Source organism: Crotalus tigris, unplaced genomic scaffold, assembly GCF_016545835.1.
Source record: "Crotalus tigris isolate CLP2741 ecotype Arizona unplaced genomic scaffold, ASM1654583v1 scf7180000017601.7605149639:7615979, whole genome shotgun sequence".
NCBI lineage: Eukaryota > Metazoa > Chordata > Lepidosauria > Squamata > Viperidae > Crotalus > Crotalus tigris.
Window position 1 is genome coordinate 863,777 of NW_024096505.1, and position 111,504 is coordinate 975,280.

At 36.5% G+C, this 111,504-nt stretch overlaps 4 protein-coding genes across 9 annotated transcripts; 1 reads left to right on the forward strand and 3 right to left on the reverse strand.

The window, feature by feature from the left end:
* Positions 1–4,310: 4,310 nt before the first annotated feature.
* Positions 4,311–17,279, reverse strand: GATD3A (glutamine amidotransferase like class 1 domain containing 3A). 2 transcript variants are annotated; one of them, XM_039368355.1, is made up of 7 exons: positions 17,049–17,279; positions 14,114–14,166; positions 12,969–13,082; positions 12,467–12,586; positions 10,886–10,978; positions 9,541–9,697; positions 4,311–5,211 (listed from the first exon to the last, which is right to left on the reverse strand). In XM_039368355.1, the coding sequence occupies exons 1-7, from the start codon at positions 17,178–17,180 to the stop codon at positions 5,083–5,085; spliced, it is 798 nt and encodes a 265-aa protein (XP_039224289.1). In that variant the 5' UTR covers positions 17,181–17,279; the 3' UTR covers positions 4,311–5,082. The 2 variants fall into 2 exon arrangements, with proteins under 2 accessions (XP_039224289.1, XP_039224296.1); XM_039368362.1 differs by lacking the exon at positions 17,049–17,279 and adding an exon at positions 16,855–17,015.
* Positions 17,280–18,936: 1,657 nt separating this feature from the next.
* Positions 18,937–38,688, reverse strand: PWP2 (PWP2 small subunit processome component). The gene is made up of 21 exons (XM_039368301.1): positions 38,580–38,688; positions 37,189–37,301; positions 36,610–36,704; positions 36,264–36,363; positions 35,741–35,884; positions 34,179–34,314; positions 33,247–33,470; positions 32,018–32,161; positions 31,756–31,826; positions 31,076–31,212; positions 27,330–27,478; positions 26,846–26,993; positions 25,964–26,114; positions 25,115–25,295; positions 24,263–24,410; positions 23,802–23,910; positions 22,922–22,987; positions 22,595–22,813; positions 22,068–22,218; positions 21,367–21,441; positions 18,937–20,749 (listed from the first exon to the last, which is right to left on the reverse strand). The coding sequence occupies exons 1-21, from the start codon at positions 38,595–38,597 to the stop codon at positions 20,593–20,595; spliced, it is 2,736 nt and encodes a 911-aa protein (XP_039224235.1). The 5' UTR covers positions 38,598–38,688; the 3' UTR covers positions 18,937–20,592.
* Positions 38,689–41,620: 2,932 nt separating this feature from the next.
* TRAPPC10 (trafficking protein particle complex 10) lies at positions 41,621–91,056 on the reverse strand. 2 transcript variants are annotated; one of them, XM_039368286.1, is made up of 24 exons: positions 90,782–91,056; positions 74,122–74,203; positions 73,105–73,240; positions 72,543–72,739; positions 71,410–71,605; positions 70,530–70,641; positions 70,091–70,338; positions 67,333–67,479; positions 64,849–64,963; positions 61,976–62,052; positions 60,439–60,530; positions 59,459–59,599; positions 57,653–57,765; positions 56,337–56,851; positions 54,821–54,962; positions 52,623–52,781; positions 51,118–51,347; positions 50,509–50,609; positions 49,937–50,063; positions 48,065–48,244; positions 47,270–47,447; positions 46,217–46,411; positions 44,232–44,348; positions 41,621–43,205 (listed from the first exon to the last, which is right to left on the reverse strand). In XM_039368286.1, exons 1-24 carry the CDS (start codon positions 90,903–90,905, stop codon positions 43,195–43,197), a joined length of 3,735 nt encoding a protein of 1,244 aa, XP_039224220.1. In that variant the 5' UTR covers positions 90,906–91,056; the 3' UTR covers positions 41,621–43,194. The 2 variants fall into 2 exon arrangements, with proteins under 2 accessions (XP_039224220.1, XP_039224212.1); XM_039368278.1 differs by having other exon boundaries at positions 41,621–44,348; positions 90,782–91,055.
* On the forward strand, positions 90,466–96,226 carry LOC120319450 (tigger transposable element-derived protein 1-like). Of its 4 annotated transcripts, none has more exons than XM_039368334.1 (2): positions 90,466–90,783; positions 94,301–96,226. In XM_039368334.1, exon 2 carries the CDS (start codon positions 94,333–94,335, stop codon positions 96,217–96,219), a length of 1,887 nt encoding a protein of 628 aa, XP_039224268.1. In that variant the 5' UTR covers positions 90,466–90,783; positions 94,301–94,332; the 3' UTR covers positions 96,220–96,226. The 4 variants fall into 4 exon arrangements, with proteins under 4 accessions (XP_039224268.1, XP_039224257.1, XP_039224249.1 ...); XM_039368323.1 differs by lacking the exon at positions 90,466–90,783 and adding an exon at positions 91,170–91,225; XM_039368315.1 differs by lacking the exon at positions 90,466–90,783 and adding an exon at positions 91,232–91,262.
* Positions 96,227–111,504: the final 15,278 nt, after the last annotated feature.

The following is a 111,504-nucleotide window of genomic DNA, read 5'->3' on the forward strand; positions in this document are numbered from 1 at the left end:
ATTTCTGCCAAATAAAGCTGCTATAGCTGAGTCCTTGCACAGGCTCTTAGACAAACAAGCCTGTTAGCAGTGGACTAAGGTCCATGAAAAAAGTTTCAATAAGGTTAAAGCCTTGCTTATTTCTAATGCTGTACTAGCTCACTTCAACGAGCAACTACCTGTTTGCATTGCCTGCGATGCTTCTCCATATGGAGTGGGAGCAGTTCTTAGCCATCTGATGGCTGATGGGACACAGGTCCCTGTGGCTTATTATTCCAGAACCCTGTCTCCTGCTGAGCGAAATTACGCTCAGATTGACAGGGAAGCGCTGGCCATTGTCGCTGGCATTAAGAAGTTTCATGATTTCGTATACGGCTGCCATTTCACGGTCTACACTGACCATAAGCCACTGCTGGGGTTGTTTACCATGACCAAACAGACCCCACATATTCTTTCTCCTCGTATGCTGCATTGGTCCATTTTCCTGTCAGCATATGACTACTTAATTCAAAAACCTGGAAAGGAAATGGGTCATGCTGATGCTCTGAGTAGATTACCCCTACCAACACTGGAGCCTGATCCTGCTCCAGCCATTAATATTCTATCCATTCAAGAGCTGCCTGAGTCTTCCCTCAATGCTGGGGATGTAGCTGCAGAAACTGCTACTGATCACACGCTTACACGCATGCTTACATGGATGTTGTCAGGATAGCCTGACAGGTGCCCTGATACTGAGTTCCAAAGTTTCTGGCAAAGGAGGCATGAGTTGTCCACTTTCAAGGGTTGTCTGTTATGGGGAAGTAGAGTAGTAATCCCAACCTCATTGAGGACTAGAGTCCTGCACTCTCTACATGAGGGACACCCTGGGATAGTCAGGATGAAAGTGCTTGCGTGCAGCCATTTGTGTTGGTCTTGCCTTGATAAAGCCATCGAGGCCCAGGTTCATGGGTGTCATGTGTGCCAACAGTCCCGGCCTGAAATGCCTCAGGCCCCAGTTCATAGGTGGGAGGAAACTCAAACCCCATGGTCTAGGGTACATATAGATTACGCTGGGCCCTTTCAGGGGCAATTCTTCCTGGTAGTTGTTGATAGCCATTTTAAGTGGCTAGAGGTTGTTCCTGTGTCCTCCACTACTACTGCCAAGACTATCCAGGTGCTGAGAAGTATTTTTGCAGCTCATGGCCTTCCAGATGTTCTGGTTTCAGATAACGGTCCTCAATTTACCTCTTCTGAGTTCCAGGTTTTCCTCCAGGCTAACATGATCCGCCATGCAACTTCAGCTCCCTTCCACCCATCCACCAACGGAATGGCTGAGCGTATGGTGCGCACCACCAAGGATGCCCTCAAGAGACTGACTTATGGTGACTGGCATCACAGGTTAGCAGACTTTCTTGCACATCGCACCACACGTTGCACAGCCACCGGAAAGAGGCCTGCTGAACTTCGCTGGGGTCGCCGGCTTATTACTAAGCTGGACAGGCTGCATCCGGACTGGGTGGCGTCTCAGGTGTTGCATCCACGGGCACCGAGGAGCCTGCAAGTGGGTGCTCCGGTCTGGACTCAGATCTACAGGCCTGGTCATCTCTGGGTACCAGCTGTAGTCTGCAAGGTCTCTGGGCCTTTGTCCTATAAAGTGTCGTTGGAAGACGGCCGCGTTCTTTGTCAGCACATAGATCAGCTGCATGCGAGGCTGGAACTTCACCCTTCCGCTCCTGGCTCTGCTCTGGGGGGGGGGGGGAAGGAAGGCTATAGAGTGCATTCTGAGGATCAATGTCAGCAGCCATTACTGGCCGCTGAGGAGGCCATTGATCCCCCATCTCAAGGTTCTGCAAGTGAATAGGAAGTCATGGGGTAGGGGGTCATCCCACACACCCATACTTAACTCCAGCCAGGGAGTCACACTGGGGGTATCCACATTATTCACCCATAACTAGTAATACTCCAGACAGGGAGACTGACCGGGGGTATCCACACAACTCACATCCTGCAAGAGAACTGGCAACACAGCATGGGAACAGGCCAAAATCCACAATTGCTCCCAGAAGGAAGTCCTCTGTCAGGGGGGAAAACAGAGAGGCTATTCCTGATTCTGGCACCTCAGGCATGACCGTGGGGTCCACTGGATACTGGGGCCCTGCAGACGTCCATTTCTCCATCTGTTGACTTGGGTTCGAGGGACAGTGCTCCCACAAAAGGTCCATTGTGGATCTGGGGACTACCACCCCCCCCAAGGGATGCTGGTTCGGGCACAGATGGCCCAGCCAGCCAGCAAATGGGCAGGTCAACCAGGTACTTGGGGCAGCAAAGCCCTGACCTACTGAGCCTGGCAGGTGAGCAGGTAGGTCAGGCAACCATACCCAAGTCTTCTGGGGCAAGTGGGCAGCAATGTCCTGGCTCACCAAGCCTGGTGGGCAAGAAAGGGAAACAAGCAAACTCTCCCGGTCCGAGGAGGTTGCAAAGGGCCAAGTGCCCTCCCAAATATCTTTCAGACTTTGTGAAGTTGCTGTCAAGTTACAAGGAGTACTACCCTTAAGGTCATCAGTTAATAATGTATTTTGTTTACTTATGATTTTGGGTGTCCATGATTAACAAACAAAAGAATGGAACTTGTGGGAGGAGGCAACCTCAGGCATCCCCTTCCATGCTTGACTGTGAGGAAGTATGACACTTCCCAAAAGAAGGTGTCAGGATTGTTCCAAGCTAGGGGGGAGGGGTGTTGTGTCCCAAGCCTGCAAATGCAGGCTCTGGACGTTACAAGGGTTCCCGGGCTTTGCAGAAGCTGCCTGGGACCAGACTGAGTGGCGTCAACCTTGCGCACGTGCGCACGGTGCAAAAAGTGCCTGACAATGTTGCCATTATGTCTGGGATTTGGGACGTATAAAAGGAGGCCTGTGTGCCTTTGCTCATTGTTGGAGTTTTGGCTAAAGTACAATAAAGAGTTGTTCTGTAGAAATGTGTCTTCCTCATTCACCATCGCTTCGAGGAGTTAACAGTTACCTAGCATTTTGCACTAGGAATTCTGAGAAGAAAATTGGCTCAAGTGTCAAGGCTGTAAGGACTTCAAAATAAGCTATTGAGATTGTATTGAGATAAAAGAATATATCTGTGGTTACTATAAGTGTTCTTATAAGATTGTAATTGTGAAAAAGATAGTACCAGGTACACAAACCAATATGTCCAAATCCAATTACTTAGAATAATCAACAGTTGACTTTAATATTAAATTATCTGAACGTAATCAATTTGTTTGCTCTGCAAATTAAATTATAAGGCTTTTTGAAATGTAAATGTTATTTAACAAAGGATTCCAAATCGCTCTGTATTGTTTGAAACTCGCAGGAGTTTTAATTAGGCAAAAATGTTCTTGGTGTCTGTGTGACTCTCTTTATGGAATTGCCGCAAACATCTTACTCTTGAAAATAATTTGCAAAACCCATCCATGTCTGTCAGGGAAACTCACACAATTACAGAAGTGGTATGCTTTCCTACCCACGGTGAAATAATCACAATGTGATCATGAGAAAGAAACTAAGGGGGAAGAAAGGGGAATTCAGGGAAAAAGGAGAAACCATTATTGTGGCAAAATATAAACCACAATAGAAAATCAATCAATCTTCTTTTTGAGAAGGTTGAGAAAGGATGTACCATCTTGTAGGAAAATGAATGCATTTAACAAAAAAGTTATGCAAATTTCATACAGCTTTGGAAGTATCTACTCTTCCACCAAACCTTTCACTCTTCCACCAAACTTGTTTAAAAATTGGCCATGGAGACCAGTGACTGAACAGGCATTCCTCTACAGTGCATAGTAACTAACTGGATGTGTTGCCCACAATGAAATGAAGTGTAACAAGTGAGTTAGCACATGTTATAAAACATGTAATAGGAAAAAGAGGGAAATGCTGCTTTTGTAATGGGCTAGGAAAAGACAAAGGATGATGATGTGTTTTAGCCATCACAATGAGACAAAATAGGTCAAGTGGATCAACCTTATAATCAGATGTCAAAAATCTTCCTTTTTTGCTGAGATCTAATCCTGCCTAGCCACAAAGACAGCTGGGTGACTTTTGGCCAGTCTCAGCGCTAGAAAAAAGGCAATGGCAAACCACTTCTGGAATATTGCCAAAAAAATTGTCTGGACTTACCTAGTCACCAGGAGTCAACACTGATTTGAAAGCCTGCACATGCAGGCAGGCATGCACGCGCGTGCGCGCACACACACACACACACACAAAATGGATTTATCTAAAAGTATCACATGAATTCTCATGGATTAGGCAGACAAAAATAGACCAAAGAAATATTCTGCTTATTAATAAAAATGGAAACAATTGATTTTAACTTCATTTTATTTAACATGTGGTATATCTAATAGAGGAAAGTTAATTTCTCTTCATTGATCTGAACTGTTGCACAGTAGCTTGCCTCAATTCTCTTAGTAAATCAGAATACTAAATAACATTTATATGGATTATGCAAGAGGAATTACAATTTATTTGTAAAACATTCCCTATAATTAGGATTGTCTTTTGAACCAAAGCCTCATTTCTTCAAGTGACTACCTATGTGGTGTCTAATTCTTTGGGAATTTGTAATATACCAGTGCTTATGGAATGTTAAGCAACCAGATATTCATAGGTCTAATAATTAGATTCAAATTAGAAAAATAAGTGAAATTTTATTCTGTTCTTGATTCTCAGATTAGGTTCTCTAGAGAGTTTATGTCATACTAGTGATTCAAATCCAATTTGAATCTTTAGTCTTTCAACTTTAACATGCTGAATCATATTTGCAAATTCATGATATAAACATTGGAAACATTCTGGTACCAGCTGGTAATACTTTAAATACTTAAGGAGTCATTACTTACAATTTGTTTAACAATGGGTGATGTCCAGAATATAAAACAAGTGTCAGTGACAATGCACTATATGGAGAAGAGTTTGACTTAAAGGTATCCTGATTCAATAAGTGTAGGATGCTCCAGCTCAGAAATTTAAGTCAATCCTGTAAAGTACGTCTAAAAGTACATTCTGTGCCAACTTTGTCATCAAAGCTGCAATATGCCTAAGAGCTATTGCTGTTGTTATTAAACAATCCATTTCATTTGCCTGTCAGCCTTAACAAATTTTTTATCATGGCTCCAATACCATCAAAAATGTGATGCAATTCAGTTTCACACATAAATGCTGGTGTAGTAACTATCTTGTTGGTATTGTCCACATGCGCTTCGTGAAGGGCAGTTAAGGAAATTAACATGATTGAATAACATTGTAATTTAATTTTCCCCTATTGACAAAAATATCTTCTTATAGATGACAACATTTGGCCAAATTTATCTTGGTTCAAAACTGAGCAGGGTTGAAGGTAGTCAACATTTGAATGGAAATAACAGAGATGCAGTCTGGATTGGGAAGACAATAAATATTCTGAAAGAAAGTAGTGGTAAACTATTTTCACAGTATCTCTTATGAGATCTGTATATGGTCACCAAACATCAAGCTCGACTTCAGGTACAGGTTTTCCACATTTGGGTTGCAAAAAACTAGACAATTAGTAGACAGCAGTAAAGTTGCTGTCTAGTAATAGTATGGTTTTTGCAGCCTATATATAATACCAATATTGGAGAGGTGGATTTGTTTGGTTCAATGTAATCACAGCTAAACATCTAAGTTTTAAACATTTATTAAAAAACCAGCCATGCATTTTACAACTATTTAAAGTACAATACGGTCTCAACTCTTTGTTGCTCCAGTATCCAGTTAAAAAGCCTGGTAGCTAGGCTGCAAATTAGAGTTAGGCTCCAGCACATCATCTGACATTATCTAGGGTTAAATTAATGCCATTAACCTCTGCAAGAACAGTAATAAGAAAATAAAATATTCTCAACACTTTCTGGATTATTTTACATCTGAAATGGGTACTCAGTGAAGGATGTGTTGATTGAAATCTAACTATGTTAAATACAACTTTTTAAATGAATATTTTAGAATTTAGGATTTTCCCACCCAAATTCAGGGCATAATTTGGACCGAGCAGACTATATTATTATTTGGAAGTTCATTTTGCCACACTGTCAAAATAACCAAGGAGGAAAGATAAAAAAAACTAGAGAACCCTTCCAAAATCAAAACATTTCAGAGAAACAAAATGTTTCAGCGTTAAATGACTTAAGTGGTTATACCTTCTGTTTGATAAGAAAACTGGATTTCATTTTCAGATAACTTGCAAGTTAATGTCATGTCTGAACTCAGACAGTGGTCAATAACCTTTACTATAGTTTACTGAAATAAGCCAAATTCAAGTTGCATACTTCTACTTTCATGCTCCTCGTGGCTAGGCTGAAGGAAAAAAAGAGGAAATTGGGGAATGTATGATATAACCACAAGTGAATGTTACTCTAGAATGAAACCAAAAGTCTTCAGCTCCTTTTGTGGCAATAAAATTGAACAAGAAGGGAGACTGCAAAAAATTAGAGCTAAATTACTGTGTTCAAATAAAGCTAATTACCCTGTCTTTCCAATTTAGATTATCTGCATTCTTCACACAAGGACAACACTGTGATAGAAGCAAGTGGGAAGGGGAAGAAAAAGAGGAAATTTACAATATGTTTTACTATCTCTTAAAAAGATAATAAATAGAAGCTATATCGATTTAAAAACAAATTCTTTTTTCCTAATATTATTCCTTGAGAAAATTTAAATAATTTTCCATACTGGTTTTTTTTTTTCCAATTATATATTACATCTCTAATTTAGGTGCACTCTTATTCTCCTTGCAGTTTGGGGACAGGTCAGGGAGGGGGTTACAAGATTAATAGCATTTTTTCCTTCAAGTTTAGAGAGGGAGCTCTACTCCCAAAAGGGAAAATCTAGCATTGTTTCTCTGCCTTGCCTATGTAAAAATGTCCAGGATCCTTGTTTTGCAAATAGTGAAGCTTCAATATCAGGAGAACAGAAAAGGAGAAAACAATATATAGTATGGCCTAAGCAAAAGAGAGACACTGGATGCAAAAAATCTAAAGTCTGGCATTTTGTGCTGAACGATGGGAGAAGGTAGATTACTCCTCCTTGATGTGATCTAAGCTTTCTCCCTTAAAAAGGCAGCCAGTAAGGGAAGGAGAAATGCCCCTTCCACCATATTGCTAGCTAAATACCGATAATGGCAGAACCTCTGATACTGAATGATGGCTTCCTGGTTCTGGCAATTTAGAAAGCCAGGAAAAGTTTTAGCAATGTAACTCATACCATTATAAGGAATTTACTGGACAATCCAATAAAGTTCTTCACTTCTGTAATTACAGTTAGAAAACACTTCAGTGAATTGATGACTTCTATGGATTTTCTTCCAAACATGTATGCAAGATTGGAATTGTAGCAGAATTGCGAGATTCCTCAATTAAATGCTAACTAGTTAGCTGAGGGAACAGGAAACACACCACTGTAGAACTGAGGGACTTTAACTACTCCAACATCAATTGGAAGCAAACTCTGCAGCGAGTGGGAGCTCAAACAGCTTCTGGATACGCCTAGCTGACAACTTTGTCATCCAAAAGGTGGAAGAGGGAACTAGAGGGTCAACTATACTGGACTTAATTCTTACTAACAGGGATGAAATGATTGAGGGAATGAAAGTTGAGAGACTATGTCATTCTAGAATTCACCATAATGCAGGCACAGGTAACTGAACAAAGACTAGTGTTTTAGACCTTGAGAGAGTTGACTTCAACAAAGCTAATAGACAGAATATGAAGGATTCCATGAACAGAAATCGTAGAGGGGAAAAAAAGTTCAGAATGCTTGGGAAACTCCGAAAAACAAGACAATAAAGGCCCAAACAAAAACAATATCATAAAGAAAGAAAAACAAAAGACTCCAGATGAAATCAGCATGGTTGCACAAAAAGCTCTCTGACAAACAGAGTCAAAAAGGACAAGTATAAAAAATGGAAAGAGTGACATATAACTAGAACAGAATACCAGCAAATAGCCTAAAATCTGCAAGGATAGTGTCAGTAAAACTAAGGCTCAGAATGAACTAAGATTTGCATCAGTGCCAAACTAACAATAAACAAAGTTTCTTTCAATATGTAAGCAACAGGAAGAAAATCAAGGAAATGATCAATCCACTAATGGGAGAAGATTGCAAAAAGGTGATGAGCAGCAGGGAAAAAGAATTGCTTAATTCCTTCTTTGCATCTGTCTTCACACAAAAAGAAAAAAATAGTCCAATCTTTCAAAAGCAGCACCATGGGAGACAAACAGGAATACAAGTCATAATAGGCAAGGAATATCCACTTTGGAAGAGTTCAAATGTCTGGGATCAAATGGTTTACATTGCAGGGTATTGAAGGAGCTGGCAGATGTGAACTCAGAACCACTGAATGAAATCTTTTAGAGCTCCTGGAACACAGGGAAACAACCAGAAGACCAAAAAAGAGCTGATATGGTTCCAATCCTCAAAAAGGAGAAAAAAAAGTGGATCCAAGAAACTACAGACCAATCAGCTTGACATCACTATCCAGGAAAATCCTGGAACAGATACTCAGATGTGATCGTCAAATGAATTACATCTACATGGAGGGAAGCTACAGTGTGGTACCTCAAGGTTCTGTCTTGGTGCTTTTCAACATCTTCATAAATGATCAAGATGAGAGGACTGAAGGGTGCTTATCAAATTATCAGATAACGCTAAGCTGGGGGGAATTGCTAACACTTTAGAAGGTAAACTCAAGATTCAGAAGGATCTTGACAGATTTGCGCATTGGGCCCTATGATGCAGTTCAGTGGTGACCAAAGTAAGTTCCTACACTTAGGCAGGAAGAATCAAATGCACACATAATAGGCAGTGCATGGCTCCACAGTAGTGCTAGTGATAGGGATCTGGGTATTCTGGTGACCACTTAAAAGTATGAGCCAGCAGTGTGCTGCAGCTGCCAAAAAAGCCAATGCAGTTCTAGGTTGCCTCAATCATCGGAAGTGATAATACTGCTCTACATTGCACTTGGAGTGAGACCGCAGTTGGAATACTGCATCCAGTTCTCATCACCATGATACCAAAAAATGCTAAGGCCCTAAAAACAGTACAGAGAAGAGCAGCAAAGATGATAAGGAGTCTGGAGACTAAATTGTATGATGAAAAGCTAAGGGACCTAGATATGTTTAGCCTAACAAAGAGAAGGCTTAGGGGTAAAATGACAAAAATGTTTCCAATACTCAAAGGGCTGTCACAGAGAAAGAGAGGGTCGATTTAATTTCCATAGCACCTGAGAGCAGTGTAAGAAGCAATGGGTGGAAACTCATCAGAGGGAAATCCAGCCTGGAACTAAGAAGAAATTTCTTGACAGTGAGAACAATTAATCAATGGAACAGCTTGCCTCCCGGAGTTGTGAGTACTCTATTGCTAGAGGTTTTCAAGAAAAGATTATTTGTCCAGGATGGTATACGGACTCGTGTCTTGGGCAGGGAGTTGGACTAATAGACTTCCAAGGTCCCTTCCAGCCTATGATCCTGACTCTATAATTCTGCCTCGAGATAGGTCAAACTGAACATGAAAAGGATATTGTTACATCTTTAACGCAGTGTTTTCCTCCCATGGCTTTAATGGCTCCAACAGTGCTAGCATGAGGCCACTTCCCACCTTGTTCTTGTTCTTGGCCTACAGTGACTTCAGTGCCAGGTAGAACCTTTGCAGCCAAGACAGGGGCAATACAGCACAACCTAAAAGACAACCAATGCATAATTTACAAGCAGAGTTCAGCATAAAAAGATTTATGTACAGTCAAGATTAATAATGGAAAAAAGAAATATCTGATATTATAGAATATTTTAGTGATTAGACATTTAGAGATAGCTTTCATTATTGTGCTCTAGTTAAGCATACAGCAGAGAGAACGCACACACACACAGATATTTTGCTCAAATTAGGTGGTCAGATCTTATAATTATGGCTGATTTTAATCAAATTTTGAATGTTTTTTTTGGACTGTAGCATTTTAAATACATTTCAATCATACAACTGGAATGGCGTCCAAGCCTACCTAGTGGAATTAAATTTGGTAGACACATGGCGATTTTGGGGTTCAACTCGATATTTTTTTTTTAACCATCCACATTTTTGTTTATTTTTTAATATCTCAACCATCAGGTCTTTGAGTAGACTGCTGTACTACAATTTTTTTTTTATTTGACCATATTCCGTAACATTATTTTTAGGAAAATGTGTTCTGCTGGTTCAAGATGGCATTTAAATACTTCATTTATATTTATATAAACCATTAGTTTTTGTGGTTTTTAAAAATATAGACAATCAACAACAGAGAGAGGAGACTGCACATATATTTTGCTTTTTGCTTTTATTTTATTTGATACTTTGCAGTTTGCTTCCTCATCCCCTTTTTTTATGTCATAACTAAAAAAGTTTCAAAAAGAAAAAGAACTGCATCTCAGGCTAAAGGAAAGCCTCATAAGTTCTTCATAGAAGTGTTTGCTGTATTATACCTAAGCGGGATTATGTTTGCACTGGAGAGGGCAGCCATGCAACCTCAGGAAAAGACACACCTACTTTAAAAAGCAATAGACAGGTGCTTTTTCTGAATACCTTTGATTCTGACATATCTGTTGCCCTTCTAAAGTACTATTCAGACACCTTGAAAATTGACAGTAAACAACTTTAATGAATTTTAATGAATAGCTTAAACTAGCTTAATTAGATGACTACACCCTCCCCCAAGCTCACAGCAGCCACCAGCTATCAACTGTGACTTGCCAAGTGCCTAACCAATCTGGTTTTGCAGTTCTAGGCTTGTAAATTCGTTTTACCTGAGAGAATCACCAGAAGTAAGTCTCTGACCGAACTGAGAGCTATGAAGGGCTCTTTGGAAAAGAGTATTTAAATAGGTAACATACCCAATGGGCTTCCCTGATTTGTGGAAGTCTTTCAGCACACGCTCAACATCTTTGTTAACTTTACAATCTTTCCCATCCACAGAAAAGGTAGATCTGCCAAAACAAAAGAAACCCATACAATGCATTACAGTTCTAAGATACACATCCACATTCAGTAACCTACAAGATATGAAATAACCATATTTTTTGTCATTCATAAATGCAAATACTGTTCCTTTAATGTGGAAATGCTTTTTCCAGCAAAATGTCAGGAATAGCCAAGTCCGTCTTTCTACTTCTCCTTCAAAAAAGAAATAGAAGTTGAGAGATAAGGGTTTATCAATACATTATGTATTTATATTTCTCCTTTCTAGCCTATACTTCCAGCAATTCTCCTATTTCCAAGAATTCAGGAAAGAGAACATGAATTATTTCTTGCTTTTATCTTAAAAAGTGGAACTTTGGGATTCTTTCCTTTGCTCTGCTACTTCTGAGACTTTAAACAAGCTTCCATAAGAACCAACAGAAAAACATTTCTCTCTAATTGCTTTGCCAGGGACAGGATTTGTAACCAATTGGGAAGAAAGTGTTTCCCTGAATGTTCCAGGAAAGAAATGACACAACTGTCAATGTCTTATCGACATATATGTTGGCAAAGGGATGCTGAAAGAGAAACTCAGAGAGGGGAGAAAAGAGAGAGCAACTAAATAAATGGCGATGTGAATGAATCAAGAGTAGGGGATTATTCTGGTCTTATCTTACAGCTAGCTTAAACAGAGTTATGTATGTTTCAAAAGCAGTGCTTCCAGGCAAGTATAACAGTCATAGAGCTGTTTTAATGAATTGCACTGGTGGTGGTTTTTTCAGGCTTACACAGAAACCCAAAAAAGAGGCTCCTCTGAAGATATGCTGCGGTTATGCTTCCAGATATTTCAGACTGGTCTTCTAAGTAATTTTAAATGCATGCCCAGTCCTAGTCCACACTAATATTTCCCAAGCTTTGTCCTAAAAAGCATTTTTCATATGTCACACCCAGACCACCACTCAAGATTTCAGTAAAGACTGTAATACTTCCATGCAAAGGAAAAAATTAAATTCTAAAATACTTAATAGATAATTGAATAAATAAGAAATAAACGCAAAATACAAATTAAACAGACAATTAGTTATTTCTTATATGAGAAACTAACTTTGGCCTTAATATGGAAGCCATCCTGAAAAATAAACATTTTCCTTTCATGCAATACAATAAGTCAACTATGGCACATTTTAAGAGGTTGAAGGTTGTCAACAAATTTGAAATATAGATTTTCAACTTATTTGACACATTAATTACAAGAACTTATATTGCATTAATTACTGCAGTTAATATTGCAATCTTTCCTGAAGTAACCACAGTATATTCTCACTCCAAGACATATAGAAAGGAGAGCAACTTTTAATTCTATTTTTCATGATTTGAGAAAGGATATTTAGAAGTACATTTTACTAATTTCAGTTCAGGGTCACAGTTACAATTTACACTTCCTATGTCATTTAGTCACATCTGATTAGCAAAGCTGTAGTAACATATTGTGGCAACTTACAGAATTCAATACTCACAGATTTTTAGCAGCTCCAAAGCCTCCAGGAAATACTACCGCATCATAGTCTCTTGCAGTAAGTCTAGCCAAGTCGGTAATTTTCCCACGAGCGATCCTTGCTGATTCTGTTAAGACGTTTCTTAGGAGAATATCAATATAAATGTTTTTGGGGCATCCAATTTTAGAGTACTGGTTATCAATAGAGTTTTAAAAAAGAACACAGTGTTCTCACTCAAGGCACAATGATCAAGTTCAAATTAACCTACTTCAAATACATTAGAAGATCCAGCTCTCTGAAGAAGTCTCCAGTGCTGGGCAAGATGGAAGATAAAAGATGAGGACAACCAGCAGCAAGGTTGATAGATTGTTAAACTGGTGATGGGGGGGGCGCCATTAAAGGAACTGAAGAACTAGGTTAGAGATAGATCATCATGGAGAAAATCTTAACTATGTGGTCACTAAAAGTCATCAACAACTTGATGGCACATCATTAATCAATCATATATTTGCGTAATTCTTACCTTGATTCCCTGTCAGCTGGCTGCCCTCTGCTGTGATCAATTACATGCATCTGAGAAATATTTGGGGCATACATGTCAACACTGGCTCCTCCACGGCTCAAATGAACCATTATCCTATATATAAATTCAATAAATTACTATGGCTTGTCACATACTCAGCCAGATGTTTAGACTGGATTTGTCACTATTACTATAGTTCATCACACAGTCAGTCACGAGTTTAGACTGGATTTGGCATTTTTATCACCTATCAGATCCTTCTCAACAGCCTGGGATAGGCAGATGTTGATGTTTGATGGTGTTAAAGGTATCATTGCAGGATGCAAGCTGTTCCAAGTAAAACTGCCTTTGGCAATTGACTGATTTTGTCAATGCTGATGATATTCCAATGATGCTCTAACTGCCATGTTTAACCTTATCTTCTAATTCAGAGGTCTCCAACCTTTCTCGGTTGGCAGACCGGAGGGAAAGGGAGGGGGAAGCATAGGCTGTGAGCACGTGTGACGCTAATGGGATGGTGCTGATGCCCGCGTGACACTTGCTAGCACAGTCGCTAGCACTGCCCTGTTTTTGCCACACGGTGACGCTAGCACAAGTGGGTATGAGTGCGTGCGCACACATGCGCACATTGGCCAGCCTATTCTGCAGCCCAGTGGCCAAGTAGGCTGCGGCCCACAGGTTGGGGATCCCTTTTCTAGCTCAGTCTGTTCTTCTCTTACACCAAGATGCCTTAATATTGGTACCAATTAATATTGGTACTACCTTTACTCTCTTTTGCCAGTCTTTCTATTCCCCAGTTCTTTCTCTTCTACTCTGCTGTCTCCAGGTATTGCCATAACCATTATCCAGACTTTTTCCAATATTCATTATTATCAAAATATAATAAAGCCAGAATGAGCCTAAATAAACAATCCATTAAATGCAAGTTTAATTTAAAATGAAATGTTATTTTATTTATTAGATTTATGTTCCACCCCTCTCATCTAGAGGCTACTAAATACTGATAGAAGGAAAAAATGAGATTCCAAAATATTCTAATGGGAAGTCACTTAATGCTGAAATGCTGCCTAGATAACTAGATTATCTATCTATCAGCTTTACTTATGGCAATGGAGGTCGTCCTACGATGTTAAAAATACACCTACGCAGAGGCTTCATGGATTTCAGTGCCATCATAAACACCACAACCAGAAAGAACCTGTAATAAGAAAGAAAGACAAATTAAAATAGTCTTTCCTAGATATCTCCTAACCTTACTAAATATACTGAAGTTCAGATATGATAGAAGTAATAGCGTGACACAGCTTGAAGACCACAAAAGGTGGTGAACCAATTTAAAAGAGGGAGCAAATACATCTGGAGATAAAATAATACACCCAGTTTTACAGATTATTTGATTCTACAAGTAATGTAGGTTATTTTATTATACAAAGTATATGTGAAATATGGGATTGTGTCAGTTTCAAGTATCTGGTTAAAGGGATAGTCTGTGGCAAAATCATGGGTTTGTTTTTAGAGAAGGCAAATAAGTCAGAACAAGATCAAGAGCTCATAGGCAGAAAAGGGGAAATTGCTAGAATGCACCTGTAAAGTAGCATGTGCATTCAGACTATAGACACAGACTATTAAAAAATAAGAGAAAGCAAATAAAGGGTGGCTTTATATTTCTGCTGCTGGAGAGAACATCACTTGGTTAACATGGAGCGGAAGAATGACACAGCCAGTCAAATCCTATTGGAATACAGGCTATTTAAAGAACAGGTTAAAGAAACAATGGTGACATGGGTGATAGATCTAGGACACAACATCAATTTGGATCAATGGCAGCAGGTATGGATGCAAAATAATAAATTTACTTTGGCGTCTTCATATAAAGAAAATTCGTATAAGATGATTTACAGATGGCATCTCCCTCCAGCAAGATTAGCCAAAATGTACAAAGGATACTCATTATAATGTTGGAAATGTAAAAAAGAAAGGGCACATATTTTCACGTTTGGTGGTTATGTAAAGAAACACAGAGTTATTGGCGTATGGTTTGGGAATGTGTAACAGAAATGAGTATGCAAAACATCCAGTATAAACCTGAGACATTGTTGTTAGGAATTCTTGAAAATAATGTTAGTAAAGAAGATATGTATTTATTTACTCATGTGGCTACAGCGGCAAGAATTGTATTCGCTCAAAATTGGAAAGCTACGGCTATACCTAGTGAGGAAATCTTAATTCATAAAATTATGCACTGCGCAGAATTAGATAGATTAACTAAAAGACTCAAAAATCAGGATGAAACGGATTTTTACCAAATTTGGAACAAATTTTATAGATGGTGGGGAAAAAAATATGGAAATCATTGTAATGAGATAAGTTAAGATTGAGATTACAGTGATGTTATTGTAAAGGTTTTTTTTTCTTATATTAGTAATTTATTGTGAATATGAACTGAGATGTATGTCAATTCTGATTTACCATGTTCAATGTTTTTAATTTTTGTTATTCAATAAAAATATTAAAAAAAAAGAAACAAACAGAACTTGATTGTTCCTTGGAGAAATATTAGGGGGGATTAAACATTGTAAACCTACTGTAAGTCTTACCTACAATTTTTGCATGCTTTCTGCCTCAAAAAAGTAAGGCAGAAATTGTGCCACAAATTTTCTACAATAATAGTGGACGCTTGAAAGCACAATGAATGCTCTAGTCTAGGCTGTTCTAATATACACTTGGATGGTCCCAGGATGTTTAGATTTGTTCTCCTATAAAGAACCAGAGATGCAGTTACAATCTAGTAAGAAGTCCAATCAAGAATAATGGGCTTATTTCTGATTTGTATAGTGCTATACTGCACATGCACCTTTATGTATTACTGTATATGTCTATATATAAATATAAAGTGCATCAACAGATAACAATTAGTTGCTTTCCAAGCCCGTAAGACCTTGGCCACCTTGTGCAAGTAATCTGTAGCAATACAAATAAGAGATAGCTTAAAAGAATAATACATTAACATAGCACAATGTTTTGAAGATTAAAATTACCTCCATTAAATATCAGTCTTGAAGATACCAAAGAAACTGTGACTATACAGGTAGACAAATTGGAGCAGAAATGCCTAACTGTGCCTCCCTAGATCACAACAGCCCTCCAGATGCTGTAAATAAGCTATAATTTTTAATGTAATAGAAAGGCCATTTGATTAATCACACTGAATGCTGTTGCACTTAATTTAATTTTAATCCAAACAAATTCAGTGTTGTCCCTTCACTCACTTCTTTTGTCTACTTTTTGTAGCTCTAGATGCTGCACAAAGTTGAGAGATAATCTAAAATGCAAATGTACACTCGTCCTTACAATGCTGGTTTACAATTGCAGAGACCCAGGTTTCAGCCACTACATTCAATAGGTAATTATGAGCAAGTCACTAACATACCAAATGGACATTTCATATAGGGCATAGGTGCTTGAAGACAAATGAATTTAAATATATCCTTACACATAAATTACACTCAGAAGTAACTTATAGTTATCACTGGGGTCAACTCAGCTTCGGATGATTACAGGAATACACACACACACACACACCCCGGTATATGAGTTGACCCCATTGCCTTGTGAGAAGTGCGACTTCCTACCTAGACTAATCCTAGGATTCCTTAATTCTTGTGACTCCCCAATGGCCGAATCAAGCCAAGGTCGGCCAGATACAGCTACATAACATACTTGTGCGGAATTTCACTTGTTACCAATCTTTGGCGCCTCCCTCTCTCTCTCTCTCTCTCTCTCTCTCTCTCTCACACACACACACAGCCCCTATCTGACTCTCCAACTGTGGCAAAGTTAGCAGACTCCCTGTCTTGGAAAATGATCCAACGCTGCAAATGCTTGCCTTGGCTGCCGGACGGAAGCCTCTTTTGCGGAGTTTGAGAAATGCGGCTGCCGAGGGAGCGCAGGCTGAGCGAGGCGGTGGAGTCCCGCGTCTCAAAGCTTTCTAAAAAGGACCCCTCCCGGCTACGGTTCCTCCTCCTACTCCTGGCAGCCATGAGGCTGCTGCGGCTGCCTTTGCGGCGGAGGCGAACTCACCACGGCCACTTTAGCTCTGTGACGGTGCGCCGAGGAGTGAAAGGGCGAGCTGGAAGCTGGGACTCCCTTCGAAAGTAAGAGCACCGAGGACAAGAGAGGCGAACGGGGGTTCGCGAATTTAGCAGCCCACATCTCGACTCCGAGGAAACCCAACCGAAGAGGAACTGAACGCTCCGCTGCCACCAAAGCCTTCTAAATGGCTTTTCCAAAGGCTGAGTTTCAGAAGAGGACGCCGCAGCTCCACCTAGAGGTCGGAGGATTTATTCCGCGTCACTGTCACTTAGGTCAGGTCGTTGCCAGGAGGAGTAGCGTGATCTTTGGCGCTGTCCAGCCTCCGCAAAATGCAACGTAGCGGCTGTCCGATCAACCCCACACAAATTCTTCGGTAGTGCCTTTCGGGGGACGGGGAAGGGAAGCAACACCCTCGGATAACTATTCTATACAATCCATTCTGGTGGTTTGTATAGCGAAACCAACCTGGTGGAATTGCCGATCCCTGCAGCTTTTGAGTCCTCCCAGTTGAAGGTCTTTAACACAGGACTGCACCTCTTTTGTGGATGATTATACCAGTTTGGGGCTGCATTGGTATCGACAATTTAAACTTCCTTCTGACATTTTTTGAAAGGGAAGCACTATCTGCATCATAGTCTCGTCTTGTATTGGTCCGTTCAAAAGTTTCAGAACAGGAAGAAAAACCGAATTTAAGTTAAGTTCTTTATTTTCTTGCCTGGCACAAGTGCCAAACTATGGGCTCATGTACTGTATCTAACCCAAGCATTTTCTCAAGCCACCTTTTGGGTCTATCTTACTGTGTTAAAACTACAGTATTATTTTCCCACTTAGATTATGGAAATGTTCAGTAAAATATTTTGTTATGTTAGGATTAAGCAATATGACTTATTATTCCAAAATTTCATTTAATCCAAAAATCTGCAAAATAAGGTATGTTGGAATGAGGAAAAGAATACTGTACAAATAGTACCATTAGTAGCAAGGGATCAGTGTAGTGATCTAGGTACAGCCTCCCATTTTTATGCACCTATCAATTACGTAACTGTTGAAAAAGCAGTATGATTAGAACACGCTTTTACAAATGGTAGTTAAGCCAATGTTCATGTTATAGGAGTAAATATATATAATTACTAAGTCATGTACTTAAGTTCAACTATACCTTATTTCAAAATAAACTCTAGTTAACTATTTTGTGTAAATTTAATCAAGTATACATTTTGTGAAGCACTTTACCCTCCAGTTTTAATTTTTATGCTGCCTTTATTATATTTTATAAATAAGGCAGTGAATGTAGCTAATACCCTTTCCTCATGTTTTCCCCACAATAGTGGCCCTGGGGGGTGGGTTGGGCTGAGTGAGAGTGAGTGACTGGACCAAAGCCATGCAGCCAGCTTTCATGCCTAAGATGGCCCTAGAACTCACAATCTTCAGGTCTCCAACCTATCACCTTAACAACTACACCAAACTTCTGATATTTATTTGCCATCTTTTTCCAGAAAATAAGCCACAAATTTTCTTAATAATGGTTAAGGAACAGAAATAGTATTTTTTATAGGGCCTCAAGGGACTTTAGAAAACTAATTTTTTTTATGGACAATCTAAGTTTTTACAGAATCCAAGAGTCTTCACCTCTTACTTTGATGCAGTAAAAACTATTCATTAAAATAACTTGATTCTTTTTCTAATCAGCTGAGGATTTATATTGACATCTGTATCTTTCCACCATATTGCACTAATTTCACTATTACTTAATACAGTACTGAAAAACAAGGTAAGGAAGCTGAGATGGAATAATTACTCCGATGAATCAGAATGGCATGGCCATCTAAAACCAAAATTGTAATTGTCTCAGAAAGAAATCAAACAGTTGTTTTTAGTGATTAGACTTATATTTTTATTCCCAGGGATACAGATATTTTCTTATCCAGCAAAATAATATAGTATTTTAAGACAGGAAATGCTGTTTGTTATTCCACCTCATGAAGCAAGTATTTTTGATGATGCCTGATTGGTCACATCTCCCAGTTTATCATTTTCAAATATTATTCAAAAAATATATATTCTATATTGAATGGTATTTTTCTATTATATTTTTATTAGTAGTAGCAAACTACCTTTTTGAACAAAAAAGAACTCTAGGGAAAAAAGTAAGTCAGAACAAAAGAGAACTCTAGGGAAAAAAATAAGCCAGGTACAATTCCAGGGCAACAAATACAAATAACTTCATTTATTCTAGCCTCTAGTTCTAAAGCATTTCTACTGTTAAACCAATAGAATTTCTTCGTAATTTCTATTCAGGCTATATCAGAAAAAAGAATTCCAAAGCATTTTTGGTACCACAGATACACAATTACATACCAACAACAGTGATTTCATAACATACGGAGTCCAAACCCTTCCTCTGAAACTCTGAACAGACTTTCAATTATTTCAAATAAGAGCTTTTGGAGAGCCACCATGGTGAACTGAATAGAACAGGACACATTGCAACAGAGAGTAATACTCAAATGCAAGATTTGGGCTGCCAAAATCTTTTTGGAGTAAGGAGAGATCACAAAATTACCGTATGTACTATGGACAGCTGTTTTTTTTTTTTTTGTGAGCAGATGGCAGGAATTGCATTTTTGCAGTCAGCTTACAATTGGCTGGGAGTCATGGGATTCCATCATGCTTATAACTGCTAATGTCATCTATGTAAACTCTTTAAGTTTGACCTAGGCTCATCTCTTAATCACATTTATTTTTGTTGTTGTTTAAAGATTGAGAAGATTCAGACTGGCAATTTTATTGAAATCATTGGGCGAGTTTTTCTACAATCCTTTTAAAAAAAGCTTAATTACAAGTTTAAAGATTTGTAAGAAGAAAACATTGTGGCATTTACAGCAAAAAGATTCTTAATGTTAATTTTAGAATTTTTTAAACCGATTAAGAGCTTACATGGACTTGCTTTAAGACTTTGAAGTTAACTGAAAGGATCTTTTCTCATGGGAAATGTTTACTTTTACAAAAGAATCAGAAAGTGTTAATGAAAAGGAACAAGTTCTGTTGAATAAAACTGAAATTGATTTTCAGGTGGACTAAAAAATAACTTACAAGAAAGAAAACTTTATTTGCAAAAAGTATAAATCTGAATCTATTCTGTTCATTCTTTTGGTCTTTGTGTCTTTTCCCATTCTTCCCCTATACACATATTTATTTTATATAAGTAATTTTACATAAAAAGTCATTTAGGTAATTTGTAAATCACCAACTCTGAGCATCAGACATGGGTAGGAACACTTATGATTCATGCAGTCTACAATGGAATTACAATGCTTGTCTAACTGCGAGAAAAAAACCATGGTTGGGATTTAGTGACCATAACTGTCTAGCTATTCAATTACTGAAAAAAGTGTACAAAAGGCAAACTGCTTTCTCCCAGATATATTATTTCACATTCAAATAATCTATAAAAAATAGGCCACTTCAAGGGCTATGAAGTTCTCAGTGAATAACACTGTTTAAATTTATACATGGGAAAAGTGTCATATTTCTATAAATGTACAGATGATTCTTCCATAAAATCCTCATTACTGGAATCTTCCAAATTTTTCAAATCATTGTTCTCAGAATCTTCTGCTCTGCGTTTCATACCCCGTTGTTGGGAAATAGATAGAATGTATTTCATGTTGTAACAATTCCAATCACAACTGTGGAAAGAAAAGCCATCACCAAAATAAGTCAAAAACAATGCTAAACATACCTGTTTAGCAAGTATTCAAAAGACATAAAAATAATGGGATTTTACAAAGAGCTGACTCCACTTGATAAAATACTTTTAAAAACAGATGAACATTTGATTAAGAAGCTTTATAAATACTTATTAAATTGGAAGATGGAAGAAGAACAAGTAAAAGAGACAATGATAGTATGGGCAAAGAACTTTGGATATTCTATAGAATACAGTTTCTAATCAAATATACAACTTTGCTTTCAACGTAGTTACTTCCAGTTGCAAGGTATTCTAATATTGAATACTAGAGTAAATAAGACAAGCTTCTACGTCTTCCGCTGCCATTAGAATGTGTAGTTTTTGATATCATATGTATGGACTGTTGTTAACATAGTAATTTTGGGCTACCGAGAACAAAGAATGATTAAAGGCCCAAAGGAAAAAATCAGACAGAGCTGGCACTTACCCAGATTACAGCCTGACATAAGTAATGGGAAAAAGGAAAACACATTTTTTAAAAAATAAAATGATCCTATGGTGCTGTTTTTTTATTTCTCCCCAATTACGTAAAACAGAATCGAACCAAATACTTACAGTTTAGAAAGATCTTCAAAATGTTTCTGAATGCTCTTCTGAAGAAACTGAACAATAGGCAGCAGTTTTTCTGACCTGCAAACAGTCAAAAATATAGACATTCTATAAATGAGGGCTGTGCAAAGTGTTTGAAAGAAGCATCAGTATAAAAACCTTGAAACGTTAAAAAAAAACCTTTGCAAGATTTCTTTTTACCTGCATATACATTTCAGAGTAGTGAAACTATGCCATACACACACATACAAACATAGCAAAAATGTCAAAGCCACAAAAATGTAAAAGAATGCAGTAGCTTCTTGGTGCCAATGCACATTTTTTTCAAGCCTTCACACAACCCTAGAAATAAGTCCTAGAAATGCTAAATATAAAAGCCCAAATGCTAATTTATATTTAATTTTCAAAGCATCAATGAGTTTGAAAAAGTATCTTACCAATAAAATAGCGACTAGTTGCAACAGATATATAGACATAGAGCATACATATTGCAACTTTTCTAGGATATGGCAGTTGGAAGCATATCTGCTGCTTCTCTTGTGTTCCAGTCTTCAGTCAAATCACCATAAGCCAATGAAAAAAGAATGGACTTTCACTGACATTCTAACTACCTTATATCTGAGGGTAGATATAAATCTACTTTTAAAGTTATCAACTGATAATACGTATTCTCTCTCTTTGAACCATATTAAGCTGAGTTCACTAACCTTGTTTTTAACTTGCATCCATGCAGCATCAGCAACTTCTGAGTCCATATGAGATAGAATTCCAAGTGACGAGATTTCTCAAAGCAAGATGCTAAAAATTCTAGGACCTTTTCTATGTACAAGTCTGGAAGCGATGAGGAGACTACATCAACTGTTTTTTTTTTTAACAATAAACAAGAGGATGTATTAGTTGACAATGAGTAAACATGTCAAAACAGTCCACTTGTCATGACTTGCGCAGAAGGAAAATGTCTGCATTTTTAGCAAAGGAAACTAAAGGCAAGGAAACGCTATATTGCATGACGTAATTCCTTTTTACAATTTCCCCTTTGTTGTGTGATATTTAATAATTAGAGAACTTCTATTCACTTAAAACATTCAAATTATTGGGGATATTATCTTTTTTCCTTCTCTTTAGTACACACACACACACACACACACACCAAGTTTTGCTAACAACTTAGAAACTTAGGGAATCTTGTTTTCTGCAACCATCACATTAGGGCAGTAATAGTGGTCCAACTTACTTTCATCATAGGGCACAGTTTCTAGAACCTCTTGAATCATTTTCTTCTCATTTAGTCGAAAAGCCATGACAATAGCCTTAGTGAACTCCTTTTGGTGCAATACTTTACGAATATTGCTAGGGGTGATGTCAATTTCTAAGTCAAATGGATCAAAGGTGAGACTAGAGTCCAACGAGTAGATAAGAAGACCTTCTGTAGTGGTTGCTGCCCAATTTCTTCCTGAAAGAGAAGCACTGTGACATTAGCTAAAATTATGGAGATGTGGGAGGGCAGGTGGACAGACAAAGAAATGAAGAACATTTTTCAAGTAATCCTCCAAAAACCCACCAGTAGGAGAGAAGCGGAGGCACGTTACTCTTATTTCTGGTTTAAAATGCCGAGAACTCATATCACCTGAAAAGAAAAAAAAACCTCAATAATTTCCTTGTACAAACCAGTGCTGACACTGTAAACTGATTCTTTCTACAAAAGAAGTGTGCGGCAAGAGAAAGAACCACACAGATACATTTACATTTCTTTTCTAAAAAAAAAAAAAAAAAAAAGGTATATCCCATCAAAGTCAAATTGTTGGACAGGGTGTTTCCTCCATCCTCCATCCTCCATCCTCCACCCCAGCCACCACCCCCACCCTGGGAAGTAAATGACTGTCCTTGTTCAACACATTAACCAGTACAAATGTTTATGTGATGCATACAGTTGTTACTATCACAGCAATCATTTGGAACATTTACATTTGTCAGTTGCCAACTTTAGAAACCTTTAGCAAACATATTGGGATCATAGTATTTACTGATCAAGCCAATTTTGTCTTGTCATGAATTATTCCAAATTAATTAATTAAATTCAGGCAACGTAGGGAGTAGAAAATGGGGTGAAGTGAGAGTAGCGATACATATACACAGTAGGGGCAGCAGTAAAAACAATAATGGCTATTAAGTGCAAGACTTTCTAAATCATTGTATTGGCTAAAATCGTAACATAATGAAAAAAATATCGCCGTAAAACACTTAATAAGTTGAAATATTTTCCAATGAACGTAACATGTGCAATGCTTCTCATTCCTTGATAAAGGCATTGGCTGATCTCCAAACTAAGATTTAATCATTTTGTCAAGTGAGAGGAAACAAAAGGACTTTTTAAAAACTTCACCCTTTTCATCAGGAAAATCTAAATAAATCTGATACACATGGTTTAAATTAACTAATACCTCTCTTAACTCCTGGAAGAGGAATGACAATGTCGTCGTCATCCCCATTTCCCTCTTCTATTAATGCCATGCTCCCAAACTCAGTCATCTTCCTGCGGTCCAAATACTCCTGTAAAATAAAATATACAACAACATAGCCCATTTCAAATTCCAAATATGTTTCAGAATACTCTATTTATAATAGGATGCTAAATCCTTTCTATTCCTCAATAGAACCATGAATTGTCTGATAAATTGATATAACATTACAAAAACAGAGCATTGATAAATAAAAACATCTTAATAAAGAATGATTTAGAGCAGACAATCAAGTCACAGACACAAATTTAAATTACTCAATCAAAGAATACATTCACCATTAATTTAAAAATAATCTGTGGTAAGACAAGTAGCAATAGTGACCATGCTTTTATTTCATAAACTTACAAGATTTATCCCATGTCCAATGCACACATACTAACCTCCATTGCATCTAAGGAAAGATTGCAAGATATTTCAAACTTTTTAATGAGAATCTGTTCCTTCACGTGATAAATACAAACATACTTTGACAGACCTCCTGCCAAAATGCATTGGCCATCAGCAGAATAGCATAGACTTGTAAAAGATCTGAAAAAAGATGTTAAAATCAATAATTTGACATGTATCTCAAGCTCCGTATTACACAATTTATAGTTCTCACCCAAGCAGTTACTCTGAAATAATTGCAGTCTGCATCCTATATGATAGGGTTGGGAATTTTTCAAGCATACTTTTATGCAATAACCCACATGTGCAGATATACTCAATTTAAATCTTACTCAAACTTGTAAGATTTGAAAATCTAAAGAGGTATTTGTAAAAAATTATCCCCATGTAAAATCCAAACAAGTTAAACACATTCCTGAAATGTTCACTTTATTTCTTACAATCTTTGTCGATTAAAAAGTTATAAAAAGGGCGCTGTTAGATCTAAGAAATGCATTCAAGGTTATGTTCCAAATAAAGCTTAGGTTGAACTAAATCTTCAAGATCCTTCCAGCCTTTACAGTCCATGATTCTACAAGCCTGTTCTAAGGGTTCCACCATAAATTTTATAGATTCATATTTTCACTCTGGCTGAAAATTGAGTTCAATAAATATCTATAATTTTAGGATTCAAGTATTCAAAAGAAAACCATAGAAAACATGCAAAGCAAATCTTTCAGTTCCAATATGAAAATAAGCCTATAGTAATAAAATTCAAATATTCAGATGAAAAATTCCACCAATTATAATAGATACCCTCAGTTCAGAAAAAAAAAAGATAAAAAGATGGTAAGTGTTCTACCCACTTGCCCTTAGCAGCTTGTTTGGCAGTTATTTTGTCCAGTTCCTTCCTCCCCATCTGAAGGTCATGTCGCCCCATAATTGATCCTGTTTGCATTGCATTTTCATGATCCCAGAAAGTGATTTGTCCATCCAAGGAAGCTACAGCAAGCTCACTGCCATCCGGACGAAAAGCAACAGCAAGCACTGCAGCAAAGATCACGAGTGAAATCAAAAACAAGCTTCATTTAAGATTCGTTCCATTCCATGCATTTTGATTGCATTACTTTTCATCGCTCAAAGAATTATCAGAGACCACTTGTTATGTTTTAAATTTCCACAAGTATAGAGATTCCACATTTTATAAGGATGGTCCCGTTTCTTATACTGAAACCTATGTGCAATACTAGAAGTTTTAACATAGTCAATATAATTTCTCCTCTGATTAGTTGGACATCTGTACAGTTATCACCCAGATGGTATTCAGAAAGGTAGTGAAAACATGGCTGTTGTGACAGGTGTTGTGACAGAGTAGTGGTTGAGTCCCCTATATGATATTTTATCATTATTCACACTTTGCTTTCTGGGTGCTTAAACACTCTTGCTTTACATTGTTTTTACATTTTTAAATATAAGCCAACCAGAGTTATTTGGAGTTAAGCAACTTCTAAAGTGTATTAAATAAAAAACAAAACAAAACAGTAAAGCTCAATTCAGACCCATTAATAAAAATTGTATCTCATGGAAGCTTTTGTTGCAGTACCAGTGCTCTGGAGGTCTCCATGTGATTGGTTTCACTACACTAGGGAACCCCATAATTATTGCAAACGTCACCCAAACAAGATGTGACAGTTATGACATTCCAACAGACTTACCATCGGAACTTAATGCCAGCGTTTCTTTGGTCCTCCAGCTATCCAGCATGTCCCACAATCTGACTGTCTTATCCCAAGAGGCACTTGCCAGAACACACTTCACTGGGTTAAAACACAGACTACTGATAGGTCCTTCATGACCATCTAATACCTAATGAAAAAAAAGTATCTATGTAACAACGAGAAATAATAATAATAACAATCATAATCATCATCATCATCTTGAAATATATTTAGCAGTACTCAACCAAGAGGGACATTTTATGCGTATGTTTGTATTTTATTTTATGCACTTTTTTCTTTTGTTGCCTTTGTTTTGTTCCTTTTTCTTTTCTTTTTCTTGGATTTTGTATTTTCACTTTGGAAATAAGTAAAAAAATTATAATTAAAACAAAAAAGGAAATTGTGATTTATTTGATCTCTGCGCTACTGAAGAGCCCAGTCCAATCCTTACAAACACTGCATCACCCCTGCGGTCATGTGATCACGATTTGGGTGCTTGGCAACTGACAGGTGCAATGTCCTGCAGTCACTGGATGACCATTTATAACTTTCCTAGGAGGCTTCTGACAAGCAAAGTCAATGAGGGAAGCCCAATTTGCTTAACTATGATGTGATTCACTTAACAACTGTGTGATTTATTTAAAGACCATGATGGTTTCCTTAATAACTGTGGAAAATGGTTGCCAAATCGGGAATTCTTTTACTGTATCTGGTATTATTTTTTTCACGTAAATAATCTGCTTTAAAATATGTTTGATTTTAATAATCACTTAAAATTGTACCAATATAGGATCTCATTTTTAAGGGCAACACTGGTAAGAATAACATTTTTTTCAAAATGGATTACTGCAAGCACCATAAAAAGTGTCTGTGTCTTACATCTAAAAGTCGTCCACTCTGCAGAGACCACACAAATACTTCAAAAGAATCCTGGGAACCAGCTGAAACAATTTCTCCACTGGAGTCCACAGCTAAACAGGAAAACTGTGTTGGCCGCGGTGAAGTAAAAGTGCGGAAATTGCGGTATCTATTGCAAAAGGCAAGAATAATGTATAAAGCCAACTTTTAGTTAAAAACCCCTAAATGCTGGAAAACAGAAAATAATTACATAAAATACTATTTGACTAGGGTTTTCATTATGTTTCTACAACAACCTAGTCTTCTTCTATCATGGAGCATGATTTTTATAGGGGAAACTTCCAAATTAGATTAACTAATACAATTAGATTAATTGACACAACTGCCGAAGAGAACACAGTGCAATTGATTTAATGGAAAATTGCACCTTCAGACTTTAATAAAGAATACACTAATTTTCTGATGGAACAAAATTAAAAGTAAGCAAGTAAAATAATAAGCATACCTGTGCAGATCAAACGCCCGCACAGTTCCGTCAAAAGAAGCACTCAAAACAACATATCCTGAACTGGTAAATATTACGGCAGATATGATGCTGGTATGCTCAGTAAAGGTGACAAAGCAGAAGCCACTGCTGGTATTCCATACTTTTACCTGAAATGGAACAAAAAGCTCTAAATCATCTTGACATAAATTAAACCCTTTCAGTAATTGATTAATGATTTGACTTGAAGAGTTTACTTTTGAAACAATAGTCCAATTCACTACCTTAATAATTACCCTGGCAGGGAGGTTAACATATAGAATCATCTCTTCAAAAGCTGGTATACCCATAAGTTTCATCTGTCTGTTCATTTTTATCTTACCTTTTTCATATATAACTCAAGCTAAAGAACAAATCAGATGTCATGCAACTCTCCTCCAACCAGACATTTATCTTTTAAAAAAGCAGAATCACTCTTGTAGACCCCAACAGGATTAAACAAATATATAAGACATATAACTTTCTAACCCCTAAATATGTTGACAATTGAAAAAACCCATTCTATGCTATGCATCATGATAAGAACATAACTGTAATTGCAACTCAAAAGATAAAATTAGACACTATCATTCCAAGGCTGAATTAGCAATAACAATAAATACCACAAAAATATTTTTAAGATTTAGTATTCCAAAATAATTTAATATATGCACATCCTAAATTACAATTTTAACATGCATGAATTATGAAACTGCATACTTAATATTTCTGACAATTAACATGCACATATATTTTTGTCATAGAGTCAGATTTATTTCTATATTGTTTTATATGTTACTTATCCTTTTCTATACTTAATAATATTTAGTACAACTACTGTTTGATTTCCTTAATAGGATTGTTTTGGTTTGTCAAGGATAATCTTATAGGTCTTGACAACTGTTGATTTGTCAAGGTTAATCGGACTAGTACTTGAATGGGATAACAAGATACAAGCTTGACTGGAAAATTGAAAAATATCTCTGAAAAAGGCAATGGAGGATCATTTCCATATTCTATTTCTAACAGAGTTAACAAAAGAGTACAACAAATAATGGAGAAAAATAATCTTGATGTTTATCTTGTGTGATGCTTATGTTTAGGGGATTAGCCATTTTGGATCTAATTCTCACTAACAGAGATGAAATGATAGAAGGTGTTGAAGCCATAGGAACCCTGGGAGGAAGTAATCATGCAATATTAGAATTCAACATTATGGAAGCACAAGCAATAGAACACAGTCAAACTAGAGTCTTGGACTTCAAGAGAGCTAATTTCAATAAACTTAGAGACGGCTTGGGAAGGATTCCATGGATGAGAATCCTCAAGGGGAAAACAATTCAAGAAGCTTGGGAAATTTTGAAAAATGAGATAATAAAAGCACAGTCTAGCACAATACCAATACAAATAGGAAAAACAACAGCTCTCAAAAGAAACCAGCATGGCTGCATAAAAACTCTCTGACAAATTGAAAGATAAAAAGGACAAGTACAGAAAGTGGAAAGAGGGGCACACAAATAAGTCAGAATATCAGCAAATAGCCTGAGCCTGCAAAGATGAAGTGAGGAAAGCCAAGATTCAAAATGAACTAAGGCTTGCGACCAAAGTCAAAAATAACAAAAAAAAGCTTCTTTCAACATGTAAAAAACAAGAAAAAAGTGAAGGAATTGATTGGTCCATTAGTGGGTGAAAGTGGCAAGAAGATGACAAGCAACAGGGAGAAAGCAGAACTATTTAACTTGTTTTTTTGCATCTGTCTTTACACAAAGGGAAAAAACAGACCAACCTACCAGAAATAGTGCCATAAAAAACAGAATAGAAACACAAGTTAAGATAGGCAAGAAAATGGTAAGTGAGCACCTGTCCAGCCTAGATGAGTTCAAATCGCCAGGACCAGATGGATTACACCCCAAGGCTCTCAAGGAACTGGCAGATGTGATCTCAGAATCACTGAACTATATTTTTCAAAGATCCTGGAGCACAGGGGAACTACCAGAGGACTGGAAAAGAGCTGATGTAGTTCCCATCCTCAAAAAAGGAAAAAAAATGGATCCAGGAAATTACAGACCTATCAGCCTGACCTCAATACCTGGGAAGATCCTGGAAAAGATAATCATACAACAAATCAACAAACACCTAGAGGCAAACAAAGTCATTACTAAAAGCCAACATGGGTTTGTCAAAAATAGATCATGCCAGACAAATTTTATTGCATTCTTTGACCAAGTGACAAAATTAGTGGATCAGAGGAATGCTGTGGACATAATTTACTTGGACTTCAGTAAGGCATTTGATAAAGTAGATCACAACATACTACTTGGTAAGATAGAAAAATGTGTAGACAGAATCACCACCAGATGGATCCGTAGCTGGCTGACCGGTTGTACTCAGCGAGTGGTCCTCAATGGAACCACATCTATATAAAGGGAAGTGTGTAGTGGGGTGCCCCAGGGCTCTGTTCTGGGCCCAGTGCTTTTCAACATCTTCATCAACGATTTGGACGAAGAGATAGATGGGGAACTCATCAAATTTGCAGACGACACCAAGCTGGCAAGAATAGCCAACACTCCAGAAGACAGGCTTAAGATAGAGAAGGATCTGGACAGACTTGAACACTGGGCACTATCTAACAAAATGAAATTCAATGGTGAAAAAAGCAAGGTTCTACATTTAAGCAAGAAAAACCAAATGCACAAATACAGCATAGGTGGCACCTTGCTCAATAGTAGTAACTGTGAGAGGGACCTCGGAGTCCTAGTAGACAATCACCTAAATATGAGCCAGCAGTGTGCTGCAGCTGCCAAAAAGGCCAACACAGTGCTAGGTGCATTTACAGAGGGATAGAATCAAGATCATGTGAAGTATTAATACCACTTTACAATGCCTTGGTAAGGCCACATTTGGAATACTGCATCCAGTTTTGGTCACCACGATGAAAAAAAGATGTTGAGACTCTAGAAAGAGTACAGAGAAGAGCAACAAAGGGGACTGGAGACTAAAACATATAAGGAACGGTTGCTGGAATTGGGTATGTCTAGTTTAACAAAGAGAAAGACGAGGGGGGACATGATAGCAGTATTCCAATATCTCAGGGGCTGCCACAAAGAAGAGGGAATCAAGCTATTTTCCAACGCGCCTGAAGGCAGGACAAGAAGCAACGGGTGGAAACTAATCAAGGAGAGAAGCAACCTAGAACTAAGGAGAAACTTCCTGACAGTGAGAACGATTAATCAGTGGAACAACCTGCCTCCAGAAGCGGTAAATGCTCCAACACTGGAAGTTTTTAAAAAGAGACTGGACAGCCATTTGTCCGAAATGGTATAGGGTTTCCTGCCTGAGCAGGGGGTTGGACTAGATGACCTCCAAGGTCCCTTCCAACTTTACTACTACTACTACTACTACTATTATTATTATCTCTGTAACATAAGTGTTGAAAAAAATAGTCATTTTCTTCAATGCAAATTCAAATTACATTACTGATTGCCGGTTCTTAAACTGTCCTCTCATACTAATCAAGTATTTCATGTATATATATTTTCTTAAAAAAAAATCCATTCCAAAGCAATTTCTGCACCTAAAACAATATTGTGATTTTAGGTAGTTTAATTGTGGAATGTTAATGTACTAGATTATCCTTCTAATATTGTTAACAATTCCTTTCTTGGTCTCCTTAAACTATATACTAAAGACTTATTTTTAAAAATCAACATTTTAATCAACAGGCTTACTTTTCCATCATCCCCGCCAGTAACTAAATACTGCCCGTCTGGTGAATAAGCAAGTGATACCATGCTGTTAAAATGGCCTTGTTGTTTCAGCACGTAGGACTCACTTTGCCATTCCCAAACCAAGAGCTGTCCCAGACCTGTCAGTACAACAGAAAGGAAACATGGTCAGTGGAGATCTCTGAATGTACCAGAAAGAGTCTAACCTTGGTCAAATGAAGAATGAACCACAAATATTTTCACTACACCTTCATTTTTGTGAATCATTCCTCATTGAGGAATTCATTAAGAGGGTTAGAAAGATTGAACAAGATATATTTGATGAAGAGGAGATAAAAGAAGTGAAAGGTTTAAAAAACAAAAGGGAATGTTTGAAGCAGTGGAGAGACATCAAGTATACAAAAACCATTTGCAAGGAGAGTAAGGCATAGAGAAGTACAATTTTGGTATAAACTTAAATTAGCTACATTTCTTTTCCTTTTCTTTCTTATATTATGCCTTAATTACTTTCTCTTACTACTTTTTATACACTTTCTCTTCTCTGTATACATGGCTTTATACTAAAAGAACATGGCATCCTGGATATGTATATAGGTATTTATGTACACATCAAAACATTTTAACAATACTACATAAACAGCCCCTCCTCCCCCCAAATTCCTTAGAATATCTTAATTATGAACCTGCACATCCAAAGGCAATCCAGTCACCAGTACTGTTGATGGAAATAGATGCAATTCTCTGGTCTGAAATGCTGAACAAAACAAATAAAAAAATTAAATAGATCAAAAACATCTCTCTGTCTCTCTTTGTATATAAAATTAAATATATTATTTCAAGTACTCTTCCCACTAAATAAAAGGTGTCTTTAAACAAAACAGATGAATAATTATTTCTTTAATATTATACGTATCCTCAATCTTTGATATTAATATTAACATTAACCTTAAAGAATGGATGAGATTGAATTCTGGAAGTTCGTGAAGGTGAAAAATTCCAGAAGCAAATCCAGTGACCAACAGATGGATTTTCTTATGATAAGCTGCAGCTGTCAGGGTGTTAAAATCTCCTTCTTTATTAAAAAAGTATCTGAACATATAAAGAATAAAAAAAAATTATCAGATACATTTTTATGTAAGAACAAATCATCCAATTACCTTTCAAAGAGTAGTTTAATAAATAGGAAAGGAAGCAGTAATGGTTGGTAATAAAATGCTGTTTTTATGTTAGCCTATCAAGAAAAGCAAGAAAATAACATTAACAGTATGTTAATATTTGTCACATGTCACTCAAGATTGAACAATAATCATGAGTCTAAGTTAAAATGATGAGCCAAAAAGCTTCAAGTATTTGCTGTCTTAAATTTTAGCAGTCTGTCTATTACAGCTATAACGACCTTTACTAAATTTAAATGTAAGTGCATATTGTCTTTTTTCCCTCATATCCATCACTTTAGTGGGTGGCATATTTAATTGAGATTTTAGACTATTTTATTCAACTATTAGTTGCACAAGCACCTGCAGCATAGCAAGCTTTCATTACTGCTCCCAGTATATCTTTGCCTAAATGACTGGAGAGAATTCATAATATAATGACATGCACTTTTCCATATTGCCACAGGATAGTCAATTAATAGATTTTTCATTCTTTGCCATCCTTGCCAGTAATGTTTGCAGTTGAAATCCAAAACACCGGGGTGTGGGAGGATGTTACGTAATGCAATTGTTTGTCTTAAACAACTATAGTCTAAGGAAACAACTTTAGCCCATACTTTTAAGATTTCAACTTAAAAAAACTGATTGCAGTGCTGTGTTAACAATTCTTCCTGATTCAGGTTTCTTGAAATTCAGTGAGCTGTACCTCGCCTCTTATGTGCCACACAGAACAATAATTTGATTACAGGCACAGCAACATTAGATTCTTTTACTCTTTGTCAGTTAACACTGAGATCAGCAATGACAATTTTGATATTTCTTAACAAAACCAGAGTTCTTGGGTCCTCCTCATTAGTATAGAAAGTAATCCATTAGGTCTGAAACAACCTGTTTCAGTCATTTCCACCATGATTGCATTCATGTTAAAAGCATTCCAATGTCGAAGTTAACCATGTAATAAACCAGTTAGAAATTCAATAAATTCCTCTTATAAGTTTCTTTTGTTAGAAACTCACTTACTTGGCAGCACATGAATATTTCACTTTCTTGTTTTGTTTTTCATTTCCACCGGCTTTTCCATGAATCTCTTTGTCTCTTTGTGTTTCTATCAAGTCTTCCTCTAAGTCTTTTGCTGACTCTTCCTGGTCAGTGGGATGGCTTTTGGGAGTTCTAGGTATCAGACCGCTTAGTTCTGTATCACACTGCCACACACACAAAGCCCCATCACGGCTGACGGTGTACAACTACAATAACAAAATATAATTATCAGTTGGCAAAAAGGTCCATTGAATAAAGGATCTGTGCAGGAATTCCAAATTCACAAAATGCTAATGTATACTCTATTTTAGTGTGAGCATGTGGTGTATGAGAGAGAAACTTCTTGAAATATTCGGCGGCATGACATCTGGATTTTATTTCTTCTTATGTAATTTATATTGGACCAGTGCGTACAACTTCGTAACAGAGAATCGGGCCCTGCAGCACTTCATATTCAAAGGCAAAAAGTGGTTGGAGCAATTGAGGTGCGCTCATCTATCACCTGCCTGCAATTCCTTCAGCAATTGCAACTTCTTCCCGGGCTGCTCTTTGCAAAATCAATGTGATCCAGGGGGAAAACATTAAATGCAGGATGTGCTCATCTATATACTTAAAAGCATCCTTTTGTTTTTGAATCTGAAATGCGGCACAGCCCTAATAGACAATTGGATATGTGCAATCATTAGTTGTTTAAGTCCAAAATCTATAGTGCTAATTGTTTGTGGCTTTTCAGAACAGTATATCAACTTCCCTCGTATTTAAAGTATTGCCCAACTCACTAATGCATTAAAATTATAACTGCACACACATAGACAAACACAGCTAAAAAATATAGACCGCACAGGGACCAAATCAAATAAATACTAACCAACTACATTATTAACATAATGTAGAAAAATGTGAAAGGTACATACATCCAAGCTGTTTTCTTCAAAAAAACAGGCAATAATTGCATCTTTATGACCTCCGAGTGCATAATAAACCAGATTGACCCAGCGTTCAGCTCCAAACACCCATGTTGACATATCTTTGCTACCCACTGCAAAACATCTGAAAGAAAAAAAGTTACTTCATCATTATTCTCTAACGTCTGTGATAATTTCATGGCTGTGGATAAGACAAATTACTCATGCCAGATAGCTATCTCCTAATAGCTTTATGCCCTGGGAAAAATACTGATGAGTTCACATAAGTTAACCTCATTTAATAACTGTTCAATTACAAGGGTTATGAAAAATTTGACCACCTTCACATTTTTGCAGGTCTGTAAAGCAGAGAAGAGCATAAGTAAAATGTGCTTAGCAACTAAAGCAAAGTTCTTCCTTCAGACCCTGGTATTTCTCCAGTTTCTCATACTCCTTCTTCCTGATGTTGCTGTTATTTAGCATCGCTACATCTATCATCACTGCTGCCTTTTGGTCCTTGTCTACTTATCATATTTGAGTTGATTAGTACCTTCTTTTCTGTGTGGGTCTGGAAGTCCCAAAGTCTTAGCTTTCTTGTCTCTATGATCTTCTGTGGGAGATCTTGCATCTGGACCTAGGAGGGTCTAGCCCAGGGATAGGCAACCTTGGTTCGTTTATGACTTGTGGACTTCAACTCCCAGACTTCCTGAGTCAGCGTGGCTGAATTAGGAATTCTGGGAGTTGAAATTCACAAGCCATAAAGCACGAAGCTGAAAGCACCAGCCTGAAGATGACGAATGGGACTTCGTCGAAACGTCGCCAAGACACTTCCAATTTTACGTGGGAGAAAACCCGAACAACCAAAGACCTACATACAAATACCCGCGAAAACCTCAGAAAACATATATATATATATATATGAATTACTGGAAAAAGTGTAAATATTTTTATGTTTGGAATACTGCAAGAACTTTAATTTGGAAAACAGATGAAGGAATGAACAAATTTATCATGTACAGATAATCCTCAACTTACAGCTTACAATAGGAACAGGGATTTTGGTCCTCAAGTCAGTCGTTATGTGAACAATCCCGAAGTTATAACCATTTTTATTGCAGTCATTAAGTGAATCACATGGTCATTAAGCAAATCCAGCTTCCCAGATGATGTTGCTTGTCAGAAACCAGCTGGGAAGGTTGCAAATTGTGATTACATGAACACAGAATGCTGCAAATGGACATAAACATGTGCCAATTGCTACGTGCCCAAATTGCAATCACATGACTTCTAGAGTGGTGCAACAGTTGTAACTTTAAGGACAAGTTGTAAAACACTTTTTCCAAGGCCGTCATAACTTTGAAGTATTGTTAAATAAATGGTTGTAAGTCAAGAACTACCTGTATGTATAGATAAGAAAATATTCCTAAAATGCTTCAGCTTCTTTCTTTAAATTAATGGAATGATGGACATTAACTGTGTATTTTTAGTTTACAAATCATGAACTGAAACTAAGAGTCATTGACATTGAAAGTAGGTATTTGGCTGTCTCAATAAACCAGACAAAATCCTACCTGGAATCATCAGTCCAGTCAATGCATGTTGTTTCATCATAAGCACCATAATACGTTTTGTCAAGAACAAATGCATTAAATTCTCTCTTTTTCCCTGGGGCATGGTACATCAGAGCAACTTTGTCTTTAGTAATCACAAATTTTCTGTTTTACAAAAATGAAAATTGAAAATAAATTATAGAAATAAAGAAATAAAGGTCATATTACACATTACAGCCAATTTAGTTAATATTTTTGTAATTAAAATAAATAATATTAAAATTATTTATGCTTCTAATGCAGATAAAATTCCTGATAATTTACAAGAACTACTAGTACATACACCCAAAAATAACATATAGATTGACTTGAGAATGATCCATTAAATCATTTTATCTTCAATTATATCTATTTTTCTTTAAACAAACCTATTTGCCTTAGTAGTACTTTCATGAAGCTTATTTTACTTTATTGTTAATTGCTATTAATATTTCTATAAGAAGCAAAATAGTAAAATCAAATACTCAAATATAGTTCTTCATACTTTCCATTTGGAGAAAAGCAGACACTATGAACAGGTTTCTGAAAATGGAATCGATGAATAACAGATTTACCGATCAAACTGACAAGTAAAGCAGATCCCTCTGTAAGGAACAGAAAAAATATTTCAAATATTTTTACAAATATTAAAATAATAAAAATATTGTTTACATTGTTATTTCTACTAATTTCAATTAGAAAAAAATAAGTCACGCAAAGAATTTTATCTGCAGTTCAACTGAATATTTAAACAAAAGGTTAAAACATTATTTTTAATGAAAATATTATAATACTAACATTAGTAAACGGATTTACTGATCAATTTTTTTCTTAACATCTTAAACAATTACCTTCATCAATAAGTATAGCAAGATTTCCATCTGGAGACAGTCCCATACATGCTACATTGTATTGGGCAGCCAGTGGTAAAGTTTCCGATTTGTTACTGAAAGAACAGATGAATAATATATCAAAAACAACAACAGAATGGCAGTTAATACAGTAATTTTATATATTTCTGCCAAATTCATAAATTAGATAAGGAAGCAACATTATTCAATATATTTGAAACAGAGTAGAAAACTAAATCCTCTACAACACTAACTTATCAAATTTATTTCATAAATTTCTTCCACAAAACAATAGCTTCAGAGACAGATTGCAAAAGCATTTTTAAACAGGCTATTGACTAGTCATACACTTAGAAGTCACAGTACAAGAGCCAGATATAATAGTTCAAATGTTGGGCTGGCACTTGGAAGACTCAGGTTCAAATCCACCCTCTACTATGGAAGCTATTGAGCTAATGTTCCACATTCTCAGTTCAAGCAAGCTCACAGCTCTGTTTTTGTTCGGAAAAGTTGGAAGACAAACAATCATAATCATGCTTTGAGCTGAACAAACAGCATATAAATCAAATAAATGAATACTTTTTCAGGTCAAAGACCGTAATTCTGTTTCCCACTGGACTAATCAGAGAGTTTCCATCTGGAGTGAACTTCAAGTTTCCACATCGGTAGACTGTACCCAACAAGTTGGAAAACTAGAAAATAAAATTGTACCTGCATTAATGCAACTTAAGCAGAAAATGAAATAAAGCACAAAAAGTGGTACAGTACTGTAACTCTTGAAGGCAATTTCAGACAATGCAAATTTGAATAGGAATTAGAAATTGTACATAATTTGTAACTAACTCATTGCCAAAATGTAGAGAAGTACGCATAGTTAAAAACTAACAAGAATATTTAGAATGATAAAGAAAAAATGAAAGAAAAGAGGATATACAGATGCAGAAATCAACAAAAAGGAAAAAGAATTATAAAGAAGTGGCTTTCAATTTTGTTTTACAACAATTGTAAGTATAAAGATAAAATAACCTGTTACTTTATGGTTACAATATTGTTTACATTATTTTTATTTAATCTTAAAAACCATATGACTTCATTTTTTTCTGTTTTGCGCAATTGGGGATTTTGTACTCATTAAATTTAGACAATGTCCTAATTAAAGCTGTCATTTTAGCCATCTCAGCAAGTTCCATCACTTTCACTACCCATTATCCATTCCTCCATTACTGGTGGAAAGTCAAATCTTTCCATCTTGCACATATAATAGTTTTGCTTCAGTTATATATAAAACAAAGTTCCATAATTTTTGTTCCAGCTGCTTATCCATCAAGTGCCATTTCTATGTGTCCCAAATATTTCACTTGATCTTAAGATATAACATCAATATATTTAATGAATCTTAATTTAAAGTTTTACAAAAACATAAAAATTAACACAAATCAATAAAAGTTAAAAAAGAAAAAAGTACAAAAGAAAGGAAAAAATAGAAAGAATGTTTCAATTTCATTTGCAGCAAGTATAAGTACAATTATAAATTCCCCTGATTACAAAAGAAATGTCACTCTTTTCTATTACCCAGTTTAGATGCAGCACTGATTTCAAACGTAATTAGTAAATGGCTTTAGATAACATAATTTAACAAACTGTAGAGAATCTCTCAGATGTTTTGGGCTTCTAAAGAGAGACTTTGCAAGCAATCCAGCTGCACAGTTGTCAAAATGTAGAGCTGATATTTATCAGGGACAAAGTGAACCCGTGGAGTGCAAAATACATTGTCTACTCCTGGTTAAGAATAGAAAGAGAGGAAACTGGAAGGAACTGAGACTCATCTCAAGTTACGTTTTTCAAAGATAGTGGTATCCAACCTGCTCCACTTGTGAAACCTGGAAGCTGGATAACCGGAGCCCACCCACACAAGAAAACTTGCAAATTCCCAAATTATCCAAATGGGCAAAAGGGCCCCGTTTTCTCACCCGGTAGGCGAACTTCATCCCTGACGCTGCGCTCGTCCCACTCTCAGCAGCAAAACGCTTCGCACGTGAAAGCGGCGAGGCAACCGGAAGACTTTCCTCGTTTCTTTTCCGGGTCAAAAAAAGGTTTCCATAGCAACTGGAGGCTTCTTTGTTTTAACCTTGTGCGGACGAGACGGCTTGAGCTGTAAATCTGCGGAGACTCGAGCTCTGAAGCGGGAGAGTCCGGGTGCCCGTTGACCGGACGAAGATGAGGTTGTGTGTGATGATGTTGTAGTTCAGATTCAGTAATTGCTCTGCATATATTGGCCAGAAAAAGATTTACAAGACGTTTAAACTGCCAGTCGCGTGCATTGTTTCTTAGGAGCAAGCCCTCGATTGGACAGGATCGGATTCTTCCGATTCGTACGTGGCCATAAAATTACAGAATGTGATTTGGATTGTGGTTTTAAATATGGCAAATTCAACAGTTGCCCAGAATTCCACACCTCACATCCTCCACACGCATTTTGGCATAATTTCAATACATAGAAAAGGAATCCTAAAGAAAACATGTGGTTAGGGCAGAAGCCAGCTGTGTCAATATACAGGTAGTCCTCGACTTACCGCCACAATTGAGTCCAAATTTCTGTTGCTAAGCGAGTCAGTTAAGTGAATTTTGCCCCATTTTACGACCTTTCTTGCCGTAGTTGTTAAGCTAAACACTGAAGCTGTCAAGTTAGTAACACAATTATTAAGTGAATCTGGCTTCCCCGCTGACCTTGATTGTCAAGGCTGCAGAAGATCATCACATGACCCCGGGACACCGCAACTGTCATAAATCTGAGTCAGTTACCAATCATTTGAATTTTGACCATGCGACTGTGGGGCTGCTATAACGGTCTTAAGTGTGAAAAACAGTCATAAGTCACTTTTTTCAGTGCCGTTGTAACTTTAGTCACTAAGTGAACTGTTGTAAGTCGATGATTACCTGTATTTGTATTCTGACATTTGGGACAGCCTTAGTTGGTAAACCTTCAAATTATCTGAACACTCAGATGGTATGTCACTATTACTCTGGGACAATAAATAGGGAAACGATGGCAGTCAGTGTGATGCCTTAGATCAGAGGTGTCAAACTGCTGGCCTGCAGGCCAGATGCGTCATCCAGAAGCCTCACCCACCCCATTGCTGGCAATAGCAAAACTGGCCCGATACATTGCGCGAAGTCACGGGACGTTGCAAGTTTGACATGTCTACCTTAGATAAATATGTTGATCATTACCATAAAAAGAAAGCTTATAAAAGTTGTGCAGGTCCAGTATGTACAAATATAGTCTTACCACACATACAACCAAAAGTATGGATTCAGTATATCAACAATACCTTTGTCATAACAACAAAGGAACTATTACGAAAGTCACATAAAACAGCAAAACATCAAAGGAATAAAATCTCCAAAGGAAGAAGAAAACAATAACAGACTATCCTAGAGCCAGATTGGTCTAGTGGTTAAGGCACTAGGCTAGAAAGCTGGAGATTGAGTTTTAGTCCCACCTTAGCCTTGAAAAACAGCTGGGTGACTGGACCAGTCACTCACTCTCAGATGCAGAGAATGTAAAAATGCAACAATCTTCAAGGCCACAATGTTTCTATATGGGAGGAAGTGTAGAAAAAAAGCACAAATTTTTTTTTAGGAGCGGATACAAATTCTGTACCATCCCCCTTGCTGCTCTGAAACCACTATACCTTCTTTTCCTATGTTACAACAAACATGAATTTTTAGGTGCATTTGTCCATATCTCTGGGGAATGTATCTAAATAAAGGAAGGAAATAATTCAATTTTCCTGAATTTCATGATTCTCAATGCCATTCACTGCAAAAAGGAAAAATGAAGCAGCATAGCATGTCTCCATTGTGTGTAATGCCACTTACTGATGCTGCATTTGGGAATTCCAAATTTAGTATTTGCTTGCCAAATCTCTAAAGCATAAATATAGTTCTATATAAAAGTTAAGATTCATTTAAACATCCAGTGACCAGAAGTACCTACATGCTAATTGATGCAACTCAAATGACTGCTTTATATATAAAACTGCTTCCCAGCTGCCTTTTAGAAAAGCACCTTTGGGATAACCATGACCTGGATGACTGAGAATCTCCATAGACTGCTTTATAACTTATAAAAATAAGAAATAAGAATCAGAAATTATTTAATACAGGATTCATGCACTATTTATGTTCATTAATCTTATGGCAACATGTTGTTTTCTGTCAAACTCCATCTGGAAAAGAAATTAACTGCGAGATATCACATTAAATCAATAGAAAAGCTTAGATCAACTTAGAATGGTAAAGTCTTTTAATATCCAGTCATCTGAAACAAGATACAGCAAATGGTAAACCTGGCCACCCTTGTCTGTTATGGAAAGTTAAGAAGAATTAGTACAAAGTAATGTTGAATATATACCAAAATTTGGATTCTGACTGTTTTAACAGGAACTATGGTTGTTCTAATATTAAGAAGTTGGAAATGTGATATTCCAGATGTCTAGTAAAATGCAGCAATTTATGTCACAATGGCTGAGACTTTGTGGTATTTTGTAGTATTTTGTACTGTCAGATTATTGTATTTATCTGTAAACCACTAACTATTATTAAATATAATATATAAAGTGAGTTTCATCTACCCACTTTTCCCCTTCTTTTTTAGTTTATTTGGGGTTGGATATTTTCCTAGTTTTTTTTCCTTTTTCTCTTTTTTTAGTTTCTATTAATGTTTTTAAGATTAAAGATTGTTTTGTTAATTGTGTATGTTAAGAACGAGTAGTGAAATGGCATGACATAATATGACTCATCCCGGATATATAATTGGATGGGAGACGACTTATTCATACCAGGGCTGAAGGCTAGATGGGAAAGTCAAATCAACACTTCAGTTGCCAAGAAAACTGTATAGTTCTGTCCAAAAAGTCAACCAAGAGTCAAGCTCAATTCATGGTTGGCTTTAGTTTTTCATGTGAAACAAAGAAACATATACACAAACGTTGAGAATCAGAACAACTTGCTTAAAATATTCAAGATTTTTATTCACTTTATCCAGTAGTTTGTTTTCCATTTTTAACAGTTTATTCCCTATTTTTCATGGCACTGCTTTAGAACAGAATAAAACTGGATAATAATGTTTGTGGATATTTTTTCCTATTTGCTTTTCTACATTGACATTACACCTATAGTGTAATATTGAACAGAGTTGCAAGTAGGAAATGCTACAAATTCCAACAATTTCCATAGGAGTTAATTTTTCCAATCACAAATCTGTGAAAATCATCAAAATTTTACTCCTTTAACCCATTTGCACGTATTTACAGGCTTGAAAGTTATCTACAAATATGATAATTTGTCTTTTTTTTCCAGATGCATATATTGCAAATTGAATCAATTATTTACAAGTTAAAAAGCAATCTTTTCCTTCTATACATATGTTATCACCTCAGTAGTGATTAAAATACACTTCTGGTGTATTTTAGTGAAGTCATTTCAATATGAACATGAAAACTTTATGCTGCTCTGAAGCTACAACAAAAGTAAGCTTTCTACATTAATTGCTAATAAAACCTTGCCTCTGGATTTTTTCACAATAAATCAGGTTACTCATCATGTCCAAAATATACCTTTATACTCAAAGTTGTTTGAAAGACAATCTCTAGTTTAAAAAATTATATAAACAAGAAACTCATGTGTATACATATGTTCATTGTGTAATCTCATTAATTCTTATAAGGAAGTAAACCAAGATTAAAAGAAATTATTGTCAAAAAGATGTTTGCATTTTTTAAAAAATAAAGCAAATGGCAAAGAGACAATCAACCTTTCAATGGAAATTTCATCAGGGAAGTTTCTACAAAGGAAAAAAACTGAACATACAAAACAGCTATTGACAAATTAGCAGAAATGTGATGTCTCATTTCCTCTAAAAATAAAATTCAATTACTCTGAAGGTAGGCAAAGTAATCAAGAATAGATACACAATTTTGGAACACATGCACACACTATACAACTTAATAAAGGAATTTGGATTTTAATTTCATTTTGCCCCCTATATCTGGAATTATCATTGTTTTTTAATGTGATAGAGGCTGATTACTAAGAGGCTACATATATGCACTAATAAAGTAACTGTGTAAGCCAATAATTGATATGAGCAGCAGCTAAGATAATTACAGTGAAATTTAGAGAAATGTTTATGTACAAAAATACATTGTTTCTAAGAACTGGAAAAAGTTCTACATATTAAACCTATTTACAAGCTTTGATTTTCACACCGATAAAAACACATTTATTTTGTCCTTGATTTCTGGAACAAATTATACACAGACAAATACATCAGATTATTTCAGACATTTTAAAATAATCATTTATACAATAGATTTACAACTAAAAAGTAATCAGTTGGTGTAAATGTAGTTTGTTGCACCACAAATTCAAACTAGGACCTTAAATTCATCTATAACCAGATTGAAAAATAATTAAGGCTCCCTGCAGCTCTTGCCTCTTCCGCTTACAGTATGGTATGGGAGCTTGTGTGTATATAAATACACACTTGCTCTTCTACTATATATATGGCTCTGCAGTCCGTCATAAGTTAACTGTAACAGGAAAAGAAACAAACTTTGGTTTTAAAAATATCAAGTGAAATATCCAACAAAATCAATTTAGTAAGACCCAATATATTAACATCTAATCACTTAAGTATTACTTCTGAGGACAATCTTAGACCAGTTTTTGTGTCTTCACTCCAAACTTAATGAATTGTGTGTTTAATTTTAACTTAACCACTTTTGTGCCACTTTACTACTTGCATCAAGGTGTGCATGCATATATGTATATGTGTCTCTGCATATTATCCCATGTGTTGACAAAATGGTTCTCTATATGGTACAAATTCAAGAGCATCAGCAGACTGATAGATCTGTTATGTTCCAAGGCACAGAAGAAGTTAAGTCTTCAAGAAATAAATATATATCTATATATCTATATATATTCACAACATGTATTATTTAAAATCTTGTAGATAGTAAGGGTTTAAGAATCACTCTATTACACAGAAATTTGGAAAAGTACCCTGGTCCAGGAAATCAGACAATCATGTGACTAGAAAGGCACACACTTTAATATTTAATTGCCACACTGCAAGACTTACACTGTATGTCAACCTGAAATATTATTTGAGCAGGAACCTAATTATTGAAGCTGCTCAAATTATCAATTTGCAGTAAGCTTCTTTTATTTCATCAGCAGAATGACAGAGGAAAAAAAAAATCCCAGAATTCATTTTACACAAAAAATAGCAATATAAACTAGCAGTTACAAGCATCACTGTACATTTAAATTGATACAACTGTCTGCTGTTTCCAGGGCCAGTAAGGACTAAGTTGTCATAGGCCTATTAGTGTTAAAATGTCTCAATGATGAACTACCAGGTTATGAGCTCTTAAAGTGCATTTGTATTCAAGTCTCATGTGCATATTTCTACACATCTACAGAGAAACGTCATGTGACATTGACTTCCAAAATGTGATCATCTTTGCTGGGAATGACAAGGATTTGCATGCCAGAGCTGGAGTTGAAGACCTGTCCAGGGGAAAATGATTGGAGCCGGGGCATGGGCAAACCTTTGTGTTCTGCACTGGTTGTTGAATGTATGCTGCCTCTGCTTTTTATGCTACTGTTGTCAGCTTGATCATCCATATTTTTATCCACAGAGAGATTATCATTTTCAATCCAGCTATCTGTAAAAAACAAAAAATTGTGAAGCTCTATCACACATCCATCTGTACATTGTTGATTATAATTAGTTTGCCTGCACTCATTATTAACTAAAATTATCAGAGATTATTTATGAATGCATTTAAAGTAGTATATTAACATAAGAAGAAAATCTGACAAATTTATGACATCAGTTTCACTGGAAAGAGATAGCCTGAAAAAAAACAGCATCCCAGCTGAGGCAGATGAACAAATCTAAGTTGAGGAGTTCCTGAGAAGAAAAGAGCTACCTGCTATAATACAGTTTTGTCTTTCTTTTTTTAACTTAGTGCCTTAGCATGAAAGCAACATATATTTATGCTTAATAAAATATCAAAATAAATATTTATAAGTTTCAGGCCATTTACTGGAACTTTCAGTGCAGAAGGAATAATTAGATCAGTATTTCCCAACCGTGGCAATTTCCAGGTGTGTGGTCTTCAAATCCCAGAATTCCACTGCCAGCACAGCCATAGATAAAAAATCTGGAATCTGAAGCCCTAGTCCAGTGGTTCTCAACCTTTTTAATGCCACGACCTCAACCGGTCGTAAGTCGAGGACATCTCAACCGGTCGTAAGTCAAGGATTACTCAACTGGTGCAGCACCGTTTGCAGAATGGGACTTTTGGTAGACTCAGCAAGGCAGAGACAGCCTGGACAATTCCTATTGGCTTTTGAAAGCCAATAGAATTAGACTCTATTCAAGAGAGTCTATTCTATTGGCTTTCAAAAGCCAATAGAATAAAAGGGAGTAGCACAGCTAAGGAAAAGGGGGAAAAAATGGCGGACTGCGTTGTTTGGCGACCCCCGTGAAATGGTCGTTCGATCCCAAATGGGGTCCCGACCCACAGGTTGAGAACCACTGCCCTAGTCCTAGAAGATGTCAAAATTGGAAAACACTGGATTAAATCATTATTCAGAATTTTACCAGCAAAAGGTATATAACCATTGGCAGCATTCAAAGAAGTAATTATACTTCAACTATATGTCATCAGAACAATGGGCTCTATAAGGAACAAGATATAATACTTTAGAAATGATTATTGATTATGATTATTGAAGTCTCAAAAGTCTACTATTTTTAGATATTTTTTAATTGGGTCGTTATTTCATAGATATTTCCTTACCAGAGTCCTCTGACTTCACCAATGACAAGAGTTTCTAATGTTCTGCTTTCACTGGAAAAGTTCTTAAAAATTCAGGAAGACATTTAGAGATGTATCTGCCTTTAAAAAAGCTCAGTGCCATTTGTACTGTCATAAACCATTTTATTGTAATTTTTGTGTCATAAAATGATTTATAAAATTTGCCAAATTTCAATTCCATGGGAGTCATATGTCTCAGATTTTGAACACATTCTGTAAGTTAGTCTATTTGAAGTACCTTGATTCAAAAATTGTTGCCCTATAATGCACTATTTTGCCCAGTTAATATTTTTGTTCATGTTAAATTTAGCATTTTTTAAAGAATGGGAACATCCACATATATATATCTAACAAAATTAGCCCAAAATACATGTTTTCAACCATGAAGAATTTTGATAATATAATGCTTTAAAGAACAACTCTATAGAGCAGTGGTTCTCAACCTTTCTAATGCCATGACCCCATAATACAGTTCCTCATGTTGTGGTGACCCCCAAGTGGGTGTGGCCACCAATAAGAGGGAGTAGGACAGCTAGGAAAAAGGGAAAAAAATGGCGGACAGTGCGGTTTGGCGACCCCCATGAAATGGTCATTCGACCCCAAATGGGGTCCCGACCCACAGGTTGAGAACCACTGCTATAGAGAAAGGATATTCTATAATTTTATATTAGCAGTTTCTCACATGACTTAAATATACACATTCTTACCAGCATCAAGCTGCATAAAGTGAGCAGAGTGATGAGGGAGATATTTAAATAGTTTAACATCAGGAAAAGGAAGGTATCCAGCAAAGAGTGGCATTACTTCCATATGCACTTTATGGGTTGCTTGAACTGCTATTGGCATAGATATTACCCCTGAGCTCTTTCCACAGACTGCCCAGTTACTACTGTCATCCACAACTAAAATAAAGAGAAAAATCAACTATTACTGGTATGGTATCAAAATGTAACACTGGATAACATCCCGTAAGGCAACCTTTTGTAGATTGGTATCACCTAGTGCTTAAATTTACAGATTTAACATGCTTCTAAAAAAAAAACAATCTTGGAAGTATAACATTTACAAAATCTAATTTTCAAGCATCCCTGCCTGTTAAGGTAGTAGTAGAACAGATATTTCTACCAGTGGTGGGATTCAAATATGTGAACAACCGGTTCTCTGTGTGGATGCCACTTCCGGAAGTCCATTCTGGGCCTGGGCAACAAAAAATTAGCTACCGGTTCTGCCGAAGTCGTGTGAACTGGCTGAATCCACCACTGATTTCTACCATGTAAATATCATCTCTATGGAAAAACAATTCTGTTACAAAGTTTAGGATTATGATTCTACTAGTACTTTTTAAGGAATCAACTTGACTACATTTATAAGATTCTTCTCTAAACATCTTCACTTTTCTGTTGACAGCGACAACAACAATCTAATATAACAAATAATGTGCTGAGTTAGAAATTGTAAGACCTTGGTTCTAATCTTTCCTCAACCCTGAGAACTCATGGAGCAAGTTTGCTCTCTCTCAGCTCAGTTCAATGCCACCTCACAGGGTTGCTATTTATGGGACAAACAGAAGGACTAAGCACTGTGTATACCCGTCCCTAGTTCTTGTACAAAAGGCAGGATATAAATCTAATAAATACTTAATAATCTGAGATATCAAAAGAAAAGTGCTTGTTTTGACAGATGATGCTAACATTAGGGTTCAGTAAGTTATCAACAAATAAATAACCAAACTAAGTCCTGAGTAATATATATTTACTAACCTTCATACATTAGTTTGGTTGTACAGTATCCATCAGTTTCTGTTAATGCTTCATCTTTATCCACATCCAGGAGGTCTAAAAGACGGGTAATTGATACTTCCAATGAACAGAGCGAGCCTGTTTTACAATATTCTGCCCCCAATGGGGGAGAAATCTCAGCTTTCACATTATACAATGTCTGGCAGGAGTACAATAATATTTATGGTCAACATACAAAAGATAACTTTTTCATACCGTTCAAACTGATGAGAAGAGATAATCCATTTTTCTGATTGGATAGAAGACCCTAACTCCCGAGCTTCTATAAACACAGCATCAGGGGGAAAGAATCCCATACAAGTCAATTTCTTATATTTAAAACCGATATTTATAAAAATTACTACTGCTGCAATAACATCAAACATTTTGTGACCGCTTTGTAACTCATCTTTGGTATCCCAAATGCAAAACCTTAATGGTGATTGCCATAGACAGATGATAAGTATTTTGAACAATGATTATATAAATTGCTTTATTGCAATCATGTATAGGTTTCCACCATGAGCAGAAAATTCAATGATGATACTGTACTAGAAAGCCTCACAAGACTATCACAATTAAATATATATACTTCTTGATGCTGCAGTTTTAAAATGTCACTTGCCATGCAAAGACAGAAATGGGGCAAGTATAAAATATAAACCAATGCATGATGTCCAGTACTGCAGCGGAAAAATAGCATCTCCTACACCAATTTTAATGCAATTTGTCATTACTTATTGCATCCTACTGGTATTACAACAAGATACAACTTACAAAAAAGTTTTCCAGCTGGAATTCATAAGTGTACGGCTTCAGAGAAAATGAGTGATCCTCAGAGAGTGCAGAGAGTGCAGAACAAAAGTTCATTGAAAATATGCATTGCAATGACGGGGGAAGCTCTTTTCTCCACTTCAGTTCCCAGACAAAAAATATTGCTTGTTTACTGTAGATGTGCTGAGAAAGAATTTTTAATTAATATTCCGTTAGAACTGTGTTGAATAGCAACTAGTAAAACTGAAATATTTTTAAATAAATAAAGCAATTATGAGTTCATTTATGTATTTTCAGAACTAATGGCTTAACTTAGAAACAGTTAATGTTGGTCAGTTACAGGAGAGATGTATACTGACAGTAGATTACCTCACCTAGTAGTTTCAGGTAGATGTTAGATAAGAGCAGGGGGAAAGATCAGAACACTGAGAAACCCTTGTCTAGGACAAGACCTCTCCCTCTCAACAGCACTAGCTGGAACTGGCCTCAGAAGGAGAAAGAGAACCATTACAATACTGTGCCTCCCACTCCTAACCCTGCCCTCTGCCAAACTAGTCCAAAAGGATGTCATGATTGATGGTACTGAAGGCACTGAAAGATCAAAGAGGGCTGGCTGGGATGAATGTATTACCTCTATCTGGTCCAGCCAAACATCATCCACAAAATCAACGCCATCTCAGTATTATATCCAAGCCTGGAACCCAAGTGAAAGCAGATAATCTGATTCCTCCAGAGCACTTTCTCAACAACTTTCCCTACTGTTCAACACTATTGGATCCAGAAACAGTTTCTTAAGAAGATGGGCACTGCCCCTCTAAGAGCTACAAAGACTATCCTTTCCCTCAAGTGTGCATATAGCATCATCTTGATCCAACTACACATTTCATGGAAGGCCTTAACCCAACAAGTGGGACACAGATCTAGTACACAACTGGTCATACTTATAGCTTAAGTACCCTATCGACTTCCTCAGAAGCAACAGGCTCAAACTCTTCCCAATTACTACAGTTACTTCTTTTTATTATAACTATTCTGCAGAAATATAATCAAATGTTTGCATGCTCCATAGCTATCAATATATTCTATAGTCTAACACGATCTACACTATAGTCTTGCTATAGCCAAAAAAGCAAAACTTTCATTCTCTATTATTAGCTTTCTGAACTCATGGTTCTCTAACTTTTTTGATGTTGGCTGTCCATTTTTTTCTATTTCTATTTCTTTTTTGCAAGCTCTTAAGCAAAAACTTTGCTAGTATTAGGAATTAATGCAAAGGTTTAAACATTTATTCTTTTTTTAGTATAATTTATGTACGCCAATCTTTTCCAGTCTCTAGGGCAGACAATTTTGTTCTTTATTTGTTGAAAAAGTGCAATTAGCATTAGTCTTTTAATTTCTTCTTGTCCTAAGTATTTAAGAAGTTCAATGGATTCAAAATAAATGTATTAATAGAAAACTGCATTTCAAATTATCAGAAACAAATTTTCAACTATTACTAGTCAAAAAAAAAAGAACTTGTCCACAATACTTTTTCAAAACTCCATCTCTATTGCTGCTTTTCAACTGCTTCTCCAATAATCACAGTAGCATTTACAGTAAGATTATTGAAAAAACAGCAGCCCAAACTGAAGCTAATAGTCTCTCCATAAAGGTGCATTAGATGAGAGGTTCCATTTGTTCTTCCCAAATCCTTTTCAGGCATTACAATAAAATGATAGCTTTCATAATCATTTTTTAAAATAAATACTTGATTTTGTTGAAGCCATATATATGAAGATATTTTTAACTTTTAAGATGTATAAAAATGAGTGAAATTGAGTTGTAGTTCAAATCCAGGTTTTATATGATTACAATAAATATATGTGAAATAATTACCTGTTCAGCTTTAGGATTTAGAGCTTGAAGACTTAAATCTTTGTAAATGTCAGAACTTTTGAGATTATTGTCAGAGAATTGAAAACAGATTTCTGACATGTTCTGCACACAAACTTGTATATATTTCCTAAAATAAGAAAAAAGTAACTATTACAAGGAGTTATTGCTATATAATTTAACTCTGTGTGTGTGTGTGTGTGTGTGTGTGTGTGTGCGCACATCTTTGCAGCAGAATTAACCAAATGAAAACAATAGTTTTAAAAAATGAGGAAAACATGCTAATTTACATTAAATTATAGTCACTAAATCTAAATGATGTTTTAAGCAAAGGTCTCATTTGAATGGGATTTATACATATCTACTTAGAAGAGTCAAACTGAATTCATATAACTTTCTCCCCAAGGAAGTTTGTAGGTTTGAGGTTGCAGTTTAAATCATAAAAGGACACAAGGGCAGCCTTGGGGTTAAAAAGTATTTTCAAACCTTCCTGCTCATTCAAACTGCCTAACTCATAGTTTTGATAAGAAAAGCTTTTATGATGGAATAGAAAATGAGAATTTTGAGTAAGTTACCTTGTGCCTGCTGATAATAAGGAATGCTTGGCTTTAAAAGGTACACTGAAGGTAAGTGAAATAATAGTGGAGTAAATTGACCATGGACAATCAATGGTTACCTATATGAAACATACAATAAAATCATCTGATATATTGCTTAAAATTTCTATTTAAATACAAATAGTTTTGTATTTAACTGTTTTTCAATTTTGGACATGGAAGAATAAGTGAAGAGCATAGCATAGAGTAGCGTATCATAGCACCTCCCATCCAATCCAATCCATTCCAATCCAGAATCCTGGATTTATTTATTATAGATTTATTGTCTTGTGATTCTTTCATCTCTGCATCAAATGCACAAGATAACTATTTTAAAGCAAGCTAATTGGAATAGCAAGCTTAAAAATGTATTCAAACTCTCTCAGGAATTAATGTTTATATATTTAACAAAAATAATGCAAAACAATTACAGAAACATTGTAAGATTAGCAAAACAGCCCCAGGGATCAAAAAAGCTGTGCAACAGACTATTAATATAGAAGTATTTGCCAGTTTGAAATATAATATTGACATCTGAATTTCATTTTTAGTTAATTTAAATATTAATCTTTATTCATAATTTCTTACCTTTTGGTCAATTGTAGTCATGCTATTGTAAGATGTCTCTTTCTCTTTGCTTTTTTTCCTACACTCTTTACTTGATAGATTCTCATTTTCCATCATACATATTGGGACTGATGGCGAGTATAAAACTTCAAGTTCAAAGGTAATCACATGATAAGCAGGAACCATCGGTAAACTGATGCTGGTGATTTTTTCAGATGACCGAACAGTTAATGATGCTTCTGATACCTTTTCTACAAATGTAGGAAATATAAATTAGAGACTATAATTTATATCTTAATTAATTAATTATTCAGCTTGTAACATATAAGCAAACCCTGTTTTGACCTCCAAGCAACTGTTTTGAATGTTCCAAGCATGAAATAAAGCATGTGTTTCAACAGATTTATTTTATTTCTTCTGAGCACTGAAACTGTTTCGAGGGGGAAAGGAGGCAGAAAGAGAATAAGTGTTTTCCAACTAGCCAGCACCACATTAGTGATTAGCCATGCCCCAAATTCTATTGCTTTAGATTGGATAGGCTGAAGTGGGAGTTAAGTACTTAAAATAAAATAGGAATTAAATTCCTTGCTAGTCTGAAAAATAGCTGAGCAAAATTTTTCTGAATTATTGTTATGAAAAAATTAAAGGTTATGTATGTAGAATAGGCTGCATGTGTGTTGTATTATTTTGCAGGCAAATAATTCAAATGTTTTACTAATGGTTGCTTGGTTGCTTATAATTTGGTATAAATTATTATGATTTGGTATAAATCGGTTTTCTATTAATATAGTAATTTTTATACACACATATGCATAATGTGTATACATATGTATGTATGTATGTAGGTATGTATGTAGGTATGTATGTATATGTATATAAAATTACTTTATTAATACAAAATTGATTTATTTCTTAAGCTTTTTATGGTTATGCATTCTATGCATGTTCTTATGCCTTGCAGAAGTTGAGTTTCAAGTTCAAATGAGGAGGGCTTATTTTGTTTTCCTATGAAAAACTCTAGTTGCCCTCTAGATCACCCTACAACCAAATCTACTTCAGAAACATGTTGGCATTAAGATGGAGAATTCGTTATGAAAACACATTCTCATCAATTGACAACAGCAACAAATGTGCGGATAAATTTTAAGACTTAATGCTTCTAATGCTTTCTAATGCTTCTAATCCCTATGTTTTAAACTGCTAAGAAGAAAGGAGAAGTAAAACTTCAGAAACAGATTTGATTCTAATTATATTTATTTTTATAAATTTATGTATCAAATTTGGAGACTGTCCATCTCACTCAAAGAGCAACTATATACATATTATACCAAATCATAATAAAATGCAAAATGTAAATGTCACAGAATATTGTTAAATGCAACAAAAATTAAGATCTTAAAGAAAGCAGTGCGCTATGTGTTAACATCTACAATTTCATTGATTGTTTATAATGTGGAATCTCTTTTACCATAGGATTAAAATGCAACAAAACTGAATACTTTGAGTGTAATAACAAAACTAAATACCTTGAGTGTTTGAATAAATCACAGCTTTGCTCTCAGGATGGTACAAGACAGGCATGGCATCAGCATTACTTAGTTGTAGTGCATCTCCATTCTTTATAGTATAGTGGCCAGTAGTCACTGTAAATTTTACCTTCTGAGGAATGCCAGCCAAAAGGCTATCTGGAGAATAATAAATTGATAATAAGGTGTGTGGCAAAGGAATCATTGCATGCACAACATAATTTGGATATTACTGAATCAACTGCATAAGACCTGCTTTAATGTGTCTAATCTCTAATCTTTTATCACAGATTAACATTTAAAGATACAATACTGTGCCTGTAAGAGCTCAGAAAGACCTATCATCCATCCATCCATCCATCCATCCATCCATCCATCTATCTATTCTATCTATCTATTCTATCTCTCTCCTCAGGCAAGTTTGATAGTGTACATCAAAAACTTCAAAAAGTGTGCCCAGTAACTGCTGAATTAACAGTTTATCTAAAACAGACACACAAAAGGGACAAACAGAGCACTCACAAGGAAAACAACGATAATTCTGTTATATTGGAACCACCACAAAGAATCACAAATTCCCTGTAGAAACATAGAAAGGTGATGGCAGAAAAAGACCTAGTGGCCCACTGAGTCTGCCCTGATAAGGTTTCTAGGTGTCTAGAACCAGACACAGTATTCCTAAATGGAGTCTAACTAATACCCTATGCAGTGGGATTATGACCTCCTTTTTCTTGCTAGTGATTGCTCTAATGACGCATCCTAGAATTTTGCTTGCCTTCACAGCTGCCTGGCCACTGTTTGCTCACTTTGCAGTCCCCTGCTATGAGCACACCTAAATTCTTCTCTTCTGTTGTTCTACCAATATTGTACCCTGCCAGAGAATTTTTTTTCCTCCAAGTGCATGCTCTTACCATTAGAAACAATAAACTGCAGCTTCCACATTTTTGACCACTTTCCAGCCAAATCATTTTCCATGTTACAAATACCCCCAGGAATATCAACTCTATTACACATATGGGTATTAATTCAGCATTCACAAAACAATAAAATGCTGTTCTCAAATATACTGTTTTCTATCACCTAATCCTATCACACGAGTGTTTCACCTTCATTTAATTATCTATGAAAGATCTCAAGCAAACAGCTTTACAACCAGGGTTTATTTGAAGAACCTCTTCTTTTAGAATTAGATAAAGAAGGAGCTGTACTTTCATCCACTAGAAACAGCTTAAACCTTCACAGTAAACACAGGGAATGAAAGCAGTGGCAGGAACTCATTCTATTATGTTCCATATTTTTAGGATATTCTCATATATTGTAACAGATACAAATTTTCAAAAATATTTAGGGCAATTACATGGCAGTGAAGTTCATTTACCAGTTCCTCTAGACTCATCAATCTATGATATTTACTTTTGACTTTAAAGCAACAATAATAAAACAGTAAGGAAAAGTTTGTAAACTCTTTAGAATTATCTGCAATAATGCAGTACTGTGACTTCTAATAAGATCTGTGATTTAAACTGCTATTAATGGAGCGTTCACAAATATAAAGAATTCACAAACTTTTTCTCAACACTGAAGCTGCTTAAATGTTGTAATCATTAGTAACCATCAATAACTATTTTCAGGATTTAAATGTGTATAACAGATAACTAGTAACATTTTAAAGTATATGTAAGCTATCACTTAGGAACAATCCAACTACATTTGGTCCATATATATATATATATATATATATATATATATATTTTCTGAAGTTTTCGCAGGTGTTTGTATGTAGGTCTTTGGTTATTCGGGTTTTCTCCCACGTCAAATTGGAAATGTCTTGGCGACGTTTCGACGAAGTCTCATTCGTCATCTGTCTCATTCGTCATCTTCAGGCTGGTGTTTTTGGCTTCGTGCTTCTAGGAGCAATTCGTGCTCCTAGAAGCACGAAGCCGAAAACACCAGCCTGAAGATGACGAATGAGACTTCGTCGAAACGTCGCCAAGACACTTCCAATTTGACGTGAGAGAAAACCCGAATAACCAAAGACCTACATACATACATACATACATACATACATACATATATGATTAATGGAAGATAGCAACACAGAACTTAGTTCTCACAAGTTAGTTTACAGCTTTTCTGTTTGAGAAATAATTTTAAAACTACAAGAAATAATAAAGTGCAACTTCTAATTATTTACTTACCAGTACATGGTTCCACTTTTAGCTGTGGCTCCTGAGAATAGACATCATACTGCACAATTGGATAAATATGAAGTAGGGCAAATTGCATTTTGCCCACTGAGATGCATAACTGCCTGAGTGTATATGTTCCAGGTTCTTTGCCCTATGAGAACATTTGAAGTATTTATATATTAAAATGTCTCAATGTTTAACTGAAGGCTATTTATACAAAGCAAGAGATTTATATCTCCCGATAGCATATAGCACCAGGCTGGGGAGGGGGGAAAGAGGGGATGGTTTTGTGGGAGGGGTAAGCGTGAGCAATTGGGCTGTGAGCCCCCTCAATGCTCTTGTGAGGGGAGCTCCGAGCGACCACAACGCTTGCAGGAGTGCAGCCCCAAGGACCTGCAATGCTTGCATGAGTGGGGCTGTGTGTGCATGAACACACGTACCAGCCAGCCACTCACACGGCCCGGTTGAAAATAGGCCATGAATCAGTAGTGGGCTATGGTCCACAGGTTAGGGACTCCTGGCATATAAGGTCAGCATATAATTACACAAACAGAATGCATTTTCATCCTCAAAGGGATATCCATTTAACCACTGGTATATTCCATATTTTTATGAACAGAGCAAAAGAACCTAATACAGCTTCATATGCACTTTTATATTAAATAATGTGAACTCACATTAATTTAAAGAGAAGTAATATCTAATTTCTGCTTCCATCCATAAATACTGAGTTCAACTAAATGTGTTCTGCTGTATGTAGTAAGAAAAGCACATATAGGCCAGCTAGTCACATACATGGACTCCATAGTGCAGCTCTATTTTACACAAATTCATTTATAAGAATGGATAAAATAAAATTAATCTACTGTTCCATATTACTAAAATATGCATGCATAAAGAATTCAGGGCATTAGGAATTGTGCTATTTCATGTACATACATGTTTAAATTGATAACTGATAATTACATTTTCACCTATGACCATTTATTATTTGATGGCCTTTATACCAGGCCCTCAATATCATGAGAATTTTCAGATTTAAGAATGGGGTGTTTTTTTGTTTCATATTCATTGATTTCAAACTGAGTTTTGGGTTTGCTTTGCTTTTTTTGTTTTTTTCTCTTTTTGTTTGTATTTATTTCTTATATTGGTCAATGTTTTTATGTATACAATACAGCAGTGTTTCCCAAACTTGACAATTTTAAGGCATGTGGACTTCAACTCCCAGAATTCAACTCAGCATTGCTGGCTGTGGAATTCTGGGAGTTGAAGTCCACATGCCTTAAAATTGTCAAGTTTGGGAAACACTGCAATACAGTGATATTTAAAAGCTTGTGAACCCCTTGGAACTTTCAATGTTTCTGCATAAATATGAGCTAAAATACTATCTATATGCAAGTTCTAAAATGAGATAAAAAGAATCTAATTAAACAAGTGAGTCAAAAACATTATATTTGTTCATTAATTTACTGAGGAAAATAATCCAAAACTATATATTTCTGTCTGGCAAAAGTATAAAACATACCTGGGTTCTGAAAGTTATTTTATTGATCCCTGGTTCCAGTATTAAATTGCTACATTTTAATACGTGGGCCCCATCCTCCAGAGTCAGCCCTGTAGGTATTTCCAGTGAAGAGCTGCTCTCCTGCCTTCGTAACAACATATGCACATTTTTGCAGATAATCCCTGTTGTGTTCAAAGAATTGTCCGAGGGGCTTCTCTCATACATTTCATACAACTCCAGCCCTGGTAAGCCACTTCTTGAAAGACAGACACCTACAATTTCATTTGGAAAGTTGATAATACCATTGGAAATCTTGTGTTTTGTAAGCCATTCAGCTGTCTTCCGGTAGCTATTTTTTTCAATGCTGAAATGGACATTAATAGCAATATGATCCACGTTCACTGAGATGGGCATCAGATTTACCAGCGTCAGTTCAATAGAGAGTGTTCCACCCACATGAACCACAGCATTAGGAGGATCAAAATGTAGATTCTTCAACTGTGCGAAGGAATGCATGGAAAGCATAACTTTCTGCCCTGGGAATAAAATATAAATGGGATTTATGGTACACTATGCTGGCAGGATCAGTTCTACTGAAAACAACATTTCTATTTATCTAGTTATAATAACCTTAAGGTAAAAAAAATTCCTGGTGTAGTCATTTAAATATATTAAAATCAATAAATATACATTACCTCAGTGATCCTCAAACCAAAAAAATTTAATCAAAGCCTTGCAGTTTGGAACAAAACATTAAGTACACCTAAAATATTTTTAACCTTACATTTTGCTGAATCAAACACTTAGATAAATAGTAGCTTTAAGTTAACTAAATTAAAATAAGGGGATGAATATTTAGAAAAGTTAATATCTTATGCAAATTATACTCTGCTTTCTTTCTCTTGCTGTATGCAAACTATTTTGCCATTTACCATTTTATTCTAGTATGTTCTAGTTATAGGGAAGTATAAAACTTTTGAGTCAAACCTATTTGAAAATATATTCACTCATTTTTCTGGCTTCTGTGGTTTCAACAGATATTACTCATGTACTTCAACTGTATTTTTTCTGCTGTAAAGACTAGAAACATGTTGCTCTAAAAACATTCCATCTAAAATTGAATTGTCATTTTTTATAAATGTGATATAATTGATGGATTTACATAGAATTTAAAACTAAACTGCCCTGAAATTACATGTTATCAAACAAAATAAAAGGCAGGCACAATCAAGAATCTTAAGAAAATTAAGCCATTATCTTGACATTCACTGAATGAAGTTGATAGCTTTAAAAGTAGTTTGCTTGAAGTTTGACAATAAAATTCTCTCAGATCTTACCTTCTGTTTCTGAGGGTTGTTTGGCAAAATCTAGTATTTCTTGGCAAAAATGTTTCCGCTCTTCTTCAGTTAAGTTATTATCACCAGCTAAAAGACTGCTTGTCTGAAGGTAGCTGGCACAAGATAAGGAAGGATGGGAAAAGAATGTATATACAAGTCTTGATTTAAAAAATCAGTTAATTCTTTTATCTTCCATTCATCAAAAATACTAAAAAGATAATAATGCAATAATTTTAGTAGTGCAGTAGTGATTTTGCACTGAAATAGTGCAAAAACCTTTTTTCTCTATATTCTCTATATATTCTTGATGCTTTATTTAAAACTGTGATTCAAATATAAACATGTGAAAATATGTATTTAAAGCAATTAAATGGGAGAAAGAGAAAGAGATAATACATACACATACATACATACATACATACATACATACACACAGATGTAGTCCTCAATTTACCACAGTTCATTTGGTAACCATTCAAAGTTACAGCACTGAAAAAAGTGAAATGACCATTTTTCACACAACCATTGGCGCAGCCCCATGGTCATGTGTTCAATATTCAAACATTGGCAACTGACTCGTATTTATGAGGCTGTAGTGTCCCAGAATCATTTTGTAACCTTCTGGCCAGAAAGAGAGATTTACCTAACAATGTAACTAATTTAACAACTGCAGTGATTCCCCTAACAACTGTGGCAAGAAAAGTTGTAAAATGGGGCAAAATTCGCTTAACAAATGTCTCATTTAGCAAGAGAAATTATGGGCTCAGTTGTGGTTGTAAATCAAGGACTATCTGTGTGCATGTGTGTGTGAAAATGAATCTATAGAAAAAAATATCAATTTTTGAAATAATCCCCTTCTTCTAGCATATTACATTTGATATGAAAATCTTTAAAAACTATAAAAAATTATTATATATACCTATTTTCTGAAACATTAAATATATAACTAAAGGAACATGATACATAATACCTAGCTAGAAAATGATTTTTTCTTAGCTTCATTTAGAATGGATGTATCTACTATAATTGTTAGGGAAATCAGGATATAGCAGGCTTCCATGACCTTAGTATTGCACGTTACACTTGACTTAACTATAAATGCATAAATAAAAGAAGACATATGTCTGTGGCTCCACAAACCCTGGAGTTCATTTCAGGGATTCAATGGCAAGGATAGGGTTTAGCTACAACTTTTAAGCAACTGGAGAGGAGACTAGAAATAGAGGCAGCAATAAATCTTTTCAACAATTTGTAGTCAAAACTAGTAACTTTCAGAGTGGCTTAAAAATCTGATTCCTCAATTGTAATCTCCCATTTGTAAATCAACATTTGTTTTCAATTTGTGCATTCATTTAAAACATGTCCTAATACTTCAATAAATAGTCCAATTCAAATAGACTCAGGAGGAGTTTATTCAAACTCATGAGTGTGCTATATATTTACATTTTTGAACCTGTCTGCCCTCAGAAGCTAAGCAAAGTCAGGCTTGTTTAATATTTGCATGAGAAACCATCAATGCCTCCCAGGAGAAGATAACTAGATGGGAAGTCAAGTCTATGGCAAACTGCTTTTATGCTGCTACCAAAGGAACTGCATTGATGTAACTCACATAGTTACCAAGAGTCAAGTTTGATTAAAGGGTATCTATCTTTAATTTCATAGCAACATGAGCTCACCCAGCCTTTTGGAAGTTAATAATCCTGCTCCTCTCAGATGTGTTTCAGGGTCTATTGCCCATCCTTACTTAATAAAATAAATCCAAGCATACATAATCAGCAATTTTCCATTTCTTTTTTAAAAGGATACTTTTCAGTTTGTCCAAGATGCTTCTGGCATTCTGCTAGTTGCTTCCGTGTATGGGTAATAAGCAATGTCCATCCTTCAGCAAGATAAGTTTTTAGTGCACTTTGAAGATAAACCTCAGCTTTTTGAGGACTCTTCTTTTTCCTTAGGAACAAAAAATCACCAAGAGGAAAGGAAGAGAGGAAAAGACATTAAATGCATTCATATATAGCTTTTGTATGTTAACCCTTTTCTTTAGCTACTACCTATTACAGCTATCAACTAACAGATAGGTGGCAAATTCTTCATTTAGTATAGTAAATTCACTACTAAATATGTAAAGCCAGTTAGAATATAACTGAACAATATTTTCAAATTTATGGTAGGCTATGTACTACTAGACAAAAAAAGAATGACTATTAAATTCTTCCCTACACATTTCTTCACATGCAAATAAAACATTTAAAGTTTCAAAATCACAAAAGTATTCTCATCCCCTATCCTAGATCTAAGGTAATTTTCTTTGTATTGTACAGAGAAGCCATTAACTTAACTATTGATCAGTGTATTTTATCAGCAAGAACTTTATAAAAAGTGCACACCTTAATATACTTTAGGACTTCTTTTGCCCATTATAATAACCAATAAAATATTTAACTGACAAATACACTGCTGGTTCAACAATCAGAACAGCATAGTTTGGCAGTAATTAAGTATTTTCCCCCAATAAAGAATATGTGCTATTTCATTCTGCTACAAAAGCAGAATAAAACATAGTTTGGAAAATGTTATCTTTTAATATTTAATAAGGCTGCACCATCCTGTAATCAATGGGATATTTAGCCTCTGCCAATATATGGGCAGGGAACCTGGAAGTTACAGTTCTCCAGCTATTCAAAAGCACTACAGTGTGCTTTTACAGTTAAAGGTGAAATGCACATAGTAGTTAGAGATACCCTTTTCAGAATATTACGATATGCAACAATTCCAATAAGTTTATATACATGTAAAACTCTGCCAGATCCTTTCCAACAAGCTTTGCTGAGCGATTTCTTCCAATATTTTTGTACATTTCAATAGTAGCATGAGAAAGATCCTGTGGAAAAGAAACAAAAGGACTGAGGATACACTATACTGTTACGACTCATCCTTGTTTAACATCAGGTTTAATTTAGCTAAATTCAGGAACATAGAATTCCTAAACTAGGTCTAAGCAAACAGATCTCCAAGATTCTGTAAATTTAAAGTATTCAAGTCACCATTTAAATGTCTTGAAAAAGCTAGTTTGGTCCCGTGGTTGAGGCGCCAGGCTAGAGATTAGGAGCCTGTGGATTCTAGTTCCACCTTAGGCATGGGTGACTTTGGGCCAGTCACTCTCTCTCAGCACAAGACATAAGGCTCAGGTGACAAGCTAGTCAATCAATTCTTGTCAAAACCAATGGATCGATATTTGATTGATCTGAAAAGGGCAGATCCTGCACTTGCAGAAAAACACTAGAAAGAAAAAAGTAACTGGCTTAAAAATTAGAACGTTATGAAGTTAAAATCTATGCTGAATGTTGGTAACTGCTTACAGTTTAATCATTTTATGATCTGTTCTTGAAGATTTTCAGTCATCAAATTCCTTGGATCATTTCCCCCTCTATTTAAGCAGGGTATTTACTCTCCTCTAGTTATATACCATCTACTTCTACACTAGGACACAATCCTTTTGAGTACAATATCATGCCAATCATCTAATCCTGGAAATTTAAACTTACTCAAAATAAATATAATCAGAGTCAGCAAGTACCTCTGTCTCAACTATTGATCCTGCTCATCTTGCAACTGCTTGATGGGACACATTTTCTCTTGATGGAAAAGACCAAGCCAAATAAAAGTTATGTAATTCTACCTTCTATGTATCTTACCACATTCACTGTGTGATTCTTTCATCTTTTTACTTTAAACCTATCTGAAGAAACATTTGTTCTTAGTATCCTTTACTAGGCTCAGCTCATTCTGAGTTTTTTTTTCTTTCCTGACATCTTCTCCACTGTTCTGTAGGGAACAGTATTCACTTCATGTAAACAAATCAGAGCTACAAATCTTAGAATTCCTAAAGAAAAATTACTACTTGCATTTGATCTATTCTTATTTACTTTTCCATGGATCGTGAAAAAGAGCATTTATGCCATGAGCTTTTTAATGACAGAGCACTTTTATTTATTCAGCTTTCTAAGTGTTACCAAGAGCATATTGAAAAGAAACAGTTGACTACAAAATTAAATTAGTTTCAATTCCAGAATTCACATACACATATAATATTTGGGGATGGGTGGACATTTTGATTGATGTTGTTAGCTGAGATGTTTCATTTTGGATGTCCAAATTTTTACACTCTATAGTCATTTTACTAAAAGTGATTGAGCTGCTAACAATTATGCTACTTTTCAAACGAGATTTTAATTCATATCTAAAAATACTATTGTAAATACTAGTTATCTAGTTAACCATCCTCAACATATTTTATAAATGCATAAATACATAAACCATACTTACCAAATAATGCTTTTCAAAAGCTTCTACAGATGATAAAGCTTCTTTGAGTTTCTTATAAGGAGACTGTGCTGTATTGGCTTCAGAAACAAAACAGAATATAATAGAAAACATAAGATTCAAAAGTATCATCCACAGCTTTGCACTAAGTCTTCTGCTAAGGATTTCAATTTTAATTCTCACTATTGATGGATGGAGGAAACTCAGATGTAATTATAATGCTACAGCCTCCATTAAAGGGGAATGTTCTACAAGCATCTCTGCAACAAAAATCCATGCTACGTTTGCAAAGATAGAAATCTGCCACCAGCTATTACAGGTAGAAAGTTAAAAATGGTTTTTACATTTATATCAGATTTGGCTTTCAGTTCCTTTCTTGGATCAAAGAAGCACTGCTATGTGGACTATAAGCACCTATGTTCCTCAATTTCCCCTCCTTTGTAAGCCCCTCCCTCTTGGGACAATACATTTGTGACAGTACAATTGCCTATAAAACATTTTTGACATTTCAAATGCTGGGGATGGGCTGGGGGAGAAAGAGCAAGTAGATTGGAATTATAAAGCACAAATGACTTGACAGAGAGAAAAACTGGCCAGGAGAAAAGAAACAATCACCTGCTGATTGGGGGGGGGGAAACATCTGTGGGGATGTTAGCTTGACAGGCTAAAGCAGCAAAGCCAAACCATGCCAAGCTTTTTTAAAAAGGGAGGAGGATCAGCTGAGAAACTGGGATAGAGGAGTTGTGTTTCCTTCCCAAATGTCTATGGAGATTCTCAATCATCCAGGTCATGGTTGTCCCAAAGATGCTTTTCAAAAGGCAACTGGACTTTCTTGGGTTTTTTTTCCTGAAAACCTTCCACTTCTCATCCAGGAAGCTTCTTGATTGAACTGAAAAAGGTTCTTGGATGAGAAGTGAAATGTTTTCAATGAAAAAAAAAGAAAGTTCCAGTTGCCTTTTGAAAAGCACCTTTAGGCTCCCCTCGCCAGTTGCCTTGTGGAGGCAAAAGATTTTCCAGTCCAGAAGACAAAAGGCATCTCCTGCCCTCATATACTACCTAGGCTTTGGAGGAGAAGGGAAAAAAATGAGAGGAAAAAAATGGAAGAAGCCCAGCAAGACAAAAGGATCAAAAAATAAAAAGTCCTGTAGATAGAAACCAAACATGAATGAAGGTGGATATACGTGTCCCAGGATAATGATGCAGGACCCAATCTGGGTCAGTCACCGGGCCAAAGGTTTTGCTTTCTGAGCTTTCTGAGGAGCACCAAACTCATTGGTAGCCTCACACTGCAATGAACATGGACACACAACTACTAAGGTTGTTGGACAAGCAGGCACTAAAACAACCAGGGAAGTGATTAAAGCCTGGGAAACAGGCCCCTCATTATTCAACAGGAGTGCTGATTTACCACCAGCCTATCAAGTACTTAGAACAGTGTTTCTCAACCTTGACAATTTTAAGGCATGTGGACTTCAACTCCCAGAATTCCATAGCCAGCATTGCTGGCTGTGGAATTCTGGGAGTTGAAGTCCACATGCCTTAAAATTGTCAAGGTTGAGAAACACTGACTTAGAAGGTGAGGGCTGGCAGCACAAGCAAAGGACAGCCAACAATTTAAAAGCCAATGATCAACTCACCCCAATCACATCTAAAAAGCTACATACAACAGGCACCATATAAATACCACACACAGAACAGCATACACTCTGCTAGAGAGAAGTTCCTTGAAGATAGGCTCCAGCACAAGTCTGAAAGCTCAGAAAACAAAACCTGTGGTCATGGCAACAGACCCAGATTGGGTCCTGCAAAAACCAAACAATAAGATATTTGCCTATAAACCAAACAGATATTCCCTTTTGTAAAATAGTGTTTTTATTTTATAGAATAAAACTCTCTCTGGGGTACTGAAGGGAGAGTAAATAAAAATTTCTAGTTTCCAGTGCTTATTGTATCTTTGTTGAGTATGAGATCAATCCAATCAATGGTATTCTAAAAGAACCAATGACAGCAAGAAATTTCCCTCAGTTCAGGCATTAAAACATAAAGCACTAGGTCAGTGGTGGCGAATCTATGGAAGGGTGCCAGAGGCGGCACTCAGAGCCCTCTCTGAGTCCTAGGCCTTCAGCTGAGTTTTATAAAACCTTTTTGCTTTAGGCTTCCACCGTCGTGTGCAAAAAAAAAAAAAAGGTTCAATCAATCAGTCAATTTTAACTGATTTCAAGATCTTGCAAAGTTTGAATTGATTGATTGAACTTTTTAGTCCCACCCAGTCTGCCGTTACCACCGCAGCCATGCCCACCCAATGGGCCACACCCCACCCAGCACCCGACGATGCATAAGTGAGTTTTGGGTTGCAGTTTGGGCACTCGGTCTCTAAAAGGTTCGCCATCACTGCACTAGGTCAAGGGGGGGGGGAATCTATTATTTTCTGCCCTGGCTATTAAGATCTGATTACTGTGGATGATCTATGTAGTTATTTACCTCCTTAAACTGGTAGAATTCTGCCCTTTCTAGAAGTGGAGATGCTTTGAATCCCCGCCCCTTGGAATAGGAATCCTGATCCTTGCCTTTTGTCTCCAACCAACAAAGGTAATAATAATAATAATAATAATAATAATAATAATAATAACAACAACAATAACAACAACAACAACGATGGAAGGGACCTTGGAGGTCATCTAGTCCAACCCCCAACTACCTTCCTTTATCTTAAGAGGATACTCTTCAGTTTCTCAAGTTTATTTTAATCAGAATAAAAATATGTTAAAAAGAAATAATCACTAGTGTGTATCCAAACAAATGCACAACTATTGATTCTAAATATTAATTATTACTTGAAAAGCATCAACCTGTTTCATAAGCAGATACGTTGATACCTGTTTCAGGACGCTCAGCTCCAAGTCCTGCCAAAAGATCAACTGTTCTGTTAAGATCTTCTGAATTGGGACCATTTTCTTTCACAAGTCCACATAAGTACCCCAAAGATTTCAACTGTAAGAAAATTATAAACATGAAGTATCTTCATTTTATGGTAATAATGTATATTTTTAAAACTTAGAAGTTTTTGTTAAAATTTAGAAGACGGTTACTGACAAGTTTCAATAAACGCTAACAACATTTAAATCTGCCTCTTAATATTTTAACATAGTTAACTGTCTGAAATTTACTGAAATGTGCAAAGCTTTATTTTGCAAATTTGAAAAACAAATTTTTTTTTTCAAAAGAATAAATATGAGCAACTTGCAAGAGTGATATTTTTAAGAATTAGGAAATTATTTTAAGATCAATTAGATTTAACACACATAGACCTCTTAACAAATCCTTTTTTCAAAACCTCATCATACTGACTGAAGTGATGTTTTATATGGGTAAATATGATATAAAAGCAAAATTAATTTTATAACGTTCCAATAATAAATACTTTTTGGAAAAAAACATTAGTTTTGGAACCAAAAATAATTTTTTGGGCCTTAAATAACGAAGATGCATTAAAAATCTTGAGTGTGAGAGAGATTAAATCTATATAAGTAAATAGAATTAAGAGAAAAGTTCAGAGTTTGAGATGAGCAGCTATAGAAATTGAATAAATAATTAAATTTCTTTGTAAAATTTTAATACAAAATTATTCAAACCAAGTTCCATAAAAGTTTCAGAAACAACAGTCAGCTTTTCAATAGTAAGGTTCTTTCATGTTTAATAGCTTTCCAAATTAGGGTGTTTTACAAACAAGTTTTTATGCCATGGCACAGCACAATCATATTTCCATTACTTTACAGTCAAACATCTCTCATGTACAAAAGATGAAAGATACAGATATTCTAATTAAAGATACAGATATGCTTATTAATAAGATGCAGAAGCCCAACACTATATTATATTTTTTTTCTATATCCAAAATCAGTGTGCAGGACAAGACCCTTAATATGGTCTGTGAAGGATGAATATAGCAAAACATAATGAGGCCATCTATTGGAAGTGCAGTAATGACTGAAGCTAAAGTTCCTTAAGATGCAGTGGGTTTTTTTTGGCTTTCCTATGAAACACAGAAGGCACCAAAGAAATTGGACACAACTCCTATGCTGCTAGAATTAGATAAAATGGGTCTTAATTTTTGTATTTTACAAAACTATTTGTGAGTGAAGCCAGACATGCTGGGTTTTCAAAGTACATAGAAAAAAAATATACAAATGTATTATAATGTTCTCAAAGGATAAATGTATTATCTTGTAAAAGAAACCCAACTATTAAGATTGTTATAAGGCAAATTTATATTTGTTTGAGATTAACAGATTTCAGAGATTAAGAAGAGAATATTGTATATGCTAAGTATCTTCATCATAAACATTTCAGAGTTATTCAGGGAAACTAAAGAAAATTGAGCAGTGCTAAGTTGCTTTAGTTGGGCTACTAGAACCAGACTTTTTAAAAAGAATCTTTCTCTCGGGTCTTATATAACTCATTTGAATCATTAGGGTTCTCTCATTAGGTGTACATTTATTAACTGATGAATACGAATTCCTGATTAGCATCACAATTTTAAGTTCAAGAAGATGGTTTTTTTAAAAAAAATTCTATTATTAGAAATTCTGGCAGAGGACAAAAACTTGCAATTATAGCAAAGTGTATCACAAAACCATGACTCTCCCATTCAGCTGCTCTCCATAAAGAACAGCCTACATGCTCAAGAAGCTGCTTTACAGAGATATAGAAGACTGGATGTAGCAAGGGGACAGAATTGTGCTTGCCACATACCTTCCCCTGACGTCTGCACAAGAATATATCTGTGTGGAACCTTAAATCTAAATTCATATTCTCTATGCCATATTGTCAGAATGTATAATCTATACATATATATACTTGCATAGCTGCATAATTGGTTTCCATACACACTGGATTGTACATAAATATATAATTATGTAAACATAACTATGTAAACACAACACATGATGTATAGAATAGAATGCCATACTGATAGGGTAGCATGACTGAGATGATACTAATTCTCTCAGCATTTATAATCTAGTATATAATAATCATCTAGATAGAGTGTTTGTTTATGTGTGTGAGAGGGAGTTTTCATAGAGAAAATAAGTTGCCAACTGGACAGATGAAATTAGATACACTAACTTGAACCATAGCCATACAAATAAGAAAATAAGATATTCTGCCATTCAATATATTAGCGTATCACTGTATCAATAAAACTTTAATACTTCAAAGGTAAAATTATATATAGAGGAATATTTTTAATTAAAGATATCTTGATTTTAACAAAAATTATAGAATACTTTCTTATTCTAAATCTATTTTAAATGTGATTTTTTTTTTTTTTTTTTGGTCACAGTCCTACTTCTGCTCACCTTTTCAGTGGCATAACTCCATAATCCAACTGTATGGGAAACGTTAGAATCAATTTGAGACCGATCACAACAACCTTCTATTCTTTGTAAAACCTCAAGGCAGCTTAAGAAGACCCAACAATCCAAAGCCCCAGGGGGAACAGAGACCTTAAAATAAAATCAGTTAAGAGATCAATCAGTACGAAGTTTATTATTACAGAATATAACTTACAACAAAAAATTATTTTTGAAAGATTTTAATGTGTCTCATACAATACAAAACTAGCTGTGCAGAACAAAATACTGGTTGCTAAATGAAGAGGACAGAAATATAACGTTGCAATTAGTTTCTTTAAATTAAATATAAAGAATTATTCAATATATTTTTAAAAAAAAAATAAATAGAAGCAAGAAAGAATGTAAGTCCAAGTACCCAAAATGCCACCAAGAAGGCAGGAAGAAAAGGAAAAGGGATATAGGGGAAGACAGTCAGAGAAACTAAGAGAGAGAATAAGAGATTCATCCAAATCAGACAGCCATCAGATATTGACAGCTAAAAAGTAAACAAGTCTTATTTTCTAAGAGTATGCTAAAGTCCTACACAGACAAAAGCTGGCAAAATATGTGCCAAATATAACAGAAGAAAACAAAGAATTACTTATCAAAAATTATTTTAAATGGTTGCTCTTAAATGTAATATTTAGACCAAGAGCCTAATATCAATAAGATTATCGTTTTTAATCTCATGCTATGCTTCTACAGCCCCATACATTGCAAATTGGGTGTGTAAGATGGGGAGAGCAGCAGTCGTGGCGAGAGAACCTCTGGTTTTTCAGTAGTATACTACAGACCACACAAAAGTAGATAGGACTAAAATAAAAACTAATTTTGAATTTAAAACGTGTTAAATTAAAAGCGGTAATGTGAGTCTTCTACATGTCAACGCTTCCATTTTGTTATTTAACATGTAAAATGTAATCTTATGCCCCAGATTCTTACTCAAAGATTTACCTACAAACTTCTTTCCGAGATATCTTCATGTATTTTTACTAACCCAACTAAATATTCCAACTTCTGCAATTATGCCAGATAAATTTACAAGTCCCCCATTGTAAAAGGCGATACTCCTGCCTTTTGGGGCCTGTTGTGTGCTTTATTGTACTCTTCTTTTTTAAATTATTCTCTATTAATACAGTTCTTTTAAGTTACTACCCAGATAAATCAGACACCTTATATGTCATTCCCCCCCCCATCTGATTCCAATTCAGGCATTATTTATAAGGCAGTGAAAATTTGTTTCTGGGACCATGCTTTAAAATTTATCACTTTTTTCCAAATGGAGATAATCACAGTCAGAGTTAGAACTATAAGGCTAAAAAATCTATATGAGCAGAAATAACTTCCAACTTTATGAAGTTAATTGTAAAGAAAATGGAAACAATGTAACAATGCAGCACTTTTGAGCTTATTGTGAACTGAATCCATACTTTTCCTCTGGCCTTAAGAAATAAGCAAACTTCAGCATTACAGTCGCTTAATTACAGTTTCTAGCCACTACAGCCGCTAGACTGAACGATGCAGGACAGGCGGAATTCAGAAACTTCTAAAGTGGCACGGATTGCATATCCCGACCCTAGGCAAAGTTTTTAACTTCTAATGCAAGGGTTCTCAACCTTGGCAACTTTTAAGACTTGTGGACTTCAACTCCCAGAATTCCTCAGCCAGCTTCTAATGCAACAAAAGATATTTTTTTTAAAGTTTCTATATTTTCTGGCATCCATGAACTCCACCACATTCCTAACTACATTATCAGAAACATCACAGAAAGTCACAGAAGAAAAAAATGTATATTTATTTTTATACATTCATTCCACATTTTTTTCCCTGAGGTAAAATGACTTCATCTTATATTCATACCTAGGAAGTGATAAACACTATCTGACTTAGTTCACTTAAAATACAGGTCCTCCTCAAGTTACAACAGTTCATTTAGTGACCATTTGAAGTTGCAACAGCACTGAAAAAATGACTTCTGACCATTTTTCACACTTATGACTGTTGCAGCATCCCCATACATTCAGATGCTTGACAACTGACTCACATTTATGACAGTTACAGAAACCCAGGATCACGTGATCACCTTTTGCAACTTTCTGACAAGCAGTCAATGAGGAAACCAGATTCACTTAACAACCATGTTACTAATATAACAACTGCAGTGATTCGCTTAACAAATGTGGCAAGAAAAGTCGTAAAATGAGGCAAAATTTACTTAACAAATTTCTTGCTTAGCAACATAAATTTTGGGCTCAATTGTGGTCATAAGTTGAGGAGTACCTGCACTGCCGCAACTTATTTTTGTCAAACAAAGACTGAATAAGTTGTTTAAAAAGTCATTTGGTTGTTTATAAAACAATTATTATAGACTACTTAATGGGCAACATTGTTTTTCTCAGATAAAATTTAAGTTTACCAAGCTATTAATTTCCTGTCCAATCTCAAGTCATCAGCCAAATGTTGGTTCAAAGGTGAAAAGACAATTATTGCAGATAAAAATGAGCTATAAAACGATTTCACCTTTTTCGACTTAAATGATTCAATTATAATTTCTGTACAAAACTATAATCTCCTTCCTGGAACTTCTGAAACTAGTGATTAACATAAATCACTAAGTGCTAGCAATCCTATTTGAAATTGTACATCATCTCTATACCCTATCATAAATGAAACATGATAGAGACTTAAGCTTTACTTGTTGGATTGAATTACCCAGACTTACTTCAAGAAGCTTTAGCTCTTGCACACAGTTATGAAGAAGTTCTAGTGCTCGCTGAGATACTTCCCATGGCCTCTGAAGAAAGATTAGTAATGTGCATTGACGAGAAAAAAGGTAACTGCGCAGATCTAACAGAGTGGCTTCCTGGTTTTGAATCAGTTCTCTTTTTTCCATATCTATTGGTTTACGAAGAACCAACCCATTCCAGCTTCGCACTGGCTGACAAAAAAAAGTCAACCAATTTGCCCCATCTATGACAAGCAAATATACACAATAAGGAACAGAACATGTGAAAATATGTGAATATTTCCAAAATGTGGTTTGTTTGTTTTTACCAATAACAAGTTTAAACAATTCCCATGGTCTTTTAGAAAGATTTACTGAAATGTTGCAAAAGAAAAATAATCAAGCATATACAGAAATACACTTTTTAGCTACTTACCACCAGCACCAAAATTGACAACATATTGAGAAAATAGGGCATCCAGCTCATCATATTGCACCAGGGCATCTTCAAATTGCTGAAGCATTTCAAATACGAAAGCCAATTCTTCCTTTTAATACAAATAAAAAAACATTATACATACATACACACACATATATACACATAAGCTAGGATTATAACAGAAAAAAAAATCAAACAGCAACTTAAATTTTGCAGGAAAACCTTGCAAATGTTATTACTCTGCTGCAACAACATAATCAATTGTTTAAATACGAAGTCTATAAGCCAATGAAGGCGAACCACAGTGAAGTGCCCAAAAAACGCCCCCACCCCACCCACCCGCAGGGCCACCCACTGCCTCCACGGCCCACCACAGATCACCCAGGCATCCCAGCAGTGCCATGGTGGCCACGCCCTCCACCCACACTCTGCAGCATCATCTCTGCGTGGCGGGGCGCAAGGGCGGAGTCATCTTCGCTGTCCAGCTCCATGTCCTTGGCTATGCTGCTCTATGCGGGCCATGCCCGGGGGCAACTCTCCTCCGGGGGCCTCCTGGTGAGGAAGGGGCCGAGGGGAGGTGGGGCTGGGGCGACAGTGTGCGTGCCCACAGAGAGGGCTCTTAGTGCCCCCTCTGGCACACGTGCCATAGGTTCGTCACCACTGCTATAAGCTCTCTAATAAATAACTCAGTTTGACTTTGGTTTGGCTACTTATGCAATCAATGCTAAACCAGAGCTTTTGCTTGTAATTTTACCTTATAGTCGTTTTAAGAAAATATATTTTACCATAAAAAGGTTCTATTACATGAGTAGCAAAGCAAAGTGATGTAAAAATATTATTTTAAATAATTGTTTTTCCATATACTGTTTTACTTTACCTGGACCATAAAATAGTCACAAAAACTCCACCCTGGTTCTGTCCTCTTCTCTCTCAAAGTTCTCATGTCATCCTCAAATTTGCCTAGGTTTTTGGTAAAGGACATGAGAAGAAGTGTCCTAAGTTTTGTCAAGAAGGCATTCCAGGATTCCTGAGAGCGGGAAGTGTCTTTCAAAGGATCAGACAGAACTACACATCTGTAGTAAGATGAATAAATGAATATTTCAATCAAAATTACACAATCAAATGGAACAGTTTCTTTTTGCTTACCGGCACATGCCCCTGAGCCAATTTGGCACTTTTTCCAGAGAAGGGATCACCTTCCCATTTCTGCCCCATGTCTTTAACTTATGATTGCTACTGATGTTATCAAGGTTAAGAATTCTTTCTTCTTCAAGAAATGCACCACATCAGTCATATGTTGCTGACTTTCTCAGATAACTCTTCTGCACAGTTTTTTCACTAGAGGCTACTCCTACCCCAATTTTGTAAATGTAAACATTTATGATGCTTATCTTTATATCACAATAATAAACAAACATTTAATCATTCTATTTTTTGGCTGTTCTCATGATAATTTCCCAAGAAGTTAAATTCAAAGTTCAAGATTTTTTTAATCGCTCAATCAGTTATACAACATACAAGTTTAATAAATTGTTGTATACATTCACATCACCACACTACAAAATCTACATTCAAAACTCTTAATGTGTGTTACAAAGATACATGTGATTACTACAAAATCGTAGATAAATTAATCCAATAATATCACAATAACATAATGGAACAAAAGAAAATTAGAAAAATCAAACAATTACAATGATGTCTCTCTAGCAACATATTTGTTTATTTTTGATAATTATGATTTGTTATATAGTTACATTTTGCTTGTTTACATAATTAATAACTGCTTTTCAAAGATAAAACATTCCCGAAGCAGGAATTAATTAGCAATCTCCAGACTAATTTTTCACATGATAAAGGAGTTAAACTTTATCTCCTTTATAAATAACCCATGTTATTTTAGTCTGTTAATGGCTTAGATAGAAGCACTAAGAACATACTGCTTCAGTTTTCAGTGCATATTCAGCAATAATTACCCACAGATCTATGTTACAATATGAAAAATCTTACCTGTCACTCTGCTTATTACAGAAATCATTTCGTATTTTATCTACTATAGACGTTCGAGGAAGGATATTTGTTTTGTTTTTTTTCTTGGCATCACACTCAACCACAACAATCAACCAATCCATTGAACTGTGAACTTTCAGAACATTCTGCCACTTAGTGATGTCATCTTTTACAGTAGCTTTATATACTTCTGTATCCTAAGGGTATACGTGATGAATCACAAGATTACATTTGCTGGATAAATAAGCTTGAACTGCTTTTTTGATAATATCGGAGGAAAATTTTTCACAATTATCAAGCTGAATTAGAAAAAGGTCAATATCATTTTTACACAAAGAAAATCTTCTCGGGCCACAAATAGATTAAAATAAGAACAATTTGTTTTTAATTGCCTATCCCACATGTGTACTATGTGCATCTTTATAGATGCATGTTTCCATTGTCTCACAATTTAATGTTTTATTTTATAATATAAATACAGCAAGGTACAAAATCAAATATACAATATCTTCAGCCACCAAAATATGTAAGATTTATGCTTTGAACACACAAGATTACTTACACAACATTCTGTCCAATAAATATGGAGAAAAGGAAATGTCAGAAGAGCTTTGTTCCCTTCTTTAGGTAGTAGCTCTTCTTTAAATTGTACAAAATTAGATTCCAGATGGATCATCTTAGGGGCCCGTCCATATGACCTGAATAATATTTAGAACACTTACATTAGTTGATGGTACTGTCAGGTCCAAATAACCAGGAACAGGAGTTGAGTTCAAAGCACTAAGAGTTTATTCTTGCTACCTATCACAAGAATCTGAGCAACTAATGGTCCAAGCTAAATTGGTGCTAGATAAGGGGTCAACGGAATTCACAGGGGGCTGGGTCTCTTGTGGCTACACAATGACTTCAAACTCATTGTGCATATAATCTAGTCCTCCAGCTCAGCTTGCTCATATCCAACATGTATACTGAACAAAGCAACAAGAACAGACAGGATGCAGATAAATATGTATAGAAAAGGTAAGAAGGAAATGGTACTTAGTTTGGATATGCAGATGTAATAATTTATATAAAGTGTCATGCAAATTTATAAAATTTCATATAATTTTCTCTTATAAAAAACTAAAATTTATAGAAGTGTCTAGTGAAAGAAAAAAATGCTCTGCCGGTTATTTATGATTCTCAAATGTTTTTCCCAAAACATAGAAACATGCATTAAAATCTCCATGCCTTATCTCAATTAAACTTTGTCATTTAATTATTTTAACACATAACATTTTTGTACATGATATGCTTATGATATCCAAAGATTTACTGAACTAAATCCAGAATTCACTTCAGTTCTACTTATCTATTTTAAGCACAACAAAGAACTATCTTCTTGCCACATGCATTCATCCTTAGCTTTTGGTCTTATCTCAACTCATGTCAAGAGATTAAAGAACACTTAACTGTTATTTTATAATAAAAAATATTGCTTGCTGTTTTGACTGTATGTTTGAATAGATTTTATCTGTACAATAAATTGCTTTACACTGGTGGTATATAAATATATGAATGGTGAAAAAAAATGTATTACCGTCTCCATTCCATGGGCTCTTTTGGGAGCTGCTGAGAAAGTGTTGGATACAGAGAACTGAAAAGGCTCTGATCACCAGCACCTAAGAGACAAAAATATTAGAATCTGAACATTATTTTTGTTCAAATAAAGTATTTAAAATAAAGCTATATGTATTAGATATCTTGATAAACTGGCATAACCATTGGCCAATGTTTTCAAAGAAATACCAGTTGTTTTTGCATTTGTATTTCTCAATGAAGATATTAAACTTTTACAGATAAATGTGCAATCATATAGATCAGTGGTCCCCAACCTTTTTGGCTCCATGGACCAGCGCCAGCGGCAGGGACTGGGTGGTTTTGCGTGTGCAGCTTAATCCCACACATGCGCAAATGAAGCTTTGCGCACTTACCCATCGCTTGCATGGCCCAATGGGCCATGAACCGGTAGTGGTCCATGGCCCAGGGGTTGGGGACCCCTGATATAGAAAAGTCAGAAATAGCCTCTTTGCTGATATAAGTCCAAGAAAAAAAAAGACAAGCCCCAAGAACAAAAGAAGAAAGAAGAGAGAGTACTTCTAATACGAGCAGGAAATAATTTATTATATGTGAGCTCAATATGATTTCTGACCATTCTTTTATAAGGATGCTAGAAAACAAAACCATACAGACAGCTCGTAGATTTTATCCATGTAAAGAAATACATCTATATCTAAATTAATTAATAGAAGAATAACATTCAGGACAAAAAATTGTTTAAGATTACAAAAAAAGAAAAACAGAAGATAGGTAGTCCTTGAGTTGTATACATAAAAACTTTACAATTAAAAAAAAAAGCCGCACTGAACCCATTGGAAAGTGCCCAAACCTCTGTAGCAGCCAGTTTTTTTCCTTAATTTGAACCTGTAAACTATTGCACTTTCAACTCCATTGAACATTATATTTAAAGTTGTATAATTTGGATATTATGTCATTTATTTTCACCCAAACAATATTGCAGAAGTTAATGAAAAGGAGTCTCAAGTAGCATGAATTAAATTAAGAATAAAAATAATGAAATGAAATTAGGAATGAAACTAAAGTGGGGGAATTCTGTCAAAAATATTTTAGAGGCTTGTCAGAATAACCATAAAATGTCAGTAGAACTAAAAGCAAGCACTATGAATTTTAGTGTTCAAGAAAAGATTGATAAAATGGAAATAATAATCGCTGTAGGAATGTTAAAAAATGGAAGGACGGCAGGTATAGATGATATACTTGGAAAATGTTAAAAATGAATATGGTTAACTTATGCAATGGCTCTTCAAACTCATTAACGAATAAAGACTGCATCTCAGATAATTAGAAGATGGTTGCCACTGTTCCTTTATACAAAAGGAATGAATTAAAAAATACATGGAATTGAATTTGCTAACGGTATCTGAAATGTGTTTGGCAGAATTCTGATTGAAATAGCATAAGCTATGGCAATCTGGGAAGGGCTCAGTAGCTTTATGCAAAGCTGAGAGATTGCAGAGCAGAGTTTTCCTTTTCAACCTGTCAGTGAGAAATAATATTCACTGTAAGCTTGTTGATGTAGCACAAAGTATATGATAAAGTGAAAAGGCTTTCAATACAGAAAGTTGCATTGAAATGTAGAGCTGAGGTTTGGCTAGTGAATACAGACAGACATTAAACATAGATGGAATAACACAAGGAACTGTGATATCTCCTTGGATGTTTAATGAAATTAAGCATAAAAGAAAGCTTCTGTTAATAGCCAAGACACACATAAATTTGTAGGTCTTTTGTATGAAGATAATGATGTATCATGATTGAGAACTCAAATAAATGAATATTGGATTCAAAGATGCAATACAGATCTGTAAATTAACTTAAGACCAAGTAAAATTGAATTACTACAATTTAAATTTAAATAACTGGATGGAGAAATGTTAGTTTATTTAAAGTAAACAGAAAAAAACAAAGAAAAGGGGGAAAGGAAAGATCTCTCCACATCCAAAGTCTATTTATAAGGTCTTGAATTACATAGTTATATAGAGCTTTACACAAAATATTTAAAGATGGCCATGTTTCATTAAAATTGTCCATGCGCTATGTCAGTAAGCAATGTATTTATATATTGCAAATGAGATCTTCAATCCACTACATAAATTTGTTTTCAATGTTGAAGATGTTGGCAATAAGAATAATATGGAATTATTCTCACTGCAATTCTAGAAAACAATTTACTTTATACAACACAATGCAGTCCAGTAAATTAAAAATATTTTTGTTAAATAAGGTATAATTTAGGTTCTATTAATATTTTTGATACATATATTAAGTCTTTTAGGTTTAGACAAACTAAAAATCTCCTATTCACATTTTACTTCATTTCCTTCTAAGAAATTTTAAGACAAGCAAATGTTGGTACAAAGTAGGGATATTTATGTAGTTTCTTGTAGGAAATGTTTATCAAAAGCATAAAAATGGTTGTATATAAGAATGGGCTCCTTTTTTCATTTCATTACACAGAAGTGAGAATTGGATTTGAATGAGGAAATGTAAAAATGAATGCTGTAGGAATAAGTATTTAATGAGTGTCCTACGTAACTCTCAGAATACATAAATAGTGATTTCACACCCTAGCTTAGGGTGCCATAGCAGTAATAGATCAGCACCATAGGGAACAAAGAATTAATTGGCATCATGACTTATCAAATGACAGGATTATCACTTGAGAATTCTCTTTTCAATTAGCTAAACAAACAGAACTTCCTCAGTCGATATATATTTTGACTATGTAAGGTTTTTCATTACAGAAAAGAGTTGAGATAAAATGAAAAATCTGAATATAATTTATTCTAGTAGCCCATTATAAAATTTCTGGACCAGTGCTGTGATGTTTTTCCAACTGAGCTTTTATTTCCAAGTTATCTTTAAGTATTACAAAACAAATATATTTAATAACCTTGATTGGAAGAAATGGATGCTGAATAAGAGAACTGTTTATATTCAATGTCACTTAAGCAATTGTTTCCCATTACAGTACTATATAAGTAAAAAGTACAAAGCATATGCAACAAACACAATATTTTTTCAAATATTTTGATAAGGGCATAAACTTTCAATTTATTTCAGGCTTTGCACTTATCAAGAGCAAGGAACTGCCAACATACACTTAGCAATTCTCCAACTGCCTGAAAAGATATATACTTTATGCCTGGTCTGTGGCTTATCACAGCCTTGAAAACTCATTTTCTTATTAGAAAAAAATCAAGAGTCCTGGATGGTACTGTCCTTGCTCACCTAGCCTTGGAGGCCTAAAGCAAAATTCCATGTTTTTCAGATGGCAATTAATATGGATTAGTTTTATTTCCTGTTACTTGATGGATTTTTCATGGAACATATTTTACTGTTTGGGCTATTATTAAAATGTAATCCTAACACTGTCCTTAATGAAAGGCATCCTCAGAATTATATACGGAAATCTATAAATATTGATAAAATAACATAAAAATTAGAGATCGTGCAAAATATTCTCTTCTTTTTTTATTAATTTTTTTTAAAATTTTACAATAAAATTCCCTTCCCCAAACCCTCCCAACCCACCCCAATACCCTCCCCCCATCTTCCCAGAGCTGAATACAGGCTTAATTAAAACTTAAAAGAAAAAATTTAAACACCAATAAACCATAAACAAATTTGATTATAGTCATTAAACAAATTATAAAATACTTTAACACCAATATATATAGAAAACAGAAAGAGGGGAAAAAAAAGAAACAAGAAGAAAAAAAAGAAAAAAAAGAAAAAAAAGGTAATAATAATTATACTTCTAATTATACTTCTAAATAATATCTTAAACTTTAAATATAAATTGTTCAAAAACTAAATAATATTTTTTCAAAATATTCTCTTCTTTTCAGAGATAAAAAGAAAAAGATAAAAATAAAAAGATGAAAACATTACATAATGAGAAATGAATGGAACCATGGGTATGATCAAAGTTATTAGAATGGGTATCAGACAAGACCTGAGATTTGAGTACAATCTTGTTAATTGCTATTTTCCATGTGAATTAACACAACTCTGATCTTCCAAAAATATGGGGACAAAGATTTAGTGATCAGGGAGCTGTTTCCATGAACAAAGATGGACAACAGATAAACCAAACCTTTTTGGCCAGAAAAAACCCGCAGCTACTGATTTTTAACTAACATAAATAAATTGGGTGAAGCAAATTTACATCTCTTTCTATAAAATAAGTTGCATAATTCATTCTAATTGCAATATATTGACCAGAATAAAAGCAGCAGTTATATAGTCATGGGTTACTGAAGTTACAACAAGCCACTGAAAATAATTACTGAAAACTATCCTTCCTCTATCCTTACCACTTTCTACAGAGGGACGATCGAGAGCATCTTGTCATACAGCATCACAGTCTAGTTTAGAAGCATCACTGCTTCAGAGAGGAAGGCAGTGCAGAGAATGGTGAGGATGGCTGAAAAGAACATTGGCAATTCCCTCCCTTCCATCCAGGACATAGCACATAAGCGTTGCTTGAGCAGGGTCCACAAGATTCTCTGGGACGCTACACATCCTCTTGATGGATAGCGATTAATATTTATATGTTACTTATATGTAAGAGTATAGGTCTATACATATGTTGTATATAGTATGTTTTATATGTGTGTTATGTATGTGTACACTTTGAGAGCAAGCAACTAAGTTTCATTTTTAATGTGTGTCGTTGTGCCCAGAGGAAAAAATGACAATAAAGGTTATCTAATCTAATCTAATCTAATCTAATCTATTTATTTAGTTTAAATATTTATAAACTACTCAGAAAGGAACTTCTATAGCAGTGATGGCAAATCTTTTAGAGACCGAGTGCCCAAACTGCAACCCAAAACCCACTTATTTATCACAAAGTGCCAGGGCTGCATCTGCATTGTGGTGCCCTCGGGGGGGCGTGGCCCACTGGGTGGGTGTGGCTGCAGTGATCACAGCAGACTGGGTGAGCGTGGCATCCCTGGGGGGCCAACACCACTTGCTTGCTCACTTCCTGCCCTGTCGCTTCCAAACGCCACGTGCTCGCTACTCTGGCGAACTCTGCTGGGGCAACGGCATGCTTGTCCACAGAGAGGGCTCTGAGTGCCGCCTCTGGCACACGTGCCATAGGTTCGCCACCACTGTTTTATAGTAACAAATCATTTTAAAAAATCTTTTGAAATAGCAATATTTACCAGCTAAAACTAAATAATATTTAGATAGAAGATAATAATTTTGAAATAGTTCGCAAAGATCATCTTAGTTATAGGTAGCAGAAAAGACCACGAGCCTTTGATCCACCTAGGTTTGTTTTATTGAAATTTTTTTCCATTAAATATGTAAAAAAATTAATACTAAAAAGAAAAGCTCCAATATGTGGCATAATTTTTATTTCCATTAATGCAAATAGCCCTTATATGTACTGTATCTAAGTATGTATGTATGTATTTGATTGATTGATTGATTTTGTATGGTTGCCCATCTTAAAACAACCCTGGGTGGCTCACATGTAGGTAAGGGAAGGTGGAAGGGCAAAGAACAATTTGATATATCCTCCTTCAAAACGTAAGTTTGCTGATCAGCCAACCTCTTTAGACTTGAAAGATATGACCACGATCACTTATTCAGGGAAGAAAAGCAGAAATGTGTTTTTCTTTTTGGCTTAAGAAAATTTTTTCTTGATTATTACTGAGAAAGCTTTAAATACAATATTTATAAGCTACTTTATGCCCCTGAGAAGTTCTGACCATCGACTTCCTGACATTCTCCTGTTGACTGAGACAGATATGAACTGAAATACAAAACATCATTACAGGCAATCTGACCTGCAAAATTATATTTGCTACACAAACATATACACACACAATCTTAGTGTTTCAAAATGAAAGTTATAAACTCACAGCATAATTTTAACAGTATATCATCTACTACATAATACTCTGCGTAACATGCCCAAACCTGTCGGCTCTGACATTTAAATCACAACAGTCCCATTCACAAGATCATATGTCAGATATTGTACCATGCAATTCAAATACCAATACTAAAGCATGTAGATCATTGGAAGAGGAGCAAAACTAAATGCAACTGGGCTATTCTTTTGTTGTCCACAGTAAAAAGTTGTTTGGTCTAGTATTTAAGGTATCAGGCTATAAAGTGGGAAACTGGGAATACAAGTCCCACCTGAGCCATGAAAGTCGACTGGGTCATTTTGGTCCAGTCACTCTCTCTTAGCCCAAGTCACCTCATAGGATTGTTGTGGGGAAAATTGGAGGAGAAAGGGGTGTTAGATAAGTTCACTTCCTTGAGTTATTTATAAAAATAATAATGGTGGGATACTAAATAAATGAATGGATGAATGAAAGTAGAATTCACAGTAGCAAAAGCAGTAACTAGAACTCTCGGCTTGTATGTTAACCCTTTATGCATTGTGCCATTATCTATTTTAGGCTAACTTTGCCCCTAACATACATATATTGCATATTATGAAATTTGTATGACAAGGACAATTAAGAATGCTGCTCTGTAAATAATAGATATCTAACACCTGAAACATTGTCAAAGATGTATAAAGGTGTATCAAATACAGTATCTGTTAGAAAAGTAACTGTGAAGAAAGTACTTTCTATCATCACTGGTGAACCTGTGATAAAGCAAAGAAATACTGAAGCCAGATTTTTGTTTTGATTCAGAAGATTCTTACAAGAAATACAACACTGAAAGCAGATTTTTTTTTCTTTTAAGGTTATTGGCTAAAGAAATTGAAAGAAAATTCAGAACTTTATTATTATATGAGTGAAAATCCTATATGTGCAAAAATGAAAAGACATGCCAATTTCCATAATGGAAGAATGGAAGGAAAAAGTGATGGAATTGGCAGAGATGGCAAAATTAACTGTTCTTAATTAAAGAACTCATCCAGTTTTGTTTCCATTTAGAAACAGCTTCTGAACGTTATGCTTCAAACAGAAAAAAATGAAACTTTGATTAGATTAACTCTAAATGGCTATTACTTACTAAATATGTAAAGCAAAATCTGAGGTTGTAACATGTACTCTATTGCACTGAAAAAAAATTGGAAGTCACTATTTTTTTTCCTCTTTATCTTGCACTACTTTCCTCTGTTCCTTTATGATCTTTGTTATTTATATTTTATAATAAACTTTAATAAAACAAAATACGCTGTTCTGTACATGCATAATATTGCATATGAAAAGACAATTTACTATTAAATACAGTAGATTGGATACGTACCTAGTATAGGCAGATGGCACATCAGAGCAGCTTGCCCAAAGCTAGATTTGATATGAAAACTAAATAGGGGAAGGACTCTCTAAATATATTTTTCAATAGTGGCATACTTTGGACTGTCATCCTGTTCTTGGCAATGCTATCCTATTCCTGGTCAATAAATAAAAGTCTACCAAGATGCAAGCTTAAAAAAAAAAGTATTAAAGTCTAAATCAGACATGTCAAACACAAGGCCCAGGGACCGGATGCAGCCCGCAAAGTGGTTTCATGTGGCCCGCGAAGCCATCCTGGAAACAGTGAGGGAATGGCCCCCTCTGCCTTGGCCCTGGCCCAGGCCAGCTGGGAGCCAATGTACAATTTTGTGGTAGCCATCTATGCTGAAATGCATTCAGTCTTAGCTCCACAAGGCTGTCTGGAAACAGTGAGGAATCAGCCCCTGCTGCGTCAACCCCATCCCCTGGGTGCATGCTGGGGAGGTGTCACCTTTTGTGAGGAATGAAGAAATGCATCATCGCCTGGAAGTGGCCAGCAAATGGCCCTCACCTACTTCACATATTTGGTTTGATGGGCTCTGGGGGAGAGGTTTCAGCAGGCAGTGGGGCGCTCTCCTCACAGCGCCGAGAGGCTAAGCCAGGGGTGCGAATCCAAAAAGAAGCGGACGCCGCCCAGCTCCCAGCCTGCCCGGTTTCGGCAGGCAGCTGGGCGCTCTCCTCACAGTGCCAACAGCTGAGCCGGGTGGCGTGAATCTGATGAGAAGTGCAATGCTGTGAGGAAAGCGCCCCACTGCCTGCCTTCCAGGCAGAAATGGTGCATTTCTTCATTCCTCACGAAGGGTGACACCTCTCCAGCTGCGTTTCTTTTCTGTGAGGCTCCTCCAATGGACCATGCCTCAGCACTTGCCCTGGTCCCACCCCATTCTGCCAGAGACCCTCAGATCTGTCCCACTCGTGCCCAGGCCCCCACAGGCCCCCTTGACACAAACGATGTATAGCTGGCCATGCCCACTCATTAGGCCACACCCACTCCATCCATGCCCACCCAGTAGGCCACACCCACCCTAGCCACACCCACTCCCCCCCCCGAGGGCAACCGCAATGCTGATGCAGCCCTCAATGAAATTGAGTTTGACACCCTTGTCTAGATGCTATCACTGAAAAATTCTATCCCATAAGGTAATCTCCCAAGCAGTCTGATTTTAGTGTGGGTAACTACTGTCTTTTAAGCCATACTTCTATTTTGCAGCACTTAAGGTTCAAGCCTTGTATGAAAGTTGTGTAGATTTTAAATTTGCAATCAGTTTGATTTTTAAGTTAAACTATGGTCTATGCTTAAGAATTCTACTATAGACACTTAATTATCATACAAGTTCCTTGACAACTGTCACTTGAAAGTCTATTTCAGGGCTACTTTACAAATAAATTAAATACTAGGGCACTAGGCGAGATTGAATTTTGCTGCCTATTGTTATACTAGCTCCCTGGTTTCTTATTTGAATAACATAGCCCACTCGCTCCCAAAACTTGGGAACAAACATATGCTATATTTCTTTATGCAGATGACACTCTTTCATTTTCTCTAAGCCTAGCTGTTTTCCTTAAAATGGAGCCTCCTTAAAAATGGAGCCTTCCAAAAAATTGTGAGAATAGGACCTGATTGAAGAATGCCATGAGGCTGCTAAGCCTCGCATTGGCTAGGCACATCTGTCGGAAGTTGCAGAAAAATGGAAAGGTCAATTGGGTGCTGCTCCACAAAGAGATAGAAAAAATTTCCAAAGACCCTGCCAAGTAAATGGTTTTAACGTTATAAATTTATAATCATGAAACTTATTTATAATGTATACTTGCTAAAATCAAAAAAGTGATTTAAATCAAGCCAAATTACATCATGGAAAATGGTCGGAAGGATAAGCAAGAGACTATCTTTACCTTTAGAGCTGCCTGAACTGAAAGTAATTTTTCCCCTACGTGAAAATCTAACAAAGTTCTTTTTATTAAGTTATAAGCAATAATGACACAAAATAATTTAAATCACTATATTTTATCAAGTATAGATTATAAATCCTGTGTTATATATATTTGATTATTAACAGTGAGTCTACTGTACTTCTAGAACATCTCAATTATTTTAAAGGAATTATTCTTTTCTATCAATTCTTCTATATCAATTTATTTGTATATGGTTGTCTACAGATTTTATGTTGACAGCTGATTCACTGGACCTCACATTCACCCTGCCTAAACTCTGGTACAGCAGATTTCACAGAAAAACTATCAATGAAAGAAGAGCTGCGTTTAATAAGTTCCACTGCCACTACAGTGCTGACCTTCTCATTAAGAAATCCTTATAGTGTACAATTTTTATGAATTCATGTATTCATTTAAAACATACGGAGCAACTTATATAAAATGATACAATAATACAGAAATTAGAATATGGTACTTAAAAATGCACAATATAGAAATGTAATCAATTTACACGTTATGCTATTATCCTGGAGATCCAAGTTAAAGTACAGATAATTCTTGACTTACAACCATTTGTTTAGTGACAATTCAAAGTTACAAAGGCAATGACTTATGACCATTTTTCAAACTTATGACCATTGTGGCACGCCCATGGCCACGTGATCAAAATTCAGATGCTTGGCAACTGGCATGTATTTATGATGGTTGCAGTGTCCCAGGGTCTTGTGATCACCTTTTGTGACCTTCTGAAGAACAAAGTCAATAGGGAACTCAGATTCACTAAACAACTGTGTTATTAACTTAACAGTTGCAATGATTCACTTAACAACTATGGCAAGAAAGATCATACAATGGGGCAAAACTTAAGAACTATCTTGCTTAGCAATAGAAATTTTGGGGTTAAGTGGGATGTAAGTATTTTGTGTCAATTACTCTAAACAAAATGGAAAGCTGTACTACATAAAGATTGGAGGCAGCCAATACAAAAATAAAGCTGATGAACTTGCTGCTATGTAACATTATTAATCAGCAGACAGGATTTTCACAATGCAAAAATATCAGCAAGAAAATACTAAATATATAAAAATTTCTTTCCCAGTCTAATGAAGGCTCCAGGTCATATCCTACATTAAAATTCCTAATAATTTATTTTAGAAACCACAATGGCCAGACTCACACAAGCACTAAGCCATAATAAGCAAACCAAAATGTGGCTACAATTCAGCCACAGAACACCCACAAATCAAACATTAATCTTTATTTGTGCGATGTAGCATATTATTAAGATCAGTAGCATGCAAAGTATTTTACAAGAGGTAATTATAACTGTTCCTTCAAAAAAACCTGTATCAGCCTGCAATTGTTTAGTACTTTACTTAAATATTTAAATATCATACAAGCTAACACTATCATATGATTGCTTAATTCCTCTATTGTTTATGTCTACTTCTTCAGTGAGATCCATTAAGTCCAGAAAAATAGGACAACTGGGAATGTTTATTAACTCACTGGAGATGATCTTGTTCAAAGTCCTCCATGAAACTCCACATCCAATATGTAGTTTGCAAGTTAAATATTGTAGATATAGACAACAAATTACCTCCCAAAATATTGAAAATACCTTTAAAAGTACCATGTTTTGGCAGTTCCTAATATTTTAGAAAACTTAGGAAAATAAAAGTCTATCTATAAAAGTCAGTGACAATCAGTTTATAGTGGAAAGTACTGTTTGCGATCACTTTTTCTTTGCACAAAATTCTCTTAAGGCACTGATTTGAAATTTGTCACATAGGTATCCTCTTATAAGGAATCTATAAAATATATTATATTCCTCACTATAATACAAACAAATATAATATTCTTCACTAGGCCAATTACTATCTCTCAACCCAAATCAGCATTAAATTCTGTGATAGTCCAACTAATAAAAGGCTCTTGTTGCATCATGCATTGATAAGCCTCATTAGAAGGACCAGGCAAAGAACTGAAAATAATGAGCAGATTCTGCAAGACCAATCCTAAAAAATCCAATATTCCTCACTATAAAAAACATTTTACTACAAAATGTGGCAAACAAGAAAGTTACGGACTCTGAAAAATAGATGGTCATATGCTGAAAAGACATAGGACAAAAGACAGATATAAAACCACTTCTTTATCTCTCCCTAATAACCCATCTTATGTTAGTTATCTAAAATAGATATTGGAGAGATTTTTTTAAAGAAGTCATTTGTTTGATTGACTACAGCAAGATCTTTATATAGATCATGCCAAAAGCTGAAACATATTAAGGCTAATGGATATACTAGAATAACTTATTCTTCTTACAAACCTTTACCATAAATTAGAAACTACTGTAAGAAATGCATCTGGAGAAACTGCAAAGCCCAGCCAGAATAAGAAAGGAATTAAGTCAAGGACTAATACTGTCTCCACATCTCATACAGGGTGTATATTTAAAAATGGTGGGATTGAAAAAGATGAGATTTGAGATTAAAACTGGCAGAAATACTAACAATTCGAGTTATGTAGATTATGTAGATATGTTTTTGCTAAAGGCAAAAAATATTTAGAAGAGCTAATTATGAAAGTGAAAAATAGAAAGTGAAAAATCTGAGTTAATGTAAAAATATTAAAACAAAACTAATATCAGTCAGCATACTTAGTGAATTTATAGTTGGCAGCAGAAAAGTTTTGGTTTGGTTTAATTTCTTTTCCAGTTCAAGAATAGCTAAAGGAGAGACAGTGTACTGGCAAAATAAAGAGATTATTCCTAAGAAACTGGAAATAGCAAACTTTGGTAAAATCATGACTGATAAATATATTTTAGGACAAAGATCAAACTAGTTAAATCAAAGGTTTTTTTATGAATGGTTATTGTTATTAATGGCAGTAAACACTGAAAAAGACTGAAAGAAAAAAGATAAATGCCTTCAAATTAAGTAGCTGAAGACGGTTACCGAGAGTACTATGGACTGAAAGAAAAACCAAGCATTCAGTCCTAGAAGAAATAAACAAGAGTTTCTGTGAGACAATCATCAGCAAGCAGAAACTTACATATTTTAGACACTTGAAGCAAGCAGATGATGGACTGGAAAATAACTACTATTTGGTTAACAAAGTTAAAAAAGACAATAGATAAATTGAATGGATGAGATAAAAACACTATTACTGAATAGCTACAAGTTGAGATAGCAAACATTTGCCCATATAATAACCAAGAATGGAATAAATCACAATGGCTAATAACTGCAATACCTCAAAACTCCATTCATTGATTTCCATTTGATTATAATATTTAGATTCCTGCAAATGTGACCTTGTTGATTTTCTTTTTTTAAGTTGTAACTGTTTTCCTTTTCTGTTTGCCTCCAAGTTTCCCAAATAGAAATTTCCCAAAATTTGGTATAGTCAAAGTAAGCTTCCTTCAGGGCAAACAGAGAATCTATTATTTTCAGAGCTCATGGTAAGATAGTAGTCCTGGTACAGGCATACTAATTATATTTCATTTTCTTCGACAACTTTGAGAACTCCATCTTCAGTAACTTAAATTTATCTCTAATTGTGAACATGTCTTACTAATTTAATTTAAAAACTATACTAAAAGCAAGTTTAAGTAATATGTAATAATAATAATAGAGTTGGAAGGGACCTTGGAAATCTTCTAGTCCAGTGTTTCTCAACCTTGACAATTTTAAGGCATGTGGACTTCAACTCCCAGAATTCCACAGCCAGCATTGCTGGCTGTGGAATTCTGGGAGTTGTTCCACATGCCTTAAAATTGTCAAGGTTGAGAAACACTGTTAGTCCAACCCCCTGCTCAGGCAGGAAACTCTATACCAGTGATGGTGAACCTTTTAGAGACCAAGTGTTTGATGCAGTTGATGTCTGAAATTAAACTTTCATATATAAAACAAAGGAACATTTTTAAAGGCAGCATTAAAGACATTTATGGTTCACATATTAAAGAACTGAAACGCCCAATAATGGAACACCAATGCATGCAGTTTTTAAAAACTTTAAATTTGCTTCATTTAATTTAAAATTTAAAATTGATTCATCAAAATATCTTATTCTGAGTTTACTGGATTCTCCAAAGAATGTATTCAAAAGGACGTGCATCATTATTTTCTCTGCTGGCGATGTAAGAAATTTCAGAGTTCATTGGGTCATATGGATCACTAACATCTTTCTGGAATAATATTTAATGTAAATAAACAGATATATGGGAATATATTTTAGTGTTAATGTTAATGCTCTGTTGACACTTTGGAATGAAGCTATTCGTGAGCAATTATGATTGTTGCTTAGAGAATTGTTTTCAGAAATTTTAAAAGTAGGAATATTCCTGATATTTAAGCCTGAATTCCAGAAAATGTGACAACCTTTTTAAAGAAGGCCTATGTTTTCCTGTGGCATAAACTATTTGTAATGTTAGACAATAATTATTACTTTCTGCTAACTGTTTACATTCGATTAATATATAACATAAATTGATGGTTTCCCCTTTCTGGTTTTGACTAGCATAACAATAATATTTGCTTATACTACTGACAAAAATTAATCTTTATTATTTGTTGTTGTTAATTGCGAAGTCGTATCCGACCCATCGCGACCCCATGGACAATGTTCCTCCAGGCCTTCCTGTCCTCTACCATCTTCTGGAGTCCATTTAAGCTCACGCCTACTGCTTCAGTGACTCCATCCAGCCACCTCATTCTCTGTCGTCCCCTTCTTCTATTGCCTTCAATCTTTCCCAGCATTAGGCCCTTCTTCAGTGAGTCCTTCCTTCTCATTAGGTGGCCAAAGTATTTGAGTTTCAACTTCAGGATCTGGCCTTCTAAATAATCTTTATTATTATTATTGTGTTTGCGATGTATTTATATTTTATACATGAACTAGAACCTATTTTGGATTTAGATAAAAAATAAATCACATAAATGGAGAAAATAGAAAGAGGAAGGAGTATTAGGTATGTTTTCTGCTTTGTTATTTATAAAAAATAATAATTATAAAAATAATAAAGGTGGGTTAAAATAAATAAATACATACATACTGTAAAAATGGAGAGTTAGTTGCAAAAAGTGTTATCACATTCCTAAATTTTGCCATCGTAGTCTAACATAGCTATTCTCCTACAATATGAACATTAATTTCAATAAACTATGTAATGGGTGCAGACAAGCTTGAGCAATCCTAGTTAGACCAAAACACACATACAAGTAACTGAAATTCAATATCTTATTTTACTTTATTTGTAAGCTCCCCATTCCAGAAAAGTCTTAACTATCTTAACTGCTAGTAAGAAAACGCAGGAGCATTTAGCTAAATTCCTGGATAATACAACTCCTCTCCCCTTTGAGATTAACTAGCCTCAAGACCCTGCTTGAGCTTTTTGATTTTACAGTCTTTCCAGGGAAAGAAATAGAAGATTAATTCAGACAGTCCACTTCATTCAGATGGTCTAGGCCTTTTCAAACTAACTGCTGGTTGATGGCTTTAAAATAATATTGTGTTTTCTTTAACTAGTAGAAACTAAAAGGCATTCTATCTGCCTAGTTGAGAGAGAGGAAAGAAAAAGATTGTGGCAGTAATTACCTGTGAAAACAATTTCTCCTACATGCACCTTAGGCAGAGCTGGCTGGGTAAGTGGGACCAAGGATAGGGGCGGGAGGGGGGAATCCTTCGTACTCATTGACAGGATTTGTGAGTTAAAAGGCATGTTCAGGCCAAAAATAATAACAAGAAGCCAGGAAAGACAGCATCACAAAACCCTGACAGGTAATCAAAGAAAACCTATGCACTATATCTTTCTCAGTTATGGGATACTGAAGTGACATTCTCTCCCTTGCAGACCTTAAAGAGTTAAGGATTGCTGAAATAATATGAAGCCCTTTTACTTTGTAAGGACTTTTTTTCAGTATACTTATGTCTGTGAAACATAGTCTTTTCTAAGTTTTAAGGCTTAACATTCAACCAAAAGTAAAATTTGATTTCACTTATAACTTTTAGTCTTTATATTGGAAATGTGAAATGTACTGTCTTTTATTAAAAAGAATGAAGCTAAAACTATAACTATATTAAAAATGCAGACTAATCTCTGATAGAAACAAACATGTTTATGCACATAACCAAATGCAAGCAATCGGTGTTTGTCAAGTAGACTTGCTACTAAGAAGTCAATAAATATAAGCTTAGAAATATTGTAAGCTAGTGGAGTAATCAAAAAAGTATGTTTCCACCACCCATTTTAGACAAGCTATTATTGTTCATCACACATATCACAAACTAACTTAACATTATAAAACATCAGGGCTAAAATAGTAAGACTGAATACTCCGCATGAATGAAAACCTGCTAGAAATGTATTTTTATTCTATTTCTATAACTCAGATTATTTCTGCTCTGCTCATTTTGAAGAAATATAGATGGTGGGACAATATATATCTTGACTTAAACTTTCTCATGTTATATTTCTAAATTGAGAATTATTTATTCTGTTTCAAAATATATCTACATTATTGCTTATGTTTATCTCTTTAAAATGTGCCACCAATAGCAAAACTGATGGTATAAAAACACTCTACCTTGAAACTGAAAAGTGGGAAAGGCTCTTAACATTTCCATCTTTTTACATTATAATAGTTATAACATAGCCCTCCAAATGACAGTAGGCCAGTTAGGATAACCTGTCATTTCTTAGGACATCAGCCTACTACTTTCATATGTAAATAATACATAGCAAAAGGCTTGACAATGCAAATTTCCCATAGTTGTATACATCATACAACTGAGAGATCTGGGGCCAATGAACGCTTTCCATCTGAGTTTCCCAAAACCAGATTTCTACAATTCCTTTAGCAACTCCCTTTCTATCAAACCCACTTTTCCTAGGTTTGTTTTGCTCTGAGAGGAAAAGTGAAGCTGAGATATTCGGTACGTCCATGGTTTGGGATTCCTAAGAATCTGATTATATACCCATCCTTCTAGCTAAAAGAGACACGTGTAGAATCGTTTGACATCCAAGCACAATAAGTGTGAATAGATTTTTCTCCAAAAAGTGCCTCCCGTGCGGAATATTTGAACAAGCACTGAAGAGAAAGAGCCTCGGCAAGGGCTGTGCCCGTGCACCGTCGGTCCCGTAAGCCGAGCCTCGGTGGTACACGGTGTTATAGGCTGAAGCAAACCTCGGCTCTTCGGTCAACCCCATAAGGTTGACCCGACACCTCGCAGGACACCCGCAGCCAAACCTCCAGGCAGTGACACCCGACACATGAGCGCCTTCCCCCGCGCAAAAAAAAATCCGCCTTTCCCGGCGCCAAAGGTTCCCGCCCCTCGCCGGTGACCCAGGGCGGGGGATGCACGGAACGACCCTGCCGCAGCAGACTCGGCCGCGGCCGCACGCCTCCCTGCCAGCTCACTCACAGGTAACGATGGGCTTGTTCTCCATGGTGTAGATAACCGGCGACTTCTCCACCGTTGCCCTGTCTTCTCCCGGCGCCCCTTGAGTGGCCGCTATGACTGCTACCGCCACCGGCGCGAGGTCCATGGACGGGCAGGGAGTTCAGCCCCGGACCTTCCTGTTCCGAGCCATAAAGCCGCCGCGCCCCGCACTCCTGCCGCCTCCAGCGAAGAGACCCTCCTGAACCCCTCCCCTCCAACCCCAGCCGGCCCCACTCGTGCGCTAGTCTCTCGGCTGGAAGAGCGTTCCAGCTTCATCCGCTTCCTGTATCGCCGACAAGCATTACCCCTTCCGGCAAAGGGAGAAGCGGATGTTAAAGGGGAGGGTGGAATCTGCCGTGACCTCCGATTACATTTTTTTTTTAAAGGGGAGTGTGCAGTGGAAAGGAAGGGCTGGGAGAAGAGCAGGTAAGGGGGTGGTGGATGCCTGTCATTCCGGAGAAAGGTTTGTTTGCAAAGGGAAGTGGGCGAGCGGAGCAGGGCTATTGATATTTTTCTTCTGGAAAAGGAATATTAGCTTGCATTCTTTATTTCGACATAATTGTTATCTGATTTTTTTTTCTCTCCCGAGGAGTTGATGTAGGCACCTTCTTGATTTCATCCTGGCAAATAGGGGCATAACATGCACGTCGGCAGAGTATTGTTACATTTGTTGTTAAGTAGAATAAATAAATTTTACAAATAGGTCACATTTTACAGCTGTGGATATTTTTATTTATTTACAGCAATTCTGTAAGGCCTGATGTGTCATTCTAGACAATATACAGGTAGGCCTTGCTTACCAACTGCCTTGTGCTATGATCCTTCACAGTTACCATGCTACTAAAAAAAAAAAGCTGTGATAAAGGCACACATTTGCAATAGTCGCAGCATCCTTCAGACTTATGATCACTATTTGCAAACTTAACAACTAGCATGCATTTTTGCTAATGATAAGCAGAGCTAATACAGTATTATTAAGTACAGGTAGTCTTCAACTTACGAGCACAATTGAGCCCAAAATTTTTCTAAGTGAGACAGTATTAAGTGAATTACTGCAATTGTTAAGTTAGTGACACAGTTGCTAAGTGAATCTGGGTTCCTCATTGACTTTGCTTGTCAGAAGGTCACAAAACTGAATTATTGTAAGTTGAGGACTACCTGTATTGTAGTTCTTCTAAATACAAACAGAAGTATTTTATAGATAAGAGATAAATTATAAAACAGTGGTGGCAAACCTATGGCACGGGTGCCAGAGGCGGCACTCAGAGCCCTCTCTGTGGGCACGCGTGCCGTCGCCCCAGTCCTAGGCCTTCAGCTGGGTTTTATAAAACCTTTTCGCTTTAGGTCTCCACCGCTATGTGCAAAAAAAAAAAAAAGGTTCAATCAGTTAATTTCAACTTCTCGTGGGAAAAAAAAGATCTTGCAAAGTTGGAATTGATTGATTGAACTTTTTAGTCCCACCCAGTCTGCTGTTACCACCACAGCCACGCCCACCCAATGGGCCACACACCCCCAATTGGCCACACCCAGCCAATGGGCCACACCCAGCACCCGACGATGCATAAATGGGTTTTGGGTTGCAGTTTGGGCACTCAGTCTTTAAAAGATTCGCCATCACTGTTATAAAACATTCTAACCCAGTGGTTCTCAACCTGTGGGTCGGGACCCCATTTGGGGTCAAACGACCATTTCACGGGGGTCGCCAAACAAGGCTGTCCACCATTTTTCCCCCCTTTTCTTTGGCCACGCCCCTGGCACCTGGTGATGTATAAGTGGTTGGGGGTCACCACAACATGGGGAACTGTATTATGGGGTCGCGGCATTAGAAAGGTTGAGAACCACTGTTCTAACCTTTGTTTGGGGATTGATCTATCTTATCTAAAAAAAAATCCCATGCATTTGGCTCTTATACATTGTTATTCTCACTTAATGACCACACTTGGGGCCAGCAGCAGTCACTAAGTAGAAAATCATGTGGGCTTATTTTATTTCCTCTTTGGTCACTAATTAAAGCAACATGGTAACTAAATAGAAAATCATAATGTGAAAGTTACTCCACTGTAACTCTGAAAAGTCGCTGCGTGAGGCAGTCAGTAAGCATGGGCTATTTTTACTCAGTATTCAGTGATAGCTGCCTATCAATTTGCATGTGTTCAAGTAGTTTTTTACATATACAATGTAGGCAAGATATCCAATTTTTTAGCTCTATGAAGGCAACATATATTGGAGTAATAAAGTTTTTTATGTTTGATTACTGCAGTAAAAAAAGTAAAAAAGTAAAAAAAAAATCCTGCTTTCTTCAAGGTTGAATTCAGAAAAAAAAGAACCTGCTTCCTAATGCTTAAGCAGACTTTTTTCCTTCTTTTCCTTTTCCTTCTTCTCCTTGCCTCATTTCAATTGAGTTTTCTTCCCTCTTTCCTGTTCCCTTTCCCTATCCTTTCCTGTTCCCTTTTCCTATCCTTATTTTCTGGAAGGGAACTATATAGACTGGTTGCCAAGTGCCTTGTGTTCACATGATTGCCACTTGTAATCTTCCCTGCCAGTCTCTGCAGAAAGCCAATGGAAAGGTTGCAAATCACTGTCACCTGCCTAGATGTCTCTGGTGGCTGATTGAAAAAGATCCCTGCCATTTCATGCCTGCTCATCTCGGCAGCTGAAATCCAAGTATGCATGAAGCCCAAAATCCCCGCCTTCATGGAGACCCCCAGAGAGCAGGGAGAGAAGGTCACCCAACTCCATGCCTGCTTGAACCTCTGCAGCTGAAATCCAAGCATGCATGGAGCCCAAAATCCCTCCACGGCCAGCGAGGACTCTGTTCACTTAAGGATTCATGAGATCATTTAAATGACCACAGTGGGGAGTGCTGGGATTGCAGTCATTAAATGAAACAGTCACTTGGGTGTTGTTTAATCACCAATTTGGTCAGTGACCAAGAGACTGATCTCTATTGCGGTCATTAGGCAAAAACTACTCTGAGTGTACACTCTTGTCTTCATATGTGACAGTGATTTGTGTGTATGAGAGAGAAAACAACTGATTTACGCAGATGACAGACCAACCTGAGAATAAAATACTTGTGAACCAATATTGCTATAGGAGTCTATTCTGTCTATTCTCTAAACTCCTGAATTTCCTATGAACCTTTGGCTTTTCTTCACAAATGGATTGTATGTACAGTCAACATTCACAGTTCAGTCTTGCCCATTATCAAGAATCAGATTCAATCTTGCAGGTACTATACACTAAGGGAAAAAATGATCAGGTGGAGCTGGGCAGGAATTCAGTTAAGAACAAAATTGGGGTATACAAACAAATATTTAATATAGTAAATAAGTGAATGTGAAATGCATTTCTGCTAGTAGTGGCCATTCATGGGAGAAAGAATTTTTTAGCAAATAAGAAACATACATTTTTGCACTACAACACTGCTGCCCCCATCCATCCCCATCCTAATACTGAAGATAAATCCTTCTGAACCGTTCTGTCTCTATCTATCTACAGTACTTTGCAACTGGCTCTTATTTTGGCTGGCAATGTCTTCAAAAGGAAAGAGAAAGAGCTCCACTTCAATTAAAGAAGGAATGAAGAAGCAAAGGAGAACCATCAATCTTGATTTGAAAATGAAGATCATCAAAGCACATGACGAAGGGAAGAAGGTAAACATTATAGCACAAGAAGAAGGGCTGGCCCATTCCACCATCTCCACTATTCTGAAGGACAAGGAAAGGATCAAAAAAGCGATTAAAGGAGCATCAGGAACAGATGCCATTATAACAAGACATCGAACAGGCCTCATCCACGAAACAGAAAAACTACTACTACTTTGGATTGAAGATCAAATCCAAAAGAGGATTCCGATTAGCCTTTCTCTCATTCAGGCAAAGGCGCGCAGCATTTTCACAACACTGAAGGAGAGAACGGGTCAGGAGTGTACTGAAGTGTTCACTGCCAGCCGTGGCTGGTTTATGCGGTTTCAGCGAAGATTTAATTACCATAGCACACGCAGGTCACGTAAAGGTGCAAGTGTTGATGAAGCTGCCAAACGTTTCCTGGATGAACTTGATGATATTATTGCAAAGGGGAGCTATTTGCCTGAACAGATATTCAATGTGGAGGAAACCTGGTTATTCTGGAAAAAAATGCCAGACCGGACCTATATCCACAAAGAGGCCAAAGCAATGCCTGGATATAAAACATTTAAGGAGAAAGTAACCTTGCTATTGGGTGGAAATGTCTCTGGATTCAAGCTGAAGCCATTTCTGGTCCACAAATCGGGGAACCATCGTGCATTCAAAAACGTATGCAAGCGCAAACTGCCTGTTTATTACCGATCCAATCAGAAGGCTTGGATGACACAAGTCCTCTTTGAGGATTGGTGTATGAATTGTTTTATACCTCAAGTAAAGGAATATTGCTTGCAAAAAAAGATTCCTTTTAAAATTCTCCTGCTCCTTGACCACAGACCTGGACATCCCCCACATCTCCACAATATCTACCCAGATGTAAAAGTGGTTTATCTACCCAAAAACACCACCCCTCTCTTACAGCCTATGGACCAGGGAGCTATCGCAATATTTAAAGCATACTATTTACGTGCAATGTTTGTCAAAGCCATCGATGTAATGGAGGAGGATAAGAGGGTGACATTGCGTGAGTTTTGGAAAAACTACAATATCCTCCATTGCATCAAAAACATTGCAGCCGCGTGGCAGGGTGTCACTATGAAATGCATGCAAGGGATTTGGAAAAAGTGTTTAAAATGTTTTCCTGCTCTGGTAAATAATTTTCAAGGGTTTGACCATAACAGAGATTTGGATGAAATAAATAAGGAAATTTTGACCCTCATGAAATCCCTTGATTTAGAAGTCAGTGCTGAAGATGTGAAAAGTTTGATAGCCTACACTGAGGGAGAACTTTCAAATGAAGATTTAATCGAACTGAAAGAAGAATTGGAAGCACGAAGGATCAAAGAAGAGGAGGAGGAAGAGGAGGAGGAGGAAGAAGAAGAAGAGGAGGAGGAGGAAGAAGAGGAGGAGGAGGAGGAAGAACCAGAGGAAGAACCAGAGGAGGAAGAGGAACCACCAGGGGAGGAACCAGAAGAGGAGGAAGAAGAAGAGGAGGAGGAGGAACCAGAAGAACAACCAGAGGAGGAAAAGGAAAAAAATGTAGAAATTCAGTCCAAAAAGTTCAATGTGAAAGCATTGGCTGATGTTTTCTTGGGTATTAACCAAAATTTATCAAAATTACAAAGTATGGATCCAAATATAGAATATTTTGGAAAGGTGTATCAGGATATGCATGAAATCCTAAGGCAGTGGTTCTCAACCTCTGGGTCGCGACCCCATTTGGGGGTCGAACGACCATTTCACAGGGGTCACCAAACAACGCAGTCCGCCATTTTTTTTTCCCCTTTTCCTTAGCTGTGCTACTCCCTTTTATTCTATTGGCTTTTGAAAGCCAATAGAATAGACTCTCTTGAATAGAGTCTAATTCTATTGGCTTTCAAAAGCCAATAGGAATTGTCCAGGCTGTCTCTGCCCTGCTGAGCCCGCCAAAAGTCCCATTCTGCAAATGGTGCTGCAAGTTGTCTGCAGCGGAGGCGAGCTGTCTGGAAGTTTCCACCCCTCCCTGCTGAGCAACTACTAAAAATGTAAGTAAAAGAGGGCCAGGGGTGGGAGGTGGAAGGCCGGCAGGTGCAGGGAGGGTTGCTGGCGTGCGTGTGGCCCGGTGGGTGCCTTACCTCCCTTGGGCTGGGCCAGCTGGTGGCCGTCCTGCGCCGTCGCTGCCCCTTGTCAGCTACACCTCGGCCAGCACGGGGCGGCACCACGCATGCGTGGCGCTCCCGGGCAGGGAAAGTCCTCGATTTACGATCGGTTGGGTAGTCCTTGACTTACGACCGGCTGAGTAGTCCTCGACTTACGACCGGTTGGGGGGGTCACGGCATTAAAAAGGTTGAGAACCACTGTCCTAAGGTGTTATCATGAAATATATGAAGGAAAAAAGAAAAAAACTTGTGCAAACTAAAATTAGTGGCTTCTTTAAGAAAGTTACTCCTACCATGACTATAGTTCCTCCCTCATTCTCCTCTCCATCTGGAGGAATAGAAGATCGAGACAATCCTCAACCATCAACCAGCTGTCCCAATGTATACAACTTTTCCAAAAACATGAGAAAAGACTATAATTTTGAAGGACTTTGAACAAGTCTGATTTTGTACTCATTTTGTTAAAAATGTTGTTCAGTTCTTGAAAGATAAAAGAAATAGTGTTTGGGAGGTAGAGATAAAATTATAATTTGCAGGCATTTGATTATTCACTTAGTGACTGCTTTACTTGACTGAACTGAAGGGGAAGTACTGCAAAATCATAAGCCCAGTCACAGTCACATAATTTTCTGCTTAGCGACTAAATTGACAGTCCTAATTTTCTTAATTGTAGTCACTAAAGGAGGACTAAAAATGTCAAAATTTCGATTTTAAGTAAAATAAACTATATAAAGGACTAAAATGTAAGTTTCTAGTTAAGATTTTATTTAAACTAAGAAAATAGCTTTATAAGTGAATGATAATTATTAAGATCCAGAGAATTTAGGCAGAAGATTGTAGGATTTGGAGGCTTCTATGTAAAATGCACAACAGTTTTATTTTTGCAGCAATGTCTTGAAATCATGTTAGATCCAATATTAGTAATTATCACTAATATCAGATGCAAAGCATTTTCACACTTGTGGCCCGTGACTTGGGCAATTTGAAAGCTGGTTAAATCTATTGAATGAGCACCTGTTTTCCACACAACCCTTTCCTCCACACATTAAGGAAAGCAATTCGTATTTTTTCCCACTCACCTATGACGCTTAATGAGCGGAAACCAAGTCAGAGGAACCCATCAATCACTTTCCTTTAATTCCCTACATTAAAATCAGAACAGCACCGCTGGTTATTCTTGTTCCTGTGGCAGTACATGGTAAAACCAATTGAATTTGTACTAGCCTACTTTTCTGCTGCCTTGAGGAGGAGCAGAATGTGCATTAACATGGTTGTGAGGAAGAGTCTTTATTTTGGAGTAAAATGCATAGGATTTGTTGTAACTGTTATACTGTTGTGTTGTCTATTTTTTTTTTTTAACGATTCTGAGATTTTAGTGTGTTGTATACAGTCCTGGAAGAAGATTTTAAAAATAAGCTGAAAAACTGCACATACATTTCTATTAATAAATATCAGAAAATCCTATAATATCGATGCATTAGTTGATGTGGTTAATCATACAGAAATCCCTTCACAAAAGCCAAATTAGAAAAAAATTAACATGCAAATGGATGCAGCCATTTCTCCAGATGGAGCTGCTCCCAGTGTTGCTATTTATTTAACAACAACAAAAAAACCATTCTAGGAAGATCTAGAATCGTTTATTAAAATTTCATTATATACAGATGTGGCTAAAAGTATTGATACCCTCTGCTTTTTCTTAAGAGTCACCAGTTTCCATGAAATAAGTTGAAAGTGATACAAGGAAATGGCATCTATTATTTTTAGTCCACTGTCCCAGGGGCAGATGCCTTGAAACTGATGTATGACTTAGCATATTCTTATAATGAAAATGGCATGGGCATACAGTACTTATTAGTACTCATTAGAAGTTAAAATACATCATTGCATGTTAATGGTCTGTTAGGCAGAATCCTTAACTGGAATCACAGGTGTCTTCAATCTTATAATCAGTTGCTCAGCCTATTAGAATGGAGAAAAATACTTGGGCACTTTGTACAGTATGCAGCACAGTGACTATAGACAAGAAAAAGAAAAGCAGAGAGTTGTCTGATGAGGAAAGGAAGATGGGAATAACCAAGCATTGGGAAAGGAAAGGCTAGAAAACCATCTCCAATGAGTCTTGTTTCCTGTGACCAAGATGGCTAATAATTTCAAGTTTAAGATCCATGGGCTATGGTCAACTAGCCTGGACATTGCCACAAGAGAAAAATCGACCAACAATTAAAACAGAAGGGTAGTTCAAATGCTGGAGAAAGAACGAAAGAAGACTTCAAAACATATCCTGGCTGACTTCCAAGATCAAAGTATAACAGTATCAAGTTGCACCAGCCATTGCTTTTTGACTGAAAGTGACCTCTACAGTAGAAAACTCAGGAAGACCCTGCTTCTGAAAAGCAGACAAAAAAACCAGACAGATGGAGTTTGCAATGGTATAATCTATCAAAAATAATTATTGAAATTTGGTGAGGGCTAGTAGCAAAACAGAACAGAGGAAGGATAGGGAGTGGCAGTAGGGACAGGAAATGTTAAGCTAGTATAACATTTTGCTGGTTCAAGGATGGCTGACAAATATTGTAATTGAACTGCAGAAAAAAGTTTAAAAATCATAAAGGCTGTAATGTTTGAAACATATATTTTGCAGTTGTGTTAGTGTCATATTTATTTTTGAATAAGGATGCATGTGAATGTGAATGCCAAAGTCTCTCTTTGGATCCAGATGTGAATTGAACAAGCCTTCATTGATGTGGTGCATCCATAACAGGAAGCAGCTGTCAAGATAAAATTATGAAGAAGGCTACATTTGTTGATTCGGACCACAGGCACGTCTGTTGCAGCATTTTCTTTGCACATTGATCAGAAATGCTCCCCTGGAAACCTCCAAAGAGATTGTCAGTGGTACAATGGAATTGTAGGCAGTCTCCCCTTTCATATCCCCATGATGGGAATGAAGGTATTTCTTCTCTGTTATATGCACAATAGCCAACATCTATGATACCTGTCCATGGAATGCCTCGTCAGTCACACTCTGCAACTTGTGCTGTACATGTATTTCTCTACCAGTTTCTAGTATTTTCAGCTCCCCATGTCAATAAGGGTAAATGTTGGCCCCTGGAGAAGCAAACTAGCATTCTAGAATCATGTTTCTGTGCTAAGTGAGATGCTGTTGCTGTCTGAATCATGGTGCTGCCTTAACTATATCATCTGATTTCAGATTTTCAGACCCAGGGGATGCTGTCCTTTCTCTGGTTTTGCAATTCCTTATTTCCCTGGGGAAGGATATCCATTCCATGGTGTTTGGGGACAATTAATCCATGATTTTTAGTATGGCAAGGTCAACATACAAACAATAATCCATGTAAATTTTATATTTGTTCATTTATTTCCTAGTGGCCTTTTATGCCTTAGGTTTGTAATTTTTCTAGGTGCTACTAATAATTTCTCCTTTTAGATTTAAATACTTTGTTCCTGAATATCAGAATATTTCTCAAATCATAATAGTGATATGGGAGGCAAAATGCATTTTAAGAGAGAGGAGGGTTACAAAGCTTAGTATGGATTACATTTTTCTTATTGTTTCTGTTTTGCTTTGAGGTGGCAGGTAGGAAGATTGGATACAATAACATTCAAGTGGGTAACACTAAATTATATATTGGAAGTGTATGAAATATAAGTACTTTAAGATTATAGCAGATAAACCCCAAAACTGACTTTCCCAGAATCCCATGGAAGTTCAGATTTAGGTATAATTTAGAGAACATGTACCTCTTAATTAATCACTTCTCTTAATTTGAGAAAATGAGAGAGAAAGAGAGAAGAGAGCTGTATTTTCCCAGGCATTGGCATAAAGTTTATGTCAAGGACATTTCACAAATAAAGAGATAATGAATAAAGAAGATACCCCTAATCATTTCAGTCTATCTCCCTACACCAGATGGCTAACTTTGAGATTAAGGATTTAAGATGAATCAGGCTATATTAAAATAGTTTGTACAAAACAAAAGCATAAGAAATAAGTTTATATTAATCCATAAGCCACTGGTAATCAATGAACAAAACATGCACATATGAAAAAGGGATGTACTCCAAAGTGCTTTTCTTCTGAGATTTCTACTATAGCAATAGCAGTTAGACTTATATACCGCTTCACAGTGCTTTACAGCCCTCTCTAAGAGGTTTACAGAGTCACCATATTGCCCCCAAGAATCTGGGTCCTCATTTTACCGACCTCAGAAGGATGAAAGGCAGAGTCAACCTGGAGCCAGTGAGAATCGAACTGCCGAACTGCTGGCGGTCAGCAGAAGTAGTCTGCAGTACCACATTCTAACCACTGCACCACCAGGGTTCTATAGTTCCTTAAAGAGGACTGGTTCCCTTCAGAAGCTTTAGTTTTGGAAGTCAAATTGCTATTAATTGATAGTTCTCTCTAAACGAGATGTACATAATTTGTCCAAATAAGCCTATATATTTTTAAATCTTTACATCAGAAATGTAATTTTGAATAATATTTAAAGTTATGCTATACCTATTTCCTGATCTTGTGTTCCAACTTGAATGTTGATATTTTCTATATTTTAAGTGACACCTTCGTGTATTATCAGCAGGATTTCTCCAAAGTTTGCAGAACTATCATTAGGTGAGCCGAGGTGGCGCAGCAGTTAGAGTGCAGTACTGCAGGCCACTTTAGCTGACTGTTCAGCAGGTCAGCGGTTCAAATCTCACCGACTCAAGGTTGACTCAGCCTTCCATCCTTCTGGGGTAGGTAAAATGAGGACCCAGATTGTTGGGGGCAATGTAAATATATATATATATACATTGCTTACTGGTGTACACCGCTTAGAGAGTGCTTGCACTTAAAGCGGTATATAAATCTCATAAATAAATAAATAAATTATTTTAAATAGGGAGTCTTTAGAATTGCCATTAAGGAATGAGTGACAGTGACAACAGAACGCTGGGAAGGGAGAGGCAGATAAGGTACTGAATGGAGTGCAATAGAGGAGGGCATACTGTAATTGAATGAATGCAATAGTGAATAGGACCAATCTATACTGGGGCATTTCATTGTAAACCCTACTTACAAATGTATATTTTGAATTTGTGGGTAAAGAAAATTAATTGAAGAGAAAGTATTAGATGAGAAAGAATGTTCTAGTTGGGGATTGAGACTGAAGAGCTGCCAAACAGCATTTTAACATAAGCGTATTACATTGATCTCTGATCAGAATGATCCAGGCTTTCCAAATAAATTATGAATAAATAAAACCATTACGAAAACAATGCAGGCTCCCTTTTTGTGTTTATTTTAATCCTGTTCTAAAAGGATGAGGTATATAGCTGTAGATTTCAATTAGAACGTGAGAAGAGAAAGAAGGAAAACAGTTTAAAAGCGCTCCAGTTAGAGTGGTTGGTGCTATCATAAGCCTTTTTATCATTTCAATTTGCCTTAACAGCTAACATATGAATAAACAGTTACTAAATCTGCCTCTCTGATCTATCACATCCCAGCACCTAAATCTAAACTAAGGATTTTGCAATGAATAAAGTGTTAAACTCATCCTGAAGGTTTACTCGCTGATTGATGTGGCTCCATAGTTATTTTTAATTTATCCTTCTCCTTGAGATCTTAAAGAAAAAGAAGAAAATGTAAAAATCCCTCCAAGTTGGGCTGTAGTCTTTTTTTACTACTTTCACTTTGACCTCATTAAAAGTCTCTATTACATTAGAAAGAAATTTCTTTGAAATGAAAGCCTGTTTATGGCAGCATATAATTCAGTCAAATAACTGGAAGAAAGGACGGGAACTGCATATATACAATATCTTGAAAGTCTCCATTAAAACCCTACATGGGACAGGAGTGCATTATTTGAGGGATCCCCTTTCTCTGATTATGTCTGCTCATCTTACTGGGTCCAGCAGGATGGGCTGTTACAAGTCCTTTCTATGAAGCAGTATCATTTAAGGGGATCCAGAAGACGTCCCTTCTCTGTCATGGTCCCTGCATTCTGGATAGCATTGTTCCCAAGATTTGGATAGCCCAGACCTTGTCAATCTATGGGAAAAACTTAAAACCCAGCTTTACTTCAGGCACTGGGGCTAAGGTGTTAGGTGAGGTCAAGTGAGAAATTTTGTTTTTATTGGGCTTTGGCATGTTATACTGTATATTGCATAATGTTTTGACAATGCTGTTCTTGTTGTGATTATTTTAATTGTTCTTTTTGGATGTTCGTATTGATTTGTAATATTCTATTAGCCATCCAGAGTTGTGAGAACAACTGTATAAATAAACAAACATTTCCTTCTGCTATCGTTACAATAGTCCTTGTTTAATGACTACTTCAGCAACCATTTGAAGTTATGACGGCATTCAACAAGTGGTACTTACAGCCAGTCCTAGAAGTTCCGGACATCCCAGCATCCCATAGTCATACATTTGCAATCTGGGTCCTTGGCAACTGCCTTGTACTGGTGAAAATGGTTGTGTGATCACCATTTGCAACCTTCCTTACTCACAAAGTAAATGGGAAAGCTAGCAGGGAAGGTCACAAGTACTCTGGTAAGTCACTCACACCCCTCTCCCACACAGCAGCAGCTACCTCTGGTCCTGCCATGCTTGCAGTGCAGCTCACACCTTATCTGTCTGCCAGCCTGCTTGCAAGCCACCCAGGACTCACTTAACGACCTGCACCCCTTGCTTAATGATGGCAATGGGGAGTGCCAGGATTGCCATTGCTAAGAGCAGCAGTCACATGATGTCATACTTTAAGACCACATTGCCCAATTATGCCAATCCCAATCCCAATTATTTTTGTTAACTGAGGATTGGATTGGATAGGGTAGGCAAGCCCCAAGTCCCTTCCTGAAATGTTGCTATCTAGTGGGGCCTAGGAAGTGTGCTTTTTCCATGGCTGTCCCTACCTTATGGAACACCTTCCTCCTGACAGTCCGCAGCCCCCACCCTGATAGTCTTCCAGAAGACCATTAAAACTTGGCTCTTTACCCTTTACCTCTTTCAGGTGCCAGGGTAAAGTAGTAGAGCCTATGGAAGGTTGTGGGGCCAAAGATCAGGCCATGGCAGACCATAGGTTTCCTTAACAATTGCCATTAAAAAGTTATAAAATTGAGCCTGTCACATGAGTGACCCAATTAATGACCATCACAAAGTACGACATGATGGGCAAGCTCCATTACTATTGTAAGGTGAGGACTGCCTGTAAGTCATGTTAAATACTCTAGAGATTATATCAGCAACAAAATTAGAACTGGACTTCTTGTAGCAAATGGCAGTTGAGATGGTGTTTTGCACGTTTACATGCCTATCTGGGCAAATATATTGAATTCTTATCAGAAACTGCTTAGACCAGGGTTAGAGGTGGGGTGCAAGGCAAAGTAAGAGATTTGTTGGTTGCATCCTCTACTAACTTTATTTTCTGTCATTGTGCCCTGCTGCTTAAATTATTTTTACATGTTTATGTTATATTGCAGTTTGTATTTTATATTTTCTTTTATGCAGTGCAGATTGGGTCTGCAACCCATAATAAAGTTATTTTTAGTTATGGAGTGTTGTTTCAGAAAAGTCCTGGATCTTTCCCTCCAGCCCAGCTTCTCATCCGCTTTCTCAGAATATCACTCAGTTTACATTCAGTAATAGTCAGAGTGACAGATCTCTAGACCAGGGCTTTTCAACCGGCTTTTCACTGTGGTACATTGGCACCTGGCAGGTGGTACGTGACCATCCTAGAAAAGTGGTAGCGGGGGAGGGGAATGAGCTGAACTGGCAGCAGCACCGCAAAAGCCTGAGCGAGAGACAGCTGCATCTGCAGGGCTGTCAGGACTCAGTGGAAACACCAGGATCAGTGTCACTTTCCAGCTGATCGGTGCTTCTTTGGGGCTGTCAGGACTCAGCGGAAGTGCCAGGATCAGCGCCGCTTTCCAGCTGATCGGTGCTTCTTTGGGGCAGTCAGGACTCAGCAGACGCGCTAGGATCAGCACCGCTTTCCAGCTGATCAGTGCTTCTTCGGTGCTGTCAGGACTCAGCGGAAGCGCCAGGATCAGTGCTGCTTTCCAGCTGATCGGTGCTTCTTTGGGGCAGTCAGGACTCAGCAGATGCGCCAGGATCAGCACCGCTTTCCAGCTGATCAGTGCTTCTTCGGTGCTGTCAGGGCTCAGCAGAAGCACCAGGATCAGCGTCAGGCTCCAGCTGGAGCTTGGCGCTGATCCTGGTGCTTCCGCTGAGCCCCAAAGAAACACCAATCACCTGGAAAGCAGCACTGATCCTGGTGCGTGTACTCGCACACACACAAACACATGCGTAGGTCTGGGAGAGGTGAGCTGAGCCAAGCCACGCAGAGGCAATGACTGGGGAAGGGAAGACTTTGCCCACCACTGCCTGCCTGTTGCCACCTCTTACCGGAGCCTCTGGCAGTTTAAAAAAAAAGGAGGAAGGAAGGAAGGAAGGAAGGAAGGAAGGAAGGAAGGAAGGAAGGAAGGAAGGAAGGAAGGAAGGAAGGAAGGAGGGAGGGAGGGAACTTGGATATAAAAGGGGGGAGAGAAATTTATTAAATAAGCTTTTTCCCATTTTATGACTTTTCTTGCCACAGTTGTTAAGTGAATCATTGCAGTTGTTAAATTAGTAACATGGTTGTTAAGTGAATCTGGTTTCCCCACTAACTTTGCTTGTCAGAAGATTGCAAAAGGAGATCACATGACCCTGGAACAATGTGATCATCATAAATATAAATCGGTTGCCAAGCATCCGAATGTAAGTCACATGACCCTGGGGATGCTACAACAGTCACAAGTGTGAAAAATGGTCACAAGTCACTTTTTTCAGTGCCGTTGTAACTTTGAACAGTCACTAAGCAAACTGTTGTAAGTCAAGGATTACCTGTACTTTATCACTTTTTTCTGAGGTTTTTTTTTGGTCAAGTTTTTGACACCTTGCTAGGTAACTGGTGGTACTCGAATGTTGCCATATTATAAAAGTGGTATAATCGGTGAAAAGGTTGAAAAGCTCTGCTCTAGACTAAGGCCTCCGTACTGGCAATTTATCCCTTTGGCAATGTGAATCCCACATTCCAGGCATCTGTCTATTTAATTTCATCCTGCCACAAGGTCAGTTACTGATTGTTGTGGTTGTTTTTCCTGCCAGAAAGTGATGCTTGTGGCAATAGAAATGGAGCTGGGGGATATATCACTACCTTTCCTTCATTTGTCCTGTCAAGAAATGATGCACAATAGGACTTGGCCATCATCAGAGGAATGAAATTTATATTAGCATATATTTGGGATGATTCAAGGACTGAGGAAATGCAAATTAATGTGGCTGTATAGAAGAGTTCTAAGCTATAGTATATTTTGTTTTTGCTTGGTGTGTTATATGAACCCAGTCACTGTTTTATTATTTAGCCATTGTTTATTTTTAATGCACTGACCAAACTCCGTTAATTATGGTTTATTGACTAAAATGTTGCAAATACAATTTGTGAGTCATTGAATATCTGTGCAGAATTAATCATGAACTTTTGCAGTTCTTTCACTGCAGAGAAATGACATTAGAAATAAGCATGCAAGGATAAACCATATTAGGAATTTGGAAGCAAACAGGAAAAATAAAGTACTGTGCTTCAATAGTATTCGGCATTTGTAAAATATGCATTTCTAGATTTTACTCATCCATGTGAGCATTCAGCATTTCTAGTTTCTTCTTATCCATGTGAGGAATATTTTGTATTAGCTTTGGAGTAATGATGCTTTATTGCACCCTAATGCTCTTTTTCCCTTCCTTAAAAAAATGAGGGGGGGGGAAGAAAAAAATGCGATGCCTCCTATTCAATCTATCTTAGGCAGAAGGAATTGTTTTCAACTTAAGAATAATTATTAGTCTGGAAAGCACAAGATTGGAAGAAAAATCTAAAGAAGAGTACAGGTAGACCTTGACTTACAAAAGTTTGCTTAGTTACAATAGCGCTGAAAAAAGGGACTTAGGACCATTTCACAGTTACGATGTTTGCAGCATCCGCATGATCATGCGATCCAAAATTCAGATGCTTGGCAACTGCTTCATATTTATGACTTTTGCAGTGTCCCAGGATCATGCTATCCCTTTTACGACCTTCTGGCAAGCAAAGTCAATGGGGAAGCCAGATTCACTTTAACAACCAGGTTACTAACTTATCAACTGCAGTGATTCACTTGACAACTGTGGCAAGAAAGGTTGTAAAATGGGGCAAAACCCATTTAACAAATGTCTCAATCATATAAATTTTGGGCTCAATTGTGATCGTAAGTCGAATAAAAGGAATAACATAAAAAGGAAAACATGTGATGGGAAAAGTTTACCCAGAGTTTATCAAATAGGTAAGTTACTGGTCTTACAGGGGAATAAAGAGTATTGTACTTACAACCTTATGTTTAGTGACCATTCGTAGTTACAACAGCACTGAAAAAAGTGACTTGCAGGTGAGTTTCACACTTACAACCATTGCTGCATCCCTGAGGACATGTGATCAAAATTTGGATGCTTGGCAACTGACATATATTTATGACGATTGTAGTGTCCCAGGGTCATGTGATCGACTTTTGCAGCCTTCTGACAAGTAAAGTCAATGGGGAAGCCACTTAACCACTGTGTTACTAACAATTGCAGTGATTCGCCTAACAACTGTGACAAGAAAGGTTGTAAAATGGGACAAACGTCACTTAACAACTGTCTTGCTTAGCAATGGAAATCTGGGACTTAATTGTGGGTGTAAGTCGAGGACTACTAACTCATCAGCAGTTAGAGTGCAGTACTGCAGGCTACTTTAGCTGACTGTGTTCAGCAGGTCAGCGGTTCAAATCTCACCGGCTCAAGGTTGACTCAGCCTTCCATCCTTCCGGGGTAGGTAAAATGAGGACCCAGATTGTTGGGGGCAATGTAAATATATATATACATTGCTTACTGGTGTACACCGCTTAGAGTGCTTGCACTTAAAGCGGTATATAAGTCTCATAAATAAATAAATAAATCTGTAGGGTGAATACAAAGGAGTTTGCTGCCTGTATTTTGCTGGTAATTATAAAAAATGTATGGCACCTAATATCGGCCAAGTTCTTAGGTACTTGAAGCAGAGAAACAACATACATGAGTTGTGTAAATGATTTGCTCCATATGTTCCTGATGCTTTAGCATTATGAAATGGATTCAAAACTGAATTTTTTGTTCATATTGTAGGACATTCTGGAAGTTCCATCAGAAATGTTAAGGCACTTTAGTCCTGTGATATAAGATGTTGGATTAGGACAGGTTTAACATCACCTTCAGTTATGGAAGCTCACTGGGTGACTGAGCCACTTTCTCTCTTGGCCGAGAGGTTATAAAGAGCTCCAAGAAATAAAATGAAATTAATAGTAGCAACAGCAATTTACTAAACTTATATGCCAGCTAACTCTCAACAATTCTGGGCTTTGTCACCCCATAAATATGGGGTAACAATGGAAATAATAATATTTGATTTTGTCAAGTTCCCAATAACAGTGATAAAAATACTTTGAAACATTTATCCAAAGCTGCAATCAAATAAACTAAATCACCCAATCTAATGCCATTGTGGTTGGGGAACTTTCTAATCATTCTTATGGATACTTAATAGGATTTTCTTTGAAACGATCATAGTTTGCTATTTTTTTATTTGGAGTATTATTGAGTCATTTTTAAGGAGGAAAAAATAATTAAGATAATATGATTGAATAATGGGAGAATAGGCTGCTCTGGTTTCCATTCTTACAATCAATTACTTACATAAGAACTGCAGATGTTAAACAAATGTTTATTTAATATTCTTTGGGATTTAAAGTATAATTTTGGAACTGATGTAACTGATGGAATTAAAAAAAACCTCATGCTGTTTTGACAGCTTTTGAAAAATACAACTATTTGACAGAAAAGATTCTGAATCATGTAAATTTTAGGAATCAAAGCACAATGAAGAAAAATACATATTTTAGCAGGCACAGCCATGATGGCATATTTTTTCTCAGAAATATTTCTGTGGACCACTCAATGTTTACTAGCTTTCTCAAAATGAAAACTGGACAAGGAGAACTAGGGTTGTGAATATGTGTGTGAATATTCAGTATTGCAGCTGTAGGCAATAGGTAAAAGACAGTAATTTAGCCTTTCAGTAGAGTTTGACAATCTATTCAGCTACTATCACACATTCTCTTGTACAGACTCCAAAGAAAATAAAAATATATTTAAAACTTACGAGAACAAGCAATCTCATTTTAAGAATGTCAAAATATTAAAATCTAACAAGTAAAATCTTGTATCGTCATATGAGAATACTGAAATCCCATGAGATTAACACTTGCCTAAAATTATATTTAGTATTTTATGATATTTTTTGGCAATTTTTAATTGCTTGTAGATTTTAATTTGATTTGAAGATGTCATGATAATCTATTAATGTCTTTGTCTGCTGTATCAGTGACTTCTGTCTTGTAGCATTAAAATAAGATTGGGCAATTTTTGAGAATTCATGGCTACAATACAGCCTCCTAGCCTTCTAGAGGATCTTCTTCTAGATCTTCTGGGGAATGAAACAGACGGGTCCAAATATTTTAGCCCATTTGGGAGGGATAATAGTGGCGTTTAAGGCTAGGAATGGGACCAGGAAACTTTGGGAATCTCACATTACCATTAACTCTCCTGAACTAAAAAAATAAAATAAAATCAACTTTAAATCATTATATTTGGGGCTAATATGAATTCATTTTCTTTGTCTTCTAAGGATGGGGAAAGATTTGCTTCCTGAAGACTTCCAATTCCCTTTCCCTTCCTCAACTTCAACCATTCCCCCAATGCATTCAAATGTATTACAGTTAGTTCACAAACTGTAATTCTAGGCAGATTTTTATCTGTCTAGAATTACGGAAAGAAATGGAAATGGTTACCTTCAAGAAATCAACTGCTTCCACTCCCTTGCTGAAATGAAGCCTGGAGACCCAAATTTCAAGTCTCCGGTTACCATAACCTGTTCTTCTCAGCACTTTGACAGTAAAGCCCCTATATCAGTGATGGCAAACCTTTTAGAGACTGAGTGCCCAAACTGCAACCCAAAACCCACTTATGTATCATTGGGTGCTGGGTGGGTGTGGCCAATTGGGTGGGTGTGGCCAATTGGGTGGGCATGGCTGCAGTGGTAACAGCAGACTGGATGGGACTAAAAAGTTCAGTCAATCAATTCCAACTTTGCGAGTTCTTTTTTTTGCCTGCAAGAAGTTGAAATTGATTGATTGAACCTTTTTTTTTTTTGCACACAGCAGCGGAGGCCTAAAGTGAAAAGTTTTTATAAAACCCAGCTGAACTGGGGTGATGGCACGCGTGCCCACAGAGGGCTCTGCATGCCATCTGTGGCACATGTGCCATAGGTTCGCCACCACGGCCCTACATCATAAATATAAAAATGAGAAAGTTTTTTTTTTTCAGATGTATAGACTTTAGCAAAAAACATGTTGAATGTTAATAGAGAAAGGAGTGATGAGAATAGCACAGATATCTTAAGTTGCAAGACATAAAAATAGACTCTCTGTTGAATTGAGTTTGCCTTCTGGCGACTTAATACACACATCAGTCTTTAATGCAGCCAGTTATGTGGTATGTTTATTATTGCCTTCTTTTAGGACCTTTTTTCCGCCAGTTCCAGTGGTGACACTTGACCAATCTCAACTTGACCAATCTCAACTGATCTCAGAAAGCAACACAAGATCAAATTAATACATAGTATAGAGACCACCAAGGAATTGCAGGTCTCTTGGTTATATTTCAGGTTGGAAGGAAAAAATTCTAGAAGGTGGCAAAGGCAAACCACTTCAGTAATACAGCCAAAACTGCACAGATGCAGTCATCAGGAATCAAGGCAAATTTGGAAACATCTACCCTTAATATAAAAGTATTTATCACCCCACCTTTCTTGAAGATGTCTTGCTAATGATTTTTCATGAATACGAATGTATAATGTAATCTTCCTTAGTCTACCTAACAGCCAAGGCCACTAAATTTGGTTTTCTCTAATCTAAATAATTTTCCAGCTTCTCTTGACACGTCTTGCTGTATGCATGATTGGCTTTGTTTAGCAATGGTGATGAATGGCAGGGCTGACATCTGCCCATCTCCGATTGGCTGTTTATAGCTGTTGTGGACATGTCCCCCAAAAGTGTCTCCCATGTGCCCTCCTTGGCCATTTTGATTTGTGTTGTTGGACTGACATGACACCAGGAGAGCAGTAGTATCCATGTTGTTAGAGAAAGAAAGAAAACAGAACCTCTCTGAAGTGAACTTCCAGGAAGAATATGCTTTTTTCTACAATAGGTTGACAGGCAGATAGGTAGATCAGTATTGATACTTAAGGGCTCAGATAGATGGCTATGCTTATCACTCTATCAATCTATGAAAACATGTCTTTCACCAGCCCACACCAGGGGAACCACTGGATAGATTTTACACACACACATACACAACCTCGGGCAGAAAAATTCATCAATTTACACTTGCCCCAAAGTAAATTCATAGGAGAGTATCACTAGCCTTATAACTGAAGCAGAATGATTGGTTGTGGGGACAGAACAAATTGTGCTGGGGCAATTTTCTGCTATCTTGCAGAATGGAGAACAGCAATTAACCAATTGCCTGGATGTGCCTTATCCAGTCTCACTGCAAGGTATCTTATTGATGGGAAGATTAGCCCAGCAGAGAATTTTGGGGTTTGAAGTCCATACACCTTAAAGTTGCTAAGGTTGAGAAATGCTGCTCTAGTGGATGTTAGTCAGTACTCCCACAAAAGTGTGATTTTGCCTCATGCTCTGTGGTGGAAGTTAACAATATGGGACAGAAATAAATAGGAATGATTCTCTGCCTTAACCCAGCTCACTAGCAGTTCAGCTCTTGTCCAAAAATGCC

Excerpts from the sequence above, each read along its gene's own strand:
- GATD3A (XM_039368355.1), bottom strand. The coding sequence starts at position 17,180 with ATGTGGGCTGCTAAATTCGCGAACCCCCGTTCGCCTCTCTTGTCCTCG. Across the intron at positions 12,587-12,968 it reads CCAGCTGACAGGGAATCAAG|AAACGTCTTAACAGAATCAG; the intron begins GTAAGAATTACG and ends TATTCTCCTAAG. Across the intron at positions 10,979-12,466 it reads TTTGGAGCTGCTAAAAATCT|ATCTACCTTTTCTGTGGATG; the intron begins GTGAGTATTGAA and ends TTGTTTTGGCAG.
- PWP2 (XM_039368301.1), bottom strand. Across the intron at positions 36,705-37,188 it reads ACGGTCTTTGACCTGAAAAA|TAACAAATCGGAAACTTTAC; the intron begins GTATTCATTTAT and ends CTGTTCTTTCAG. Across the intron at positions 33,471-34,178 it reads TTGAAGAAAACAGCTTGGAT|TTGTACACCGTCAGCCGTGA; the intron begins GTATGTACCTTT and ends TTGTTATTGTAG.
- TRAPPC10 (XM_039368278.1), bottom strand. The coding sequence starts at position 90,905 with ATGGACCTCGCGCCGGTGGCGGTAGCAGTCATAGCGGCCACTCAAGGG. Across the intron at positions 60,531-61,975 it reads CTTTTGAAAAGCATTATTTG|GATCTTTCTCATGCTACTAT; the intron begins GTAAGTATGGTT and ends TCTTTTCCACAG. Across the intron at positions 50,610-51,117 it reads TGACTACAATTGACCAAAAG|GTAACCATTGATTGTCCATG; the intron begins GTAAGAAATTAT and ends TGTTTCATATAG.
- LOC120319450 (XM_039368315.1), top strand. The coding sequence starts at position 91,241 with ATGCCTGTCATTCCGGAGAAAG. Across the intron at positions 91,263-94,300 it reads GCCTGTCATTCCGGAGAAAG|TACTTTGCAACTGGCTCTTA; the intron begins GTTTGTTTGCAA and ends ATCTATCTACAG.